This window comes from Budorcas taxicolor, chromosome 12 (genome assembly GCF_023091745.1).
Source record: "Budorcas taxicolor isolate Tak-1 chromosome 12, Takin1.1, whole genome shotgun sequence".
Lineage (NCBI taxonomy): Eukaryota > Metazoa > Chordata > Mammalia > Artiodactyla > Bovidae > Budorcas > Budorcas taxicolor.
Genome location: NC_068921.1, coordinates 16,983,709 through 17,127,887, shown reverse-complemented (window position 1 = coordinate 17,127,887; position 144,179 = coordinate 16,983,709). Strand labels below are relative to the sequence as shown.

General features: G+C 40.9%; 1 protein-coding gene across 1 annotated transcript; it reads left to right on the top strand.

The window, feature by feature from the left end:
• Positions 1 to 75,542: 75,542 nt before the first annotated feature.
• HTR2A (5-hydroxytryptamine receptor 2A) lies at positions 75,543 to 136,321 on the top strand. Its single transcript, XM_052650311.1, has 3 exons — positions 75,543 to 75,954; positions 79,045 to 79,245; positions 135,522 to 136,321. The coding sequence occupies exons 1-3, from the start codon at positions 75,543 to 75,545 to the stop codon at positions 136,319 to 136,321; spliced, it is 1,413 nt and encodes a 470-aa protein (XP_052506271.1).
• The last annotated feature ends 7,858 nt before the right edge of the window (positions 136,322 to 144,179 follow it).

Sequence of the window (144,179 nt, the reverse complement as noted above, 5' to 3'; positions counted from 1 at the left end):
AATGCTATTATCATTTGTACCTTATTCTAAAACAGCATGGAAAATACCATCATTCAAGCTCTATTTAACAAATGATTACATTTCTCTCAAGTCTACCAGAAGACTAAAATTAATTTCATACTAATTAACTCCAATCCACAAACTAAATCTCAGTTTTCAGCTTTAATCTTGGCTTTACATTTATGATCACCAAGAAAAAAGGCCACAGGTTACAGAAATGTCATGATTTCACAGTTTCCAAGGGGGAAGATTAAGATATGATATGATGATAAACTCATTGAGAGATTTCCAAAGTTAGCTCTTTGATGTCATTGTTATTTTTTCAGGAGAGAGGAGACTTTCAAGCTTTTTAAAATATGAATGCATATTTAATCTGAAATGATATCACAGTGATAATAAACTCAGTGCCTGAGAACATACTCAGTAAACACTTTCCAGCTGATTAATAGCTGTGAGGTAACAACACGCCATACACTTCAGCAGGACTTCTCTGACACAGAAGGCACGACCCACAACAGAAAGTTCCTATCACTACCCTCGAAGAATCTTCAAGCCTGAGGACCTTCCTGGGGATAAATGTGCTTGTGTGTCAAACCAGCAAATAAAACTGAGAATACAGAAAAGGCCACCGAGGTAGAAGTGAAGCAGAGGCGCTGTGAGGAGGTGGCTATGAGTCAGAATCTGGAAAATGAAAACCAGGCAGACAAGACATAGATCGGGACATTGGAACATAAGGCAAAAAACCTCCAGCAGAAATGAGAACGGAACATATATCCAAAATAAGGAGTGAATATAAGCAACAGCGTCTTGTACACAGCCTAGCTCACAGTATGCACTTGGTAAGTGTTTGGGGTTTTTTAATGATGATGTCATAGTTCATGGGCTCAGATGCACTGCATTTCTGCCAGACTCCATACAGGGTCCTTTTTGTCCTTGGCCATCGCTAGAAGACACACTCTGACATACATTGGTGTGCTAACCTGACAACAACCAACAACAGATACTAACAAATTACATCATGGGGAACATTTGGCTGAAGAGAGGGGTTAAATGGCAGAATCGTCTCCTCTAAGGATTCATTCGGGATGCTCTACAAAAGACCGTTCCTGTCACCAGCACTCACCCAGTGTCTCCCACGGACACAGCCTGATACCCAAGTGGAGGGATGCTGCTAACAGCAGCTCATCACAGCTCTCTGCTCCTTTCTTCCTCCTGGCCAAATCTGTTATCTCAGACACTGCAACCAGAGGAAAGAGTCTCCTGAGTTTTACAGAACTGACAAAAGATCAGAGGTTCAGTCTGGGGACAGACCCAAGAAGTCTGGCCACCGTAGGTACCAAGTTAAAATCAGGGTATAGTCTGAAAATGAAGAACCATGTTGGAAACTGGCAGTGTGATGAAAAGACAGGGGAATCAATCTGGAAGTCAGATTGATTTCCTCATTTTACAGATGAGGAATCCAGGTTTGGGATGTGCTCTCAGGTGCCTTAGCTGGCTGGTGGCAGAGCGTGGGACTAGACACACATTTCCCAGTACCCAGAGGCAACATCTGTCCTGCCACGCTGCAGCTCCTCAGGACAAGCAGTGGTGAACACACGTGGCTAGGAATGCTCAGGGACCAGGCATGTTCTGGGGATGTGTCTCCTAAAGCTCCCCTTCCCATCTCAAAACCGATCACCTTTCCTCCATCCCCAAAGTAAAGAGGAAGAGCACATCTTCTTTTATTTTTTAAATTTCCAATGGCACTATTATTATATCCACTTTAATGTCTTAAATTTTACTTTTTTCTTTTTAAATTAATTTTTATTGGAGTACAGGTGCTGTACAATGCTGTTATAGATGATCTTATCACAATCAAGCATGACCGAAGCGACTTAGCAGGCATGCAAAGTATACACTGCTATATATACCAGGTTGGCCAAAAAGTTTGTCAGGATTTTTCTGTTACATCTTATAGAAAAACCCAGATGAACTTTTTCTGGTCAACCCATATGTATAATGCTCTATATTGTATTTCCACATATTAGTGTAATATTATATTTTAAAATTCTACACCCTTATGGCAGAAAGTCAAGAGGAACTAAAAAGCCTCTTGATGAAAGTGAAAGTGGAGAGTGAAAAAGTTGGCTTAAAGCTCAACATTCAGAAAACGAAGATCATGGCATCCGATCCCACCACTTCATGGGAAATAAATGGGGAAACAGTGTCAGACTTTATTTTGGGGGGCTCCAAAATCACTGCAGATGGTGACTGCAGCCATAAAATTAAAAGATGCTTACTCCTTGGAAGAAAAGTTATGACCAACCTAGATAGCATATTCAAAAGCAGAGACATTACTTTGCTGACTAAGGGCCGTCTAGTCAAGGCTGTGGTTTTTCCTGTGGTCATGTATGGATGTGAGAGTTGGACTGTGAAGAAGGCTGAGCGCTGAAGAACTGATGCTTTTGGACTGTGGTGTTGGAGAAGACTCTTGAGAGTCCCTTGGACTGCATGGAGATCCAACCAGTCCATTCTGAAAGAGATCAGCCCTGGGATTTCTTTGGAAGGAATGATGCTAAAGCTGAAGCTCCAGTACTTTGGCCACCTCATGCGAAGAGTTGACTCATTGGAAAAGACTTTGATGCTGGGAGGGATTGGGGGCAGGAGGAGAAGGGGACGACAGAAGATGAGATGGCTGGATGGCATCACTGACTCGATGGACGTGAGTTTGAGTGAACTCCGGGAGCTGGTGATGGACAGGGAGGCCTGGCGTGCTGCGATTCATGGGGTCGCAAAGAGTCGGACACGACTGAGCAACTGAACTGAACATATTTTAAACAGCAAAATCATTTGCTTTAAAACTGAAATCACTAACAACATGAACACTAGTATCACAAGTTATCCAATTCATCACAGGTTTTCCTAAACCAGGGACATCAAGAAATCTGGTCACACCTGACATTTCAATCTTCAGGCCCCAAATTGAACATTTCCAGTTTTGTTCCTTTGATTCCTTGGTTTTCCTAGAAATCTGGAAACAGAGAGAATAGGAAGAGTGACAAAGATGATAGATCTTTGCTGCTGTGGTCTCGCTCTATTTAACTGTGGTAAAAACACAGCCTGAAATCTACCCTCTTAAGATTGCAACTGTGCAGTCAAGTCTTGTTACTTACATGCACACTGCCGTACTGAAGATCTCTAGAACTCGCTCTTCTTGTGTGGCTGAAACCCACGTCCACCGAACTCCACTGCCCCTCAGACTCCACCATCATCTCCAGCTGCTGGCCTCCACCATTCTACTTTATGCTTCTCGGAGTTTGACTCATTAAAGTGGAATCACGTAGTATTTGTCCTTCTGTGACAGGCTTCTTTCACTTAGCATGGTGTCTTCAAGGCTCATCCACACTGTATCATGTGATAGGATTTGTTTTTAAAGTTGAATAATATTCCACTGTGTATATATGCCAATTTTTTTTTTTACCCATTCATCTTCTGATAGACATTTAGGTTGCTTGCACCTCTTGGCTATTGTGAACAATGCTGAAATAAACTTGGGTGTAAATATCTATTCAAGATCCTATTTTCAATTATTATGGATAAATACCCAAAAGGGAATTGGAGGATATTATGGTAGCTCTAATTTTAATTTTTTTTTTAACCTTCATGTTGCTTTCCATAGCATCTGCACCATTTTTCATCCCCAGTAACAGTGTACAAGGGTTCCCTTTTCTCCACAACCTTTTCAAAAATATACTATAGCCATCCTAACACGTGTAAAGTGCTGTCTTTTGGTTTCATTTGCATTTCCCTAATGATGAGTGATACTGAGCACCTTTCCACATGCCTATTGGCCGTCCACATGTCTTCTTTGAGGAAATATCTGTTCAGCTTCTATTTAAAATATCTGTTCAGTTCAAGTTAAAACCTATTTTTTAACTGGGGTTTGGGGGAATTTTGCTGTTGCGTTATATGAGTTTCCTATTTTGTACATTAATCCCACTTCCCTGATGGCTCCGTGGTAAAGAATTCACCTGCCAATGCAAGAGACGTGGGTTTGATCCCTGGGTCAAGAAGATCCCTTGGAGAAGGAATGGCAGCCCATTCCAGTATTCTTGCCTGGAAAGTCCCACGGGCAGAGGAGACTGGCAGACTACAATCAACGGGGTCACAATGAGTTGGACACGACTTAGCAACTCAACAAACAAACAAAACAGATGATTTGCAAACATTCTTCACTCTTTTGAATGTTTCCTTCGCTGCGCAGAAGTTCTTTTAGTTTGATATACTCCCACTTGTCTATTTTTGCTCCTGTTCCCTGTGCTTTTGGTGTTATTTCTAAGAAATCAAAGATGATGTTATCAAGATTTTATAGTTTTCTTGTAGGAGTATCATAGTTTCAGGACTTATGTCTAAGTCATGTCATTTTTATCCTGCCTTCTCTTTATGTGGTATATAATGCTGATTTTTTTTTTAACATTGAACCATTCTTATATCCCAGGGATAAATCCCACTGCTCACATTGTACGATCCATTCAATGTACTGTTGAATTTGGCTTGCTAGCACTTTGTTGAGAATTTTTACGTCTATATTCACCAGGCATATCACCTGGTGCGTGTGCACCCAGTAGCTAAGTCATGTCCAATTCTTTGTGACCCCACAAACTGTAGCCCACCAGGCCTCTATGTTTACAGAATTGTCTCAGAAAGAATACTGGAATGGAAAAAAAAAAAGAATCCTGGAATGGGTTGCCATTTCCTCCTCCAAGGGATTGCCCTGTAGTAGTATATTTCTTGTAGTGTCTTTGTCTGACTTTGGCATCAGGGTAATGCCAACCTCAAAAAGTTAGTCTGGAAGTCTTTCTTTGTCTTCAACTTTTGGGAAGTGTTTGAAAAGGATTGGCTTTCATTATCCTTAAAATTTTTGGAACAATTCTCCAAAATTCCTGATGGCTAAGCCATCAGGCCATAGCCCTTTCTCATTCGGAGGTTTTTGGCTACTGATTCAATCTCCTTACTAGTTACATGTATGGTGAAATTTTTCATTTCTTAACAATTCAGTCTTAGTAGGTTGTTTCCAGGAATGTATCCGTTTCTTTTAGGTTATCTCATTTGTTGTGGTATAATTGTTTATAGCAGTCTCACAATCCATTTTATTTCTGTGATATCCTTATATCTCCTCTTTCATTTCTGATCTGGAGTCTTTTTTTCTTGATTAGTCTAGCTAATGGTTTGTCCATTTGTTTATCTTTTTAATAAACCAACTCGTTACTCTTTTTTTTGTTTGTTTTTCTACTCTTTATTTCTGCTCCAATCTTTATCATTTCCATCCTCCTGCTAAATTTGGACTTAGCTTGTTCTTTTTCTAGTTCCCTGAGGTGTAAAGTTAGGATGCTTGCGATTTTTTCAGGTGTCCTTCATCTAAATATTTTTTTTAATAAGGAACATTTTTAAAGTCTTTATTGAACTTGTTACAATATTACTTCTGCTTTACACTTTGGTTTTCTGGCCACAAGGCCTGTGGGATCTTAGCTCCCTGACCAAGGATTGAACACGTACCCTCTGCATTGGAAGGTGAAGTCAACCACTGGACTGCCACGGAAGTCTTGTCGTTTTTAATATAGGCCTTTATCATTATAAAAGGAACCCAGCTTCTACTGTTTTTTCCAGTTTCATATGCTTTGCTACATTGTATTTTTGTTTTCCTTTGTCTGAAGATATTTCCTAATTTGCCTGTCCATTTTTTATTTGACCCACTGGTTGCCCGAAAAACTTGTTGTTTAATTTTCACTTATCTGTGAATTTTCCCTTTTTTCTTCTGTTATTGATTGGTAGTTACATCTCACTGTGGTAGGAAAATATACTTGGTATGATTTTAATCTTCTTAAATTTCTTAAAACTGGTTTTGACCTAACCTACGATCTATCCTAGAGAATATTCTGTGTGTTCTTAAGAATGTGTCATCTGCTGCTTTTGGGTGAATATTATACAGAGGTCAAAAACCAGTCTTAAGAAATTTAAGAAGATTAAAATCATACCAAGTATGTCTGTCTGGTCCATTTGGTTTATAACATTGCTCAAGCCCTCTGTTTTCTCATCTTCTGTCTGGATGTTCTTTTCTTTCTTAAAAGTGAGATTTTGAATATTTTTTACTATTATGTCACTGTCTCTTCTCCCTTTAGTCTTGCTAATATTTGCTTCTTGTATTTGGGTGCTCTAAGGTTGAGTGCTTCAGAGAAGGCAATGGCACCCCACTCCAGTACTCTTGCCTGGAAAATCCCGTGGATGGAGGAGCCTGGTAGGCTGCAGTCCATGGGATCTTGAAGAGTCGGACACGACTGAGCGACTTCACTTTCACTTTTCACTTTCATACATTGGAGAAGGAAATGGCAACCCACTCCAGTGTTCTTGCCTGGAGAATCCCAGGGACGGGGGAGCCTAGTGGGCTGCTGTCTATGGGGTCACATCGAGTCAGACACGATTGAAGTGACTTAGCAAGGTTGAGTGCTTACATATTTATTATACATGTTATAGCTTCCTGATAGATTGACTATTACTATGCAAAGTACTTATTTGTCTCTTGTTACAGTTTTGACTTAAAATATATTTCATCTGATATAATTACAACTATTTCTGCTTGCTTTTCGTTACCATTTGCATGGAAGTATGTTCCCATCATTTTACTTTCTGCTTATGTGTGTCCTTAAATCTAAAGTGATTTAGCCATGTACCCCAATATTCATAGTAGTATGATTTACAATATCCAAAATATGGAAACAACCCAAACACCCATCAAAGATTACTGGCTTAAGAAGATGTGGTGTATATGTACACAATGGAATAATACAGAGTCATAAAAAATAAAATATTGCCATTTGCAATAATGTGAATGGACCTAGAGAATATCTCAGTGAAGAGAGTCAAAGACAAATACTATCACTTATATGTAGAATCTAAAATATACTACTAATGAATCTATATACAAGACAAAACAGACATAGAAAACAAAATTATGATCATCAAAGGGGAAGGTAGGGAAAAATTAGGAGTATGGGATTAACAGATATAAATACTATATATAAAATAGATAACCAACAGGGATTTACTATACAGCACAGACAGAGGAGCCTGGCAGGGCACCGTCCACGGGGTCGCAAAAGACTTGGATACAACTGAACATGCATGCACGTGCAGGGAATTATATCTTGTAAAAACCTATAATGGAATGTAGTCTAAAAAATAACTGAATCGTTTTGTTATACATCTAAAACCAGCACAATATTGTAAATCAATTATACCTCAATTAAAATAAATTACAAATTAAAAAAACAAAGTGATTTAGCATGTAGGTATTTTTTTAATTGATTCAGTCACTCTATATTTTGATTAGGGAGTTTAATTCATTCACACTTTAATTAATTACTGATAGAGAGGTATATTATTGTCATTTTAATAATTGTTTTCTGTTTTGTATTTCTTGTGCTCCTCTTTGTCTCTCTTGCTGTATTTCCTGGTTCTTTATGGCTATTTTGTAGTGTCATGCTTTGATCCATTCTTATTTTCTTTTTTGAATCTTCCATAAATATTTTCTGTGGTTACAATAGGACTTACATAAAACATAGCTATCACAATCTATTTTGTTGATAATAAATTATCAGTCACATGCAAAATCATTTTTATTCTTCCCACACACTTTATGATATTGATGTCACAATATCCAATAAGTCTCTACTCATCAGAATTAAATTTGCCTCCCATTTTAAACTTAATTATGATGAGCAGAGACTTAAATCTGCCTCCCATTTTAAAGGGCTTCCTTGGTGGGTTAGTGGTAAAGAATCCGTCTGCAGTGAGGTAGTGCCAGAGACACAGGCTCAATCTCTGGGTCAGTATGATCCCTGGATGAGAGTCTGGGAACCCACTCCAGTATTCTTGCCTGGAGAATCCCATGAGGACAGAGGAGCCTGATGGGCTACAGTCCATAAGGTCACAAAGAGTTGGACGTGACTGAAGAAATTTAGCATGCACGCACACTCATTTTAAAGGTTATTTTCAACTTTTACAAGCAAATTTAAATGTCTGTTTTGTACTTCAAAACATTAAGGAAAAATGAGTTTTCATAAAATAAAATTATTCTCATCTGAAATTTAGTATGATTAGCTAAAACAAAGTAACAACTGCAATGCTGATTAGCATGATCAAAGCAACAATGATACACATATTTAAACTGAAAATATACAATCACAGATGCAAATTTATAAATGTATCCACTATCTTTGATCCAATTTCTACCATGCTTACCATTCTAGCAGCTTCTCAGACAGGAGAGCATGCATATCAAGCTTTCTCTGCTGGAAGCTTAGCAATAAGAAACTTCAGGCAGCCACATACATTTCGTTCCTCTTTTGTCTCTACTATTATACACACAGTTTGACCTCTTATTAAATGGCTTAAATAAAGTCCTGCAGTAAACAAATGCTTATTGACAAATGCAACCGTAATACTCAAAGAACAATTTGCCTACCTTCCAACTGTTCTTAAAATGAGAAGCCACAGAAGAAATGTATCAGAAAAAAAAAAAAAAATATATATATATATACACACACACAGATCAAGCCAATGAGGAGCAAGTTTTCATGCTATCTCCAATCTCTTCCCATTAAAAGGAGATATTTCATAACATTTGCACGTGTAAAGAGTCCTGCATGTTAAATACCTACATGATGCGTGCATGCTAAGTTGCTTCAGTCGTGTCCAACTCTTTGCAACCCCACCAGGCTCCTCTGTTCATGGGATTCTCCAGGCAAGAATACTGGTGTGGGTTGCCGTACTCTCCTGCAGGGAATCTTCCCCAACCCAGGGTCAAACCTGAATCTCCTGCATTGGTAGGCAGGTTCTTTACCACTAGCGCCACCTGGGAAGCCCTTACATACCTACAAGGTTTTGTTTCTTTGTTTGTTTGTTTGTTTGTTTTTACTTTATAATACTGTATTGGTTTTGCCATACATCAACATGAATCCGCCACGGGTGTACATAAGTTCCCACTCCTGAACCCCTCTCCCACCTCCCTCCCCATACCATCCCTCTGGGTTATCCCAGTGCACCAGCCCCAAGCATCCTGTATCCTGCATCAAACACATGCAAAAATACCAACTAACTTGTCTAAGACCTGAATGATAAGGAGAAATCTGGGGCTGAAGTTTCTGGAGGCAAGGTTTTCAGACAGAATAATCTGGGCACATGCCTAGAGGTCAGATGAGTTTGATGTGCTTTAGGGAAGAAACCAGAGACAGGGGCTGAAGGGGTTTCACATGTGATGGGAGAACGGGAAAAGATGAACTTAGAGATGCCGACAAGGGCCAAGTCAGGTAGGAGACATAGACCTTGGCAAGAATCTGAATTTTATTCTAAGAGATGCAGAGAGCCATTTGACAGTTTTAAGCTGGAGCATAAGAGATCTGGTAGATGGGCCAGAAGGCTCACCCCAGCTGGTGTGTGGGGAACAGCTTGTGGGCTCTCTAGATGGGGTGGGAATGGAAGCTGGTAGACTATCATAAGCATCAAGACAGGAGGTGGGGGCAGTTTAGAATAGAATGGTATAGTGGAAGCTGGGAGAGAGGGCAGATTCAAGACAGATTTTGAAGACGCTGCTGGTAAAGACATAATCAGGAAATAAAGGCAAGACAGCTAACAAGAGTGAATCCTGGGCTTTGGGCTCTGGTGGCAGAATACCTACGCTAATAGAATACGGACAGTCTGAACGGTGGGCTTAAAAATGCAAGACAAATGTTCACAAAGATCAACTTAAAATTCTGTCCCAAAATTATTACTTTTTAACCCACTGCAAAAGTTTGAAAAGATTTGGTTTAACACAAGTGTATGTGAAAAAGGTTTTGGAGTTTCCATTGAGTCCATGCTTAATAGAATCCCAGACAGCAAGCAACAGAAAATATGGTTGCTACTGTACCCATATGCATGTTTTAAATACATATATGCAACACATAAACACAGTGTTGTAACTCAACATTGTATTACAGAGTTGTTTGCTATTATAAACCTTTCATAAAGATCATTTTATAAACTGCATAATATTCTGTTGATTAAGTACACCACAACTTAAATAGCCCTCTGTGGAATATACAGGTTATTCCCAGCTGCTTTACGATCTATGAGCTCTCACGGTGACTATCATGATGCACATAGTATTTTCAATATTGGGGCCCATTTCCTCTGAGAAAAATCCTAGAGCTAGAATTCTTGAGTTGGGACCTGTTAATATCCAACCAGTACATATTAGTACAGCCATACTGATTGATGTTCATATTTAGTCATACTGAAATATGTCCATGTAAGTTAGGATATGACCATTGCCCAGCACCTCCTGAGTACCCACTTTTCCCATCATTAACCCCTCCTTTGGAAGTATTTTGACATCGCCAGGATCCCAAAAGGAAAGTGTCAACACCTGGCTTCACAAAGTGGCTCGAGCATTGTGCCCAGGGTCCTGACTGGTCACTGGCTATGCATTATTAGCTGTTCAATATCATGATATTCCAGGGTCACAGGTATTTAAGTTCATCATCATCGTGGTTCAGTGTTCAGTCATGTCTGACTCTTTGTGACCCCATGGACTGTAGCCCGCCATGCTCCTCTGTCCTTTGGATTTCTCAGGCAAGAATACTGGAGTGGGTTGCCATTTCCTCCTCCAGGGAATCTTCCCAACTCAGGGACTGAATCCACATCTCCTCTGTCTCCTGAATTGCAGGTGGATTTTTATCACTGAGCCACCTGAGAAGCATTTAAGTTATAACATTTATATAAATTAGTCCAGCTTTAATAAGTGAACTGTAACTTTTATTGATAAATTGGTGCTATAACATTCAAGGAGGAATGAGTATTTTATCCAATTCATTCTGATTCTTCTAGACTCTTCTGGGGCTAAGACTACCTCATTAAGTTGCTCTGGGTATTCCCCAGCTCCCACCCAGTTCTCCATGTAGCACATAGAGGCCTTTCTTCCTCCCTGAGATATTACAAAATAGTAGAGTCTATTTCTTTTTCTGCTATTCCTCTCCTCACCTCCACTTCAGTACATTTTGGTCTCCCCAGACAGGTTTTCTTTCCTCTCTCCTGTGTAGGAAGAAGTCTATAAATATTTTTACTTGCTGATGGTGCACAGTCTATATTTTTACATTTTTGATTTGTTGGTGGTACACAGTCTATATTTTTTTGTGTTGTCCTAGAGACATTAGAACTTTGAAAGATCACAAATGCAGTATTTTCAGGGCTGGTAAGGGACCAGACAGCTCTGAATTCAATAAGTTATTTTTCTCTTTCTGAAATAAGTATTTGAGGATACCTGATCTTGACAAAATAATCTTGTCTTTATTTAGTAAAAAAAAAAAAAAAAAAAAAAAAAAGAAAAAGAAAGAAAATGCATAGAAGTGACTTATGCTGAACATGCTTTTCTAAAAATGTTGAGCCAAAGCAATCAATCAGACACGGACTATTGCATGGTATGACAGTCACTACTCAGGTGGCTATTGCAATGTACACCTTAAATTTGGTATCCTCTAAGTCACTTTTGGAATATTTTCCTCAGCTCATCTCCTTTCCTTTTAGCAGTTAGCTTTGAGAGTCACTCCTAAAGCAACATGGTAAGTATTGATATAATATCATTCAATTAGAATAATAATAGAACAGGTGCGTCCAGTTCTGAATGAGTGGTGATTTAATCCAGGGGTCCCCATCCTTTTTGGCACCAGGGACAGGTTTCATGGAAGACAATTGTTTTCCCACGGACCAGGGAAGGAGAATGGTTTGAGGATGATTCAAGTGTATTACATCCAATGTGCACTTTATTTCTGTTATCATTACATCAGCTCCACCTCAGATCGTTAGACATTAGGTCCCAGAAGTTGGGGACCCCTGATTTAATCCACAGAGAAAATATATGATGGAAATCTGAGATGCTATGAGGCTATCTTAGGAAGAATCATCATTTTGAAATCTGCTAAGGAAAAGTATCCCCGCAAAAGTGAGGGTAGGAAAGATATGACGCTCTTAGAAGAAAGATGGCAGCTCTGGGCCAGCTCACACTCAACCCTGTGCTTCCAATTATGCATTCAGTTCAGTTGAGACAGAATTATGCTCCAGAATAAGGCTTCCTACTTTGGATTTCTTTTTTAATGACTATACTGCGGCCTGCCCAGGAAGACTTCTCTTTGACAAGTTGAAATAGAAAACAAATAAAGGAAAGTAAATATAATCCCAGTCCCTAAAATGAGGTATCTACACGTACAGACTTGAAGCAGAAAAAGAATGGCAATAGCAATCCAAGTTGACTAATAAATTTTAGAAAAAGTGATAAAAATCCGTAAGAGTCATCATAACAAAAAATAGTGATAAAATTGGTGGTTAAATAGAAAATAGAGTTCTTGGTGAATGTCCTGAGTTTGATCTCATGAAACATCAGCTTACTATAAAGATACCATGTGGATTAATGCAATTTAAGTACCAGAACGATTTTTTAACTATTGGATCAAATATCATTCAATTTACAAGGAAAGCAAAATAGATGGGAAAACAATAGGTCCATGTCTTCTGTATATTAAAAAATTCAAGAGTTTGCAACAGCAGTGATGCTATATATCTAACAACCAGTTTTACAGAAAAGAAACTGATCTGTAGTGCTTGCCTGCCTATTTCCATGGTGTAAATATCATTGCCGTGGCAGATTTCAGCCTGCTGACCCAAGTCACCGATTAGATTTGGAAAAAGATGGGCACAGTTGGTTCCTGCAAACTGGTGCAAGCGATCTCTGGCACACCACTGAAACAGAGGGCAATGGGCAATATATCATGTGAGTTCTAGTCATAAAAATAGCTCCATTAAGTATTTATAGTCTGTGGAAACAGTACAGCTTAGTCTCTGCTGTTTATATATTTGGGTGATAAACCCTCCCCATTTACTATTGCGTGGTCATACGCACACAACAAAGTTACAGTGGTCCCCCGAGTTGCAGCTTCATTTTTCAGTTTCCCAGTTACCCAGGGTCAACCACAATGGGAAAATATTAAATGGAAAATTGCAGAAATAAATAATTCATAAGACTTCAATTGTGCACCACTCAGAGTAGCAAGATGAAAGCCTGCACTGTCCTGCTCTGCCCCACCGGGGATGTGAATCATCTACTCGTCCTGCTTACCCCACCCGTTAGGCACTCAGTAGCCATCTGGCTCTCAGACGGATGCTAGGTACTACAGCTCTCATGTCCAAGTAACAATTATTTTACTTAGTGATGGCCCCAAAGTCCAAGAACAGTGATGCCGGGACTCCAAGCATGCCAGAGAAAAGCTATAAAAGTGCTTCCTATCAGTGAACAGGTGAAAGTTCTGGACTTGAAAAGAATCCTGTACTGAGATTGCTAAGATCTATGGTAAGAATGAAGCTTCTGTGAAACTGTGAAAAAGGAAAAAAAAATTCAAGCTGGTTTTGCTGACACACCTCAGACTGCTAAGTTACACCTGTGATGCGTGACAAGTGCCCAGTTAAGATGGAAAATGCATTAAATTTGTACAAGAAGATACTGTGACAGAGATAAACACCACATTCACGTAACTTTACTATACCATATTATTGTAATTGTTCTGTTTGTAATTACTGTTGTTAATCTCTTACGGTGCCTAATTCAGAAGTTAAACTTTATCACAAGTATGTACACAGAGGAATAAACAAGTATATATACATATATGTCCATGGAATTCTCCAGGCAAGAATACTGGAGTGGGTTGCCATTCCCTTCTTCAGAGCATCTGCTTGACCCAGGGACTGAAACCAGGTCTCCTGCATTGCAGGCGGATTCTGGACCAGCTGACCCATCAGGGAAGCCCTAAAACTACTTAAATGAATTTTTATAATTGTTCTATTTTATAACTAGTTACTGTTGTTAATCTCTCAATGTGCCTAATTCAGAAATTAAACTTTATCACAGGTATGTAGATATAGGAAAAAACACAAGTGTGTGTGTATATATATATATACACATGTGTGTATACACACACACACACACACACGTGCCATGTGTGCTGTCACTTCAGTCATATCCAACTCTGTGACGCTATGGACTACAGCCTGCCAGGCTCCCATGTCCATAGGAGTCTCCGGGCAAGAACACTGGAATGGGTTGCCATAGCTTCCTCCGTAAATACTCTCACTATCTGTGGTTTCAGGCATCCCCTGCCGGCATTCTTGGAATGTATCCCCTGTGGATGGGGGGAACAACTGTATTTCAATGTACCTAGATTTACTTTTCTATACATGCAATGTGCATAAGATTAGTATTCGCTCTATATTGCATAAGAATATAGCAATGCATGTAATCACTTTTACATGTGCGCTGTGTGTGCTTAGTCGCTCAGTGGTGTCTGATTCTCTGTGACCCCATGGACTGTTACCCCCCCAGGCTCCTCTGTCCATGGGGATTCTCCAGGCAAGAATACTGCAGTGGGCTGCCAGGCCCTCCTCCAGGGGATCTTCCCGACCCAGGGATCAAACCCAGGTCTCCCGCACTGCAGGCAGATTCTCTGCTGTCTGAGTCACCAGGGAAGCCCCAGGTACATAGCATAAAGGAAAAACTTACATATTCAACTATGGATAGAATACACTCAAACTCCTTAATATAATCAACATGTTCCTTTCCTAGCTACCTGGAAAACCACATCCCTCAGCCTTCTTCTCTTACACCCGCTTATAGCCAATGACCAACTTTAGTTCCCTGAACAGGCTCAGCAAGTCCAGACCTTGGTTTGTGTTATCCCCTCTTCCACTTTCCTCCTGAGTAAATACTTATTCATCCTTTTGCTGCTAAGTCACTTCAGTCATGTCCAACTCTGTGCGACCCCCTAGACAGCAGCCCACTAGGCTGCCCGTCCCTGGGATTCTCCAGGCAAGAACACTGGAGTGGGTTGCCATTCCTTCTCCAATGCATGAAAGTGAAAAGTGAAAGTGAAGTCGCTCGGTCATGTCCGACTCTCTGCGACCCCATGGACTGCAGCGAACCAGCCTCCTCCATCCATGGGATTTTCCAGGCAAGAGTACTGGAGTGGGGTGCCATTGCCTTCATCCTTTAAGTTCCTGCAAAAATCTTTGACTCCTCTGTCAATCTTTCCTTGACCACTTAGTTCCTCGATCTTTATTTTTATAATTGCAATATAACTGTTTTACAATGAAATAAACCAACTATGTGCATACCTATCCCCTCCCTCTGAAGCCTCCCTCCCACTCCCCACCCCACCCCTCTAGGCCATCACAGAGCACTGAGCTGAACTCCCTGTGGTATACAGGCGCTTCCCACTAGCTGTTTATTTTACACATGGTAATGTATACATGTCAATACTACCTGCCCAATTTGCCCCACCACTCCCTGCCCATCTAGTATCCACATGTCCATTCCTCCTGTCAAATTAATCACTCCTTTCCCCATGCTTCTTCATCCCTTGTTCATATCTTCAACACTTATCATATTGTATCTTAATCATTTGTTTATGTATGTGTCCACCCAATATCATAATTATTTCGTAAATGACAGTCTAGTGTCTTGATAATAGGTTAGCATACTCCTCTTTATACCCCAAGCCCCTGATAGAGTGCTTGGCCTAGTGCCTCACATATTTTTTGATGAGTTATTGAATAGAGTCCAAACAATAACTGAAGAACAAGAGAAGAAACACAAATTGAATTCCCTTAAGCAAAACTAGTATTTATTAGAAAGTAATAAATTCAGACAGCTTGCTATATTCATTGGGGTCTAATTAGAAAAAAAATACCAGTAATTTGAATAAGGACAATACCAATACCAAGAATTGCTACCTGTGTAATAGGTAGTTAATTACTGAAAGAAGTAAAAGAAAATGTTAAGGTATAAAAAGGTAGCCACTTCAGAAAGCTGTTGCCACTATTAAGCTCAAAGAAGTGAATAGGGAACCTAGAAACTTAAAGGAGGGGTCTCCTCCCTGCAAGAGAGCGATTCTGACATTTGAGAAGGAACTGGCGGCTGCAGACACACATAGGCACTAACCAAGGTGAAGAAACAGGCTCCAGGCTACTTGCCAGAACCATAGGCAAGCGACCCACTGAGCTCTGATCTGCTTGATGTCACAGGAGAAAAGGAAGAAACAGAAGGAAAAAGGTCTGTCTCACAGCATCTTGCTGTCCTTTCCACAGCACCATCTATTGGCGGAGCTTAACATCAAGAAAGTTGGTAAAGGATAAATGCAGCCATATAGCCAAAGCTATAGTTTTTCCAGTCTGCATGTATAAATGTGAGAGTTGGGCCACAAAGAAGGCTCAGTGCCGAAGAATTGGTGCCTTTGAATTGTGGTGCTGGAGAAGACCCTTAAGAGTTCTTTGGACCACAAAGTGATCAAACCAGTCCACCCTAAAGGAAATCAACCCTGAATATTCATTGGAAGGACTGGTGCTGGAGCTCCAATACTTTGGCCACTTGATGCAAAAAAAGCAACTCACTGGAAAAGACCCTGATGCTGGGAAAGATTGAAGGCAAAAGGAGAAGAGGGAAGCAGAGGATGAGATGATCAGATAGTATCACCGACTCAAAGGACATGAGTCTGATCAAACTCTGGAAGAGAGAGAAGGACAGGGAAGACTGGTGTGCTGCAGTCCATAGGATCACAAAGAGTTGGACATGACTTAGTGACTGAACCACAAATGCAGTTGACAAAGCCTATATCCATTACCAAACATTAGGACAAACAAAGAGTAGCTTTAGAGCTGAGAAGTAATATGATATGTGATAGCCAGCACATCCCTGCAACTGTAATAGGTGCAACAAAAACCAAGGACCACTGCTCAGGTGCCTAGGAGCAGAGACTCAAACCATAGCATCTTGCCTCTCCAGTCCCATCTTGCTCTTCTCTTAGCAAAACCCTCATTCTACCTTTCAACCACAGATGGGCTCTTTCATGAGTCAGAGATCATGAACCCCATCACCAGCCAGAACCATCCTTCCCACATCAAGACCAAAGTGGAGGCTGAGGATTAGAGAGGATCCTGAAGAATCTCGGCCGCATTATAAATAAACTCTGAAGGAATTCTGAATCATGGTCCCAGACCCCCGTTGCCTTCTTTAATGAGTTTCTGTGCCCAAGAGTGTGTACAACTCCAGTGTCTTAGATAACACATGCTCATTTCTATAGGGAGGAGATAATGGGCTATAACTGTAGAAGCACACAGGGAGGATAGAGAAAAAGGAAGAGCTCCCCTAAAAGAAGGTGCAGAAGACAAAATAAACACCTGCTTCAAATACTTCAACAGTATCATCCTATGCCTCATTTCTCTCTCTTTCAGGCCATTATTTAAGATCCTGCTACAAAGCTCAGTCTGCACATTTACTACTCAGCAAGTCAATTCTGCTTCTACTTGTTCACTGTGTTTGATCTCTTCTGCTTCCATTTCAGCAATGACAGAAATAGATGGCCAAGGGCTGGTGGTGGACACCGTGATCAATCACCCTGGAGTGAGTCATAATGCTGCTCTCGTTTCCTTGCTGCAGCTTCTTAATTCAGGGTGAAAAGAATTTGAAAGGCAAGTTAAAGTTTCATAGACAAGAGATGATAGGTTTAAAATTAAAAACCTCCTTTATAGAGAACCAATCATGATTATGACCAAGGGGGTTTTTATTTAAGGAGAGGAATACCCACTTAGATAGTACCTCATTTAGTGAGCCCAGTTTATTCATCTCATATATGATTTTAAAAACTTTCAAAATTGTTTTACTGAGCACTTGGACGTCAGTTAGAAATGTGATTAATGAAATTCCCTTAAACTGTAATTATAGATTAAATATGGTTGATTCCTTTGAAGGTATTAAAGTATCTAAAATCGCAAATAACTGAAGTTCAGTGATTCCAAAATAATACCTTAACGTTAAAGCTAGTTATCAAAATGCTGAAAAAAATATTTAACTTCGTTTCTTCTTGCCCCGTACTCTGACACATTGCTAGTGCTATTTTCAGATGCTCTTAAGAGTTTTGTTAATCTAACCAGACACAAAAGAAAAAGATCATAGCCACACAAATCAAGGTTGCAGATTCTAGTTGTTGGCTAGGAAACTCCGCCTTGGGACCTTGATCTGACTGTAATGACCACAGTGATTCAAAGAAGTGACACTGAGCATCATAAGCTGAGTCTTTTTATATAGTACATGTTTTAAGTTTCATTTATTTTAAGTTGGTGCCTTTTCTGAAAATGATGTATTCTTCAACTTTTGGATTTCTTGGTCCCTAATCCCTTGGCCTGTCTCTATGATATATTAATCTAGTCTATTTGCATTATTATTAAAATATATATTTCTTCTAGAATCTTTAAAATTTTAATTACTAGAGCTATCTAGGGTTTAATCTCTATGAATATTTCACCTCTTGAGCTGTTAGACTCAAGAGATCAGGCTATTAGAGATTAGGCTACTTTACTAGAAATGAATTTTTGAAATTTCCATCTTCATGATCAACAAGTCAGATTAACTTTCATATTTAATTTGCTGGTTATTTCATATGATCACAGTCAGTTCAGTTCAGTTCAGTCACTCAGTCGTGTCCAACTCTTTGCGACCCCATGAATCACAGCACGCCCAGGCCTCCCTGTTCATCACCATCTCCCAGAGTTCACTCAGACTCATGTCCATCGAGTCAGTGATGCCAGCCAGCCGTCTCATCCTCAGTCATCCCCTTCTCCTCCTGCCCTCAATCCCTCCCAGCATCAGAGTCTTTTCCAATGAGTCAACTCTTCGCATGAGGTAGCCAAAGTACTGGAGTTTCAGCTTTAGCATCATTCCTTCCAAAGAAATCCCAGGGCTGATCTCCTTCAGAATGGACTGGTTGGATCTCCTTGCAGTCCAGGGGACTCTCAAGAGTCTTCTCCAACACCACAGTTCAAAAGCATCAATTCTTCGGTGCTCAGCTTTCTTCACAGTCCAACTCTCACATCCATACATGACCACAGGAAAAACCATAGCCTTGACTAGACAGACCTTAGTCGGCAAAGTAATGTCTCTGCTTTTGAATATGCTATCTAGGTTGCTCATAACTTTTCTTCCAAGGAGTAAGTGTCTTTTAATTTCATGGCTGCAGTCACCATCTGCAGTGATTTTGGAGCCCCCCAAAATAAAGTCTGACACTGTTTCCACTGTTTCCCCATCTATTTCCCATGAAGTGATGGGACCAGATGCCATGATCTTTGTTTTCTGAATGTTGAGCTTTAGGCCAACATTTTTGCTCTCCTCTTTCACTTTCATCAGAGGCTTTTTAGCTCCTCTTCACTTTCTGCCATAAGGGTGGTGTCATCTGCATATCTAAGGTTATTGATATTTCTCCTGGCAATCTTGATTCCAGCTTGTGTTTCTTCCAGTCCAGCATTTCTCATGACGTACTCTGCATATAAGTTCAATAGGCAGGGTAACAATATACAGCCTTGATGTTCTCCTTTTCCTATTTGGAACCAGTCTGTTGTTCCATGTCCAGTTCTAACTGTTGCTTCCTGACCTGCATACAGATTTCTCAAGAGGCAGGTCAGGTGGTCTGGTATTCCCATCTCTCTAAGAATTTTTCAGTTTATTGTGATCCACACAGTCAAAGGCTTTGGTATAGTCAAGAAAGCAGAAATAGATGTTTTTCTGGAACTCTCATGCTTTTTCCATGATCCAGCAGATGTTGGCAATTTGATCTCTGGTTCCTGTGCCTTTTCTAAAACCAGCTTGAACGTCAGGGAATTCACGGTTCACGTATTGCTGAAGCCTGGCTTGGAGAATTTTGAGCATTCCTTTACTAGCATGTGAGATGAGTGCAATTGTGCGGTAGTTTGAGCAGTCTTTGGCATTGCCTTTCTTTGGGATTGGAATGAAAACTGACCTTTTCCAGTCCTGTGGCCACTGCTGAGTTTTCCAAATTTGCTGGCATATTGAGTGCAACACTTTCACAGCATCATCTTTCAATTGGAATTCCATCACCTCCACTAGCTTTGTTCGTAGTGATGCTTTCTAAGGCCCACTTGACTTCACATTCCAGGATGTCTGGCTCTAGATTAGTGATCACATCATCATAATTATCTGGGTCGTGAAGATCTTTTTTGTACAGTTCTTCCCTGTATTCTTGCCACCTCTTCTTAGTATCTTCTGCTTCTGTTAGGTCCATACCATTTCTGTCCTTTATCGAGCCCATCTTTGCATGAAATGTTCCCTTGGTATATTTAATTTTCTTGAAGAGATCTCTAGTCTTTCCCATTCTGTTCTTTTCCTCTATTTCTTTGCATTGATCACTGAAGAAGGCTTTCTTATCTCTTCTTGCTATTCTTTGGAACTCTGCATTCAGATGCCTATATCTTTCCTTTTCTCCTTTGCTTTTCACCTCTCTTCTCTTCACAGCTATTTGTAAGGCCTCCCCAGACAGCCATTTTGCTTTTTTGCATTTCTTTTCCATGGGGATGGTCTTGATCCCTGTCTCCTGCACAATGTCACGAACTTCATTCCATAGTTCATCAGGCACTCTATCTATCAGATCTAGGCCCTTAAATCTATTTCTCACTTCCACTGTATAATCATAAGGGATTTGATTTAGGTCATACCTGAATGGTCTAGTGATTTTCCCTACTTTCTTCAATTTAAGTCTGAATTTGGTAATAAGGAGTTCATGATCTGAGCCACAGTCAGCTCCTGGTCTTGTTTTTGTTGACTGTATAGAGCTTCTCCATCTTTGGCTGCAAAGAATACAATCAGTCTGATTTCGGTGCTGACCATCTGGTGATGTCCATGTGTAGAGTCTTCTCTTGTGTTGTTGGAATAGGGTGTTTGCTACGACCAGTGCATCTTCTTAGCAAAACTCTATTAGTCTTTGCCCTGCTTCATTCCGCATTCCAAGGCCAAATTTGCCTGTTACTCCAGGTGTTTCTTGACTTCCTACTTTTGCAGTCCAGTCCCCTATAATGAAAAGGACATCTTTTTGGGGTGTTAGTTCTAAAAGGTCTTGTAGGTCTTCATAAAACCATTCAACTTCAGCTTCTTCAGCATTACTGGTTGGGGCATAGACTTGGATAACTGTGATATTGAATGGTTTGCCTTGGAGATGAACAGAGATCATTCTGTCATTTTTGAGACTGCATCCAAGTACTGCATTTCAGACTCTTTTGTTGACCATGATGGCTACTCCATTTCTTCTGAGGGATTCCTGCCTGCAGTAGTAGATATAATGGTCATCTGAGTTAAATACACCCATTCCAGTCCATTTTAGTTCGCTGATTCCTAGAATGTCGATGTTCACCCTTGCCATCTCTTGTTTGACCACTTCCAATTTGCCTTGATTCATGGACCTGACATTCCAGGTTCCTATGCAATATTGCTCTTTACAGCATCGGATCTTGCTTCTATCACCAGTCACATCCACCACTGGGTATTGTTTTTGCTTTGGCTCCATCCCTTCATTCTTTCTGTAGTTATTTCTCCTCTGATCTCCAGTAGCATATTGGGCACCTAATGACCTGGGGAGTTCCTCTTTTGGTATCCTATCATATTGCCTTTTCATACTGTTCATGGGGTTCTCAAGGCAAGAGTACTGAAGTGGCTTGCCATTTCCTTCTTCAGTGGACCACATTCTGTCAGACCTCTCCACCATGACCCGCCGGTCTTGGGTTGCCCCGCAGGCATGGCTTGGTTTCACTGAGTTAGACAAGGCTGTGGTCCTAGTGTGATTAGATTGACTAGTTTTCTGTGAGTATGGTTTCAGTGTGTCTGCCCTCTGATGCCCTCTTGCAACACCTACCATCTTACTTCGGTTTCTCTTACCTTGGACGTGGGGGTATCTCTTCACGGCTGCTCCAGCAAAGCACAGCTGCTGCTCCTTACCTTGGATGAGGGGTATCTCCTTACCGCCACCATTCCTGACCTTCAGCGTGGGATAGCTCCTCTAGGCCCTCCTGTGCCTGTGCAGCCACTGCTCCTCGGTTGCTCCTCCCGGCTGCAGCCCTGGCCTCGGGCGTGGGTGGCTCCTTCCAGCTGCCGTCCCTAGCCTCGGGCTCGGGGTAGCTCCTCAGGGTCACCACCCCTGGCCTCGAGCGCGAGGTGGCCACCCCTGTAGAGCTCCTACTTTACACTGGATTCCTTTCCTCCTTACACAGAAACATGTATGTGTGTGTGTGTGTGTGTGTGTGTGCGTGCACGTGCACACATATTTAATTAAAAATACCACACTGTAAAAAATAAAAACTTTAAAACTATCCAAATATGTCTGTGCTCCTTTTATATGATAACTATTCTTTGCACACTTAACATCAACCTTTTTTACTCTGGGTGTTAGAAATTAGCATCTGTAAAAAGCCATAAATTTATAACTATTATTATTATTTGATGCAAATTCCTAAGGGTTACTGTCGCTGAGTCCTCTTAAGTAGATCTCCTCACTCTTTTACTGCCCCTTACATCTCCGAAAGCATTTTTGCTTTCTGACAAGAGACTATTCCACACATAGATTGATTATTTTCCTGGCTTGAGGAGGAAATCAAACACCTCCATGAGATCTGGTCCCTTCCATGCAGAGGACAAAATTGGATATCAAACAAAATCTGGACACTAGGGGTACAGTATAGAAATGATGATGGGCAAAAGAAACACTATTGGACTTCTTTTTTTAATGTCTGAGCAGGAATATGTATTTATCTTAAAAGTATGACTTCAAGTTAATTTTTGCAATTTAATGTATTGTATTTTCATTCCCACCTTTCCTTATAATATGCTATTTCATCAACCACTAGGATTTGTTTCTACATTGACTTAAGATCTCAATAGTTCAAACAAACAAAAAAATAAACCTCGGAAAGGATAAAAGTTTAAGATTCTGCATTGCTTATTTATCCAGAAGATATTTGCATATAACAAACTAAAAGTAGAGTTATATGAGTAATTTTTTAAGCAAAGTATAACTCAGAAGTAAAGAGAATTAGGAAATAGAGTATGGTTCATGATTTTGGAAAGCAGGATTACAATATAAGAGTGGGAAATTCATGTCTGTGGTTCTAGACAAAGAATTATCATTCTTCATCTTTCTTCTTTGGAAAAATGTAGAGCAGTAGAGGCTGGAGGACTAACTGAAGAGAAAAATATGAAACATGTTCACAAAATAATTCAGTCAATTTCATGAGTCCATGGATAATGATGGTAGATAAATCATTCCTACTCAAAGGAAAATTTTACGTATTTTTGTCACAAAAATATTTATTTCAAAATCATCTACTTGTTGAAAGTAATGCCATGGATGATGATGTACTACTTCATTTTGCATTCATGAATGTAATAAAATTTGATTCAGGGAAGATGGTGGCAGTGACAATTTAGAGTTTCTTAAATTCTTCTTAAGAAGAATAATCCTACCATTCAGAAGACTGAGATCATGGCATACAGTCCCATAACTTCATGGTGGATAGATGGGGAAACAGTGAGAGACTTTATTTTGGGGGGCTCCAAAATCACTGCAGATGGTGACTGTAGCCATGAACTTAAAAGATGCTTGATCCTTGGAAGAAAGGCTATGACCAATCTAGACAGCATATTAAAGAGCAGAGACATTGCTTTGCCAACAAGGGTCTGTCTAGTCAAGGCTGTGGTTTTTCCAATGGTCATGTACAGATGTGAGAGTTGGACTATGGAGAGGGCTGAGTGCCAAAGAGTTGATGCTTTTGAACTGTGGCGTTAGAGAGGACTCTTGAAGGTCCCTTGGACTACAAGGAGATCAAACCTAAAGGAGAGTCAATCCAAAAGGACATCAGTCCTGAATATTCACTGGAGGGACTGATGCTGAACCTGAAACTCCAATGCTTTGGCCACCTGATGCACAGAATTGACTAACTGGAAAAGACCCTGCTGCTGGGGAAGATTGAGGGCAGGAGAAAGGGATGACAGAGGATGCAATGGTTGGATGGCATCACCAACTCGATGGACATGAGTTTGAGTAAGCTCCGGGAGTTAGTGATGGACAGGGAAGCCTAGTGTGCTGCAGTCCACAGGGTTGCAAAGAGTTGGACACAACTGAGCGACTGAACTAACTAACTAAATTCTACTATATAAAGTAGGCAGGTAGCCAGAAAACAAAGACATGATTAACATCTCCAACAAACTTAGGTGGCAAAGTATTTTCATACACCCCATAGTAAGGGCTGGTATAAACAAACTTTTAGTAACTGTAAGATACACAGAGCATCTGCATCATAGGAAGCATAAGAAAGAACTGGGTATCCTCCAAAATAGCCAACAGAAACTCACTGGAAATTCCAGAAGGCCAATGTGAGAACAGCAGCCGGCATTGAGTGAATGTTGCATAGTCCAGTGGTGGGTGAAGGTGTGGGCCCTTGTGGTGAGTTTTGAAGAGACTGGAGCAGTCTGTGTCCCATGGACTCAAAGTCAACTGCCTAAACTCCCTTACAGGACAAAGTCCAACACTGAGCATGAAATGCTAGGAAGAAAATCCAATTGAAAGACGCAAGGTCAATGGAGAAGAACAAAGGAGGTGCTCACGTAGAAGCTGGACATGAGAACAGAACCAGGAGATCGAGAAGACCCACGATACTTTGTGTGGGTGCAGTCAGTCGTGTCCAACTTTTTGTAACCCCATGGACTGTAGCCCACCATTCTCCTTTGTCCGTGGTGTTCTCCAGAAAAGACTGCTGGAGTGGGTTGCCATTTCATTCTCCAGAGGATGTTTTTGACCCAGGGATCGAACCCACATCTCTTCATTGGCAGGTGGATTCTCTACCACTAGTGCCACCTGGGAGTTTTTAACCCTACATAAAAGAGTTAGAAGGGTTAACTGTGGAGCAGAAAGTTAGAGACATTATCTTGAATGAATAATTTTAACAAAACTGATTTTATATAAAAATAAGCAACAGAAAAGGAGAGATCAATCTCATAGCAAGTTAATTAATGCACATATTAAGTTAATATGAGAAAAAAAAAGTAAAATGTGCCCCTGTTACAGTAAGAGATACAGATGTTGGAAAGCAAACAGGATATCTATGGAAAGATAAATATATCAAACCAACTTTGATTTTACACAGATCTAAAGGGTTTGTGGTGTTTTTCTCCAGAGAATTGGAAAACTCCACAGGACAGACATCAGAAGCAGAGCAGCCATTCCAAGCAATGCAGATACAATCAGTCCAAGAATGAACAATATCCCTCAATCAGCCCAAGAATGAACCGAATCTTTCAAAGCAGCTGCACATGGCATAATTTTTATTTCTGAAATGAAGATAGCTTTATATGTGGCACAGAGATCAGATTAACTTTGATTACAAGGAAGCTAACCTCTATTGATGGGCTTCCCAGGTGGCTCAGTGGTAAAGAATCCACCTGCTAATGCAGGAGACGCAGGTTTGATGCCTGGGTCAGAAAGATCTCCTGGAGAAGGAAATGGCCCATTCCAGTATTCTTGCCTGGGAAATCCAATGGACAGAGGAGCCTGGCGGCCTACAGTCCATGGGGTCACAAAGAGTTGGACACAACTGAGCGACCTCTGTAGAGATTCCCTTAGAGAAATCTCTAACAGATTTCTTTCCAAGGAGACAGGTACCTATGAGAGTTGAACTTCAGCAAGTTTACAGTTATTTTAAGAGATCTGTGTATCTTACATGTTAGTAAGCAAATGCTTATAGGCTGAAAGAAGATGTCATCCACATAAAATGTTCTGACTGTTCAAATATAAGTAGTTGATTTTATATTTAATAAAATTCTGAGTATTTCAAAAATTACTGAAGTCAGCTTTCTCTAACATTTAAGAGATGTTCATGTATGTTCAAATAAATAAGTAGATTTCCCCCTACTTTTTATGTTGAACAATTTCAAAGCTACAGATCAATTGGATGCACAGCACATAAACAGCCATCTGTCCTTCATGTAGATTCACCCATTTGTAACATTACTGGCAATATAGTTCCATTCTCTCTCTCTCTCTCTCTCTCTCTCGGGTGCTCATCGATGACTTTTTTTTTCCATTTTACTGATATATTTGTAAGTGAATTTTAGACTTCACCTCTTCACCTTTAAATACTTTAATGTCTCCTAAGATTAAAATTAAGGAGATATCAATTCTAGACAACCACAATATGACTCTCATACCCATTGAAGAAGAGAAAGAGATGGGGAAGGAGGGGGAAGAGAGACACTGAATTTAAATTTTACCAATTCCTAAAAATATTTTAAAAGTTGGGGTTTTTCCTCTGACCCGGGATCTAAATAAGATTCAGAAAATGAATTTGGTTGTTTTTCTTTCAGTCTCTTTTAAAACAGTAGTGTACCCTTTTTCTTATGGCATTGAGTTTTTGCCAGAGGCCAGGCCAATGGTCTTGTAATAGAATATGTCATGTAATTAACTTGTCTGATTGATGAATCCACTGACTAAAAGATTCAGGTAATTTTTTTTTTTTTTTGCAAAAAATGTTACAGGGGTGCTATTGTATACTTATTTCACTAAATCAGGACACATAATAATCATTGTCTCAAAATAAGGAACATTAATTTGATCACTTGGTTAAGTGAATCATGGCTTATATTCTCCAATGCAAAGAAATATTCACTTCTGCCTCTGTCAATCATGTTATCTAATTCTCAACAAGGTATTAGCAAATTAAATGCAACAGCACATTAAAAAGAATCATTCATTATTATCAAGCATGATTTATCTCAGGATAGCTCAACATACACAAATCAATACATGTAATACACACCACATTAACAGAACAAAGGTAAGAATCACATGATCATCTCAACTGATACAGAAAAAACATTTGGCAAAATTGAACATCCTTTCATGACAAAAAACAATAAGTTGGGTAAGAAGGAAGTTCAGTATAGAAGGAATATTACTTAGCATCAGTTCAGTTCAGTTCAGTTCGGTAGCTCAGTCGTATCCGACTCTTTGCGACCCCATGAATCACAGCACGCCAGGCCTCCCTGTCCATTACCAACTCCCAGAGTTCACTCAGACTCACGTCCATTGAGTCAGTGATGCCATCCAGCCATCTCATCCTCTGTCATCCCCTTCTCCTCCTGCCCCCAATCCCTCCCAGCATCAGAGTCTTTTCCAATGAGTCAACTCTTCACATGAGGTGGCCAAAGTCCTGGAGCATAATCAAGGCCATATACAACAATGCCACGGTTAACATTGTGCTCAGTGGTGAAAAAAAGTCCTTTCCTCTAAGATCAGGTACAAGGCATAGAATCCCACTTTTTGCCATTTCTATTCAATAGAGTATTGGAAATCCTACCCAGAGTAATTAGACAAGAGAAATAAAAGGCATTCACATCAGAAAGGAAGAGGTAAAATTGCCTGTTTGTAGCCGATTGATTTAATATAGAGAAAACTCTAAAGACTTCATTAAAAAACAACTATTAGAAAAATTCAGTAAAGTTGCAGGGTACAAAATCAACATACAAAAATCAGTTGCATTTCTATACAGTAAGAGTGAACTACTTGAATGAGAAATTAAGGAAACAATCCCAGTTATAACAGCATTAAAAATCAATAAAACACTTGGAAATATGTTTACCAAGGAGGTGAAACATGCGTACAACAAAAACTGTAACACATTGATGAAAAGATTGAAGAAGATACAAATAAATGGAAATAGATCCCATGTTCTTGGATTGGAAGAACTGATATTGCAAACACGTATACTACCCAAAGTGAACTACATATTTAATGAAATCTTAATCAAAATCTCAACAGCAGTCTTTACAGAAATAGAAAGAGATTACTCTAAAATTTGAAATCACACAAGACCTTGTATTAATATACTCAAAGCAATCCTGAGAAAGCACAAAGCTGAACCCATCACACTGCCAGATTTTAAGCCTTATTACAAAGTGATCAAAACAGTATGGTACTGGTATATAAGTAGGCACACAAGGCGGGGGAATAGAATAGAGAGCCTAGACATAAACAATACATATAAGGTGAACTCCCAGCAATCTTGATTCCAGCTTGTGCTTCTTCCAGCCCAGCATTTCTCGTGATGTACTCTGCATAGAAGTTAAATAAGCAGGGTGACACTATACAGCCTTGACATACTCCTTTTCCTATTTGGAACCAGTCTGTTGTTCCATGTCCAGTTCTAACTGTAGCTTCACACAGACTTCTCAGGAGGCAGTCAGGTGGTCTGGTATTCCCATCTCTTTCAGAATTTTCCAGTTTGCTGTGATCTAGTCAAAGACTTTGGCGTAGTCAATAAAGCAGAAATAGATGTTTTTCTGGAACTCTCTTGCTTTTTCTATGATCCAACGGATTTTGGCAATTTGATCTCTGGTTTCTCTGCCTTTTCTAAAACCAGCTTGAACATCACATACTGCTGAGGCCTGGCTCGGAGAATTTTGAGCATTACTTTACTAGCATGTGAGATGAGTGCAATTATACAGTAGTCTGAGCATTCTTTGGCATTGCCTTTCTTTGGGATTGGAATGAAAACTGACCTTTTCTAGTCCTGTGGCCACTGCTGAGTTTTCCAAATTTGCTGGCATATTGAGTATAGCACTTTCACAGCTTCATCTTTTAGGACTTGAAATAACTCAACTAGAATTCCATCACCTCTACTAACTTTGTTAGAAGTGATGTTTCCTAAGGACCACTTGACTTGGCATTCCAGGATGCAAGGAGATCTAACCAGTCCATGCTAAAGGAAATCAGTCCTGAATATTCATTGGAAGGACTGATGCTGAAGCTGAAGCTCCAATATTTTGGCCACCTGATGCAAGAACTGACTCATTTGAAAAGACCCTGATGCTTGAAAGATTGAAGGCAGGAGGAGAAGGGGACAACAGAGGATGAGATGATTGGATGGCATCACTGACTCAATGGACATGAGTCTGAGTAAACTCTGGGACCTGGTGATGGACAGGGAAGCCTGGCATGCTGCAGTCCATGGGGTCGCAAAGAGTCAGATACAACTGAGTGACTGAACTGAGCTGAACAGAATAAGGTTTTGAATTGGAACTGAATAAACTCCAGTACTTTGGCCACCTCATGCAAAGAGTTGACTCATTGGAAAAGACTCTGATGCTGGGAGAGATTGGGGGCAGGAGAAGGGGACGACAGAGGATGAGATGGCTAGATGACATCACTGACTCGATGGACGTGAGTCTGAGTGAACTCCGGTAGTTGGTGATGGACAGGGAGGCCTGGCATGCTGCGATTCATGGGGTCGCAAAGAGTCGGACATGACTGAGCGACTGAACTGAACTGAAGGAACTGAACTAACTAATTTTTACAAAAGGGTTCCAAGACCACACAATGAAGGAAAAGGACAGTCCCTTCAATAAATAGTTCTGGGAAAACTGGATATCCACATACAAAAGAATAAAACTGGACCTCTATCTTACACCACCAACAAAAATTCAAAACAGATCATCTAAACATAAAACAGTATAACCGCTAGAAAACATAGGGAAAAAGATTCTTGACATTGGCTTTAGCAAGGATTTCTTGGATAAGACACCAAAATCACAAGCAACAAAGACTGTAATAAGCGGAACTAAATTTAAGAGCTTCTGTGTAGCAAAGAAAACAATGAATTGAAAAGGCAACCTACAGAATGGGAGAAAATATTTACAAACCATAGAGGTGATAAGGGCTTAAAATTAAAATAAATATTAATAACTCATAACTCAATAACATACAAAGCAAATAATCCAATTACAAAAAAAAGGCAAAAAACCTGAAGAGATTTTCCCAAAGATTACATATAAATGTTCAATAGGTATATGCAAAGATGCTCAGCATCACTAGCCATCAGGGAAATGCACATCAAAACCAATGAGTTATCTCCTCATACCTGGTAAGATGGCTTTTATCAAGAAGAGGTAAAAATTCCTGGTAAGAATGCGGAAAAAAGAGAGCCCTTGTATACTGTTGATGAGAATGGAGATTGCAAGCCATAGTGGAAGACAGTATCAGGTTTCCTCAAAAAATTAAACATTCAGCTATCATATGAGCTGGTGATCCCATGCCTGAAACATACATTCAAAAGAATCGAAACCAGTAGCTGAAAGCGATACCAGCACTCCCATATTCATTGCAGTGTTATTCTCAATAGCCAAGGTACAAAAACAATAGCCTAAGTGTCCATCCACAGATGAATGGATTAAGATGTAGTGTATATTTACATATATAATGGAATATTATGCAGCCCTGAGGAAGAAGGAAGTCCTGACAGAGTGATCATGAGAATGGACTTTGAAGGCATTATGCTAAGTGACAAAAGTCAGGCAAGGAAAGACAAGCACTGTATGATCTCACTTATGTAAGGAATCTAGAAAAGGTGAACTCATACACAGCAGAATTGTGGTTATCAGGGACTGGAGGTCTGGGGAAATGTAGGGAATGTTTAAAGGTACAAACTTGAAACCAGTAAGTAAGTTCTGAAGATCTAATACACGATATCACAATACAGGTAGTAACAATCCAGTATGACAAACTTTAGAGCCGTAATACAAACTTTATATTTATAAATATATAAATATATTGTGGGTGCTTGTGCTCAGTTGCTTCAGTTGCATCCAGCTCTTTGAGACTGCATGGACTGTAGCCTGCCAGGCTCCTCTGTCCGTGGGATTTCCCCGACAAGAATCCTGGAGTGGGTTGCCATGCCCTCCCGACCCAGGAATCAACCTGCATCTCCTACATTGCAGGCAGATTCTATACCATTGAGCCACTGGGGAAGCCCCCATAAATACATCAAACAGACACATTATATACCTTAAAATTACACAATGCTGTATGTCAGTTACATCTCAATATTTTTAAAGGTCAAAAAAAAAAAGTTATCTAAGGGATGATATTTCAAGACCACGTGAATTTCCTGTTCCCAACAACCATTGACCATTAGCTTAAACGACTATTGATATAATTCTGCTGGAAGTACCAAGCCAGTGATTTTCTAACTTTATTCTTTATGCATTTATTTGGGCTTCCCTGATGGCTCAGTGGTAAAGAGCTTGCCTGCCAATGCAGGAGATGTGGGTTCAATCCCGGAGTTAGGGAAGATCCCCTAGCGAAGGAAATGGCCACCCACTCTGGTATTCTTGCCTGGAAAATCTCATAGACAGAGGAGTCTGGTGGGCAACAGATCATGGGGTCGCAAAAGAGTTGGACATGACTTCGCAACTAAACCACAACAACAATGCATTCACTTACTAATGATCAATAGAAATAAAAAAAACTACTGTGACTTGAGAGTACAGGTCTTCAGAGAGCTTAGAAGCCACTTTGTCTAGGCAGACATGCGACATTAGGCTCAAGATTATGTAAATGTCCCACTTCCCCCACAAGCTCACCACACCACTGCACAGGACAAGTATCTTTCCTATTAGAAGCTCTGATGATTGACAGCCCTGCTGTCTGAATTATTTGCGAAGATTTCATTATTAGATTTAATAGGGATAAACATAATTTTCTTTAAAAAAACTAGAACCTCTTTATTCCTGACACTTAATATTAGGATTTAAAAAAGCTGTATGAAGTAACTGAAAAAGCCGGCTTAATCTAGTCTGTGAAAACACTAAGCAAATGCCTCTACAACCTCTATCTCCATACATGCTGAGAGCAATGAAATTTTAATATCTGCTGCCTAATTTATCTTTATTTTCTTTAATTTCTGATATATTTAATACAAAGACTACACGAGGTCAAGTTGTTAAACTCTTGTACAAGACTGGTTACTTTATAATTTGTGATTCCCTGGATCTTTCTTGAAAATCAGCCAGAAATTGCTACAGGTATTGAATTTAGCAGTTTGAAAACTGCATTCAAGGAGAAGAGGGACCATTTTCACTATGGAGATCCTTCAATAGGTTCTCATATAAGAGCCTGACCTACTCATATTCAATGCCAAACCAAGGTCAGCATCAGTCCTGACCCTGTGAGGTTCACAAAAGCATACGTTCAAACAGGGGTTTCATTCTTTAGAAATGTCTCCACAATGTGTATAGCAAGGTTTTTGTTGTTACTGTAAAGATTTCAAGATTTACTATCAAATCTGCCTGAATGATTAATGAGCCACTCTTTTCTAATCAGGAGTCATCTTCTCCAAGGGAGACAGATGGTAGATATTTAAAATACAGCAGAAGTCCAAGGTCATTATAGTCAATAGTCCATATCTACCTTCTGCTGTGTGATTTTTTTATTTTCATTGTTAATCAAATTTGAAGGATAATAATGGAGTAAATATTTGCTTGTTGAAAACATTAATTTGTAGGAATTATGAAAATAAAGTAAGTAAAAGTAAATAATCCTTGAATGATATTTAGAAACGGTTGAAATCTGGGGGTGGATCCTGAAAAAGGGTCAGCTTCTTGAAAGAGTCAGTTCCTAGGCAGGTTGGTAAGAAGTCCAGGGTCCCCAAGGAGGAGAAAGGGGTCTGGGGCTCTTGAAGCAGAGATAGGGGTCTAGAATTTTCAAGGAGGAGGAAAAGACTTTTTTTTTTCTCTCTACATTCCTTAGTCTTAGTCACATAGAATGCTTTTTTTCTTTAAGCCCGGAACTGATGATTAACCAACAAACAACTCAGTTTAAACTCTGTCCTAAGGATTATATAACAACAATATATCCTGCCTGAGGACAGTTTCTCCTTCCTAAAAACCTTCTGGCTAATCCAGTTATCTTAAAATGTATATTATGGGAGTGGGTCCAGTAAAATTCCTACAACCTTGAGACATTCTTTTGATTTATTGTAATGACTAACTTAAAAAGTCTATAACTCCCTTGCTAAAGACTAGCAGGGGGGCACTCTCTGGCCCCCTCCTGATGTCTATGTCAGAAACTTTCTCTGTCCCTTTTTATACTTCAATAAAACTCTGCTATACAAAAGCTCTTGAGTGTTCAAGCCTGATCCCTGGTCCCGAAGCTAAATCTTCTTCGGAGATCACGAATCCAACACCATTCACCATAAAGTATCATTCTCAAACAGACAGTGCTTTTTCAGAAAAGCCCTTTTTTCAGATCAAAACAAACACTCTATCCTAACAGGATCCTAATAAATTTTTAAGTAGATTTCCAAGTATGTTTCAAACAGAATTCTTCTATATAAACATCCAACTGTAACTAGCAAGTTCACAAATACATAGAAGTTGGCTTGTTAAAAGCAAAATGCATTTGTTCTTGAAATCTATCCTTTGAGTAACTATAAATAAGTCATTCATTTAAGACTCTCCACCTAACATTCAGCTTGGATTAACATAGTTCTTACCAGAGTTCTTACTCAGAATCATCTGGTAAGATTTCATTAAAAAAAAAAAAGGTGATGTACCCTGACGTTCGTTGCAGCTTCACATAGCCAGGACATGGAAACAAACAAGATGTCAACTGACAGATGAATGGATAAAGAAGTTGCAGTACATAAACAATGGAATATAACCCAACCATAAAAAGGAATGAAGTTGAGTCAGTTGTAGTGAGGTGGATGAACCTATAGACTGTAATACAGAGTGAAATAAGTCAAAGAGAGAAAAATAAATATTGTATATTAAAGCATATATATGGAATCTAGAAAAATGGTACCAATGAACCTATTTGCAGGGCAGGAATAGAGATGCAAACGTAGAGAACAGACTTGTGCACACGGATGGAAGGGGAGGGTGGGGCAAACTGAGAAAGTAGAATTGACATAAAGACACTACCATGTGTGAAATAGCTAGCTAGTGAGAAGCTATAACATAGAGAGACCAGCTTGTTGTTCTGTGATGACATAGAGGGGTGGGATGAAGGGGTGGGAGGGAGGCTCAAGAGGGAGGGGATATATATATATATATATATATATATATATATATACACACACACACACATATATATATATACACTTATGGCTGATTCACATTGTTGTACAGCAGAAACCAACACAACATTGTAAAGCAATTATCCTGCAATGAAAAATAAATTTTAAGAAGTACATGTGCTGAAACACACACCCAGGCACTCAGATTTACTGGAGGTTTACTAGAGTCAGGAATATACATATTTTAAAAACTCACCCAAATGATTCTGAGATGTACTGCCATTTGGGATGAGTCAGTGGAGAGAGTAAACGTAGATAGGTTCAAGCAAATATTGCCTAACTAGTTAGACAATTTTGAGAAAGACACTGAATATCTCTGAACATCCTTTCATCTGTATGTAACTGAGCCACACAGCCATGAAGTGTCATCAAATATCATATTTCACTTTTTAAAACCATTTTTGTAACTGTTTTAATTCTAAAAATCTGTCCACACATTTAATGTTTCATTTTTATTTTTAAAAGTTATTACTAAAGTCAAAGTGAGTCTTACAGTAGTAGTATCCTAGCATGAGGAAGTAAGAATTAGACCCAATGAAAATGCCCCAAAGTTGATGTTACCACTAGCTACTGTCTCTCTCTGCTGCGCCTCAGTACCAGTCAAGAAGGGCCTTAGAATCTTAAGAAAATTCAGTCTTAAAAGTCAAGGCAGGCCATTTGAGTCCCTGAAAATATGAATCTTTGTGGGAATGACACCTAAATTAGCGTAGTTAAAGTCCTTTTTTGGGGGGGAGGTACCATCTTGGAATGTGATCTTAAAAATATGACCTTAAAAATAAAAGTACCCAGAATTCATCCTAACCAAAATTTCAAGTCTCAAATTCAAGTTCTTATACAAGTTCTGCCTCTTTATGCCATCTTCAAAAGACCCGTATGTTCTTGCTTCTTTGTCTTAATTACCTCTCCTAAGATACTTTTCAGGTGGGTAGCTAACCTTCATGTGCTTGGGACCATCACATATTAATACTGTTCATCACATTCTATTGAGGAGGAAGAGCTTTCTAACAGTAACACTGGAACACCTGCAGTAGGGTCTTCTCTTCCACAATGCACTGCTACGGGTTGTTGGATTATGACCTCTCTCAGAGTATTAGGTATCTTGAAGGAAAGTTATGACCAACCTAGATAGCATATTCAAAAGCAGAGACATTACTTTGCCGACTAAGGTCCGTCTAGTCAAGGCTATGGTTTTTCCAGTAGTCATGTATGGATGTGAGAGTTGGACTGTAAAGAAAGCTGAGCACCAAAGAATTGATGCTTTTGAACTGTGGTGTTGGAGAAGACGCTTGAGAGTCCCTTGGACTGCAAGGAGATCCAACCAGTCCATTCTACAGGAGATCAGTCCTGGGATTTCTTTGGAGGGAATGATGCTAAAGTTGAAACTCCAGTATTTTGACCACCTCATGCGAAGAGTTGACTCACTGGAAAAGACTGATGCTGGGAGGGATTGGGGGCAGGAGGAGAAGGGGACAACAGAGGATGAGATGGCTGGATGGCATCACTGACTCGATGGACGTGAGTTTGAGTGAACTCCAGGAGTTGGTGATGGACAGGGAGGCCTGGCGTGCTGCGATTCATGGGGTCACAAAGAGTCAGACACGACTGAGCAACTGAACTGAACTGAGACTATGGGGAAAGAAAAATCCATTTACTAACCCTACGGCTTCTGCCAGGATATCAAGGAACTGCTGGAGCCCTCTCCAGGGTCAAGGGCTCTGAGGAGCATCACCCAAGTCCCTTCATGAGTAATCTCAGCCCACACCTTCTACCGAGTGGTTGTGGAGATTAAATGATAAGCTTTCATATGAAATTATTAAACTATTCTTTTCACAAGAAATGCTGGTTTCACCTATTCTTCTTTCCTTCCTTTGTTTCTTCTTTCTATCCTTTCTGTTCTTATTATCAGCTCCTCAAAGAGGAGAGTATGGCAAAGCTCCTCAAATAAGAGTTGCTGAAAGTAGGGTTAGCAGAGAGGCCTATTGGACAAATCAATGAGAACCCCAGACCACAGCCTCCTATCAGCTTCCACTAGATGTGAAACTCTTAGTAGAATTTCAAGTGGAAGTCTCAGAATCTCTGCAGATGCCTGCCTTGCACAAGACTGACCAGACTTTAGTCTGAAATATAAAATCGAAAACTGCATTTATCCTGACAGATCTCTCGAAATCAAGACAATACATCTCTGCCAATGCTCCTTGGTTCTTGGGATCTCAGAAAACTGTTTCTGTTCTCTTGATGATAGTAAGTGGGATAATATTCAGGCCTGAGAGGCAACCCAAGTAGACCCTCATACACATTTGCTTCCACACTCGAGCATTAGTTGAGTTTCTCTGGTCCAAACGTACTTCTAATTGAGTTGTGTTGGCCTGGGGACAATTGTGAAAGAGAATGTTTCTGATTAACCAGGACTGAGATCAACAAGCTTTGCCCATGGTCAACAGCAAAAATACTGTGCTGCTATGTGTATATGAGTTAGTAGAAATGTCAGTCTTGTACTATGAAATCAACATTGAACAAAGACACAGACATTGGCAAGAAGAGTGTAAGACTGCAACTTAGCCTATAACTCAAGTAGTAATTCTTTAGCACTTAAATGCCTAGTGGAGTATGAAACAATAGATGGGAACATCACAGTTTTTAAGTGACTCAAAATAAAATAGCTAGTAACTCTTGAGACTTATCATCCATGCTAGATTTCAACATCGAAATGATAAAAGAAAACATTTTATCTTTCCTATGGCTGTTCCACATTCCTACCAGATAAACATCCTCCATCCAGTAAGCCTTGAATTCATCATCTAAAACAGAGACTGGCAAGCCATGGTCCGCGTGCCAGACACCTATTTTAAAATAGAATCTTCCTGGAACACAGTCATACCATTCATTTGTGTATTGTTTACAGTTGCTTTTGTAACAGAAGTTGCTAGGGCAACAGAAATTGTGTGACCAACAAGCCTAAAATATTTACTATCTGGCCCTGTAGGGAAAAAAATAGTCAATCTAAATCCTAAGCAAAAGTTTCTGGCTCTGGGTAAGATGGAGTGAACAAACTCCTCGCTGTCTCTTCCACTGAATTCAGTTTTAAAACCTGGACAGAATATACAAGGAAACGATCAAGTGACTGCAAAGTAGTGGCAAGTGGGTTGGTGAAAAAGACTATAGTTCAGAGTAGTACTAAACCAGTGGTGGGTTTGCCATTGTCTCCCCTGTATTTGGAAACCCCATCATTTGTTCCCCTATGTGGATGCAGCAGGGGATATCCATTCTGACCAGGATAACTAAAGCCCCAGATTTCTGGCCAAAAGTCTGAAAAGGAGATCCCCCAGAAAGCTAAAAAGTACTGAAGAGACTGTAGTGGTGAACAAGCATAAAGTGACTTCACAAAGTTTATTAATCCTAGGAACATCCCGACCTGTGTACATATGGACAAGATCTTAATCAGAAAATAAAATATTTTGAGAACTGGTCCCAGGCTTGTCACTTGATGCACACATAGCATACATTCAAATACTGCAAAGGCTTTGAAAGCTGAGTTGACGTTAGAACTACAGAGCAATGAAGGCAACTTTAAACTTCCAAATTAAACCTGATTAGGCATCCAAAAAAAAATTTTTTTCAACATTCACTGTAGGATTTAACAAGATCCATAATCTCACAACCTAATATTCAAAATGTGTCAGATTTAATCCAGAATTACTGAGCATATGAAAGACCAAAAAAAAAAAACCCATCTCCACCTCACATGGGAAAGAAAACCTACAGACATCAACACCAAGATGAGATGGATATTACATCTATCTGACAGACTTTGAGGCAGCTGTTATACAAATGCTCCAGCAAGCAAGTCTAAATACTCCTGAAACAAATGAAAAAAAATTGAAAGGCTGCAAATCAACAGGTAAAGAAAATCTGAAATTCCAGAACTTAAAAATACAATAAAAGAAATTTAATGGAAAGGACTAAGAGTTAAAATTCTCCTACCAGAGTCACTGGGATACATTTTTTTTTTTTCCTTACAACCCATACAGACATCCCTTCACCAAAACAGTATAAATAAAAGCTCTGGGTCTCAAATTCTATAAAATTTTTCTAAAGATCCATTGTTGCTCTTTTGAACTACCTTTAAAATAAGCTTCAGTTCAGTTCAGTCACTCAGTCTTGTCCAACTCTTTGAGACCTCATGGACTGCAGTGTGCCAAGCTTCCTTGTCCATCCCCAACTCCTGGAGCTTAAACTCATGTCCATCAAGTCAGTGATGCCATTCAACCATCTCATCCTCTGTCGTCCCCTTCTCCTCCCACCTTCAATCCTTCCCAGCATAAGGGTCTTTTCAAATGAGTCAGTTCTTTGCATCATATAGCCAAAGTATTGGAGTTTCAGCTTCAACAGCAGTCCTTCCAATGAATATTCAGGACTGATTTCCTTTAGGATGGACTGGTTGGATCTCTTTGCAGTTCAAGGGACTCTCGAGTCTTCTCCAACACCACAGTTCAAAAGCATCAATCCCAAGGGCATTCAGCTTTCTTTATAGTCCAACTCTCACATTCATACACATAGCCTTGACTAGACGGACCTTTGTTGGAAAAGCAATGTCTTTGCTTTTTAATATGCTGTCTAGGTTGGTCATAACTTTCCTTCCAAAGAGTAAGCAGCTTTTAATTTCATGGATGCAGTCACCATCTGCAGTGATTTTGGAGCCCCCAAAAATAAAGTCTGACACTGTTTCCCCATATATTTCCCATGAAGTGATGGGACCAGATGCCATGATCTTAGTTTTCTGAATGTTGAGCTTTAAGCCAACTCTTTCACCCTCCTCTTTCACTTTCATCAAGAGACTCTTTAGTTCCTCTTCACTTTCTGCCATAAGGTTGGTATCATCTGCCTACGTGAGGTTATTGATATTTCTCCCAGCAAGCTTGATTCCAGCTTGTGCTTCACCCAGTCCAGTGTTTCTCATGATGTACTCTGCATATAAGTTAAATAAGCAGGGTGACAATATACAGCCTTGACGTACTCTTTTTGGAACTACTATTTGGAACCAGTCTGTTGTTCCATGTCCAGTTCTAACTGTTGCTTCCTGACCTGCATATAGGTTTTTCAAGAGGTAGGTCAGGTGGGCTGGGATTCCCATCTCTTAAAGAATTTTCCACAGTTTATTGTGATCCACACAGTCAAAGGTTTTGGCACAGTCAATAAAGCAGAAATAGATGTTTTTCTGGAACTCTCTTGTTTTTTCCATGATCCAGCAGATGTTGGCAATTTGATCTCTGGTTCCTCTGCCTTTTTTAATCCACCTCGAACATCTGGAAGTTCCTGGTTCCCGTACTGTTGAACTTTGGCTTGGAGAATTTTGAGCATTACTTTACTAGCATGTGAGATGAGTGCAATTGTGCTGTAGTTTAAACATACTTTGGCATTGCCTTTCTTTGGGATTGGAATGGAAGCTGATCTTTTCCAGTGCTGTGGCCACTGCTGAGTTTTCCAAATTTGCTGGCATATTGAGTGCAGCATTTTCACAGCATCATCTTTCAGGATTTGAAATAGCTCAACTGGAATTCCATCACCTCCACCAGCTTTGTTCGTAGTGACGCTTCCTAAGGCCCACTTGACTTCACATTCCAGGATGTCTGGCTCTACATGAGTGATCACACCATCATGATTATCTGGATCGTGAAGATCTTTTTCGTATAGTTCTTCTGTGTATTCTTGCCACCTCTTCTTAATATCTTCTGCTTCTAGGTTCATACCATTTCTGTCCTTTATTGAGCCCATCTTTGCATGAAATGTTCCCTTGGTATTTCAAATTTTCTTGAAGAGATCTCTGCTGCTGCTGCTGCTAAGTCACTTCAGTCGTGTCTGACTCTTAGCGACCCATGGGCTGCAGCCCACCAGGCTCCTCCATCCATGGGATTTTCCAGGCAAGAGTACTAGAGATCTCTAGTCTTTCCCATTCTATTGTTTTCTATTTCTCTGCACTGATCACTGAGGAAGGCTTTCTTATCTCTCCTTGCTATTCTTTGGAACTTTGCATTCAAATGGGTATATCTTTCCTTTTCTCCTTTGCTTTTCACTTCTTCTTTTCACAGCTATTTGTAAGGCCTCCTCAGACAGCCATTTTGCTTTTTTGCATTTATTTTTCTTGTGGGATGGTCTTGCTCCCTGTCTCCTATACAATGTCATGAACCTCCATCCATAGTTCATCAGGCACTCTGTCTATCAGATCTAGTCCCTTAAATAAGCTTACTAACCACACATACAAAAAAAAAAAACTGTTATTTTTACTTTATGGTTATATATTAGATTTACTTGTTTGCTTTAAATAAAACTGGTATCACCAAGCTCTGTTTTTCATTATAGGCAACAAAGTTTCTGGCAAATACATGTCAGATATTTGCCACATTTACTGGGACATTTTGTGCCAGTTATAATGTATCAAAGACAACTGGGTTATATCAAGAAGGTAAAGAGCTAACTGGAAAGAGTTTCTATCAAAAAGAATGAGTGCAATTGATTGGAAAACAGTGGACTTTTAAAAACCCATGAATTGATAATATTAATGTTAAAATAGGTTAAGGGAAAGACCAAAAAACCTCATTTAACAACTTTGGAAGTAACTGGGTTGATAATTCCTTATTTTGAAAGTTAACAATTAGAAATTAAGAGGAAAGAATTAGTCATTCTACCTTAACTTACATAAACTGTATTTCAGGATAACTAAATAGTCTTGACTGATGATGGAAAGCTGTTTCTTTAATCAAAATACTCTAGCTAAGTCACGTAGGGAGGAAAAACAGATTTAGAAAATTACAATTTTGTAGTCCTTAAGTAAAATAATTGAGCCAAGCAACACAATCAATGGAAAGAAACCATTAAATGGAGAGTTGATGGGGAGCTTAACAATGGAGGGATCAGGATTTCAGGATTAAAACAACCGGACATCACTATCTTATGCGACGCAACAGGAGCATGCAGCATCCTTCCTATAAAGCATTCTTGCCAAAAATGTGGAGCCAGAACCAAATCAAGTGTCAAAAGCTAATGCTAATTCATCCAAGCAAAACAAAACAAAACAAAACCAAATTCAGAGAGTAGCATGAAATACACATACTACCATGCATAAAAAAGATAGCAAGTAGGAAGCTGCTGTGTAGCGCAGGGAGCTCAGCTCAGTGCTCTGTGATGACCTAGAGGGATGGGATAGAGGTGTAGTGGGAGGGAGTCTCAAGAGGGAAGATAAGTGCATGCTTACGGCCGACTCATGTTGTTGTATGGCAGAACACAGCCACACACAACACAATTTTATGTATGGACACAACACTGTAAGGCAATTATTCTCTAATTAAAAATAGAAAATTTAAGAAGCAAACACAAAAAAACAGGAGCTAGACAAACAAATTACATGACACCACAATGAAGCAAACAAAACTATTCTAAAATTGGGAAATTCTAGAGGTTTCTGTTGACAAGTCATTGACCAGGTGTTACAACTAATCAAAATGTCATGAAAGTGAAAAATAAGGATGGGGTCAGTATAAATGGAAAGAGTCTTAGGATACATAACATCCAATGAATAGCTCTTTCTTGGATTCTGACTTGAAGGAAAATTGCAAAGACGCTTCTTTGCACCTTTGAAATGATGGTACTGCATAATATTAAGGAATTAACATTTTATTAAGACAATGGCACTGTAGTTATATTTAAATATATCCTTTTTAGAGAGGTACACTGAAGCATGAAGGTATAAAATGACTGATGTCTTTATATTTGACTTCTACCACTTCAGAAATAGAAAAAAAGAAAAAGCTTTAGATGAAGCAATATGGAAAAAATTCTGATAACATACCTTGATGTTGAATATACAGAAATGAAGCGACTTAGCAGCAGCAGCAGCATACTAGTCACTCTAATTTTCTGATGTTTAAATTTTTTTCTTAAAAATATTTTCACTAAAAATTGCTACTGATTAAATCTTAAAGATACTCCAAAATCTGTCAGCTAAGTTCTAAAAGCATCTCTGAAATAACAAAAGATTTGGGTGCATTTGCACCCTCATTCAAATATGTGGTTGTTCTCCCAAGGTGCATATTTTGAAGGAGCAAAAGGAGCAAAACTCTGAGCTCTAAGTTCTAATGTATTTTCTTTAAACTGCAGGCACTTTTATCTGTAATCTTAACATGTCTTATTATTCACCATAGGTAAAATCATCACACCTTTTTAAAAACATCAAAGCCCAGATCCTCCATTGATAATGGGAAAGAATATGGAGTGGAAGAGAGAACACTGACTATCTGAACTGCATGACCATCCCGCTCACCCAGAGATTTACCTTCTTATTACTTATAGCTGCTCCAAGGGGGCCTGCCACTCCTGTTTAATATTCTGACCTAGGTCACCACAGGGGCTTCCCTGGTGGTTCAGTGGTAAAGAACACACCTGCCAATGCAGGAGAGGTAGGTTCGATTCCTGGGTCAGGAAGATCCCCTGGAGGAGGCAATGGCAACCCACCCCAGGATTCTTGCCTGAAAACCCCCACAGAAAGAGAAGCCTGCTGGGCTACAGTCCACGGGATGGCGAGAGAGTCAGACACGACTCAGCGACTACAGGAAGACAACCATGTCCTAACGTATGACCCTTTTCTTACACCCTCAAGTAAAACCGAGTCAATGCTGAAACATTTACACAAGATTTAAGTTAAAAATTGGGACTAAAATTACACCAGGAGTGGCATAAAACTAGACCAGGGCTGCTCACAGAGTGGCCGTTGGACCAGCAGCATCAGTATCACTTGGGAGTCTGCTATGAATGCAAATTCATGGACTCCCACCCCAGACATACTGAGTCAGAATAGCTGGGGATAGGGCCCAGGAATCCTTGCTTTGAGAAGTGTTCGTATAATTCTTTTATAAGTACAAGTTCAAGAATCACTGAACTTGATAACCTCTAGAGATTCTGATTCAGTTGGTTTATGATAATCATCCTCAAACTTGGCAGCATATTAGAATTACCTGGGGAGCTTTTAGAATTCCTTACACCCAGGACTTACAACAAACCAATTAAATCAGAACCCTGGGGTATATTCCAGATATCAGTAGCTTTTAAAACTCTCCAAAGAATTCCAATGCACAGCCCAACTTGAGAACCATTGGTCTAGAATATGGCATGATCCAGACATCAGTATCTTTATAGAGCTCCAAGATGATGCTAAGTGCAGCCTGAGTTGAGAACCAATGAGTGATATAGTTTAAATTTAAGGTACATCAGTTTCAACAAGGGGTATTCTAAGTCATCTCACTATCTGCTTTCACACATCAGGGGTCATTTTTTCCCCTCCATGCCAGGAATCCCCACAAGCACACCTTGATGCTGAAAAGTCCAAGGAAATAACAGTGAAGATGGTCATTCTCTCTTCTCCCTTTTCGTATGTGCCTTTCAAATTCTGATGATTTGCCTTCCACAGATGTATGATGTCAGGAGTATCAACCCGACTTTGAGAGGCCCCACTTCTTACTCACAGGGAGAACTTATCCAAAAGACTTCAATAGAAATTGTATCAGAATCTGCCCCAACACAGTAACTTCAACATTTGAACATGAGACACTAAACTAGTAGATAAAGCAGTTCATGTTACCTATATATACCAAAAATGATGCAAATAAATATTTCAGTGTCCAGAAAGAGAGAAGTAATTAAAGATACACATATACTATACATATGTGTAAGCTACTCTGTGGTTTATACTTTAACTGATAATAGAGCCTATGGGACTTAAATGCTTTAAATTTTCAAGTTTTCTGAGAGCTTTAGAGTCTAAAGAATAAATCTGTCTCTTACTGATGCCATTCTGAACTACCACCAGGGCGATACCACCATGTAATGAACTGTACCTGAGATTTACACAGACCTTCCTTTGAACCCAAATCCACCACTTACTAGATATATTGAATTAGTGGTCCTGAATGAGGTATGTCCTCTGTTTGAACTTTGATTTCATGTATAAAATGGGAATAATAATAAATACCGATCTTGAAGGGCTTTTAGGAGAATCCATATATGTGATACACTAACAATTTGCTTACCATATGATTTGTGATCAACGATGAATATTTATTATTGTTTCCAGAATACCCATGTCATTTCATGCCGCCAGGATTTTGCCACACTATTTCCTCTGCCTGGAATGCCTTTCCCTTTTGTTAATCTGGTTCATTCAACTAATACATATTTTTTTAATATTTACTATGTGCTGGATCTTACTAGGCACTGAGAATAATTTAATTCTTCATGTAAATACAACCCAAATTGACAAATGCTATGAAGAAAAAATATAGGATAAAATTCAAGTGGACCAAGGGGGGCTTCTAGTCTGAGGTGTCATCAAAGACTGACAAGGTTAAAAGCGTGGACTGTGGGGTCACTTCCGACTCTGCACTCCGCTAGTTGTGTGACCTTGGGCACATTACTTCAACCTCTGTGTTCTGTTTCCATAGTACTTAACATATAATGTTGGGACAATTAAATGCTGGTCAAAGAGCATAATATCTGGCATATAGCAAGTACTTAAGTCTTAATCTGGTGAAAATCATCTTGCCTGTAAGTGTTACTTTTTCCTATGAAATTTTTCCTACCATAGTGAGTGCATATAGTAGAAACACTATAAGTGTTGACAGAATAAATTCTACATGTACTGCAAATAAGTCAGAAGTTTACATCAAGTTATATATAGTATTTCAGTTAAGTATGGAAGCATTCATTTGGCCATCTAGCTCAAGGTCTTCCTTTTAACTTCCATATAATAACTGCTCATATATTCCACTGGCTTCCTCTCTATAACAGTTTCAAAGGGAAGCTAAGTTTTAACATAGAAAACAGATTCTTTGTTTGAGGCTAGCCTTTCTAAATTTATTTGTGAATTAATTTTGTACCTGTCCATAATATTATCTTTTAACTTATAAAGTTATATTTATCAATGCTTAATTAATTTGATTTTCTGTATATGGCTATTATTAAAATTTCTACTTTATAAAGAAATAAATTATAGCTCAGAGGCTAAGTAACATGCCCATGTGCATAACTAGTAAATGGCACAAATTCCCTCAAACATGTTTCCAAATTTCATGACCTTTCACCTTCTTTCATTGCAGCTGTAGACCAAAAGACCCTTGTCATACTTAAACCCATCAGTTTTAGTAAATGATTACCAACGTCTGCTAAACACTCCAAAGCCTGAATCTGTCTTTATGTTCAGATGCCAATGCTCCACTACAACTAAGCCCCCATATAATTAGATTATGTCTAGCAAATCAGCTTTGATATAATTATAACAAGAATAAATCTTAACATTTATATTTATTATATGCCAAGCACCAATCAAAACACTTTACAGGCATTATCTTTTAATTCTCTCAACACCTCTGTAAGGTAGCCAATACCATTACTCTATTTCACAGATGAGTAATTTGAAGCTTAGAAAGGTTAATCTAAGCCACAGAGTTCAATTTCCACCTTACATTCATTTTCAAAGCACTAATTTTTAGTTGTTTTTTTTTTTTTTTTTTTTTTTTTTTCAGTCTTAGCCTATCTGTGTGTTTGGCTATGAACATAATAGCATTTTAACATTTCCTATTCCCAGTCTTCCCTGTTGCTGAAATTGTAGTTTCCTGCTTCAAGGTTATTGTTCTTCTTTATCATAAATTGCCTGTAAGATTTTTCCACTGAAAGGGTACCAGACTGGCTTTGAGAATCTCGCTGTTGAGTTGTCAGGCCCCATTCCTGAAAGTTGTGTCTATCAGGGATCTGAGGGTAGGTGGCTAAGATATAATTCCTAAGCTGTGCCTCTTTCTTAGCTAGTTTGGACTTAGAAGTCCATGAACTTAGCTGGATTTAGAAGTCCATGAACCAAAAATACATCCCCACTATGACTCTCAAGCAGATAAATGCAGAATACCCAGAAATTAGCTTGAATCAAGTCATGATGACCCCTGGGCACCACTTACAAGTTGAATAGAAATTGCTGAGCTATTGTAGCACCATCATCACAACAGCTGGGGAAATGTGCTGTTAGTTATTGAGTATTCCAGATAGTCAGTCAGACTCATGCATCACAATACAAGTTACCATACCAGCGAAGTCTTGGATCAATTCACAGGTAGGAAATTGTGTGTAACCCAACCTCTACAGGAGCACAGATCCCTAAGAAATGGAGAATTTAAGGAAGGAGAGAGGGGAGACAAGGCAGATATGTCTTGGCAAATTCAAGACCCCCACCCTCTTCCACCTGCTGAGACAGGATTGCTTGAAGACAACTATTGCTGGGGCTAATTAGCAAGCAGACAAAGGAACCATTGGCAAGACCACATACCATTAAAAAACTTTCTCAGGAAGAACATAGGCAGGAATAAATAAGACCTGAGCTATGTGTGTGCCACTGAATAGTTACTGGAGTATTTAATCTTGAAGGTAGCACGAATTTTTGGAAATCACATAATGTTTTGTAGAACAGGGCATTAGAAGGGGCTTCCTGGTGGCTCAGTGGTAAAGAATTTGCTTGCAATGCAGGCGACACAGGAGACATGGATTTGATCCCTGGCTCAGGAAGATCCCCTGGAGGAGGGCATGGCAACCCACTCCAGTATTCTTGCCTGGAAAACCCCATAGACAGAGGAGTCTGGCAGGCTACAGTCCATGGGGTTGCAAACAGACAAGACTGAAGCATCTGAGCACGCAGCGCACACAGGACATTAGAAGCTACACGTGCTCTCAAATCCACAAAAGCCTCCATTTCTCTGGCAAGATAGCAAATGGCATTTAAAGGATTAGGTGGTAAAAATGTCAAAAGTATTATTTAAAAAAACATGAGAGAAGTATCATGCAGATCAAAAGACTTGGATCCCCATCTTACACCACCCACAAAAATTAACTGGATAGATTAAAAATTTAAAGACTTAAAACTATAAAATTCCTACAAGAAAACACAGGAGGAAAATCTCCTTGATATTGGTCTTGGCAATGATGTTTTTGGATATAGGGCTAAAAAACAAACAAAAAAGACAAAGATCAACAAGAGACTTTGATACAGAGTGAAGTAAGTCAGTGAGAGAAAAACAAGTATTGAATAATATTGCTTATATGTGGAATCTAGAAATATGGTACAAATTAACTTATTTGCAAAGCAGAAACAGACACACAGATGTAGAGGAAAAATGTATGAATACCAAGGAAGGGAGTGGGGAGAGGTGGGACCAATTGGAGACTGGGATGGACATATATACACTATTGATGCGATGCATAAACCAGATAAATAAGGACCTACTGTATAGCACATGGAACTGAGTGCCCTGAGCTTAACTAAATGGGAAGGAAATTCAAAAAGAGGGGATATATGATTCAGTTTGCTGTCCAGTAAAAACTAACACAACATTGTAAAGCAACTATAATAAAATTTTTTAAACACCAAAATAAGAAAGAAGCCATTCTGCTTTTCTATCTAGCACTACCTAACACTATAACCCAAACTCGGGGGCTTAAACAAACTCTTTGTATCGACCTCATAGTTTTGTGGGTGAGGAATTTGGAGAAAGCCTGCCTGAGCAACTCTTCTGCACTCTGATAGCATCACTGTGGATCATTCATTGGTAGTCGGCTAGCAGTGAGTAGGGATAAAAGGTCCAATATGTCCGTGTTCACACACCTGGCACCTTAAGGTGAGGTCTCCTTAGTATGTCCACCCCTATTCCAAGCAGAAATGGAAATCCTATATGACAATCAGAACATTGTTTTTGATTACCATTCTGATCATCTGATACCCTTGGCATTTTTTTAAATATGTCATTTGTTAACCGTGTGATATAATATGAAGCAATGTTAGGACTCTGGCAGATGCAACTGATAGAAACTCAAAATCACATGACCTTAAGCCGAAAGAGGGAATTATTGGCTCAGGAAACCAACAACTTTAAGGGAGGATGCTCTCAAACCCAGATATATCTGGAGGCTTGAGTGATGTTGTTCACACTCTTTTTCTTCACCTCTGGGCTCTGCTTGTCTCCACTTCTTTTTATATATTTATCTCATTCTTTCCTACTGGAGGCTTACAGGTTATTCCTCAAAAGCAAAAGACATTCTGTCTCCTAGGATCAATATTTAAAACCTCATAAGATTCATTCCACTTTAGTCCTCTTCCATCCTATATCCTCTCATCCAGTAGTGAGAGACATAGGGGTCCCATGATCAGCCTGCCTGGGTCCTGTGACCACCCCAAGGTCAGCAGGCAGTATACAAGCTCCATCAGAATCCCGGGCTTAAGAGAGAACAGTTTCCTCACTGAAAGATGGGCACTGGGCAGTCAAAAACACATGTCCCCATCACATGATCAATCCTGTGTTTGGTTAAACTAGAAAGCATGTGTTAAGAGATGGGGTGGGGGGAAGAAGTAAAAAAAAAAAAAATTTACCAGTTTCCAACGCAAACAAAAGATTTTATTCATTTATTCTTTTCTATGCCACTCCAATCTGCTTTTATTCTGTTGTACTTCCATTCTATTCTATTTTATCTTAATCCCCGTGTTATTCTACTTTACATACAATGAGTTTAATGTAGCTACAACTACCTCTCTCATAACACTTTCAGTGCCCTTGCTATGGAATCATTCCTATCCTACAAGCACACTGCCACGTTTCCATCAGAAGTGGGCCCACCTACAATTTAAGTACCCTGAAATTACCTGGATCCACCCAGATCATCCAGATAACCTCCCTGTCTCAAGGTCACCAGGTTAAAGACCTTAGTTTCATCTGCAGTTTACTTCCCCTTCACCATTCAATGTATTTCCAGGTTCTAGGGTTTGGGACATGGACATGTCTAGGGGTTGTTATTTTGCCGACCACAGACCCCAGGGCTGGCTGACCCTGGATGACTTGCCGAGATACTCTTGTGATGAGGACTTTTGCTTCTTCTTCCTTCAGTCATCTTGATTTACTTTTTAAATAAAAATATTTCTTAACAACCTCAAAAAAAAAAAGTGAGAGAGAGAAACAGCCTTCCCCTCAGCCGCTGCCAATCCCCTCCTGCTCTGCCAACTACTGCAGTTTCTCAGCTCCTCTTTATAGTCCCAAGCTCCTCACCAGGACCTGCAGAGCCCCATGCGATCTGACTGCTGCCTGTTTCTCCAACCTCACATTTCTTCCCCTCACCTCTTACTCTCTTCTCAATCTTTGTAATCAGACTTTCTTCCCACTCACATCCCAAACAGACCTCTCATCAACAAGGTCATAAAACAGTATTAATTTTGTGATTCTCAATTCCCAGTCCTCTCTTTGGTCATGCCTCACCAAGCACCATGGTGCTCCCTGGTCATCTTGGAAGACCTTCCTCTCTTGGACTTCACAACACATTTCTGTCCTGGGTATCCTTCCATCTCAGTGGCTGCTCCTCCCCACTTTCCTTCGCCAGCTAGCCCCCTGCTCCCCAGTTCTCTTATTGACTTCTCTCTGGAGCACCTTGGAGCTCAGGCATTTTCTTTTCTTCATCTCGATTTACTCCTTAGGCAATTTTCTCCCAATCCTATGACTTCAAAGATCACATAAATGGTGAGGAATCTCAAATTTATACTCCAGTCCTAATCCCAACTCCAGGCTCATATGTGCAACTACTTAATATCTCTATTTGAGTGTCTAAGAAGAACCTTGATTTAACAAATTTAATATTTGCTCTCCATCTTGATATATGCTTCTCCCATAACTTTTCACATATCAGCAGATGGCAACTCCATCTTAGTTACCTGGGTCAAAAACTTCAGAGTTATCTTTGACTCCTATTTTTCTCTCACACCTCACTTTCACACCATCAGCAAGTCCTGGGTCTACCTTCATAATATATCCCAAATCCAGTGACACCTTTTCACATTCACCAACACTAGCTGGCTCAAGCCTAGATTACTGCAGCAATCTCCACCTAGACTTTCTGCTTCTACTCTTGCTTCCTTCAGTCAATTTTCTATCCAGCTCAAAGCATTCTTGTGTTCTTAGGCTCCACACTTCTTACCAGGACCTGCAAAGCCCTACATAATCTGATAGTTGCCTGTTTCTTCAACTTCATATCCCACCAGTTTTCCCCTCACTCCCTTCACTCTAGCTCCACTGGAATGTCTATTGTTCCCCAAGTAGCCCAAGTCAATCATACATCTAGGATATTCACATTTGCTTGGAGCCTGGTGGGCTGCCGTCTCTGGGGTCGCACAGAGTCAGACACGACTGAAGTGACTTAGCAGCTCCCCTGTTAGCTCAGATGGTAAAGACTGTTTGCAATGCAGGAGACCCAGGTTCAGTCCCTAGATTGAGAAGATCCCCTGGAGAAGGAAGTGGCTACCCACTCCAGAATTCTTGCCTAGAGAATGCCATGGACAGAGAAGCCTGGAGGAATCCAGTCCATGGGGGTCACAAAGAGTCAGACACCACTGAGCCGTTAATACTTTCTCCCTGGAAAGCTCTTTTCCCAGCTTCCCAGGATTCTCCTGGTTATTCAGCTCTTAGCTCTAATATAACCTCTTCAGAAAGATCTTTCCAAAGAATACCATCTAAAATACTCCCCACTGCTCTCTATCCTCTAACACTATTCCATTGTTTTCCTGGTCAGTCATCATCACCTGGTCCAACCTTTACATACTAGTGTGTCTATGGTGATCTACCTTCCCAGATAGAATGGAAGCTCTATAAGGGAGAACCATAATTCCATCCTGTTCATATAAGTATGGCTCAGGAGTAAAGAATCTACCTGCCAATGCAAGAGAAACAGGTTCCATCTCTGAGTCAGGAAGATCCCCTGGAGAAGGAAATGGCAACCCACTCCAGTATTCTTGCCTGTGAAATCCCACAGACAGAGGAGCCTTAGCAGGCTACAGTCCAGAGGGTCACAAAAGAGGTGGACACGAATTAGTGACTAAACAACAACAATTCACATAAGTATAGCCAGCACCAAGAGCACTGCCTGGATAGTGGGAGGCCATTAATAAATAGCTAACAAGTGAGGAAAATGCCGGAGGCTGTTTAAGAGAAACTGGGTAGTGGGAGGGGAGGAGAGAATGAAGAGCTGTCAGGGTAACTGGAACTGGAAAGAGGTTACAGAAAACATCCTTCTTTTCAATTAGAGCATTTTTACCAGACAGATAAAATCTAATTACATTTGCAGGAATCTAACTGATTTTTAAATACTGTTCAAAAGGCACAGCAAACACTGTAGAGAATGTCAAACTCCTGACAGGAAAATGACAGTTGAAATTTGTCAGGAATATGTAATGAACATCTTCTGCCGGAGGAGGCGATGATTAATAGATTGTATTTTAGAACTAATAGGTTGAAGTGATGCATATGGAATTTGATGGTTTCAAAGATGTACAAAGATGGTTATATGGTATTTCTTCCTCATTTATTATTAAAGATTATTGATATTCATGATTTATTTATAATTTAAAGTCTCTCTCTTATAATCAAAAAGAACTATTCAATACCTCATGCCTCTCCATATTGAGTTTGTTCATTTATACACAATTCTCAGACTTCCCAAGTATTGCAGAACTAAATAATTGGCATCTCTTCTCAAGAAGGGAACACATAAGGAATAAGGTAATAGTTCTTAAAAACTTTAAGACTATATATATATATATATGTACACACACACACACACACACACACATATATATATAGATAGAGAGAGAGAAATCATCTCCCAGAATAGCAGCCTGCTTTCACTATCCCAACTGAGTAGGTAATGAGCCACAGGACTGCTGACCTTCCTAAAGATAAGCAGAACAGATGTGGACAACTGATCCCCAAACGGACCATTCAGATGGTCTCTGCCTATAATCCTGAGATGGTCTTCAAAAACTCCAGCAAGAGAATTTTCACTTCCAAGAATAAAGAGTAGACATATTTTTTTTCCTATTCCTTCCGCTAAGCATAGGTAAAACCCCTAGATGTCATATATAAAATGAACATAACACTCTGAAAGGTAGAAAATGGGTGTCAGAATGCCGAGGGCCCATAAGACCTAACAATGCAACACACAGGTGGTGAGTTTCTGGGTTTTCTTTTGGTCTCATGTAACCCAAACCAGTGCTGGAGAGAACAGCAAGCAACCTGGAAACACCAACAGCAATAAACAAACAAACAAAAAAAATGCCTCAACCAGAGCCTCTCTCAAGCCAAAGGATCAGGAAAGCAATAGCCTAGGAAGACAGAAAAGCTTTAGATAATAACCACTCTACTTTGCACACCAAAAAAGTAAACTGTGGTCCCCATTTTGTAAACATAGCGGTCGTCTTTAGAAATACAGGTTGCAGTGGTAAAGAATCTGCCTGCCAACACAGGAGATGTAGGAGATAGATTCAGGTTCGATCCATGGGTCAGATACATCCCTTGAAGTAGGAACTGGCAACCTACTCCAGTATTCTTGCCTGGAGAATCCCATGGACAGAGGAGCCTGGCGGGCTACAGAGTCACAAAGAGTCAAACAACTTGAGCACGCATACATCACCAAAGGAACTTGATCTAGGACATGGGAAATACTCTTAGTACACTTAAATCCCCTACATACAAACAAGTTCTGCTCCTAGAACATTTTCCTAAGTCCAAACAAGTTAGCCTTGGTACCCAACTAACACAATTAGCTACTCAGCATTACTGATTATAGCTGTAAACATGCACTTGCCGAGAGTAATTAACCTATGATACAGTATGAGACTTACCTGGTGGCTCAGACAGTCAAGCGTCTACCTACAATGCAGGAGACCCAGGTTCGATCCCTGGGTTGGGAAGATCCCCTGGAGAAGGAAATGGCAATCCACTCCAGTGTTCTTGCTTGGAGAATCCCATGGATGGAGGAGCCTGGTGGGCTACAGTCCATGGAGTCACAGAGTCGAACACGACTGAGCGACTTCACTTTCACTTTCATAGGATGAGATGGTTGGATGGCATCACCAACTCAATGGACATGAGTTTGAGCAAATTCTGGGAGATGGTGAAGGACTGGGAAGTCTGGTGTGCAGAAGTCCATGGGGTCGCAAAGAGTCGGAGACAACTTAGCCACTGAACAATTAACCTATGATATAAGTATATAATGGCACTGAGATGTTCAATTTCAATGGGAAAATCTACTGTTTTTCTAGTAGTTGAATCAAGTTGTTTTGATTCTACCTCACTATTTATCATTAGCTCATCTTCAATAATTATAAAAATGAGAGGAGAATATTTAAGGGAAACGTAATTGTTTATAGGACATATTTTTTCAAGCTGGATAGCATGAAGTGTAAGTCGCTCAGCTGTGTCCGACTCTTTGCGACCCTGTGGACTGTAGCCTGCCAGGCTCCTCTGTCCATGGGATTCTCCAGGCAAGAGTACTGGAGTGGGTTGCCATGCCCTTCTCCAGGCTGAATAGCATGAGTGGTCAACAATTTATATTACTGGGCTATGTGGAATTGTTCAATTAGCCTAAGCCTAATTGTTATGCATTTAGGCTTATGATCATTCTTATGTTCTCAATCTGCCCACAAATAAATGCAAAAGGTGATTCTAATCCTGTCTTAAAAATAAAAGAGAGAGAGAGGGAGAGAGGATTCAGTTTAAGACATAATCCTCTCAGAAGCATTTTTCTCAGGTTTATTTAAAATAGCAATTATCCCTCTCTCTCATGAAATCCAGATTGACAAAAACTAGTTGCCCTAACTGTTTCAGAACATGTTTGCTATACACAGCAAGGGACACTCACACTGTTATACATTTAGCTTGATCTACTAAATATAACCAGTTTTTAACACTATCACAGATAATAAGGGGACCACATCCGCAGTGGGTCAGTGAACTGATTGCCCATGAGTAAGGATTCTGGGATACGCAAAGGTAAGCAGCAAAAATTACTCCATTCAAAGTGAGACTGGTGAGGTTGTATTGATGACTTTGTGTGTAAATCTAATCACATTGACCTATCTCATAGCTTGTTTTATGACAGCAGAAGGTAAGCTGGAGCCTGGAGCCTGTCATGAACTAGTCCTATTGAGAATAAAAAATTCAAACCAAAAAGCAATACAATATTTTAGAAATTAGAGATCTTGTGCTATGACACTAAAAGAAAGTGAAAGTGAAGTTGCTCAGTCATGTCCGACTCTGCGATCCCGTGGACTGTAGCCTGCCAGGCTCCTCTGTCCATGGGATTTTCCAGGCAAGAATACTGGAGGGGGTTGCCATCTCCTTCTCCAGGGATCTTCCCAACACAAGGATTAAACCCAGATCTTCCACGCTGCAGGCAGACTCTTCATCGCCTGAGCCACCTGGGAAGCCCCATGTCACTAAAAGTGCTTTTTAAATAGGGAGATATGAACCAAAACTGCATTATGGTCGCACACGCTGTGAATACCAGGATGGAGCTTCATCGTATACTCTAATCTTAAGAGAAGTCTGGACCCCAGAAATGTTACCTTCAGGCCGTTTGACATTTTAACTCAGCAAATTATAAAACCATTATGCCTGACATTTTCTGTGAGTGGGACAAGTTTCCAACTTGCTTCTGCTCCTGTGCAAGTAAGGATCCAAGTGAACAGACATTTTAATAAGATGAGCAATGCTATCTGAGTGTATCATACACAGCGTCTTCCTTTCTTACCTCATAAAAGTGCTTTGTTATGGAAGCAGATTAACAGCATAATTCTAATCCTCTCGGTCTCTTTAATTGAAGGCCCACCACACACCAGTTACTCTACTTGGTACTCTGCAGCTGTCATCATATATAATCCACACAAAAATCCTATGAGGTAGAAGAGGAAATGGAGGCTCAGAATGATAAACCAGACTAAGATCACAAACCAGAATACAATACTGCTGCCAAGAAAAGTCACACACCTCCTGAATGCTTAGGAAAAGGGAGGAGAAAGATGGTGATTGAGGTGGTGGGTGAGCAGGAGAGGTGGTGGGTGAACAAGTGGGACTTTTATTCTTACTTTCTACATCTACTTTTTTTAACTGGGAAAATAGGGTTACTTTTATAATTAAACAGAAACTACTGAATTCCTTGATCTGATAAGACACTTGTATGTGTCACGCGAGTGCATGTTCCTCGGTTCTTTGTCTCGTCACGACAAAGATTTGGAGTGACGGACATTAAAGCCCCCTCGGCGTGTCGCAGCTCTCAGGTCTTGGATAGACCGTGTTATAGCTCTCGGGTCTCGAATGGACCATGTTATAGCTCTTAGACAAATCAGTGTTACAGCTCTATTTTATTTAGAAGATAGCAGGAAAATCCATCTTCGAGGTACGAGGGCACGTCGATCCAAAGACACGAGGAGACGAGCGCCCCAGCGCGCGGGAGAGAGAGAGAGCTGGCTTTGGCTCCTGTATTTATACATTTATCTCTCCCTGGGCTGGTCCTATGTAAATTGGGCCAGCCAGGAGTGTTGTTTGTTTTACCTGAGGTCTTCACTCCAGTCCTCGGACCTTCTTTTGTTTCATTTTCACGGGCTTTTCCCTTCCTTGTCTTGTAGCCACCGCCATTTTGGACTCCTTTTCCCTGTTTACCTACTAACATATGGAAACTGCAAATCCCTTAAAAGCAAACACACAGCCCGCTCGAAGTAAATACTAGATAGAACTGAAGAGGGTTAAAGTACTTTATTCTTCTTTCAAAACAGTGAAAGCTAAAACCAGAGAACAATTAGCAAAGTATAAGTAATGTGATTGTAGAATATGTATGAAGTACCATTAGAGTACAATGAATGCACAGATACCCTGTATAAAATATAGAAAAGGTATCTAGGGAATATTTACCGTTGTTCTAACATTAGAAAATGTCAATAAGTCTCAGCTTCTGCTGCACAAGTATTTCCATGGAGTTTTTGTTTCTGTTTTAATGAAGAAAATTTGGCCCCATTCCAGATGCGCTGAATCTAAATTCCTAAGGTAGAATGCAGGTAGAAGCATTTTGAAAAATCTCCATAGATATTTGTTGAACAGACCAGTGACTGAGAATCCCTACTAAAATTGTTCCTTTAAAAAAATAACTTAGGGTCCTCCCCACCTATACCCTATAGTACTGCTGATTTTATTGGTATTTGAACTGCAAAGAAACAAACTGAAAATTAGAACTCAAATCTTTTTTTGCTCTGTGTATTTTGATGAAAATTTCTGTTCTGATGACTTTTGCTTAAGAAAATAATGTGTTTGTTGTTCATTTAAAGTGAAGGCAAGATCATGTGAATTTTTTTTCATGTATGGGTATGAAAATCTTTTTTATACCAAATATCTCAGTTGAAAGACTATTAGTTTTTTGTACATTTTCCAAAACATTTTAGTAAATGTTTAGTGAGCATTTATATATCAAAAAATTCTCAGCAATTCTGCTCCTAAACATGTGTTCAACAGAAAACACTTATTTACCAAAAAGGCATTGACTAGCTGAATAATAACAATTCATAGTACCCCAAACTAGATACTAACCAAAACACTAGTAACAACAGAATGAGTAAGTTGTACTAGTAACAATCGGATGAGTAAGTCACACAAAGGTGGGAAAGGCATAAATCAATCAACAGCTACAGGCAACAAGGATGAATCTCACAAAAAAGACGTTGAATAAAAGTTGCCAGCAAAATAGTACATACTGCAATAATTCTACTAACATAAAATTTAATAATTGATAAAAACTCATTTTGCTGTTAGAAGTGGACAGAGTGACTGAAAGGGAAAATAAAGGGGATTTCTTATATGCTGGGACTTTTCTGTTTCTCAGCCTGAGTGCTGGATACCTGGGTATGTTCATTTAAGGAAAAATGAATCCAGCTGTACACTTACAATATGTGAACTTTGCTGTAATATATTATATAGCAATATCATAAAGGCAAAATAAAACTAAAATGTCCATGGCAAAAGAAACAGCAGTCATTAGGCAGTTTAAAATTTAAAAGCCAAGATATAATAAAATCCAAAGTATATATTCAAAGAAAATATGATGCAATAGATTAAGAAAAATGGAGACACGGGTTAAGATTCCAACACCAGCATGGGCGTGTGAGATTAAACTTGGACATACCTCTTGACTTCTGAGGGGCATCTGTGTCATAGACTTACTTCACCTCTCTTGCAGAGTTGCTCCCAGGACTATATGACATATATGTAAAGCATAGTACTTGTCACATGGTTCTATAAGCATTTATTTCTCTTCCTTGGTTTTAGAATAAGATATGACTGTAAGTTTCAAAGACATCTGCTGGATGAATGGACAAAGAAGCTGTGGTACATATATATACACAATGGAATACACTACTCAGCCATAAAAGGGAACACACTTGAGTCAGTTCTGATGCGGTGGATGAACCTAGAGCCTATTATACAGAGTGAAGTAAGTCAGAAAGAGAAAAACAAGGACCACGTATTAACGCATACATATGGAATCTAGAAAGATCGTACTGATAAACCTATTTGCAGGGTTGCAGTGGGCTTCCCTTGTGGCTCAGCTGGTAAAGAATCTGCCAGCAATGCGGGAGACCTGGGTTCGATTCCTGGGTTGGGAAGATCCCCTGGAGAAGGGAAAGGCTACCCACTCCAGTATTCTGGCCTGGAGAATTCCATGGACTCCGTAGTCCATGGGGTCACAAACAGTCGGACACGACTGAGTGACTCTCTCAATGGAGACGCAGACATAGAGAAAGACTTTTGTACAAGGGCCAGTGGGAGGATGGAGAGGGTGAAATGAATGGAGAGAGCAGCATGGAAGCGTATACACTACCATACATAAAATAGATAGCCAATGGGAATTTGCTGTGTGACTCGGAGAACCCAAACTGGGGCTCTGTAACAACCTAGAGGGGGGGGTAAAGGGTGGGAGGTTGAAAGATTCAAGAGGGAGGGAACATATGTATGCCTATGGCTGATTCATGTTGATGTATGGCAGAAATCAAACCAATATTGTAAAGCAATTATCCTTCAATTAAAAATAATTTTTTTTAATTTTATTTTTACTTTATTTTACTTTACAATACTGTATTGGTTTTGCCATACATTGACATGAATCCACCATGGGTGTATACGAGCTCCCAATCCTGAATCCCCCTCCCACCTCCCACCCCATATCATCTCTCTGGATCATCCCCGTGCACCAGCCCCAAGCATCCTGTATCCTGTATCGAACATAGACTGGCACTTCGTTTCTTACATGATAGTATACATGTTTCAATGCCATTCTCCCACATCATCCCACCCTCGCCCTCTCCCTCAGAGTCCAAAAGTCCGTTCTATACATCTGTGTCTCTTTTGCTGTCTCGCATACAGGGTCATCATTACCATCTTTCTAAATTCCGTATATATGTGTCAGTATACTGTATTGGTGTTTTTCTTTCTGGCTTACTTCACTCTGTATAATCGGCTCGAGTTTCATCCATCTCATTAGAACTGATTCAAATGTATTCTTTTTAATGGCTGAGTAATACTCCATTGTGTATACGTACCACAGCTATCCATTCATCTGCTGATGGACATCTAGGTTGTTTCCATGTCCTGGCTATTATAAACAGTGCTGCAATGAACATTGGGGCACATGTGTCTCTTTTAAAAAGACATCTGCTGTTATTCTTAAATGCAGGAAGAGTACATAACCAGTAGTTTAACTCAACATCAGTGTGGACAAGTGTACTACAAAGAATGTCCATGCCAAGATAGAATTAGACAATTCCAGGGGATTTTTTAACATTCCAACATTACATGCCTTTCTAGGGTGGGAAAACAAATGGTAGGTGGTGACTAAGCTACCAGACAGATATATATATATATTGTGCTGCCTGAAAGAATATCAGCTGTGACAGAGTTTTTAACAACCAGGAGCTATGATCCTGATTCAGTTGAGTGTCACTGTAATAAGTGTCATGGAACATTGAAGGAAAAAGTGATGATCAAACTTTAGGAGCCAAATTCCAACGCAGCAAGGGAAAAAAGAAGACCTGTATATTAAAAGATTTTGAACTGCATGGCAACTGGCACTAGCATGTTTCCATTTAAATAAGGCAAGTCAGTATCAAATTTGACAAGAGCTAGTGTATTGTTAGGCTTGGTGCATTGACTGGCCTCAGGAAGCATTACTATGAACAAAGCTAGTGGGGATGATGGAATTCCAGGTGAGCTATTTGAAATCCTAAAAGATGATGTCATTAAAGTACTGCACTCAATATGCCAGCAAATTGGGGAAACTCAGCAGTGGCCAGAGGACAGGAAAAGGTCAGTTTTCATTCCAATCCCAAAGAAGGGCAAAGCCAAAGAATGTTCAACTAGACAACTGCATTCATTTTACAAACTGCTGCTGCTGCTGCTAAGTCGCTTCAGTCGGGTCCAACTCTGTGTGACCCCATAGATGGCAGCCCACCAGGCTCCCCCATCCCTGGGATTCTCCAGCCAAGAACACTGGAGTGGGTTGCCATTTCCTTCTCCAATGCAGGAAAGTGAAAAGTCAAAGTGAAGTCGCTCAGTCGTGTCCAACTCTAGCGACCCCATGGACTGCAGCCTACCAGGCTCCTCCGTCCATGGGATTTTCCAGGCAAGAGTACTGGAGTGGAGTGCCATTGCCTTCTCCACATTTTACATGCTAGCAAGGTGAAAAGATCAAGCCCCAAAGCATAAGACAGAAAGAGGAAACAGCCTCATTAACCTCATATTTCTACACAGTCATACTCAACCCCAGAAGACAGGAAGAAAGTATGTACAATGCCTTCCTACAGTAGCCGAAAACATGGAAGCAATGGAAATAAATATTCACTGATGAATGAATAAAGAAAATGTGATGTTCACGTACAATGGAATATTATTCAGCTTTTAAAAAGAAGGAAATACTGCCATTTGTGACAGCATGAATGGCCACTGAGGCTCCCACAGTGGCTCAGTGGTAAAGAATCCGCCTGCAATGCAGAAGGTTGCAGGAGGCCTCTTGTTCAGTCCCTGGGTCGGGAAGATCCCCTGGAGGAGGGCATGGCAACCCACTCCAGTATTCTTGCCTGAGGAATCCCATGGACAGCGGAGCCTAGCGGGCTACAGTCCACGGGGGTCACAAGGAGTCGGATGTGACTGAAGCGACTGAGCAGGCACACGTGCAGTGGACCAGAGGACATTGTGTTAAATGAAATGAGCCGGATCTAGAAGGACAAATGCTAGATGATACCACTTACATAAGGAATCTAAACTAGCCAAACCCAGAAGAAGGCAGAATGGTATTTGGCAGAAACTCAGGAGGAAACAGTGATGGGGAGCTATTAGTTGAGGGGTACAAAATCCAGTTATACAACGTGAATAGGTCCTAGAGATAGGTCCTACTGTACTCCACAGTGCCTAGAGTTAACAGCTCTGTGTTGCATACTTAAAAATTTGTAAAGAGGGTAGATCTTAAGCCTCCTTATCACCCAAAGGAAAAAAAAAAAAGATAAAAGAGGGCAGGGGGAAATTTTGAATGTGGTAGATATGTTCATGTGTATGTTTATCACTGTATCTATATCATAAACATAGATATGGCTGATGGTGTCACAGATGGGTACTGATCACCAAACTTATCAAGTTGTATATATTAAATATGCACGGCTTTTTACATGTCAATCATACCTGAAAAAGGTTATGTATCTCACTGACACAAATACATACATACACTCACACACATGGGCTTCCATGTGTGGCGCTAAGTGGTAAAGAACCTGCCTGCTAATGCAGGACACTTAAGAGACATGGGTTCGATCCCTGGGTCAGGAAGATCCCCTGGAGGAGGGCAAGGAAATCCACTCCAGCATTCTTGCCTGGAGAATCCTGTGGACAGAGGTGTCTGGCGGGCTACAGTCCATGGGGGGTCGCAAAAGAGTCAGACATGACTGAAGCGACTTAATGCACACATATAAATACACACATAATGTTCTCAAGGAAAGAAAATGTGACAAGAATTTTAGACTAAAGTGTAAAGATAGAGTAACGTTTTTGAACTATTAAACACTCAGGGAATACAGTTCCATGACTTGTTTTTTAAGAACCCACTAGAGAACAATCTTCAATCAACCAAGAGATAACTAGACAGCAATGGCAAAAATAGATGTTGACAAGCATTCACCCCAGCAAACTGTAGGACTAAGCCTGGAGCAGGTGTGAGGACTGTGATCACAAAATGGATTTTGTTATTGGGCCCCAGACTCATTTAGAAATGATATAATTAACACAATTGGAAAAGTCAGAAAGAAGGTAAGAATGTGAAAGAAGAATAAGCATGCTGGTTTTCTCTTCCCTCATAGATATGATGTAAAGCTGATAAGTAAAGGCACATGTGTGTGCATGCTAAGTCACTTCAGTCATGTCTGACTCAGAGCAACCCCATGGACTGTAGCCCGCCAGGCTCCTCTGCCCATGGGATTCTCCAGGCAAGAATACTGGAGGGGGTTGCCATGCCCTCCCTTCAGGGGGTCTTCCCAACACAAGGATTGAGCCTGCATCTCTTACATCTCCCAGGTACACATACACTTAGAGTAAGAAGAGCTATAAAGACCTTGTTCACAGGCACAGCTCTGAACAAGTCCTGTGTGTTACATTTTCACGGTGCATTCGTACATGAAGTTATTTTCTCCAAATACATTACAGCCTTTGACTTTTCTTTATGGCAAATTATCTAGAGGAAAGCGCTTGATCTTTGTAGAGAAATTATGTGGAACCAAGTGTCTAAAATGCAGTTAAAATGAACATTGATGGAAATGGTAAAAGCAGAGAATCTCCAACTGAGGGATAAAGATACTCCAAGGAGAAGTCAGGGTTTTAAGTGGATACGATTGTGGCTTCCAAAAACTGTTGTATTTCTTGGCCTTGAAAGTTAACACACAAATGAAAAGAAATTTTTTTCATAAGTAGCAATACTTCACAGACATTATATTCACAGATACCTTCATTAGAATAATTCTGTTTTATAGTTAGTCATTTTATTAGAGCCCAATAGTGGTTCATAAAATGTGAAAATGTTAGAGCTGCCAATTTAAAGAACCCTGTGTTAGATGTGGGGAAAATATTAATAAATTGTTTGTAGAAACATAAGTATATTATTTTAGGTATTTGGTGGTATCTTTGAAATTTAACATTTTCAATACTAAGACGTGATTTAGCCTGTTTAACAAGATGAGAGCAGTCAAATGAATCATAGTGTATCCTTCCCTAGAATTCTATTGCCTAAACTTTTTAAAGTTATACATATAATTAAAGCTTTAATACATATACATATATATCATCTAGGCTTCCCAAGGGCTCAGTGAAAGAGAATCCACCTGCCAATGCAGGAGACACAGAAGACGTGGGTTTGGTCCCTGGATGAGGAAGATCTCCTGGAGGAGGAAATGACAACTCATTCCAGTATTCTTGCCTGGGAAATTCCATGGATAGGGGAACCTGGTGGGCTATAGTCCATAGGGTCACAAAGAGTCAGAAATGACTGAAGTGACTTATAGCATGCCTTATCCTGGAAAACACAGTCCAGAGTAACTTGGGGCAGGAAAATAGAACAGAAAGAGTAATTGTATCTCAGTGGATAGCGTGGCCTTAGGAGAAGCTACATTGCAGGAACGTTCTTTTCCATTTCAGTAGTTATGGGCCCTTTCAGATGCTTTAAAAAAGGCCCTGAGGAGTTTAACTGCCTGAATTATCAATATCAGGCGAAGAGAGGGAACAATAATTTGGCTATAAAAAGTGACCTCATGAAGGTGAAAACTTGCCTTTTCTGCTATACTGTTACACTTCTGAGGAAGTCAATACTTCATATTGACTTATCTAGGGCTATTGAACCCACTGGAACTGATGAACCCAGTGTACAATTCACTCATTTAGTCCCATAAAAATTCAAGACTCCCTTTCTACCACATGGACACTCACCACAAAGAAGGGAGAGCTCCAATCTGGGTCAAGACCAAGGTCACAGTTAGGCCATAAGTGCTATTTAATAAAAGATACAGCCTTCATTGAGAGGAACAAAGAGGTTAAACAATCTATTCCAAGCAGTGAGCTCTGATTATTTGCTTTTTAGATCAGTGTATTTTCTCTCACAGGCTGTTTTTCTCATAGCACTAGTTTGGGAAAATTGACCCAAAGGGTTTCTGTTTCTTGGAAAGTACCTCAACCGTCCATCTCCCCACCCCCACTGCCCTATCTAGAACTTGAGTGGAACACAGAACTATCCAAGAGGCTGTTAGGCATGACTCTGACCCAACAATTTAACCCTCACAACCCATGTGGTTTAGTCTGGCTCACTGTGTTCCCTAGTTATGAATAAGAAGTAAATTTGCCTGGAATATTCCTTTAGCATATACCACAGACATCTAACTGGGTGTCTATGCCCACAGTTGAGACAAAATTTAGAATCCTGCTCAAATATCTTTGAGATTCAACCAACAGACATATGTGAAATTTTATGAGGGCAATTCTTTGGGACTAGCAAAAGCACTGCCTCACAATAGCTTTCCTGTCTTGTTTGTTTTTGAATTAAATGTGTTTTCTTTGTTTTTGTTTATGTTTTTAATATAAATTTATTTATTTTAATCGGAGGCTAATTACTTTACAATATTGTATTGGTTTTGCCATACATCAACATGAATCCGCCATGGGTATACGACGTGTTCCCCATCTTGAACCCCCGCTCCCACCTCGCTCCCTGTACCATCCCTCTGGGTCGTCTCAGTGCACCAGCCCCGAGCATCCTGTACCATGCATCGAACCTGGACTGGTGATTCGTTTCACATATGATATTATACGTTTCAATGCCGTTCTCCCAAATCATCCCACCCTCACCCTCTTCCACAGAGTCCGTAAGACTGTTCTATACATCTGTGTCTCTTTTGCTGTCTCACATACAGGGTCATCATTACCATCTTTCTAAATTCCATATATATGCGTTAGTATACTGTATTGGTGTTTTTCTTTCTGGCTTACTTCACTCTGTATAATAGGCTCCAGTTTCATCCATCTCATTAGAACTGGTTCAAATGTATTCTTTTTAATGGCTGAGTAATACTCCATTGTGTATATGTACCACCGCTTTCTTATCCATTCATCTGCTGATGGACATCTAGGTTGCTTCCATGTCCTGGTTATTATAAACAGTGCTGCGATGAACATTGGGGTACACGTGTCTCTTTCAATTCTGGTTTCCTCGATGTGTATACCCAGCACTGGGATTGCTGGGTCCTATGGCAGTTCTGATTGAACTGATGGCAGTTCTATTTCCAGTTTTTCAAGGAAACCTCCACACTGTTCTCCATAGTGGCTGTACTAGTTTGCATTCCCACCAACAGTGTAAGAGGGTTCCCTTTTCTCCACACCCTCTCCAGCATTTATTGCTTGTAGACTTTTGGATCGCAGCCATTCTGACTGGTGTGAAATGGTACCTCATTGTGGTTTTGATTTGCATTTCTCTGATAATGAGTGATGTTGAGCATCTTTTCATGTGTTTGTTAGCCATCTGTATGTCTTCTTTGGATAAATGTCTGTTTAGTTCTTTGGCCCATTTTTTGATGGGGTTGTTTATTTTTCTGGAATTGAGCTGCCGGAGTTGCTTGTATATTTTTGAGGTAATTCTTTGTCAGTTGCTTCATTTGCTATTATTTTCTCCCATTCTGAAGGCTGTCTTTTCACCTTGCTTATAGTTTCCTTTGTTGTGCAGAAGCTTTTAATTTTAATTAGGTCTCATTTGTTTATTTCCAATATTCTGGGAGGTGGGTCATAGAAGATCCTGCTGTGATGTATGTCGGAGAGTGTTTTGCCTATGTTCTCCTCTAGGAGTTTTATAGTTTCTGGTCTTACGTTTAGATCTTTAATCCATTTTGAGTTTATTTTTGTGTATGGTGTTAGAAAGTGTTCTAGTTTCATTCTTTTACAAGTGGTTGACCAGTTTTCCCAGCACCACTTGTTAAAGAGATTGTCTTTTCTCCATTGTATATTCTTGCCTCCTTTGTCAAAGATAAGGTGACCATAGGTGCGTGGATTTATCTCTGGACTTTCTATTTTGTTCCTCTTGTCATTTTTGTTTTTAAAGAAAGAGGTTATCCTTTTGCTCTATAGTAAGCACCTAAGTAATAACATATTCATTTTCCCCAACACTAGGATATGCCTGGTAGTGAAGTAGATATATCAGGAAACAAACTTACACTTTTCGGACACTGACCAACTGGAGTACTATTTGCCTCTCCAGTGAGAATGTACCAAGTGGCCTCCTTGTGACCTGAAATGCGTGCAATGTCTCTTAAAGTACCTAAGTATGACTTGGGCACCAGAGCCAATCTGATGGAATAAAAACCCATTGGAAAAAAAAGGATAAGTATTACCAAGTATTACCTTCTACTAACAGTGAATAGTCACTGTTTTACTAGTCTGGGCAAGAAATCTTTGTTTGACAAAAGGGTCCATTCCATACAGTCCCCATGAAACAAGCACTTTGCACTCATCTCTCCCAACAGGTATGGGCAGGTACAGGTCCCAGACTGGCCACCAATTCAAGGGCTCCATTCCCCCAACCAAAAGAATCTGCCTGCGATCCAGAAGACCTGGGTCCGATCCCTTGGTTGGGAAGAGCCCCTAGAGAAGGGAACAGCTACCCACTCCAGTATTCTGGCCTGGAGAATTCCATGGACTGTATAGTGCACGGGGTTGCAAAGAGTTGGACATGACTGAGTGACTTTCACTTTTCATTCCCCTAGCCACCATGACTGGTTCAGAGATGGGCATGTGACCCATGGAGGTCCAATCACGGTCTGTCCTGCAGGTAATATAGGAATGTCACAAAGTTAAATGACAAATTATGTAAATTCAGAGCTGCCAACAATCATCTTTCCCAGTCGCAGGAAGGAAGTCAGGTGTAGCCGAGGAGAATCAGGTCGACTGAGAGGAAAACATATTTCAGAGACAGAAACAGTCTGCATCTTTTTGGCCACTGGGTCCAGCCATGTCTGAAGTATCAGCTCCATTCCTGGTCTTTTCAATTACATAAGAATCTCCTTTGATGCTTCTTTGTCTTGGATTTCTTCCATTTACCAATAATAATCTTGAATAATACAACTGCCATGCTTAAAAGAGGAGCTATTTTTTTTAACATCTCACCGTGAAGCCAGTGTATCTCAGTCATCTTCAGAACATAAGATCATTCCTGGTTCTCTTCTTATGACCTTTAATTTGTTTAAATATTTTAAAGTAATTTTGTTTATAAACCTAACACATACATGCTTCAGAGAATTTATAAAATCCAAAGTAAACATAAACAAGAAAAAATGACTCTAACTCTTGACCTAGATGATTACTGTGAATGCTTTCATGCATTTCCTTTCAGTCTAGGACCACGCATACGTGTTTTTTAAAGCTGAGATCACACCCTATGGAATTTTTATCCCGCTCTTATTTGACACATGAATAACTTCCCACGTAATGAAATGCTCTTCAACTATATGACTCTTAAAGCTAAATGCTCTTTCCTTTGCCTTCTCTCCTCCCTGAAATATCTCCTTCCCTTGGCTTCTAAGACTAAGGGAGGAGAATATTTCTGTTTTTCATCCTTCCTCACCACGCCTACACCCTAGCCTCCCTGAATGGTTCTCAGTTCAGTTCAGTTCAGTCGCTCAGTCGTGTCCAACTCTTTGCGACCCCATGAATCACAGCACGCCAGGCCTCCCTGTCCATCACCAACTCCTGGAGTTCACTCAGACTCACATCCATTGAGTCAGTGATGCCATCCAGCCATCTCATCCTCTGTCGTCCCCTTCTCCTCCTGCCCCCAATCCCTCCCAGCATCAGAGTCTTTTCCAATGAGTCAACTCTTTGCATGAGGTGGCCAAAGTATTGGAGTTTCAGCTTTAGCATCATTCGTTCCAAAGAAATCCCAGGGCTGATCTCCTTCAGAATGGGCTGGTTGGATCTCCTTGCAATCCAAGGGACTCTCAAGAGTCTTCTCCAACATTACAGTTCAAAAGCATCAATTCTTCGGTGCTCAGCCTTCTTCACAGTCCAACTCTCACATCCATACACGACTACTGGAAAAACCATATTCTTGACTAGATGGACCATTGTTGGCAAAGTAATGTCTCTGCTCTTCAATATGCTATCTAGGTTGGTCATCACTTTTCTTGCAAGGAGTAAGCATCTTTTAATTTCATGGCTGCAGTCACCATCTGCAGTGATCTCACCTCTAAACATTGAGGTATCCCTGGATTCAGCTGTCCAACTGCTTCTTTGTCTGCGCAGATGTTTGGAAAATCTCACCCTATCTCATGTCTTTCAACATCATCCATACACTGACAATTTTCTAATTTACATTGTATCCTTGTCTATCTGGACCCTTGTATACAGCATAGTCACTTGTTGGTCACAAGACATCTTAAGTTTAACACGTCCAGAACTGATCTGATATTCACCCAAAACTTGCTCGCCCTTGAAGCACTTCAATGAAGGGCAATTCCATCCTTCCAGCTGTCCAGATCTAAAAACCTAGTCACCTCTCTTTCTCATATGCCACATCCTGTCTATCCATCAGCAAGTCTGTCATCAAAATATACACAGAATCTGACCATTTCACACAAACCCATCACCACTACCCTAGTCCAAGCCGCCATCCTCTCACGTGAAACGGACATCCTGCTTCCCTCCTACCCACTACCTAGCCCTCATCTCGTTCTGTTCCCAAAGCAGCCAGAGTGATCAATTTAAATGTATCTCAGAGCGTGGCATACTCCCACCCACATCAAATGGCTTCCCATGTCACTAAAGGATGAGCCAGATCCTTTCTCCGGCCTCTGTAAGGTTCTCCACAGAACTCCCAGCCCACTCACGCTATTCTAGCCACACCGGCCTCCTTGTTTTTCCTCACCCATCCCAGGCTTCCCCCACCACCTTAAGGTCTTCGCTTGGAGAAAAACTTGCTAAACAATCTTCACCCACTCCCCGTATATCTGCCCGAATCATTCTATTTCAAGTCATTGATCAAATACAAGCTTCCCATAAAGCCCTCTCTGACCACCTGCTATTACTAATCTACTCCAGTCCCTACCCCAGGCTTCATTTTCTCCTAACACCTATCACTTGTAGACATTATGTAACTTACTATTTATATCCTTCCACCTCACACTCTCCGGACAAAATCCACTCACCACATCGCTCTTGTATACTTTAACATTTTCAGTGAAACTGTTCTTGTTTCTTATTAAGGTCAACAACTAACCTGTGTTGCCAAATTCAATGGATTCTTCAATGCTTTCATCTAAACAGCCATCTCAAGATGGTACACTTCTTTCGGCCTTTTTTTTTTTTTTTTTCGTTTTTATTTTATATCGGAGTATAGTTAAGAGTTGGCCTTTATCTTTTTCTTAAGACACTTTCCTCTGTTGGATTCTATGACGTGGTACTCTCCTGCTTGTCTTACCACTTCTCAGAGGGATTTTTTTATTTGCTGAATCCTTCAAACCCTTAAGATTTAGAGTATAAATGTTGGCATGCTTGGTCCAAAGCTTCTGTTCTTCTCTGTCATAACCTTTGCTCTTTAAAGCACTGTGATGTGGATTGAGTAATGACCTTCAAAGATGCCCATGTCTCAGTCCTCCAAACCTGTAACTACGGTACCTTAAAATGGTAAGTACAACTTCACAGGTGTGTTTAAGGCTAAGGGCCTTGAGACGGGGTGAGTAGTCTGCATTTTTCTAGGTGAGCCCAATCTAATCATACAAATCCTTAAAAGTGGAGACTCTTTCTCAGCTTCAGAGAACCAGGGAGATATCAGCATGAGAAGAAATCCCCTTCTAGCCTCTAGCTTTAAAGATGGAAGAAGGGGCTACAGAAGCCAAGGAGCACAGATGTCCTCTAGAAACTAGAAAATAAGATTAGATCTAAGCTCCCCTAGACCCTCCAACAAAAATGCAGCCCTCTTGACTGTCCCTCTACACCTTCCTGACTGGAGTAATCCAGGGCTCATCCCTCAAACCTCTCTGCTTTCATAATCCCATTCACTCTCTGGCCGATCTCACTGAGCTTCAGACTTCACGTACCATCAACATACCATGGACAGCCAAGCTTATACCTCAACTCTATACTTATGCTTACCACCACCAAAAACTCCTTAAGTGAATGAATGAAGGGAGAAATGCTGTCCATCTTCACAGTATTAGCTCCTCAAACTGTCTGACACAGCACTTAGTTTTTATCTGTGAAATTAATGAATATTATTAAAACTAGACACCCGTGTTGGCAAACTGAAAAGACAGACGACAGGGTCATTAGCTCATTTCAAGCAGGGGTTTCTTTTCACACATGCCAATGGCATTAACAGAAGGCAATGCAGGACACTGCTTTCCAAGCATGCAGTGGTCAGGGGGCCTGGCTTGTTCCAAACCTCAAAACTGGAACATCCAAAGGAAATGATGGATTGATTACACACCACTCGGGAAATCTGTGAATTTTTTTTTTTTTTCTTCTCATTCTTAGACCATTAGTAAGATTTGAGTAATAGAAATCTCAGGGGCATATTGTGAAGAAAGAACATGGAATAAATAAATTCGATGCTGCCAATTCAGAACAAAATCAGATACAACTAAGTGGAGGTTAAAGTGGCCACTGTCTTTAAAAATAAAGCATAAAAGGGCAGACAAAAGAAGGAGATAGTTAGTCTATACTTCTTTGAATAAAATCAAGTGACTACCCCAGACATCCAGGCCATTTAAGTTTCCCAGATTGCAATCTACTAAAAAAATAAAAATCAGTATACTTGCACAGCAATATGAATGACTCTTACAGTCATACTATTAAGCAAAGTAAAACAGACACCAAATGAGCACGTACTACATGCTTCCATTTAAATGAAGGTCTGAAAAGGGCATAAGGGAACTTACACCATGGTAGAAATGGTAGAGATCTTGATTTGAGTAACAGTTACATGAATGTATATATTTATCAAAATGCATTAAACCATTTAAGATCTTAACAATTTAATGAATGCAAAATATAATGTGATTTAAACACATAGAAGTTTCCTGCAATGAGTACTCTGGGGGCTGGAAGGGGAGTGGGAAAAAATAGAAAACAAATGCCTTCACAGCAGGATCTCTCAGAGCCCTTAACACACTTCTGTGCACTGCTCAGTGGTAAAGAATCTGCCTGCAATGTGGGAGACCCAGGTTCGATCCCTGGGTCAGGAAGATTCCCCGGAGGAAAAAATGGCAACCCACTCCAGTATTCCTGCCTGGAGAATCCCATGGACAGAGAAGCCTTGTAGGCTATAGACCATGGACTTGCAAAGAGTCAGACCCAACTGAAGTGACTTAGCATGTGCACTGTAAATTCCTAAGATGAGGCTACAGGATACTGTATGTTCCAGACTCAATTGCTCAAAGAACTTTATTTTGTCTTACATATATTAACATGTATAAGGCATTAATATTTCAGAACCCAGTAACTTTAGCCTGGAAAAATTCAAACAAGGGCTATGTATACAATGTCAGTCACTGAAAACATAAAAATCAACAATTTTTAGTGAATCCCCCACAATAAACTAGTTGCAAAATGCACACTTAGAGAAAGTCCAATTAAGTACTGGAGTACCTCTGCCCAAAATAATAAATTTTATTTTTATATTAGTGACCTCCAATTCCTTCTGGCAATAATTAGAGAGTAAACCCTATCTTTACAACCTAAAGATAGTATCTATTGAAGAACTCCAAGTGAGTAGCAAGAAAGCACTCATCAATATAAACAATAATAATCTTTCTGTCTCTGTAAACTATGCAAGTCTTCCTTAAGTGGCATAAAGGCACTGAAACGCAAGTTTAAAATTGGAAGTCTTAGGTTGGGCGCCTCAGGAACCCTTGTGTGTAGATTTACTAGGGAAAGCTTCAGACCAACAGCTGTAGGGAAGCAGGGCCAGACAGGGGGAGGACTTTAACTGTGATGCAGCCACCACAAACGTGGGGCACTCTGGAACAGGGGAGGGATCAGCTGAGAGCTGACAGCTGCCAACACTTCCAGCAGCAGATAGAGGGAGAGCCTTAGCCCTGAAGGGGGAAATGAGTCACACACCACAGTGTCCACTACAGCAGCCGGGGCACACCCTTTTCACCAGGCCCAAAGGGGTGTCTGATCTGCAAGAAACCATCCTGACCAAGTCTAATTCTCACGCTGTTAATAAACAAGCTCTGTTTAAGTACCAGGAGCCAAGGGTTGAGATTTTGCCCATATTGTTTTGTTCTTAAAAGAATTCACGAAACTGCAATAGAAACTACACATTATCTCAGATGGTTACTAATAGAATTCCCTCATAATATAAACTATATATCAAGAAACTCACTCGACTACCTTTACCATGACCAGAAGCCTAACTTTTTTCAGGTAGAATAATGGTCTGAGAACATGAGCTTTCTTTAAGACTGATAACACATCATTCAGTATAACAAGATTTAGCATCAAAAAGCTTTAGAGTCACTTTCCAACACCAAAGTGTTTCTTTTTTAATATATTCTCCTTTGCCTTTCTTTTCATTTGTGATTTTCAAAGTGATTCAATTTTATACTTTAATTTTTTAATTGATTTATAATTGATTTTCAATGTTGTGTTAGTTTCTGGTGTACAGCAAAGTGATTCAGTTATATATATACACATATGCAGACATATACATATGCTGCTGCTAAGTCACTTCAGTCGTGTCCGACTCTGTGCGACCCCACAGATGGCAGCCCACCAGGCGCCCCCGTCCCTGGGATTCTCCAGGCAAGAACACTGGAGTGGGTTGCCATTTCCTTCTCCAATACGTGAAAGTGAAAAGTGAAAGTGAAGTCGCTCAGTCGTGTCCGACCCTCAGCGACCTCATGGACTGCAGTCTTCCAGGCTCCTCCATCCATGGGATCTTCGAGGCATGAGTAACATATACATATATACATATATAATATATATGTATATATGTATGTAAATATATATTCTTTTTCATATTATTTTCCATCATGGTTTATTATGATATTAAATATAGTTCCTTATGCTACACAGTAGGACCTTGTTGCTTCCTTTGCCTTTTATAAATAAAATTAATTTAGTATCCCACTGGATAAAACAATGAAAAAGGAGTTAGAATTTTCTCCCTGAATCAGTTCATTTATTCCTTAATAATAATGCATCTACCAAGGACATCCCATTAGGGGACGTTATGTTTGGTACTGAAGGTACAGAGATGAATAAGAAGTTCACTGTCTAAGAAGGACGACAGACATGTAAACAAGTGACTATAAATCATTTATTCATTCCACAAACACATCTAAGCACCAACTATATATACCATGAATAATAAAAACATAGTCTTTGCCCTTCTAGCGCTTGCATGCAATGTGAGACGCGTTCAAATAGAAGGTGCTATAGTCCGCCTCCGTGCAGAAAGAATGCCATGGAAAGCTTTGTAACAGTAAGCCAAACAACAGTAGTAACAACAGCAACTAACTTTTACTGAGGGTGTAAAATGTTCCAGGCAAATACATGAATCTTAACTCTCAAATCAATCCTTGGAGGTAGATATTATTATTACATCCTATTTACAGATGAGGAAGTCACAGCACAGAGAGGTTAGTAGTTTCACCCACATCACACAGGTGGTAACGGTTGGCCTGGGATTCAGAGAACATAACATTGGAACTGAGCCTTGAAAGCTGAGTAGCAATCTGCGAAATGGACACAAAAGTGGTGGGGGGAGTATTCCAGACACAGTGAACTAGAGTGAAAATGCTTTAAAATCATCAGAAATTGACAAATTCATCTGCATGTAGGCTGCTGGTGGGAGGTGAACAAAAGTCCCAGCCTGAAAAGTGGGAGCAGTGGGGGATGGGCACAGACAGGAGCCACGTGCCCTAGGGAGACTGAAGGAATGTTGGCACAAAGTGCCACATTTAGTAATATCAGTAAGAATATTAATAAGAATTAAAGTGGCTAACATTCTTCCAGAGCAGCCAGACATAGGCTAAATATTTCTACTCCTTGTCACATTTTAGTTTTACTACAATCAAATGAAGCAACTTGACTGTCTGGGGTTCTACTCCTTGTGAGTAACAGAGCTGTGGCTCAGACCTGGGGAGCTCTGATTCAAAAGCCCGTGCTCTCTCCGCAGCTGGCTCTATAATACGTGGCAGTCACCCCCCACCCCACCCCATCCCTACAAGGGAAGCAGAGGAGTCAGGGGAAGACAGGGAGGGCAGAGAGGGGTGGATTCCTGCTCCAGCCCAGGAGACAATGAGAAAGTGAAAGTGTCCATCGCTCAGTCCTGTCTGACTGGTCCGAGACCCCATGGACTGTGGCCCGCCAGGCTCCTCTGTCCATGGGATTCTGCAGGCAAGAATACTGGAGTGGGTTGCCATTTCCTTCTCCAGGGACTCTTCCTTACCCAAGTATCGAACCCCAGTCTCCCACATTGCAGGCAGACTCTTTACTGTCTGAGCCACCAGGGAAGCCCAGGAGAATATGATACAGCCTTTAATCAAACAAGTGAGGGTTGTAGGCTGGAGAAGAGATTCGAGAAATGTGTACACAGAGGTGGCCCTGGAGACTTAAGATCAGGCAGTGAAAAGGAGGGAAGAGATGTGGAAAATAGCCAGCTGTCTGAGAGAGGGTGATTCTTTAACCGAGTGGAAGGATGGGAATAAGCAGGAAGAAGTGGGGGCAGAACGGGAGGGGGGGAAATGAAGATGCTCAGGCCAACATCTCCCAGGCTAGAGATAAAAGGGCCTGCTGGGCAACTAAATATCTGAGGCAAATCCACCGTGAAGGTACAGATTGGCCAAAAACATGTTAAAGGAATGAGAAAGGAGGTGTATTTGGCTAAGGAAAACGTAAAGAATAAGAAGATGAACAGAAACCTAGAAAACCTCAACTATTCAGGAAAGAATCCATTTTCCCACATACATACACAGAGATTCCTGACATATCTGCCTTATTTAAAAATCTGAGAAGGGGCTTTCTTACAAGTAAAGGTGACTGTTCTTAATGTTATCTCTGGAAAAACTTATTCTCTTCCCCGTGTGAAGTATTGGATTACTTCTAGGGGGTATATTTCTGCTGCAGAAAATAAGCTAGTTTAATGGGTATGTTTAAAAATTTGAAGGAAAAAAAAATAGTACTAATAGCTTCTCAGCGTTATTACCAAATATCTGCTAGCCATTCTGAGCCCAAATCGCGGAAGTCAGGAATTCCACTTCGGGAATAAGCTGTCTGCCTGGAAGCACCAGCGCTCCGAGGAAATACCATTCTTCGCCTTTATTTACATTCTCTCTTCACCCTTCACCCTAAACAATATCACAGTGGGGCTTACCTGCCTTAGGAATCTGTACCAAAGGCGATTTCTCCCGTTACTCTCTTTAAAATTTAAAAAAAAAAAAAAAAAGGAAAACTTCCCACTGTTAATATGTAGCAAATGAAAGAAAAAAAAAAAAAAAAAACAGCCCTTCTGGTCCGCCCTCCCTGACTGTTGCTACCTTGCAGTTTATGACATAGACAGAGGGAGGGCTGCCGGAGTGAACCAGGCGGCGGTGGGGAGCAAGTCCCTTGCCGGGGACGCGGGAGTCCCTGGAGTGGGCGGCTGTGCCCCCTGGAAGCCCGCGACGCGGTCCGCGCGGCCGGGGACCATGTCTCCGCGCGCCCGGCCCGGCGAGCCCCGCGGGAGGGAGGGAGCACCCAGCCGGGCGGGGGCAGAGGGAGCCGCCGCGGACCTGGCAACGCTGGCACTGGCTCGACTCTCCCAGACAGTTTTGAAGTCAGCAAAACAGAAATCGAATTACTACGATGCTGGCAGTGGCCGCTCGGGGAGAAGGGGCTCTCTCTGCCGGCTTGATCACCAGGAGAGATGCAGCGAGTCACAGATGAGCCGAGCGTGTCTCCCGGGCGGACCCTGAGGACCCGTGTAAGTTGCCGCGCTCTCCGGCTTGCTGTGTTTTACGCTTGTGTCATTTTCTTTCTGGCTTGAAAGGCTGCTTGGCCGCCATGGAATTGTTTCGATGAGAATTCCCAGTGTGGAAAGTTGTCTGCTGATCCTTAAGATTTTTTTTTCCCTTTGATTAACTAAGCCACAGAATACAAGCTGAAATTCCTGAAGGCAGCCGGGGCAATGCATCCCAAGACTGACAACTATAACCCAAAGTACCACTATACTCACTATGGGATTTACCCTGGATGTGTTTTTAACAGCCTGCCGTACTGTAGGCTGCCTGCAGCCCCACTGTTTGGGATCGAATGCTATTTTAATGCTGCTGTGGCTAAACCAGTATGATCAGAGTAACCAATGGAATGAGATAGAGCTAAATGACAGTCCTGGTAGTTAACAAAACTTTTCTTTTTTTTTTTGGCCAGGATCATATTTTTCTCCCTGACTCCTCAAAACTCAGCAACCTCTCTCTTAAAAGTTTATGCTGCTTTTTTGATCTTGCTTTGGAGAGAGAAAAAAAAAAGAAAAGAAGCTAGACAGAGGATTCTACTGAAATTGTGAAGGAAAGCACTATAAAGAAGCCACCGCAGTTCTTTATCTTCTGTTGTAATAATGGAAGAAGAAAGGCCAACCGATGGAGCCCAGCACGTACGCCAGCCTCATTGTGACAGAGCTTGGGGACATAAAGCTGAATGGTGACCAGAGCCTGTAACCGGTAAGGTTTTTCTTACACTTCATCTGCTACAAGTTCCGGCTTAGAAATGGATATTCTCTGTGAAGAAAACACTTCTTTGAGCTCAACTACGAACTCCTTAATGCAATTACATGCTGACACAAGGCTCTACAATACTGACTTTAACTCCGGAGAAGGTAACACTTCGGATGCATTTAACTGGACCGTGGACTCAGAAAATCGAACCAACCTTTCCTGTGAGGGCTGTCTCTCACCACCCTGCTTCTCCTTACTTCATCTCCAGGAAAAGAACTGGTCTGCTCTGTTGACAGCGGTAGTGATTATACTAACCATTGCCGGAAACATACTCGTCATCATGGCAGTGTCCCTAGAGAAAAAGCTGCAGAATGCCACCAACTATTTCCTGATGTCACTCGCCATAGCTGATATGCTGCTGGGTTTCCTGGTCATGCCCGTGTCCATGTTAACCATCCTCTATGGTGAGTGGCATTAGCCTCCTAGCTGTACCCACATGGGTAACAAAACGCGTGCACGTCATTAGCAGATGAGTCCGGGCTCAGGGGACCAACTAAGCGTAAGGCTTTGTTTATGGAAGAGGGGCTACCATGTTATATTACTTAAATTTTAAAATGAGATCACATTTTGAAAGATCAGACAAACTGTATGCTGTGATCATTGGAGAGTTTTGTGCTTTGAAACATATACAGTTTACACAGGGAGAGAAAGCATTGTGCTTAAAAGCACGTACATTTTATGTAGAATTATAAAGGTCCCAAGACAGTCCTAAAGCAAAAGCATCTGTCATATCTGAATTCACTTGGTTTTCAAGCCTTTATATTCCCAACCAAACATCCCAGCCTTCGAGACAGGCCAGTTTGATCTTGGTCACACTGCTTTCAGCACTTCTAATGGAGTGGTAAAACCTTCCCAGTTCTCTTGGAATATTTACAGAGAGAACAGTAGTGGTGCAGTGGGTTTAATGTTAAAATATGCAGCGTCTCCATTAGAATAAATGACTTATACCAGTTTTAATTGTTCCCTGCCTGAAGCAGCATTAATTTGGAGGTGTGCCTTTGAATTCTACCCCTCAGCTCTTTAAAAATGCATATGCATAAACTCCTCCCGAATTGTTTGGAGGAGGGTGGAAAACACATGGGAAGAGATTTATCTTGCTTCTTCTCAGTGGAGTTTGAAAGAGTCAAACCTCTCAGCAAGTCAGCAAACACTGGGACGACTTCAGCAGGAAGCAAAATGTGATATTCTTTCCAAATTATGAGTAATATAGCCAGATTTCTCCGTTTAAAAGTGGAAGAGGAGGGGAGAACATTGAGACCGCTGACACAGGCACACCAGCCCGTCACCCAGAGCTAGAAACAGTTTATGGGCATTTTTAGAAGGGATTTTTCTGGCTATGTCTTAAGAGCTAAAATATGTGTATCAATCCATCCCCAAGGAGTATGGAGGAGGAAGGAGGTGAGCAAGGGAGCGTGGGCGTCAGGTTTGCACAGGGTCCACAGCGCTCCTTGCAAGGCCAGCCCCCGCTTGACGACTCAAAATGTCACACCAGGATGATCTGATTAAATTCGCTTGTCATTTCCCAGACATCCGGGAGAGGTCCCCGCTTCCTAAAACCCTGCCACGTGGAAGGCAAACTCCAGGAGTGGGAGATGGCTCCCAGAGGGCCCATCCCGGAACCCAAGCCCCGGTGGGAGGCGGGGAGCGGTAGGTACCCCAGAGCGGCGAGTGGGGCTGGCAGATGTCAGCCAGGTTAGCAAGTCGAGTCCAGCTGGGCACCGCCGGCTCGGGGTGCAATGGCGCCCCCTGGTGGCCGAGGCTCTGTGCGCAGTTGATTCCCGTAGAGAGACGCGCCTCTCCCTTGGCTGGTCGCCAGGACTCCACAGAAATGCCCCCTCCTTATCGCCACCACGGAAACCCAGACTACGGTCCGCCGCTGCCTCCTTGCAGAGAAAACTCCTCCCACGGTCAGCATCAGTTCCGACCAGGCAGCGGGTGGCTTCCTCCCAGGCACTGGGCTCTCCTTGGAGCTCAAGCTCTCTGCATGTAGCATGAAAGGCGCCAAGTCAGACTTGTCTCCTGCACTTCAACTTTTCTAAACATCAGTGGTGGCGTCTTGGTAGAGATGGTTTGTGAATAGAGACTTTGTTCAGCTTTGTGGGTCCAGAGCGTGGGGAAAGATGGTTTTCATAATTTTCCTTCTTAACATGTGTGCAGATCTAACACCACGGCTTAGATTGTCATCAAAACTAATGAAGGTTCCTATAACCGTTTGATCTCCCTCTAAAACAGATACAGGAGACTGTGTGTCCCTCAGACATACCCTATCTTTTTAATATAGCAGGTGACTTCCTGCCCTGCGTCTCACAGTGGATCCTTGTGGTAGCTTTAAGTCAATTCAATGTTGAGGTCCAACTTCCACCCACCCTCCTGGATATCAGGACATCCAGAAAAGCTGTTCAACTGATTCTAATGTGCACCCCTGGGTGAGAACCACTGCCCCAGGCAGTGGTTGCCCAAGTGTGGTTCCTGGACGGGTAGCATCCGTACCAGCTGGGAAATTGTTAGAAATGCAATTCTTCCTGCTCCACTGCACATGCGTAGAATCAGAACACCTGGAGGCAGCCTCCAGTGGCTCATTTTAAGAAACCACCTCAGAGATTCTGAGGCTCCTTCAAGTTTAAGCATCACTTCCCTGAAACAGTTCTCAGAAGAATACCATCCTTTTCTTCACCACTGTCTTCATCCCTCCTGCCCCACCTCCTGTCCCTCCAGTTTGAGTTTAATCCCCAAATTATTAGGGAAGCTTCATTTTCATGAACGCATATACCCAGTCTGTGGAGAAGGGCATGGCAACCCCTTCCAGTATTCTTGCCTGGAGAATCCCAGGGAGAGAGGGGCCTGGTGGGCTATAGCCCATGGGGTCTCACAGAGCCGGACATGACTGAAGAAACTTAGCATGCACACATGCCCAGTCTGGATTTTTAAACATTTCTTCATTCACACCAATAGCATTTTTGGCAGACTGCTAAATGCCGTCACTGCGCAAGACTGAGCAATTGTAATAATGGCTAAGAGACGGTCTAACCTCAGGAAACCTACAGTCTGAAAAAAAGTAAGTCAATAAGTAAGTAGCTAATAGGATTCTTTGACCAGGCTCCCCTGTCCATGGAATTCCCCAGGGTTCTTTGATAGAGGAACCCAAAGTACATCACAATTCCCAACCTAAGTCGTTAAAAACAAAGAGAGAAGTAGATATTGTTAGGTAGAGGAGACAGAATGAGAGAAACCCTGAAGAGACACAGCCTGAGTTTACAACACACCAGCATGATTCCAGCTATAAGTTTTCAAATCTTGTGTTCAACCAGGGCAGTCTTACTCTACTTCAGTACAGTTGATTGACATCAGGCTGCTCTGAAGTACTGAAAATATCTCATGTTGCCCTTTGCTGTTAACCATGCCTTTTCCCAGGATGAAATCTGTTCAAGCAGGGTAAATTTCATGTGCCAGAGAAGCTCAGGGTCACTCACTAATGCTAACCTTCTGCATCCCAGGGTACCGGTGGCCTCTGCCCAGCAAGCTGTGCGCTGTTTGGATTTACCTGGATGTGCTCTTCTCCACGGCCTCCATCATGCATCTCTGTGCCATTTCCCTGGACCGCTATGTTGCCATTCAGAACCCCATCCATCACAGCCGGTTCAACTCCAGAACTAAGGCGTTTCTGAAAATAATTGCTGTTTGGACGATATCAGTGGGTAAGTGGAACAGTATTTCAGACTCTCACTTCAAATGACAGTTCATGCGTTCTAAGTAGACTTCTGTTGTGGGTTTTTGTTTGTTTTTGCGCTGAACCCTGACATCCTCAATTAATTGTTCTGTTTGCTGCAAGATATGTTATAGCATAGTAATTCTCAGCTTTGCTTTAGGAAAGAAAAATCTGTTAATGTCACAGGCAGACAACATAAATTTGTATTCTTACTTTTGCACAAGTAAGAATATACATGTACACCAACAGACTCAAAACAGAATAACTGTGCTATGTGTGTGTTCAGCACGAAGTCGTGTCCAGCTCTTTTGCAACCCCATGGACTGTAGCCTGTCAGGACCTTCTGTCCATGTGATTTCCCAGGCAAGGATAATGGAGTGATTTGCTGTTTTCTTCTCCAAGGAGATCTTCCCAGCCCAGGTATTGAACCTACATCTCCCGCATCGCAGGCGGATTCTTTACCACTGAGTCACCAGGGAAACAACTGTGCTATAGCCGTCTTCAAACACTTTTCCCATCTTACACTTTCAAATTCACAAAAATTCAAGCGCCTGAATTTCTAAATCTTGAGTTTCCCAGAGACCTCAATGTTTATAATCACTGGACTTTGTGGTCAGTGTAAGAAAACAGAGCCCAATACTGGAGAATGGACAGTTTCTGGGGGTAGAGAAAGGTGCCAGGCACCATAACTCAGAGGGAGAGGTAAGGACGACGGATGGTGGCGGGACTTAGTCAAAGAGAACCCAGCACCTCTGTAACTTCCTCATCCTGTTATGATACAACATGCCAGAGGATTTCAACCCGCTTCACTTAGGCTGATTACACACCTTCACCTGTCACCAGGATTGATTTTCTGTCAGACGCCTAATAGTCAGAAAATCCCAGGTAGTGGAAGCCAGAGACAGCTCCCAAGCAGCTAAGTGAATTGCACGCGTCACCTCAGCCGGCTCGGTTCATAACCAAAGATTCCCTGGGAGTCTTTTTTTTAAGTTTTAAAGTTGCCAAGTGGAAACCACAATCCCACCAGGGCCACGTGGCTGCCAGTGTCTGCTCACAGGAGAAACTATGGGATTTGTTGGCAGGCTTGCCATCAAGGACTCGTGGGAGTCTACTCACAGTTTTGTAATGATAAAAAATGCAAATGAATTATTGTTGAGTCACTCAGTCATGTCCAACCCTTTGTGGTCCCATGACTATAGCCTGCCAGGCTCAAGACATTTCCCAGGCAAGAATACTGGAGTGGTTGTCATTTCCTTCTCCAGGTGATCGTCCCAATCCAGGGATCAAATCCGAGTCTCCTGTGTTTCCTACGTTGGCAGGCGGATTCTTTACCACAGGGATAGCAAGCACAATAATAGGATAGCTTGTGTTTTTCAGGCCCTATGGTTTGCCTTGCTGTTAAATACATCATCTGCAGAGTAGGTAACTCTGTTCTATGGATAAGGAAATGGGTTCAAAAAGTAAACTGGCCAAAGCTAGTGAATAAGCAAAGATTGTGCTCAATTGTGATAGGAACTTATTTGACTTAAGGGATCACCCGTGGTGGTTCAGACAGTAAGGAATCTGCCTGCAGTGAAGGAGACTCAGGAGACCCGGGTTTGATCCCTGGGTTGGGCAGATCCCCTGGAGGAGGGCCTGGCAGCCGATTCTAGTCTTCTTGCCTGGGAAATCCCATGGACAGAGGAGCCTGGCGGGCTACAGTCCATGGAGTCACAACAAGTCGGACATGCCTGAGCAACACACATGATGGGAACACTAACAAACTGCACCCATGTGATCTCAGCATTTTTAGAAGTCCTAGCTGTTTTCCATTTTAAACTTCACAATACTGTCTGAAGCAGACAGAGTGGGAGACCTTATTTTGTATTTATCTGAAGGACTGAGGAAACAGGGCGGAGAAAGGGTGTGGCTTACTGGGTCGCCTCTCCAACTGTGTCAGGGCTAGGGCTCTAAGCTTCCAGCACCAAAGCCTGCTGTCCCTGCTGAACTTGGTAAATTCTTCACTGAGAAAACAGATGCTGCTCCCAAAATATGCTTGCAGTTTCTGGGCCTGTGCAACCTTGAACTCATCCTACTAGGATCAAGAGAATGCAGGATTGCTCGTACTCAATCCCAGCTGCATGTAAAAGCTCTGGGGAGCTACTGATTTCACCGGTGTGTGTGTGTGTGTAGGTGTGTGTGTGGGTGTGTGTGTACTCACTCACTCAATCATGTCCAACTCTTTGCGACCCTATGGGCTTATGGCCCACCAGGCTCCTCTGCCTGTGGGATTTCCCAGGCAAGAATACAGGAGCGGGTTGCCATTTCCTACTCCAGGGGCTCTTAACCAAGAATCAAAGCTGTGTCTCTTGCATCTCCTGCACTGGCAGGTAGATTCTTTACCATGGGCCACCTGGGAAGCCCTAGTAGTATAACGGCTGTTTCTTTAGCACAGCAACCAGAGACACAGTAGTGTTCAAAGCACCTTACAGGGGATAAATTGCAGAGAAAGAAGTTGCACGGGATGACATAGCTCATAACCAGGAGTCACCCCCGGGCAATTCTGTTTGAAAGCCAACACTCCTAGTACTGCCCAAAACACAATCTGCTTCCTGCTCCTTCCAGCCATCACCCCAGGAGTCAGGCAGGCTGGAATGAGTTGTCAAGGAGACAGTCAGGAGCCATCATCCATCCGTTTGGCCAAACTTTTATTGCATAGCTACTACGTCCTTGGATGCGCGTTTTGTGGTCCCTGACCATGTGGTCAGAGAAGGCAGATACAAGAAACCCTGAGGTTACCTAGGCTCTGTACCAGAATTCTGTGAGAGGTATGGCTGAGGAGTTGGTAAAGGTTTAAAAAAAGAGTCAGTTCTAGTGAAGGTGTGCACATACTAAATTGTGTCTGTCTCTTTGCAACCCCATGGACTATAGCCCACTGGGCTCCTCTGTGCATGGAATTTTAATGTAGCATAAATATTCTCCTGAATTATTTTTTAATGTTTCCATTTCCATTGATTTTTGTTGTTGCACAATTAAATTTTGTGTATGGTCTAATGTGCTTTCTTCTACCAATTATTAAAGCCTTTTCAGCATCTACTGATATCAGTTTTTCCCCTTCATTCAATTTATTGATGTATTTAGTTTTCTTTCAGATTTGAATATCAAACTGCTCTTGCTTGCCTAGAATATGTTCATAAATGAAGTTGGATTTGTATAATTTGATTAGTTGGTTTGTTATTCTTATAAGGTTTCTTTTGGTGGCTTTATTAAATTTGGGAGTTTTTTTCCCTTAAGATCTTGAAATATTTAAGTAGGAATGTGCTTTAAAGGTTATATAGAATTTAATTCTAAGTCTTTCTCATCCTGGTGGCTTTTAAAATGGTATCTTTAACTATATCACAAACCTCTTTAACATTTTTATCTACATTTTCTACCTTGTTTTGTGTTACTAGCTGAATGCAGTTTGTCTTTTGTATTGATTCATTATCATTAAATGCAATGATTTTGTTTTAAAGTCTGCTTCATCTGAAACTAGTATAACTATGCCAGGTTTTATTCTAGGGTCTTATTTTCTAGATATATTCTATTCCTTCCTGTTACTGCCAAACTCCTTTTTGACTTCATGTAAACATTAAGTACATTGCTTGTAAGAAGCATATGAAGTTTTGCTTTTATTCAGTCTGTCTTTTAATTGTACTATTTGTATTTAATGTAACCCACATGTATTTGGATTTAAGTTTACCACCTTTTCTTTTTATTTCCCATTTTTCCTATGTTCCAGATGCTTTCCATTTTTGCCTTATTTTGCACTAATCAAGAGTTGTCAATTCATTATACCCCTTTATAGAACTGTTATCTCAGTCTTCTAAATCCTTTTAGTGATTATAACATTCGTTTTTTCCCCTAAAAGAGGCTAATACAATTACTTTATCACTTCCTAAATGATTCAAAAACCTTAGCATATTTAAGTCAGTTTACCCCATCCTTTGTATTGTTTTTGCTAATTTCTATTTATCTTTTTAAAACCTGTAAGTCATCATAAATGTTCTGTTCACTTAGTATTTGTTTTTCACATATTGACCCTTTCTATTGCTATTTATCCCTTATGTCACTTCTGTGATTCTGCCTGGGTTTATAGTCCTAATTCCTGAAGAATTTCGATCAGAATATCACATAGGTTTATTTCAGCTTTATTGTTTTTATAACAAACATTTTTTTTCACCTTCATTTTAAGCATATTTTTGTTCAGTATAGAATTCAAATTTGGGAGTTAAATTTTTAAAGCAAGTTATGGATGATGTTCTAAAGTTGTAGTTTATATTGTTTCTTAGCAAGAACTTTGCTGTCAGACTTGTTTATAATCTACCACCTCTTACTACCCTTTCCAGCTATAGGATTTTTTTTACCATTTTTTTCTTTTTTTTATTTCTTTGATTACATCAACATGAATCCACCACGCGTGTACCCTGTTCCCAATCCCGAACCCCCTTCCACCTCCCCCCCCAACACACCATCCCTATTTTAACAATTTTACTATGATGTACTTCAGTGTGGGTTAGTTTTGCTCTTATCCTGAGTGAGTGAGTGAAGTCGCTCAGTTGTGTCCGACTTTTTGCGACCCCATGGACTGTAGCCTACCAGGCTCCTCCCTCCATGGGATTCTCCAAGCAAGAGTACTGGAGTGGGTTGCCATTTCCTTCTCCAGGGGATCTTCCCGACCCAGGGATCGAACCCGGGTATCCCGCATTCCAGGCAAATGCTTTAGCCTCTGGGCCACCAGGGAAGCCCTTATCCTATGTGGTGTCTATACTGATTCTTAAATTTGTAGCTCAATGCCTTTTGTCAGTTTGGGAGAAATCTTGGTCATCATCTTTTCAAATATTGCTTCTGCTCCATTTTCTCTCCTGTCCTCCACTAACTTCTTAGACTCCAATTTCTCGAGAAGTATGATAGAACTTTTACTCATGTTTATGATTCTTAAGGGGCTTTCCAGGTGGCTCAGTGGTAAAGAGTCCGGCAATACAGGAGACACAAGACATGTGGGTTAGATCTCTGAGTTGGGAAGATCCCCCAGAGGAGGAAATGGCAACCCACTCCAGTATTCTTACTTGGAAAATTCCCTGGGCAGAAGAGCCTGGCGGGCTACAGTCCATAGGGCCGCAAAGAGTTGGACACAACTGAGCACGCACCCATGACTCTTAAACACTTTTCTACATTTTTCACTTTTCAATTCTTACGTTAGTGTGGATCATTTTACTGACTTGTCTTCTCTTGGGTTGTTAATCCCCTCACCAGCTACTTCTAATTGGCTGTTAAGCCTATGTTTGTATTCTTAACTTGGTACTAGCATGTGTGTTTAGAATTCCCACTTGATTCTTTTTTGTAGATTCGAGTATGTAGGTGACGCTAGTGGTGAAACAAAAAACACAAAAACCCCACCTGCCTGCCAATGCAGGAGACTCAAGAGATGTGTGTTCAATCCCTGGGTCAGGAAGATCCCCTGGAGAAGGAAATGGCAACCCACTCCAATATTCTTGCCTGGAGAACCCCATGGACAGAGGCGCCTGGTGGGCCATAGCCCATGGGGTCGCAAAGAGTCGGACATGACAGCACGCACGCACGCACATGCACGCACGCACTCTGGAATAACTCTGTTTTCATCTGTTTTCTTAAATATTAATCACAGGTATCTGAGTAACCTGGGAATTTCTATTTTCTAGAGTCCTTTTCTATTAGGTTCTGTCAGCTGCTAAGCCTGGTAATTTTATTAAATATAGACACTGGGGAAAAAAAATATGTGGATACTGTGTTGATGTTGCCATTCTTCAGAGAGCGGTCCATTAACTTTAGCAGTTAGGTCTCCTAAATCCAGCCAGGTTTAGGATGAGTTTTTGTGAGCACTGGTCTATTTTCATTTTACCCTTATACCTAGGATATATTCCTTCTTGACCTCAGATGAACATGACTTCAGTCTCCATTTTCAAGACCTCTCAACTCTAGTTTTTGTCTCCTTGGTACCATAAGGCTGCTGCTAACCCTTTTGTTTTTTACTGGAGTATAAGTGACTTACAATATTGTGTTAGTTTCTGCTGTACAGCAAAGTGAAATGGTTATACATATATCCAGTCTTTGAGATTCTTTTCCCATATAGGCTGCTACAGGGTATGAATACAGTTCCCTGTGCTATAGCAATAGGTCCTTATTGGTTGTCTGTTTTATATTGAGTAGTGTATATGTGTCTTTACCTCTCAATCTGTCCTTCTAACAAGTTGGTAAATGCCTTAAAGGGAAAGGAGGCTCATACCATTACATTCACTTTTTTTCTCTTCCTTTCACTCCAGATCATAACCCCTGAAATCCTGGCTACTTTGACAGCCTTAACTCCCAATTTTTGACCGCCCAACCCCACCCAAGACGAAGATTGAGGCCTTGAATTTTGCTTTATTTGACACTAGTATGCTGTACCTCCTTCTTGTTTGAGTCTTTCCAATATATCTTTTCTCACCCCTTCATTTTTAACATCTTTGTTCTTTTGTTTAATATACTTATTTTCACCGATTACTTACAGATGGACTTTTTAAAATAAAATCTGATACTCTGCCTTTTGATAATGAAATTCAGTCTGCCTACATTTACTGTGACAACTGACAGTTGGTTTTATTCCTCCGATTTTACATTCATCATGTGCCTTTCTTTGTAATAGTGACTTTTCTTCCTCATTTCATATGTTTGCTGACTTGCACAATGTTTTGTTTCTTTCACCCCATCCCAGTTAGTTTGAATTTCTTCTTGGCTTTTCCATTCCTTTTTTGATTATAAAAGCTGAGTCATGTCCAACTCTTTGCAGCCCCATGGACAGTAGCCCACCAGGCTCCTCTGCCTGTGGAATTTTCCAGGCAAGAATGCTGGAGTGGGTTGCCATTTCCTCTTCCAGGGGATCTTCCCAACCCAGGGATCGAACCTGCATTTCTTGCATCTGTCTCTTGCATTGGCAGGCAGATTCTTTACCACTAGTACCACCTGTAGTCTTATCCCAAACAATCATTATACTGACATTTCTATTACTATTAATATATGTAAAATAAATAGTAACCCCACTAAATTGTTTTATTTCCTCATACATCCTGAGTCCCAATCATAGATTTTTCTGTTATTTTACTTATTTATTTTAATTAGAGGCTAATTACTTTACAATATTGTGGTGGTTTTTGCCATACAGTGACATGAAGCTAATGGCACAATAGATCCTTTTTAAGCAAGTCAAAAATGAAGAAACCATAAAGATCAATAGAGACATAGCTCAATACATGAGAAATAGTACATTGTATATGGCTAAAATCAACATCAACAAAGTCAAAAGCAAACTTTCAATGTCTGGATAACAGACCAAAGAGCACCCACATTTTGATAAAAAAAAAAAAATGAAAAGACAAGCAATTGAACAGGGTAAAAATAAACTATACGAACAGGCAATTCACAGAAACCTAAGTTAAAATGGACAAAGCTCATGAAAAACACTCAGCCTTTTTAACAGTTATGGAAATATAGTTTAAAACAATAATGCAATATCACTTTTTACCCATTTGACTGGCAAAATTAAAATGAGTGAAAACACGCACTGCAGTTCTGGATACGGTGCCCTGTGTACCCATATTCAGTTTGTGTGAATATGAGTTGTTTGTTCTTGAACAATCTAGAAAAAGTTATCAAAATTTGGCCTACCAGCCTCACTCGAGGGGATCTGTTCTACAGGAAAACAAAAGTACATGTAGGAATCTATGATAATTTGAGGGAATAGCAGAAAAGCTAGGTCATGGTTGAATATATTATTTTAAATTATGGAATATTCTGCAGCTCTTAAAAATCTTGAGTTGGGGTTATGGAGATTCAACTAGAGAAATGTCTGTGAAGTTAAGTGCAGAAAGCAGGTTACACGCATGGTCTGGACCCATTCTGGTAAGTAACAGTAACTGTTACTATAGTAACAGTACACAGAGATGTTTACATATCATTAATAGCACTCAGAAACTATTAAAGGACTTCACACTTGCCAAGAAGGTAAAATTAGGAAGAATGGCAGGATTATTATATTTTCCCTCACATATTTCTGTACAATTTTTCACACAAATATGATGATAAAGTGTTTTAGATCAGGGGTACCCAACCTGCAGGATCTAATGCCTGATATTCTGAGGTGGAGCTGATGTAATATAATAGAAATAAAATGCACAGTAAATGTGATGTGCTTGATCATCCCCAAACCATCCCTCCCCAAATCCATGGAAAAACTGGCTTTCACAAAACTGACCCCTGGTGCCAAAAGGGTTGGGGACCACTGATCTATAGGTCCACGAATGAAACTGTTACACCTGCCTCATAGGAGAGAGGGCTCTGTGAGAGGTGGTGGTGGTGTTTAGTTTCTAAGTCATGTCCGACCCTTTGCAACCCTGTGGTCTATAGCCTGCCAGGCTCCTCTGTCCATGGGATTTCCTAGGCAAGAACGCCGGAATAGGTTGCCATCCCTTTCCTTTCTTCCTTTCCCAGGCAAGAATACTGGAATAGGTTGCCGTTTCCTATGCTGACCCTCAAAGTTTTGCAAGGATCTAACAGATGGCAAGCTTGGTAACCACATCAGAGATGACTCAGGTTCTCTTGCTCTAGGTATCTCTGAGATTGGCTGCTTCTCCCCAGCTCCTTACAGTGACCAGCTTGGTCAGTTTACTTTTGCCAAGACCTCTATCTAACTCTGAGGAACAATGAACATAATTACAAATTGATTCCATTTTCTATGTGTGAGTTTCTCTGAGTAAAGAAGTGATGACAGTCAAGATTGAAGCATTAGATTAAGAATGATCCTGAGCTTCTCTGAATTACATTTTGCCTTTATAAACACAATTCCCTTGATCAGAGGGAACCATGACTTCAACTACAATATATAAAATGAGCAAACCTCTTCCTCATGATGATTGCCTTGCTAATGCTGTATGAGAAAAGAAAATAGATGCTGTTTATTCCCTGACTGTCTTTAGCAGGTAAAAGTATATGTCAGATAGAAAATGTGAAAATGACTATTTTCACGTTGTCATATCCTGCCAAGCAAGCCAAGACACCAACTTAATTTTTTTTCTTGTGCTTATTTCATTTTAGAATTGTATTTGCAGCTCATGAGTAATTTTGAAGTATCGTGAGTGTAAATAAGATATTTTTTCCTCCCTCAAGGCTAAGCATGACCTTGTATTTTATGCACTATTACTTTTATAATAGAAGAGACAAGCTGTGTCAATTTATTCAGTCCTTCGCCTTCACAAACTGGGACACCACACACAGGATCCTAGACTAAATGTTTAGGTCATTGGATCCAACCTCATGCCTTCAGGCAGGCGAAACTTCCCTTCCTAGACAATGTAGATGAATGAAGCAGCTTTGAGGGACAATGAAAATGCTACATCTCATTACAGTTTTAATATGTATTTATCTGATTAGATAGTATTTGAGCATCTTTTTATGTTTTGAGCAAATTTATATTAAGTTTGCTATAGTTGGCTGCCTGTAGTTTTGGCTGTAGAACTTGGTGGTTATGAGCAAAAAGTCTGGAGCCAACTATCTGAATGGGTCCCCTGTAAGCCATGTAACCTTGGGCAAGTTACTCAGCCTCTCTGCACCTTTGGTTCCTCGTGAGTAAATGACAATAACAGTACCTACATTGTGAGGTTGCTCTAACAATTGAATAAATACAGCATTTGTCTCATGTTAAAAGCTTACAACATCCTTTGAACTCCTTTCTGTAAGGTTCTTGGACTTTTCCTAACACAAAATAAGAGAATTAGCTGTTTATTCATGTTTTCACAGTGTATCTATATATTCCCAATAGGTTGTCACTTGCCATTACTTACGGTGGTCTTTTTCCCTCACATACTTATATATATGATTTTATTTATAGATGTTCTTTTCTCCTTTATGGCTTCTGAATTTTGAAGTGATACAAAAATTGCTTTTCCCACTACAAAGTTATAAGAGGAATTATTCCCTATTGTCTTCCATTATTTCTGTGGCTTTGTTTTATACACTTAAGTCTTTGATCCATTTAGAATTTAACCTGTGGCTTAATTTTATTATTTCTACACTGCTTTTTATACCAGCTACTTATTGTACCACTTATTTGCCCTTTGATATGCCACCTTTATCATATACTCAGTTCTCGTATATGTATATTTGGGTTTATTTCTGAACTTTATGTTCTGTTGACCAGTCTGTTCATTCACTTACAGCATACTTTTGTTGAGATGAAATATGGCCTTTATTATCTCTTAAAACTAATATTCCCTCATTGCTCTTTTTCAGAGTTTTCCTAGCTAAAATTTTTACTTGCTTTTTTGAGTCTGAGTTTTTATTAGAAATCAACTTCTATCTAGTTCCAAAAAAGAAAATTTTATTAGAGCTGCATACAACTTTGTAAATCAATTTTCTAGACTTTTTTGCTGGCATATCTGTATACTTCTGGTCTTATTTAGTGTGTGTTTGTAAACAGCCTCAAATTCCATTTGGAATTAAGTGAAAGTACATACAGGTAACTACCAAAAATTTTAGCACTTAGGTTTTAAAAAATTACGTGTGTATTTAGGTCCAAGAGGAATGATAGTGAAATGTGTATGTCAAGTTTTCCTATCATACCATATCTTCTGGGGGTGGGAAAAGGCTTGGAAAAATACAAAATAAATCAACAGAATAAAATAGGCTCAAAACCAGATGGTGTTCTGTTCCCCTTCTTAGTGGGGTACACCCCTAGCTCTACTGTCAGAAACAGATGTACCTGGGAACCCCACTTGGGGTTCTCTCCTTAGACCTTATAGGTTTATGCCCAAGCCCCTTGCTGCCAGGAGTCAGCCTAGGAACTGGGTTTCAGAGACTCATCACACAACAAGGACAGGAAGGACTTGGGTTACCTGCTGTCTCTCCCACTGCGTAGAGATCATGTTGTAATTGAGCATCTACCAAGACACTAGGCTGGCCAAGAAGTTCATTCGAGATTTTCCATACAATGTTTACCCAAATGAACTTTTTGGCCAACCCAATACAAACGGAAACTGCTGAAGAATTCATCTAACTTGCCTTTCCCTCAGTTTTCTCTATCTTCTGATTTCTCTCCTGGGTGCAGTAAGATCGCCTCCCCTCTTTTCACCCCTGCCGCAATGCATTAGCACATCAGAGAGCCACAAAGAAGCTCTGGGCGCTGCCCCAGCCTGCAGGTGAGTGGGTTGGTGTCCAGGAGCAGCGATGCTCACAATCCAGAGGGGCTGCCATCTTTCCTTAAGGTGCTACAGCACCAGAGAGCTGCCAAGGAGCCCGCCACACTATCCCTGCCCTGAAACAAAGCCTCTGCAGGGCCACCTTACTGTCCACCTCCTTCTCTTGACCCCCGAGTGAAGCACCCTTTCCCTTTCCAGACACAGGTGCGAGAATTCAATGACATCTCCCCCAGCAGACCACCTCATCTCGTACTTCTCATTTACTTCGTCCAAACTGATCCTTCCCTTTGGGGTCAGCAGGTAGGAATCTTCACTAAGTCAGGATCAATAGCAGATCACCCGATCAATTTGTTGGAACGTCACATCACAAAAAGACTGGGCTCTTAGAAGAAATGTCCTTGGTTGTCCTTTAGCACACTGCCCTCCATGGAGAAGAGGAGATGTAATGGCCCAAGTAGTTTAGAGCCTGCCAGAGTGACAGCTGACTTCTCTACGCATGGCAGATTCTAGCTGTAGCCATGGGACTGTGTACTGAATACAACAGCATTCGGTAGCATGCCTTCTCCACAACCACTGGAAACTGGTGGGGAAAATTCAGAAATGATCCAATGAAAAAGAAACGCTTTCGTCCTTTATGGACTGGGCCTTCATTGTAGACTGAATTTCTTGGCTTTTTGCTCATCATTTTTCTAAGGTGGAAGAGTTACAGGAGGGGACACAGGATTGGGCCTTTTATAGCTTCTGGGCAATTACAGCAGAAAACTAGCATCCATAGATTGCCCCCTCCTGCCCTTGGGCTGCATCAGGAATTTGCAAGCTATGGAAACATCTGCTTCCTCCAAATCTATCATTTCCTTTTGGGCCAGCAGGTAGGAAATCTTCACTAAGTCAGGAAGGGTAACAGATCATCTGATCAATTTATTATCACTCTCACCCTTTGTGCCCTGGTACTTCTTCCCTCGGTGGCCTGACAAAACCCCAGCCCTGGACACCCAACCTTTACTGTTGCTGGAGAAAATTACACACTGTGAATCGGGCACCACCCACCCGTGGTCTCCATGCCTGCCTGGACTCTCATTGTTTTCAATCTTTTGGTTTATCTTTAGTGGATGTATTCAAATCTTTTTCCTATTAAAGTCTTATGAATCCTGGGTACCATGCTCTGAGCAGACAATCTTATTCCCTTTCAACCTAAGAAGGGGCCATTAAGTGCAGTTCCTTTACTCCCACTTTCTAATTCCACTTTCAGTTTTCAGTTTCCAAATGGGCATCCCCAGAATAGCCAAGTTCTTCCACACTTTGTCTCTGCATCCTATCCCTCCCACCAGAAGCTCTGACTTCTCCCCATCTGCCTCTCTCTGAATCAGTTTCATCTAAAGGTTCTGCTCACTTGCTCCACTTTGTCACCTCTCGTTCACACCCTCACGCACCATCCGGCTTTGACCTCTCTCCTTTGTACTGTTCTTCAAGGTCACCTAATTTGCAATCCAATCCGAAAGTCTGTTTCTATTTTAATAACATACTCAAGTAACACATGAATGCATCCTCAATGTGAGAAAGTCAAACAGCTCTGACTATAGAATGAAGTTGTCCTTCACCCCTCCTGCCTCTCCAGACCAGCACCCACAGGCACTGTGCTGACCTTGAACCTCACTGTGATTGCTCAGTGCAGAGCATAAGCAGGAGAGAGTAACACCAGGCAGAACTCGAGTCCCCTCCCACTGGTATATCCTGACTCTGCTTGCATTTCCGGCTGTACCCTCCAGACCCTGTTGACGTCTGCTGCAATTTCTTTGTGTCAGCCCTTTCTTCAGCTTCTTCTTCTCTCTAAACCAAGTCCCATCGGCTGTCTGTCTTCCAGAGATGCCTCCATCATTTGTGAAATACTAATAAGATGATATTTTCGTGGGTCGTTATAGTTTATTCTGATCAATGTGCTTTATCTTTTTTTAATCATTAAATGGAATTTTGGGAGGGAATATAGACACATGGACATGTGAGCTTGGATAATATCTTGATCCAAGTTTTATTTACATATAGATAAACCATTCTTTATCTGCAATCCTTTCATGCATTCAAGTGTGTATTGACAGCTCTTCAAAACTGTCTCCTTCTTCAGAATCTTCCCCTGCCTCTCTGATGTGTTGCTTGTACAGTCTCCTTTCTCTCTTATTCCGTATATGGTAGTGTTCTCTCTAGATCTATTCTCCACCTTCTCATTTTTTTATTCTCCTTGCTTTGCTGGGTCCCTTCCTTTTCCATAGATTCACCTATTAGCAGAACACTGAGGAACTAACAAATCTATATTCTAGCCCAAAGTGCTCCCCAGAACTTCAGACTCTGGCATCCAACTACGTGATGAGGACTTCTAGCCAGAAATCCCACCAGAGCCTCAGTATTACCAGATCAGAAGCTGTGCTCACTGTCTGCTGTTCCTCCTCCTGAAACCTCTAGTTCAGAACATGGCTAACATCTACTCGATAACTACATACCCAGAAGTCCTCCATATCTAAGCAGTTGGCTACTCCCTTGGCCTAGACTTGCTAGTCGTTTCATATATCCGCTGCTTCTCCTTTCATTCAGGCCTGCCATCTGTCCTGCTCACGGGGTTTTGAGTTTGGTTGGTGTGGTTTTTTGGGAGGCTGTCATTCTCCACCTGTCACCAAAGTCACCCTGTGAAATAAAGGTCTCACTCAATCACTCTCCTGTTGGAAACCCTTCGGTTTGCTTGTTCCCAAAGGAATGGCTTTGCTGCCTGTAGATTATAGATCCTTACATGAGAGACACAAAGCCCCGTAAGTCTGGCCCCTCCCACACCTCTGTTTCACCTCCTGCCATACTTTGCCCCACATTTTATTCTCCAGCTACAATAAATTGCCCAGAATTCCCGTGTCATTTCACCTCCATCTTTGCCTCTCCTGCTGCAAACGCCTTCTCACCTGCTCACTTGGCTAATTCCTACTCCTCTGTTGGTACCGCCTCCTCTGGGAAGCCTTTTTCATTTCTCCCTTCTCTCCAAGGATTAGGTATTTGCCTCGCTTTGATTCTTCCACAACTTTTAATGTAGTATCTTTTCACAAATTTTAATCATCTGTTTATTCCCTTGCTAGATGATGAGTTACCAAAGAAAACAAGAAATGAAAATATATATACTTAATCTTCAGCCCAAGTTACAGAATAGATAATGCCTTTCCATGCTTGCACACAAAAATTAATTTCTAGAGTCAGACTGAAGGTACCTTGAAGAAATTTAGTGTATGCTTGATTTCAAAAACCTATTTTCAACCTGTTTTTAGATTGCTTTCCCCATACTTTATGAAAGCCTAACATTTATATCCAAATAAACTGCTACTTTTATTTTTCTACTTAATATCTCCCATGCCGTGGTTATTATAAAGGCCTAATTAATAGGGTCTGTAAGAAAGTTGTTGAATCTTTTCCCCCACCAGTTGATGGACTTTGGTTTGAGATTTTGTGGTCTGTTTGGAAAGTGTGGGACAGTTCTCCTCCTTTGAAGCCAGGTTCTCTCCTGTCAGAATCAACATAGCATCTCAGTGTAGTTTTTCACTGGCTGCTTTTTTAAAATAGTAACAAGAAGGTAAGCAATATATCTCTCGGGGGCCTCAAGGATGTCTCAGGCAGAATCTCATCATTGCAGCTGAACATCCCTGGGGTCTCCACATTCTGCAGTCCAAACACCCCCTCTCCAAGTTCATATTTTTCCTTCCTTTACCCCAGAATTATGCCACTCTGGGGAAGCTGACTAACATGAGTCCAGTTCAAATACACTGATTTATTTGATACATCGGTAATATACACCCATCTTCCTGGACCCATTCACCTGCTTGGGATTCTCCTTCCTGGCTGGGCAAGCCTCTCAAATGGCCATACAAAATAGCAATGTGAAGTAAGGGAGGGCCCACAGTGGGCCAGAGGCAGGATAAGCATGTACGTGACGTAGTGAAGCCTGAACAAACCTACAGGCACCTAGCAAAGGGCCTGACGCATACAATTTCAAGTCTTTTTGTTTGTTTGTTGTGAATCAAAATATAAGCACATAAAGGGCTTCTAATCTAATGGAGCAAGGACTGTAACAGAAAACAGAACTGCCATTATAATAAAAATGCAAAGAACTCAGCAGCATTTGAGGACGAGAGAATGTTGTATAAAAATAGAAATTTGAGTTGAACTTTGAAGAAGGAAGGAATGTTGGGAAAATGGAGAATGAGACAGAACTCTCCAGAAAGAGAATAACGCAGAAGAAAGACATGATATTGCTTGACAAACAAAAGGATTGAGATCTATGAGTGTAGACAACCTTTAAAGGATATTTTTACAACGAACACTGATGAATTGCCCTTTCCCACCCTAGGGATTGTTGTTTTTCTTTAGTCTCTAAGTCATGTCTGACTCTTTTGTGACCCTGGGGACTGTAGCTTGCCAGGCTCCTCTGTCCATGAAATTCTCCAGGCAAGAATACTGGAGTGGGTTGCCACTTCCTTCTCCAGGGATCTTCCAGATCTGGGGATCAAACCCATGTCTCCTACACTGGCAGGCGGATTCTTTACCACTGACCACTAGAGAAGCCCCCCCGCCTCCAGGGTTGTCTGTCTTTAAATAAGCCAGAACCGTCATCTTGAATCAGAGCAGCTTTCCCCTGGACAGCACTGAAAGAAGGCTGAAGGTTTCTTAGCTCTCAGCCTCTTTCAATATTTCATCTCAGTCATCCAAATAATTCATTATACATTAATGTTGAGCTCTAAGATTAGCACTTGCTGGCCTTAGTCATGTTACAGGTGCTGGCTAAGAGAGGTACCTTGGACCCTGGGATAAACAGGGATAAATGTTTTTATCGGAAACATTTACAAGCCTTTCTTCTAGAGAGTTGCTTCTGGGAAGACTTCTGCAGGTGAAGGGTTTCATCATTTTATAATAATCCTTCTTGGATTTCATTCTAGAAGGTGGCACTTTCTGATAGTCCCTTGCATTTTGCTCTCTTGCTTAATGAGGGGGAATGGCTTTTGTTTTGGCCACAGAATCAGGAAGCATGAAGAATGCTGGCACTCGAAAATGTCCCCCTAAACTTAGTTTCTAATCTATCCTCATATTTCTCATTTTTTAATGAAGGCTGATTTCAAGAGTTAGGACTGCTTGCTATGGTGGGGTGTAGAGGTGGAGAGAAACTTCTTGCTCAATTTCTATTAGAGTGTGCCCATAAGAACCTTTATGATAAGTTGTTGTCTTAGCTTTTTAAAACATTTTCCAAAACGAATTACTTTCTCTCCCACATCTCCCTATTTTCTATGGAATGGCTTCTTTCTCATATTCCTATTCCTTTTTAACTTCCAGATGAACTGTTGTAAAGTTTTGATGGGTGACTGTGTTTACAGGCTGTCCTCGAATGGTTAAAACATGACGAAGTTAATGCCCACTGTGTGTTATATTCAAAGAAACTATCCAGTTTCTACATTTGACATAGAAATTTGGCAACCACCCAGTTGATACAGAAACCAAAATCTGTCTATTCAGGGGTGTTCTTTTTTTTTCCTCTAATACAACAATTAGTCTACCTGTTGGGTAAGGGCTGTTGCTTATTAAACTTTTGCTTCATTCCTTGAAAGACATTCAAACCTGTCTGGAGGAAATCTGATCTCCATTGATTGTCTCTGTTTGGCACACTGGTTATTGTGTCTATGCCTGTTTTAGAGACTGGCTTCTGAGCCCCTGGTAGATAGATGCCCATGGTGTACCACAAACCACGTACCTCTGTTGTGTCTACTTAAAGACAAAAAAGAGATGCTTATTATGTTTCCCAGCTACCAACTCTGCAACACCTTCTTATATAGGACTCTGCCAGCATTCTGTTGTGGCTCCATGCTATTCAGGCATCATTGTTTTTGATGCGAATTGAGCCATCAAGCTTTGGATGGTTGGTATGCAAAAACCCCAACCCTGCCCTTCTATCAGTGTGTTTAACAGGTAGTCTCCCCAGGTACTAAAGGCAAGGTTGTATTCCTGTTGGTTTTGTCTCCTAAAGCCATCTATCGGACCCATATAAGATGGGAAAAAAAAAAAGTTTGTGGATTTAACCTCATATAGGAGCTCATCTATACTTGTTGATTGAATAAATAAAATGAATGATTGAGAAAAAAAGGAGAGAAAGAGGGGAAAAGGAGAGGATAGGAAAATAAATGGAGGAAGAGAAACAGGGTTTCCTAGAAGCCTTTGTTGTTTTCCTGATAGCAAGTCATCTTTAACATGTTCACCTAAGCCTGTTTTGCATATGGGGCCTCACCTGGCAAAGGATAACACATGAAAATTTACAAGAACATCTCCATAGTAGCTTCTCTAGTATTTTCGCTTAATGTCCGTTTCCATAGAAACGGATTTGGCAAGGCTAGTCACAGAAGCTAAGAATGAAACACATATACCAGGAGACTTTCATGTTCTAACTTCAAGCAAAAGCTGAAAGTCACACGTTTGTCTTTTCTATAACTTGGTGCTTTAAACTCAGGAGAGAGCCTTATTAATTTGAGAAATAGTTTCATTAATGATGTTTTCATTTTTGACTATTTATGTATCTCATAAAAATGAAAGCCACTATAGGACCAGTGTTCCTAGGGGATGTCCTCCAGGGAGTGGAGAACTCTGGATTCCAGGTATGGCATTCAGAATGAACATCCCACCAACCACCCTTTTTTCAATTAATGGTCTTAACCAGAACTTGCTCATCTGCCTGTTTTCTTCCCATTTGGCTAAACCATTTATAAGACTGTTAGAAAAAAACTGAATGAAATACTCAAAGATGGAGACTACACAGTGAAATGATTCTCTAAGCATCCATCATAACCATGTTATGTTTCTGAAACAAGATGTAAGACACAAAAATAATGACCCATAACAGGAAAATAATGAACCATTTTATCCTTGGATGAAAACCCATTTCTGTGAAGGATGGCTTTTCTATAAGACAACAATGGAATTGAGTTAGAGTCATAGGAAAGTGCATATTCTCAGGGTCACTCCCAGATAATCTGATTTAGTAGATAATAAGAAGCAGCCCAAGGATTGGTGTCCACTAATAGGCACCTTAGCGCCTTACTCCTTGGAAGAAAAGTTATGACCAACCTAGACAGCATATTAAAAAGCAGAGACATTACTTTGCCAACAAAGGTCTGTCTAATCAAGGCTATGGTTCTTACAGTAGTCATGTATGGATGTGAGAATTGGACTATAAAGAAAGCTGAGCACCGAAGAACTGATGCTTTTGAATTGTGGTTTTGGAGAAGACACTTGAGAGTCCGTTGGACTGCAAGGAGATCCAACCAGTCCATCCTAAAGGAAATCAGTCCTGAATATTCATTGGAAAGACAGATGTTGAAGCTGAAACTCCAATACTTTGGCCACCTCATGCGAAGAGCTGACTTATTTGAAAAGACCCTGATGCTGGGAAAGATTGAAGGCAGGAGGAGAAGAGGATGACAGAGGATGAGATGGTTGGATGGCATCACCGACTCAATAGGCATGAGTTTGAGTAAACTTCAGCAGTTGGTGATGGACAGGGAGGCCTGGTGTGCTGCGGTCCATGGGGTCGCAGAGAGTCAGACATGACTGAGTAACTGAAGAGGAACCGCCTGAAATATCAGTTTAGAACTGGGATAGATTTTTTAATGTATATTCTCATGGAGTGCCTCACATGCACTTTAAGATTTCAGACATATGCATTTTATGTACATTTGTTTCCAAGGAACCAATGGTACAATAGTGGTACACAGAGCTGTCAACCCATGCAGTAGGGCATGCTGGGTTTTTAACCTTGCACACACAGGGTCCATACTGTCTTTGATTCATTCATCACTAGCATAGTAGGCACTTGATAGATGCTGGCAAAGCTGACTGTTAAAGAGCCCATTCCGATTTCCTCAAGCCAGGTGTGCCTGCCTTGCTTCTTTATAATCTCTTACATTATCTTGGATTTAAAATCTAAATTTAAGAGTAGTTTTCATTCCAAGTTTGTCAAAGTCACAGGAACCATCTCACAACTCAAAAAGCACCATGATACTTTAAAGCTATCATTGTACATCACAAACTTTACCAGAATTGACGAGGAAACAATTGAAGATACAACTGAAGTAATTTCCCTGGAGTTCTTTTGAAATCATAAGACTTATCTGGGATTTGTCTAGAATTAAATTACATTTTGATAATCCTTTCCAGCTCTATAATTCCATTTTCTACTGTTAGATCTCAATACCTAAAATTGTCAGCAAGCCACTGAACAAAGAGGCTGTTGTTCTGGCTCCAAGGGATTCTATGCAATCTTCAGAATTATGCTCAGAACAAGTTATGTCAAGATTCAGAGAAAGACACTGAAACCTCTGACTGGCCTCACTAACACAGGTGGTGTTATCTGCAACTCTTGTCCATTTGCCTAACTAGAGAGTCTATTAACACTCTGTTTTGAAGTAGAGTTGGATTTTGGTGAATAAACTAAATCACAGACTGTATCAACAGAGTAATGCTAAAATTTCTATTTTCAGAATGATTTGCTTTTCTTTTTCCATAATGATTGAATGCAGAGTAGACTATGGATTATTTAGTAACCCAGTAACCAACCAGTCCATTCTAAAGGAGATCAGTCCTGGGTGTTCTTTGGAAGGAATGATGCTAAAGCTAAAACTCCAGTACTTTGGCCACCTCATGCAAAGAGTTGACTCATTGGAAAAGACCCTGATGCTGGGAGGAATTGGGGGCAGGAGGAGAAGTGGACAACAGAGGATGAGATGGCTGGATGGCATCACTAACTCAATGGATGTGAGTTTGAGTGAACTCCTGGAGTTGGTGATGGACAGGGAGGCCTGGCGTGCTGCGATTCATGGGGTCACAAAGAGTCGGACATGACTGACCGACTGAACTGAACTGAACTGAAGCAACTCAGGAGTTTGAATAAGGCCAGGAGAGGACTGATGGACCAGAAGAGGTTCTCTCTTAATCTACTGTCAAGTAGAACTGAGTAAATAGTAGTCATGAAAGCAGATAGGATTTTGTGATTGATTTCCTTTTTGTTTTTCAGGTCAAAATGGACCTGTCTAGTTTATGGGATTTTAACCAATTTCTCACAAGATATGAAATATGAATCAGGTTGCATTTATAGGTCTTTTTCTACATTAAGCTTTTTCTACGTTAAGCTTCTAGCATGCAGAAAAGTCCAATTACTGGTAAATTGAAATAATTCTCACAGTGTAAAATACACTGAAAGTTAGAGGAGAGAAAGGATGACGGGTTTGATTAGCGTAATATTAATAGCAGTAATCTAACAACTTTTTAATGGGCTTCCCTGGTGGCTCAGTGGTAAAGAACCTACCTGCAAATGCAGGAGATGTGGGTTTGATCCCTGGGTCAGAAAGATCCCCTGGAGAAGGAAATGGGAGCCCACTCCAGTATTCTTGCCTGGAGAATCCCATGGACAGAGCAAACTGGTGGGCTACAGTCCATAGGGTCGCAAGAGAGTCAGATATGACTTAGTGGCAAAACAACGTTTTGAAGATACATCTTCCAGCACTGAGCTCCTCTGGTTATAATACAGTGTCATGCACAGTTCAGCACAAGATATGAGAAGAGTATGAAGACTCAGGCAACCTGGGCTACTGTCCAACTTTGACTTTTGTCAGAATACAGGCAGTGTATATTTCCTCACTTGTAAAATGAGTTTTGACTACTGAATTCCTAACTATTTAGTCATGTCAAAGGATCCCTGAAGTCTTGGCATTAAATGAGAGTATTCAGTGAGATCCCAAGCAATGTGTAATTGGAATTTAACTTGCTGCTGCTGCTAAGTCACTTCAGTCACGTCCGACTCTGTGCGACCCCATAGACGGCAGCCCCTCAGGCTCCCCCGAACCTGGGATTCTCCAGGCAAGAACACTGGAGTGGGTTGCCATTTCCTTCTCCAATGCATGAAAGTGGAAAGTGAAAGTGAAGTCGCTCAGTCGTGTCCGACTCTTAGTGACCCCATGGACTGCAGCCTACCAGTTTCCTCTGTCCATGGGATTTTCCAGGCAAGAGAACTGGAGTGGGGTGCCATTGTTACCTCACCTTTTAACCACTGGTTTAACTCTGGTCATTAATTTTAGCCCAATTTACATTTAAGTCTTCAGATTAAAATTGAATATAACTGATACAGCTCCAGGATAAGGGGATCTAGTTCAAACCAACATTACTTTGCACGATATCTAATTACTAGAGATGCAAAGTACTGAGCCCACCAATATATTTCACTTTCCCTTTAATCAAAAAAAAACAAAGCAAACACATTAGAAATAGTTTATTCCTAGAACTTTTTGTTTTGACTCCCACATAAAATGTATTTTAGCAAAGATAATATTACACATACTATATACTACATTCTGACATTTCACATAATGTTGTATTAATGTATTTTTATTTTTCCATATAGGCTTCAAAATTAAGATTTTAATGGCTACAACTTATTCCCTCTTGTTGCTGTTTTAAAGTGTATCAGCCATTTCCCCAATTCTGTTTCTAGTTTTGACTGATAAAGTAGCGTATTCAAAACAGTGGTTTGGCATATAGTATATCTTATTCCATCCCTACAGTAGTCTGTCCTTTTACTTTCACTTGCCTATAAATTACCTCAGATATACTTCTTTTGGTCCCAATAAATTTACTTTTTCAGTTTAAACAAGCCTTTGACCCATTTAGAAGATAAATTTAAAAGTCAAAAATAAAAGGCATGTACATTTTAACAAATTATGGTTAACAAATTTGCCATTTTAAAAATATAATTTAGGAGTGTTATATTCATAATCTCATGCAACCATTACCATTATATATTTCTAGACTTATCCCCGCAAACAGAGACCCTGAGTGTTGAGTAATTATTCACCATTCCTTCCTGCTCCAGCCCCTGGTAACCTTCAATCTATTTTGTCTATGATTTATCCATTCTAGATATTTCATATAAGTGAAATTTTATTTATCCTTTTTTGTCTGGCTTATTTCACTTAGGATCTTTTCAAGTTTCATCTATATTATAGCACGTATTAGAACTTGATTCTTTTTATAGCTGAATAGTCATTACATATACATTTTGTTTGATTTATGTGTTAGAGAGTTGGGCTGTTTCCATCTTTCAGGTTTTGTGAATAATGCTATAATGAACATTGGCATACAGAGATCTGTTTGAGTACCATTTACTGCGGAGTGTAATTGCTGGGTCATATGACAATTTTATGTTTAGCTCTTTGAGGGACTGCCAAATGGTTTTCCATAGTAACTATGCCATTTTACATTCCCACCAGTAATGTACAAGGATTCCAGTTTCTCTGCATCATTACCAACGCTTAGTTTTTGTTTATAATAGCCTTCCTCATAGTTGTAAAGTGTTATCTCATTGTGGCTTTGATCTGCATTTCCCTAATGACAAGTGTTATTTCACATACTGACCTTTGCATATCTTTGAAGAAATGTCTATTCGAGTCTTTTGTCCATTTTAATTAGAATGTTTGAGTTTTAGGAGTGTTTTATATACCCTGGTTATTAAACCTTTGTCAAATACAGTTTGCAAATATTTTTTCCCATTCTATGGGTTGTCTCTTTACTTTCTTGATAGTGTTCTTTGATGCGTGGGATTTTGATGAAGTCCAGTTTTTTTCTTCAGTTGCCTGTGCTTTTGGTATCATCACTATCCTCTTAGTCTCGTCTACATTTTTACTCCTTCACATTCCTTTAAGTGACTTTATCACCACAAGTATTACTGTCAAATAGTAAACCAATAGTTATGAGGGTAAAAAGTAAAGACTTATAAAAAGTTATTTTCCTATAATTTAAGATATTTTAAAACAAGTATTGAAACTTCTGTGTAGCAATATAAATAGCTGATAATTTTTCCACCTTTTAAATGGCAATCTTCCAGTTGTTAGTGAATATAGATGTGGTTTAGAAGTCCTTTTGGATACTTCAATGATGAATAGCCATCCTAGACTTCCTTAGGGAAGTCATTGAAGATAAACACTGAAAATTCTGTGTAATGGATAAAATAGAAACCCAGCCAAATATAGGCTCTTTAAGGTATTCTCCCTGTGAGCAGATTCTTTCAAAGAACTAAGTATAGTAATTACACATCTTTAAAGATGTGATTTCCTCATTTAAAGGGAAAAAATTCCAATGATATTTTAGGGAAATGCTAGTCTGCAATTCGAGTAGAAGTGTGTTTTCAGTCATGAAAACAGTCAAGTGTTTTCACTTGACTTTGTGTTTTTAGTCAATTCCTCCAAATACATCTTCTGAATAGCATTGTTTGTAGCAACGCCTTCACCCTCAAAGACCTTGTACAAACGTTAAATCTCAATCCCAAGCTGTCTGAGTTTTGGCTTCCATTTCATCTTCAGACTCCTTTTCCAGCTGTGCAGACCCTTCAGTAATTCCATTCAGCATGCCTCTCTGACCCAGCTCTGGCACCTTTGCACATTCAGGAATGCTGAGCTTTCAGATAATTGAAGTATTATGTACTCCCTGAAGTCTGACTTCTTAGGGAAAAGACATCCCCATAACTTTACAGAGATGGAAAGAAAAGATATTTGAATATAGAAACAGAATGTCCACTGATGACGTAAAATTGTGAATTTAACAGACTGACTAGATTCCCAGCTGCCTAAGGAATCCAACTGCTTAAGAACTGACCATCTCTTTGCAGCAGTGCCAAGACAATTGATGAACTATCTTTTTTGTTTCTTACTTTTTCTGGATATTTTTTACTTCAGGCAGGACAAAGTTAAAATTTAGACTTTAGGAAACTCAATTTGTGTATAAGCTTTATCATCAGTTCTCACGTTCCCTTAACTATTCCATTGTTCTACCAAAATCACTAATTCATTGAGAAATCACATGTGATGCCTAAAGGGTGCATCTTAAGATTCTACTTTCCTTGCAAGGTATCAGGCACAGGTTTACCTGCCAGATTTCACAGATGCTGGCAGATGGCATGAGAGTTTTAGACCAGAGGTTTCTGGCAATAATAGGCAGAGTATCATCATTTTCTTGAGCTGGTTGCCTGAGCCTTGTTTCACACAGGGCAATGGAACCGCATAACAACCACACACAGTACACTACACTGTGAGTAAGGAATCTGCGTGTAACAAACCCAAATCCTTTATGATAAGCAGTAAGCAACCTTCCCTTTGCTTCAGATGGATACACTATCTCTATCATCCAAGGCTGTTCACTATTCAAACATCCTTGATAAGATATTCCGGAAGAAGAGCAGCTCAAAGTTCCACGGAGAATTGCCTGCGCGATTTTATAATACACTGTATACACGTTTGTATACATCATGTTACATCATAATGTTGATGTAAATTCATAAGTGGTAGATTGCAGAATAAGACACATTCAAATTGAAAATGGCCCCTTCCCTGAGACTGGCAATTTGGTAGATCACATTCAAATTGAAAATGGCGCCTTCCCTGAGACTGGCAATTTGTTAAGATTTGGTGGTTAGCCTTCACTTTCCAGGATGAAGGTCACCTGTAACCAGCTTGTAGTTAGTTTAGATGCAAGATATCTGCTAGCTAACTTTGTCTACTACATGCCTAGCACAGAGTAAGCATTTTAAGAGTAGCTGTTGTCATTGTTATTAGTTCCAGGCAAGGGTCAAGAGCTAGATTTAGTTTCCTGTTTTCCTGTGTTTAGACTCCATTTGGAAAGTTCTTCTCAAGAGAGGTACATGTTCTATTGCCTCTTAAGCCTTTGCTCAAATGCTTGTTTCTTGCAAGACCTATCCTGATCTCCCCAGAGAGGTTATCCCATTCTTTCTTATCCATTCATTTTACCCAGCTTTCTCTCCCCACCACCTGATTTTATTGCCTTTTTAATGCATTTATTTATGTTTTATCTTCACCCAGAATGTATGCTCCATGAGGGTAGGGGTTGTAGTCTAGTTCACTGATGAATCTCCAACCCCGCACACTGTACCTAGCCCATAGCTGGTGTTCAGTTGTTCGATCGCTCAGTCATGTCTGATTCTGTGTGGCCCCAAGGACAGCAGCACCCCAAGCTTCCCTGCCCTTCACTATCTCTCAGGGTTTGCTCAGACTCATGTCCACTGAGTCAGTGATGCCATCCAACCATCTCATCCTCTGTCGTCCCCTTCTCCTCCTGCCCTCAATCTTTCCCAGCAACAGGGTCTTTTTCCAATGAGCCGGCTCTTTGCATCGGATGGCCTAAGTATTGGAGCTTTGGCATCAGTCTTTCCAATGAATATTCAGAGTTGATTTCCTTTAGGATTGACTGGTTTGATCTCCTTGCTGTCCAAGGGATTCTCGAGAGTCTTCTCCAGCTCAAAGAGACTAAGTACCTAGTCTGGGTTTCATAACAAGGCTGTGCTGTGCTGTGTTTAGTCACTCTTTGTCCAGCTCTTTGCAACCCCACGGACTATAGCCTGCCGGACTTCTCTGTCCATGGAATTCTCCAGGCAAGAATACTGGAGTGGGTTGCCATGCCCTCCTCACTAACAAGGCAGGACTTGTCAGATGCATGTCTTCCGATCTGACGTTCATGACTACTGCTGCTATGCAACACTTTCTTTCCTCAGCCTCACCCCTACGCTAAGACCTCTAGGCAGGTCCAGGATAGCTCTAAGAGCTGAGAGACCTCAGAAAAAGGAGGGAGGCAGAGAAGGAGAACTGTGAGGCCAGGCTAAGGCTGAAAGACAGGTCAGCTTCACCAGTAAACAAATCAGGGAGTGGGTCACCTGATCCCACTGTCTCTACAGGAGCCGGCCTCCTGGGTTAAGAACCAGAGATGCTGAGCCCCGGAAATGGGAACTGTCAGAAGTCTAATCTCTCCAAGTCAGGACTGCCTGTAGTAATCAACACTTTATAGGGAATTTTAATCTACAAAGCAATTTATAAAACTCTCACAAATGAATCCTCTTAGGAGTTCCAGCATGTGGGCAAGATACAGATAGCAGAACTTAATAATGAAGTGTAGACAGCATAAAGGTCTCATGAGATGGCTAGAGGAAGCCTGGGAAAGCTTACCCCTTCTGAGCATCCACATGTTCCCATTGCTGCCAACATGTTTCAGGTGTGCTTCAACTGGTCTATGCCTCCTCCAGTCAGTGAGAAATGCTGATCAGCATTCCATATTGCAGGTTTATCCCCTCCCCCTCCTGCATCAGTACAGGTACGTGTGTGTGTATATAAATATACTCTAAGTAAATGACCCCAAATTACTGGGTTCACCAAAAAGTTCATTCGAGTTTTTCATTACATTTTACAGTAAAACCTGAACTAAATTTTTGGCCAACTCCAGAAAATTTTGCCTGGAATCCAGTAATTCTGAGTTATCTATAAAATAGCCACTAGACTAATCTATTGCTATTTTAAGGCCCTATGTCCCTTGATGGCATTTCAAAGGGTTGGCTCCCTGGTCCTTAAAGACATTCCTAGTTGTAAGACTTGCAAGAGGCTTTGTAAAAGATTTAAAGCTCAGAGTCAGAGAAAGAATTTACAACTGTACAAAAGAAAATGCTTTAAGGAAAGGAAAGGGAATGTCTTTCTCCTTGTTTTTAATAAGGAGAATTTATCCTTTTGATTTTGATTCGTATTTGCCATTAAAGTCTATACAAGCAATATACTGACTCAAAGTTGTATAGCCATTCATAATGTGACCTTACTTGACTGTCGGGAAAATAAGTCATAATTAAAGAACTTAAATTACAGAGTTTTTAAAAGAAATGTTTACTTTCAAATGCACATGGTAAAATAGGGTTATATCAAAGAGAATCAGTTCAGAGGTCCTTAATATTTTATTTGAGGAATAAATTGAAAAGTTGTATAAATTAGAGATTTAAGTCATTTACACAGTGATGACCAAGTGCTTAGAAGCATTCTAAACATTAATATTTCCACCAGTAGCTTGTTTTCTTTGTGAATCAAATGTCATTTTATAAGTAGTATCAGTATTTTTCTACATAGTCCAAGATAGGGCTTTCAAATACAGAAAGTAGTATAATTAGCCAAGCAAAGAACTTAATTTTCCTTGACTGTGTTACCTTACTATAGGTCTTTGCCTCCTTTTTGTGCTATTGAAGATGTTACATGTAACAATCATACGCTCTCAACTTCTGTTATAACTTAGGAAAATTAACACCTTTTACTGCTTTATTAAAAAGCTGGTTTCAATACTTGGTAAGATTCATCCTCAAGGAAGGGTCACACCATCATTTACTTGAAGGAAAATTCCAGCTGTTATTCATGTACTCTGTAGTTTATTCTCATAAAGTACCTTCATGTTAATCAAGTGGTCAGAAAAGTGTCAAAATTTTTACATAGTCATTAATCTGTGCACCTATTAACCCAGTCAATTTGTAGATAAACACTTGAACGCTCAAACCACCGCAAGTTTGATGCCTTATTCAAAATTCTGAGATAGGAGTTGTGTAAATAAAGATCTTTAATAACTTTTCATTGGCTTCCCATCACCCTTTGGATGACTTTGAAATACCTTCTTTAGGTTTAAATGCTTAGACGTGTCCTTTGGCCCTCGGGGACCTGCCCATTTCTCCACCCTCGCTTCACCCCACTTGTTCTGTGTCTCCCTTACGGTCTGCCTGCTCTTTCCCCAATTAACAGGCTCTTTGACTTCAGGGCTGAAATACCACCCATCCTTCACTTCAATTCCTACTCTTTCTGCCAGTCTTGGCTCCAAATTTTGTAAAGTAGTGTACTTTACCACTGAAGTTCTCACCGATTAGAGGAAGTTCTTAGAGTTATCTGACCCAACAGATGTTCTGTTTTAGGAAGGCTTCGTTTGCTAGAAGTCACTAACAACAGTGACAGACTTTATTTTGGGGGGGGCTCCAAAATCACTGCAGATGCTCACTGAAGCCATGAAATTAACACTTACTCCTTGGAAGAAAAGTTATGACCAACCTAGACAGCATATTAAAAAGCAGAGATACTACTTTGCCAACAAAGGTCTGTCTAGTCAAAGCTATGGTTTTTCCAGTGGTCATGTATGGATGTGAGAGTTGGACCATAAGGAAAGCTGAGTGCAGAAGAATTGATGCTTTTGAACTGTGGTGTTGGAGAAGACTCTTGAGAGTCCTTGGACTGCAAGGAGATCCAACCAATCCATCTAAAGGAAATCAGTTCTGAATATTCATTGAAAGGACAGATGCTAAAGCTGAAACTCCAATACTTTGGCCAACTGATGCAAAAAACTGACTCATTGGAAAAGACCCTGATGCTGGGAAAGATTTAAGGCAGAAGGAGAAAGGGGTGACAGAAGATGAGATGGCTGGATGGCATCACTGACTCAATGGGCATGAGTTTGAGCAAGCTCCAGGAGTTGGTGATGGACAGGGAAGCCTGGCATGCTGCAGTCCATGGGGTCACAAAGAGTTAGACACGACTGAGCAACTGAACTCAACTTATTGGAAAAGACCCTCATGCTAAGACTGAGGGCAAGATCAGAAGGGGGCGACAGAGGATGAGATGGTTGAATAGCATCAGCAACTCAATGGACATGAGCTTGAGCAAACTCCAGGAGACAGTGATCAACAGGGAAGCTTGGCATGCTGCAGTCCATGGGGTCACAGAGTCAGATGAGACTGAGCGACTGAACAGCAACAACGGCAAGACAATCTATTGTTTTCTTCTAAAGGAAGTTGCCCCTGCACGTATCCAGTATTCATTATCTTGGGCTCTTTGGCCCTATATAAAGGCACATGACAAACTGACTTCCATTATGTCATTAGTGATCCAGGAAGTTTTGGCAACACAGATTAAACCAGAGAAGGAGCCTTCTATTCAGAATTGTAGGAGGGCACTAACAGGCTTTTCCACTGCTGAAAAGTAGCACTTGGAGAAGGAAAAACAGTAATTTTCCCAGAATAATTCATTCCACCTGCTTCAGCACCCATAGGACTTCTATCTGGGATAAAGTGTTAGTTGATAAGAGCTAATAGGTTCTAAGTTATCAGCCCTTTCAGAAATGGGTGCATTTTAAGTAGAGAGTGCCAGAAAGATCGAGATGCTCAACAGATACAAAGAAATGAATCTGTGATGGGAAAATCTAGGGAAAGTAGGAAAGAATTTGAGACCTTCCTTCCCAATGTCTCCTAAACTGTATTGCAAGAGCAAGTTTACTCCTTGGCCCAAAGCTGACAGGGGAGCCCCAAGGATTAGTGAAAGGAGCTGTGTGGATATTTGTTGCTGGGTCATGTGTCTGGAGGTAAAGAAAATTTAATAATGGTTTTGGGGACAAGGGAAGACATTTATCACAGTCTAGAAGTATGTCAAGAGAGAAGGAAGCTGCTTAGAAGAAAAAAATAAAATCCTATCCTTTGAGAGCCCAAGCTCCAAGTTTCAAAAAATGCGAACACTCAATCGGATTTCATCTTATTCTCTTTTTCTTGCTTCTAAGCCTTTCTCCTCCATTTCACTCTGAACCTGGTTGCTTTCATTTTCTCATCTCGGTTCAGTTTCCTACCAGCTGTTAGGAAATAACTAGGACCTTTTAAAAGGATAAATTCTTTTTTCCTCCTGCTTAGTTTCCCATTTCTGCCTACCACAAAAACATCTGGTGAGTCTAATGTTAAGTAATCAGCCTTTTCAACATGATGATTAAAAGATATATATCTGAATTTGCATTCATTTGTAGAAATGCTTCCTGGGAGCCATTCATTTTCCATCAAGCTCCCTGTGGTTTTCACTACTTCCTGCCATCCCCCGGTGGTCAACCTGCCTGAGTAAGCAGCTCTATTTCACCCCCATCTCTTGCTCAGCAAATGTGAAACCATTAGCAAATGTTAATAATAGTAACCCATCAGACTTCATTATTTCAGTAATGGAATCTGTCAAGGTCAGCCACTGATAGCTGTTAATGACCACTTTGTTGACAAACAGGGGGTAACTAAAACAATATTCATTTTAAGCAAATAAAATATGTTCTGATTAAGAATTCATTCACCCCAGTTGGAATCCAATTAAGCCAGCTTCTGCTGGAGAAAGGCTCACTCAGATCTCTCCACTTAAGAGTATGGTCACAGAAACAATATAGTTTTAAGTGGGACTTCTTTCAATAAGTCTTTTCCTCTTTAGAAGCAAAGAGCTTTCCTTCATCCAAAAGAAAAATAAAAGGAGATTGTCTGGCAATCCTTCTTTGCCCCATCTCAGGCCCCAGCACACAAATGCACACCCACAGGTCTTCCCGCCACTTTTCCATCATTGGCCCCATGTGCTTGTGTGCTAATTCGCTTCAGTCCTATCCAACTTGTTGTGACCCTATGGACCGCAGCCCACCAGGCTCCTCTGTCCCTAGGACTCTCTAGGCGAGGATGCTGGAGTGGGTTGCCGTGCCCCCCTCCAGGGGATCCTCCCGACCCAGGGATCAAACCCGAGTCTCTTACATCTCCTGCATTGGCAGATGGGTTCTTTACCACCTACGCCACCTGGGAAGCCCAGTTAACACCATGGTTTTAATTTGTTCATGTTACCATTGAGGATCTCTCTTTCGTGTAGGAAGGGCTACATTGTGTAGCATGTGGGATCTTAGTTCACCAACCAGGGGTCAAACCCTCACCCCCTGCATTGGAAGTGCAGAGGGTTAACCACTGGGCCACCAGGCAAGTCTTCGGATCTCTTCTTAATTAGTATGGAGGTTTCCATGTATAACAGAACAACGAAGTAGACTTAGGCCTCCAGTTAGAAATCCAGACAGGGGAACAGTCAAAATCCTCACTACTCTTCATGACACGGATACCAACCAAGGACCCTATAGTACGGGGAGAAACAAATATGTAAACAAAATATAATCTGAAGCAGATAAAAAGGGCTATGAGTGAATGGGACATAGTACCAATATCGCAACAGTAATAATGGTAACCATTTAGAGAAGATGTTCAGAAAAGACTTGGAGCATTTTTATTTCAACTGAAACTTGGAAAATAAGTAGCCACATAGTAATATCTTGAGGCTTTGGACAAATTATTAAAAACTTTGTTGCAGAGATTTGTGTGTGATTATTTGGGAGAGAAAAATGCCTACAAATGGTAAGTTATAGTAATATTTTCTTTTTTCCCATATGTTGAGTACTGCTGTCTCCTTAGAGAAAAGTAGTTTTTCAGAGTGAAATAATTCCTGATCCTTAATATTGATAGAAAAAGATAATATGACATCACTGCAAGTTCTTTACTGCAGACAGAAGTTATCAATGTTTCTTGTAGTGAACAAAAATCCCAGCATTTTAATAATTCATGAGTTCAGTAGAATGAAAACCCAAGGGTTAAGGTCCATCTGTCCTGCTTTTCTCAGTAGTTACTTTTTCCCATCACCCGTCTTGTCTAGCCTATGAAGTGGCCAAGTCAGACCCCTGAACATTATTCTTGCCATTGTCCTTGCCTCCCAGAGTCCATAGCTGGGTCCTTCGTCACTTTGGTATCGCCTGATTTCATGCCTTTTTTCTCCATCCCCTCTGCCTGGGCATCCTTTCAGGACTTTACCTTTGACAGGAATAGTGTATATTATCTAAAGTGGTCCAGCTTATTCCCATTTCCAGTTCATGCTGGTGTTAGTGCCCAATCTAATTTGTAAAGCACAGATATAACCGGGTCTCTCCCCTGCCTAGAATCTGATTGGCTTCTTCCTGGTTCATCGTGCATCAGGTGTGACATGGAAAGCCCATCAAGAATTATTTCCTGGGACTTGCCTGGTTCAAGAGTTCAGACTTCACCTTCCAATGCAGGGGGTATGGGTTTAATACCAGATTGGGGAGCTGAGATCCCATATGTCTCAGGGCCAAGAAAACATGAAACAGAAGCAGCATTGTAACAAATTTAGTAAAGACTTTAAAAATGGTCCACATCCAAAAATATATTTAAAAAAAAAAGAATTATTTCCTGCCTTTCTACTCCATCTCAACCCCTCTGTGTTACCTGCAACTCCTCACTGTGTTCTGATCTCTTTCCCTAAGATGCTCCCCCTGTCTGGGGCATCTTCCACCTCTTTATTATGATCGCTGCTCTTCATCCTTCAAGGCTCAACTCAGCACCCCATTCTTCCTAAGATCCTCCCTGACAACTGAGGTGCTGGTCCTGGAAGAATCCTTAGCACCTTCCTTGTCCAGACTCCTGCCTGTTAACCAAGCAGTTTCTCTTGGTTGTGCTCTGTCTCCAAGTCATTGCATCCAAAATTGACATTCCTTTCTCCCTAAAACTTGTTCTTTTCTAGTTCACATTCCATGAGGGGTAGGGACCACCCCACAGAGCTAAAAACCTTCAGTCTTCGTTTTCCTTTCTGTCCTCACATCCACACCTAGTCACTATGATCTACTGATTCTTTTAATGTTTTATTAATCCCCTAATTTCTTTGGCTCCACAGCTGTCACTTCTCACCTTGTGTTCGACACCAGCCTGTTTACTGGACTTCAGTTCAGTCCCTCAGTCGTATGTGACTCTTTGCAACCCCATGGACTGCAGCACGCCAGGCCTCCCCGTCCATCACCAACTCCCGGAGTTGACTCAAACTCATGTCCATTGAGTCGGTGATGCCATACTGGGCTAGTTCCCATCTAATCCATTTTCCACGCTGCCAGACCTTTCATCCAATCATTTCCATTCTCTGCCTTAAGTCATTTAATGGCTGTGTGTCCCCCTCAGGATAAAGTTAAAACTTCTCCAAATGGCTCACAAGGCCCTTCAAGATGCGACTCTTGCGTACCTCTTCAGGCTCATCTTTCCCTGCAGGATCCTTACCTCATATTGAATTACTGTCACTTCTTATTACATGCTGCACTTTTCTAGCTCTAGGAAATGTATTCAGTTTGTCTGAATAAAGCCTTCTTTTTGAGGTCTCAAGTTTTTGGTCACTTTCTGCAGAAAGCTTTCTTGATCTGATCCCCAAATCTAAGTGTCTCTCTGTGCTCCCTGTTGTACCCCTAAACTGCTGCCACCATAGAATTTCTTACCATTGTTAGTAATTCTTCCCACTGAACTGTAAACTCATAGCAGGGACTGCTTCGGCCAAGGGGTTATCCCTGGGGCTCAGCATCATGCCTGACACTTAGGAGATATTTGAAAAGTATTTTCTGCATAAATGATAAGTCATTAAATAATGATAGCCCTTTAACCTAAGTTACAAGCCTTTTCATAAGAAACCCTGATCCCAGGATGTAAATATTGGGTTGACCAAAAAGTTCATTTGGGTTTTTCCATGCCATCTTGTGAAAAACCCAAACAACTTTTTGACCAACCCAATACTTTGTGAGTGCTTCCATAAGAACCACCATACAAGCCCCATTCACTCTAATACTTTGTGCTAAGAGTTGAAGAGATTCTACTAGAGAAAGGCAAGCTGATCTTACCTTTTTACCAATTATAAGGCATTTATAAGACCTGTAGGAGAAGGCAATGGCACCCCACTCCAGTGTTCTTACCTGGAAATCCCAGGGACAGGGGAGCCTGGTGGGCTGCCATCTATGGGGTCGCACAGAGTCAGACACAACTGAAGCGACTTAGCAGCAGCAGAAGACTGTATTCACCCTAAACCTAACCCGAGCCACAAGGGAAGCCCAGAAGTATTGGGGTGGGTAGCTTATCCCTTCTCCAGTGATCTTCCCAACCCAGGAATCAGATTCTTTACCAACTGAGCTCTATCAGGGAAGCCCCTGTAGTCACATAAAATATCAATATTCCATAAGGTTGAAAGATAGCCAAGCCCCACATCCATTTAGAAGACTCATTTCTATTCAGAACCCTTCAATTTTTACCTTCAGTTTCATAGGTTCATAGTGAATGAAGTAACATTCTTACGTCTTTACTTTCTATCTGTCTTTGTCGGGAAAAAGAGGTTAAGTAATAAGGTTTATTAAGAGTTCACTGGAAAGATAAATGCAAGCATTAGGTACAACTTTATTTCAAGTCCTTTCTAAATCACATATTAGGTTGATTAGAAAGCCATGAGGGATTACTGTTTTATTTTAATGAGAGATTTTTATAGAGAAGAACAATTCAAATTGAGTACTTTTATAAGGAGGTTAAGAATCATATTGGTAGGACACAAATGCCTGAATTTTGTTCTTAACCCATTATTCAGAACACTATCATTTTTCCAAGGGAAATTTATAACCAGAGATGAAGCAGGACAAAAGATTGCTTTGTTCTACCCTCTTTTGCCCTAAAATCCAATCTCTTATCTTGAATGTCAAGAAATATACCAGCAAGGAACAAATTGTAAGAATAAGACAATGGTGACTAGAGGAAAGACCATTTTTCCCCAGAGCCCAGGTTTGTTAAAGACTTTTGGTGACTTATTTTTAGAGACTCCATCCACATAATCTTAAAATGTAAGTTTCGTCCATTGTGGCATATTAATGTAGCTAGGTAGCCAGCTCAGCACTGACAGTTAGAGATTACATTGCATAGACACTAGATGTTCATTTTGAAAAGGTTACATATTTGAATTTGGGATCCTTTTTTCCAGGTCTTACAATTTACATAGGCTCTTCAGAACACTAAAAAAGTCTCCAACTTCAGACCTTTTTAGGGAAAGCAAGCTTTGCATTTCTGTCCCCAGGTACAGTTTATCTGTCTATATGGAATAGAGAGCAACCAATATCATAAGGAAAAAGCCAAATAAAAAGGTGGCCAGGATACCCCCAGTAGGGAGCCCCTTCCCAGTCCAGGCAAGGGAGAGATAACCCTCCATACCACCCTAATGAGGTTTATTTAGGGGTCTCACACACACAGAAAGAATGTTCTGTGTTGGATCACGTGACACTGACCTTTCCGAAGATCAAAGATGGCTAAATAGCAACATTTTCAGGCTTCACCCTAACAATTGAATGAGTGTCCTTGAACCTAACCAATCCGTAGCAATCACTTCTCCCAGGAGGCAGAGTGAGGGTAAAGGGGTGTATTACTTTTCTAGGCTGCCATACCAACGTGCCACAAACCGGTGACTTAAATACATTTGTTTCACAGTTCTGGAGGCTAGCAGTCCAAAATGAAGGCCTGGGCAGGACTGGCTCCTTTTGAAGGCCGTGGGGGAGAGTCTGTTCCACGCCTCTCCCCCAGCTTCTGGTGGTTTGCTGATAATCCCATTTATTCTTTGTTTTGGTAGATGCACCACCCAGTCTTTACCTTAATCTTCATATACTGTCATCCCTGTGTCTGTCTCTGCATCCTAACTTCCCCTCTCCATAAGGTCAGATATACAGGATTAGACATAGGGCTTATTCTAATGACCTTCTTTGAACTTGATCATCAAGGAAGTCTATTTTCAAATAAGGTCATGTTCACAAATACTGGGAATTAGGACTTCAACTCATTTCCCAGCAACACGCTTTAACTCATAACCTTTAAACAGGGGCAGGGGGCAGCAGGGTTGGGGGGTGGGGGCCACGGGGGCAGGGAAGCAGAAGGTAATCTATGATCACTTGACCAGAGGCCCTGATCTGTTTTTCCCTTGAGCGTTATCTAATGTTAATTTTGTGATCACATACCTGAACCTAGGAGTCTCTGCTGACTTCTCTTATTAGCGAGGTATACCATAAAATCCCCGGACAGATCCTAGATAGAGCTGAAGTAGGGCCAGACCTGGAATAGTGATATTTTATTCTAATAGAGGTTCAGAAAAAAAAAAAGAAAGAAAGAAAAACCACCACTACTGGAAGTCCTAACAATAAAAGTCAACTCTAGCAGTGTCTGCCTCAAGCCAGTACAAGCCTGAAATAAGCTAAGTAGCTTATTTCTATTTTGCTTCTAAATAGTTCCCCAAGTTCTATTATGTGCTTTCTTGTAAGCTAACAAAAAAGTCTAACTAAATTCTAACAAAATCTAATAAGCAATCCTAACAAAAGGGAACACTAAAGGTATGACTCACAGCCACCAAGAAACACCTAAGCCATTTGTAACACCACCTCGTCTAGGATTCTCTTATTCTCAGCACATTGATCCTCCTGTAACACATTATGTTACTGTTTCTGTCCTCTTCACACCACAGGAGTTCAAGTTCAGCTAACATCTGTGGGCATCTCCTGAAAGATGACACTGTGGGGGAGGGAGGGTCTTTCCACTTCATCTCATTAAATCCTCACAACAACTCTGAAGGACAAACTTGTTAGGTAAGAATCAAATCCCAGGGCTTCCCTGGGGGCTCAGTGGTAAAGAATCCACCTGCCAGTGCAGGAGACATGGGTTCCATCTGGCCAGGAAGATCCCACAGACTTCAGGGCAGGTAAGCCCGTGCACCCCAACTACTGAAGCTCATGTGCCCTGGAGCCTGAGCTCTGCGACAAGAGAAGCCGCCGCAATGAGAAGTCGACACACTGCAACTAGCGAGCAGCCCCCTCTCACCTTTGCTGCAACTAGAGAAATGCCCAGGCAGCAGTGAAGACTCAGCACAGCCAAAATAAATTAAAAAAAAAAAAGAGAATCAAATCTAAGGCTTGGCACTGTGTCCGGAGTCCTGAGATACCACCACCACCCACCCACCCCCTAATCTGATAGGAAAATGCACGTGGTGCTGATGACCACAACCCGTCTAGCTTAGTCTCTCAGGCTGGCTCCCCTTTATTCTTCCAGATGTAAAAGTAAAGAAGAGCCTCAGGGAACTGTTACAAAAGGCAGACCCTATGGAACTGGAGACTATCTCTTCCCAGCCTAGCAGAAGAAGGTTATTAATGACTCTGAGGACTAGCATAAAAGCTACAGCAAACCTCTAGGAAAACAGGTTATCAGGTCCACGCATGGGAGACACGTGATCTAGAGAGGAAAGCAGTGAGAGCCACAGACGGGGTGGAGGGCCCCCTTAGGGTACTCCCCACCACCCTTGGCAGAGGCTGCTTCCCTGGTGACCAGGCAAAGCAAAGAAACCGCAACCTCCGCTGGCACCTTCTCCAGCCAGTGGGCTTGTTCAGGCCAGCCAGGGCTGGGGCTGCAGAGCTTGGCCTCCACAGCACATGAGAATCACCTGTGGGGTTTTAAAATCTTCTGTCCCGGGCCTCACCTAGGGCTCAAAGTCAGACGGTGGGCTCGGCCCAGGTGTTAGTATCTTAAAGCTCTGAGATGTTTTTAACGTGCCGCAAGGTCGAGAACATTGAACGAGAGCATGGGGGAAGCAGGGGAGCTGTCAGTTGGTCCCTGAGCTCTCTCTCCTCCTGCTCCTCCCAGCCCGAGGGCCAGGGGAGGGCTACATCAGCAGCCCACGCAGGTGCTCATAGAGCCATCCGGGCAGGTTATGGACAAACAGGAACTTTGGGCACACATTTCAATGCTAGAGATTGTCTGCACTAAAGTCCTTCTTCCTTCCCAACCAAAATCACCAGGAGGCATATGGGCTAGGGCGTGAGCTGTGTAACCCCTTCTCCTGGTGTCTCCATAAGCTGCGGCACAAACTTAAACAAAAGATACTTCGGCCTGTGAGAAGCAATTCAATAAAGGGAATGCATCCCCCAACCTTTACTCAATAATTCAGAGGTAACACAGCGTACAAAGGAACAGCAGCAACCACGAAGATGGATATGGGCAAAAAAAAAAAAAAGGCGGTAACATAAGAATCCTCAAGAACTTAATTAAAAAAATTAATTAAAAAGTCTTACACTGTTATGAGAAAATAATAAGACAACTAGTTAAAAACATATGTAACGTGTTCATATTGGGATAATTTGACATAGTTAATAGCACAACTTAAGATACTAGTTTTCCCCTAAATTAAACCCACACTTTCAATTCAAAGATCAAAAGGACTGGAGGAACTTGACAAAGTTGTTGTCACTGTTTATGAGAGAACAAAATCCATCACATCCATGGCTTGTCTGAGGAAGAGGAAGGACCAAGAACGGAAGGCACTGCTTCCCAAGCCCAGCCTCCCGCCTATTTATTTCCCCCCACCCCCCACATGACCACAGCTGTGAATGGCACTTTCATAGCATAAATAAAGGTGAAAAGCAATGCCGCTTTTCATATTCTGGAATAGTTTGCTTCCTCACAGGAGAGTTTAAAAATTAACACAGGAACCTAGATGAGCATCAAAACTCATGAAGTGTTGAAGGATTCATCAGGTGAATCCCACTTCAAACGCACAAAAGCAATGCCATTGAAACAGTGAGGGCAGGGAGGGCTGTGCGCAAGCCACGGCTGTGCCCATGACCTGGAGAGCTCTGCGGCACCCCCCCTCCCCCCCCCCCCCCCCCCGCCCGCCGACCATCTCCCCGAATGTGCCGAGTACAGCAATACCCAAGTGTCTGAGCAGGAACCACTCCAAGCAATGTGTATCCTTTGCTGGGGCTGCAGTAACAATTGTCACAACTGAGCAACAGTTTGGTCAGATTTTTTAAGAAACGCATGAATGTATTACTTCCAGTTTCAGGTAGAAGTCTAAAATAGGCCTTACCGGACGGAGTTAAGGCATCAGCAGGGCCACATTCCTTCAGGCAGCTCAGGGACAAAGTATCACCTCGCCCCTTTCAGCTTCTAGAGGCCAATGGCTGCCTTCTTCAAAGACCTGGTCGCTCTGATCTGACCCTCCCCCTCTCTCTTCCACTTTAAAGTCTCCTGTGATTACAGTGAGGCCACCTGAATGAACCGGGATTCTCGCCCTGGCTGAAGGTCAGCTGACTGGCATCCTTAATGCTCACCTGCAATCTTAACTCCCTTTCGCTGTGAAACAACGTATTCAGGTTCCAGAAGTTAGATGTGAGTATTTCAGGGCATCATTATTCTGTCCCCCACAAAATGTTTCCGTGCAAAACTTTAGTGGGCTGGAACTAGTTAAACCATGTCTCTGATACTGTCACAAAGTTTAGAAAAGCAGTGAGCATATAATCAAGAAGTTCACAGTTTACTTGGCCGTATCCACCACTACTCAACATGCCCAAAAGGGTGTAAAGGGAGGGTCTCTCTCCCCCTTAGTCTAAAACCATCCTACCCTTAAAAACTAAGTGGAAAAGTGAAAATGAAAGTCATTCAGTCTTGTTCGACTCTTTACTACCCCATGGACTATCCGTGGAATTCTCCAGGCCAGAATACTAGAATGAGTAGCCTTTCCGCTCTCCAAGGGATCTTCCTGACTCAGGAATCAAACCGGGGTCTCCTGCATCACAGGCAGATTCTTTACCAACTGAGCTATCAGGGAAGCCCAAACCTAAGAGGACAACTGAGGAATTTTTCAGAAGTCCCTGTTTCCAAGGTATAGAAGTTATCTATATGAGAGTGTTCTTCTGGTCTGAGTTATTCTAAGAGTTTCAATTTTAACAAATAACTGGCAAATTAACTTCTTGGACCATAAAGACAGCTTAATGCCAAAGAACTGATGCTTTCAAACTGTGGTGTGGACTCTTGAGAATCCCTTGGACAGCAAGGAGATCAAACCAGTCAATCCTAAAGGAAATCAACCCCCAAATATTCACTAGAAGGACTGATGCTGAAGCTGAAGCTCCAATACTTTGGTTACCTGATGCAAAGAGCTGATTCATTGGAAAAGACCCTGATGCTGGGAACGATTGAAGGCAGGAGAAGGGGGCGACAGAGGATGAGATGGTTGGATGGCATCTTCAACACAATGGACATGAGATTGAGCAAACTTTGGGAGATAGTGAAGGATAGGGAATGAAGAAGGCAATGGCACCCCACTCCAGTACTCTTGCCTGGAAAATCCCACTGACAGAGGAAGCTGGTGGGCTGCAGTCCATGGGCTCGTGAAGAGTCAGACACAACTGAGCGACTTCACTTTCACTTCTCACTTTCATGCATTGGAGAAGGAAGTGGCAAGCCACTCCAGTGTTCTTGCCTGGAGAATCCCAGGGACGGGGGAGCCTGGTGGGCTGCCATCTCTGGGGTTGCACAGAGTCGGACACGACTGAAGCAACTTAGCAGCAGCAGAAGGATACAGAAGCCTGGCATGTTGTAGTCCATGGGGTTGCAAAGAGTTGGACACAACTTAGCGATTGAACAACAACATAACTTGGTAGAAGTTAGAATAAATGAAATCTTACTGAGTAGCAATTTTATTATCACTCACTGAAAATACAGTCTGGGAGAAATCAAAACCCAAAGTTCTTCATCTCAGGCTTCCTTAAACCGGATGGGAAGTTTAGAGGTCTTGGCCAACCAGTGCGTGCGTGCATGCTCAGTCACTTCAGTCATATCTAACTCTTTGTGACGCTGTGGACCATAGCCCACCAGGCTACTCTGTCCTTGGGATTTCCCAGGCAAGAATACTGAAGTGGATTGTCATTTCCTCGTCCAGGGGATCTTCTCTGATGAGTTTTTGATAAAAGAGTGGGAAGCTACCAAGTTCTACAAACCTAGCAGTTCAAGGAGAGAGTGGCTAAGACAGGAGGGAGATACAGAAGGGTAGCTTAAGTTAGAAAAGGGGGCCACTGGTTGGTGACTTTCCATGTCCCCCTCCTCCAGGGACAGTGTCAGAACAAGAGTTTACCTATCTGTGTGGCTATTGCATTGATCTGTGTCCAAGGGGAGTGTGTCTGCCACCCATGCTGAGAAAGACCCTGCTTGATCACAGGACTTAAGAACCAAATTAAAATGTGTTTGAGCCTTCTGGTAGAAACAATGTCAGTTTATCAGTACAGGGACAATGACCCCAAGAACATGGCAAGATGAGAAACCTATAAGAGATGTAAGTAAAGAAGAATCCACTTAAAAGCACTTTAATTTTTTTTTTTTTTCCACTAACAGGAGATGCAGTTTATTTACACCAGCAGCTATGGGGGCAGGGCGAATACACAATGCAAAAAGAAAAAAAACTTTTTAAAGCTCCAAACCAATGCCAAGCTAATTGAATAATGAAAAATTGGTCTGGCATACAGATGTTTTGTTTGGCTTGCACAATGTGTTTTTTTCTTAATTGAACCTGATTGTCCTTAGACACTGTTCAGCTTACCAGGCACTACTCTGCCATCCTCTTATACTCCAACACAGAACTCAGTTATATGACTACACCAGTGCCCTACGCATTCAAGTTCACACCTATTAGTATGTAATTTCCAGACTGATCTATGTATTAAATATTTGAGCATGTGCTGACTGCAGGGATGACAAAAGAGGACAATCGCAGGAAGAAGAGGAAAGTAGCAAAAGGCCGAGAATTCCAGCACTGTCTGTCATCTTTGAAAAAGGCATTTCCCTGCCCCTAGCCCAGTGATAACAGCTGCAAATCGTAGCATAGCTAGGTCTGGTGAGATGGGTATCTGGCATAGTCATAGCTGGCCATGTCTTCCAACAAACCTTTCTGTATTTGGAGACATTCCCAAGACGCAGAACTCAAATTCCCAGCCTTCCTTGCTGGTCAGACATTGGCTCATGGCCGAGGTTCCTCCAAAGAGCAGCATTTGTCAAAACTGTGATATGGAAAAGAGCAAAGTAAAAAAAAAAACAGAATGTCTTTGCCAGCATGGAGGTAGCTGAGGTGTCAGGTTCCCAGTGGCAGCAGAATTGAGTCCCTGGTAGAGACGTGACATTGATGAAGCAGGAAGCTCTGATACTCAGTGGACAAGGAAAATAGAAGTTTCCTCATCATACCAGGCAGGTCTGCAATGAAACTTTGGTGGTTTCAGCCACAGCAGAGATTTTCACATAGAATGAAGGACTCTGCACATTAAGAAAGGCTGTTGAAGATTTTTCTCTGTTACTTCTGTCTGCTAGACAGAATAAGACTTAACAAGTTAAGACCTAATATTTACTATACCAACAGTAGAGAAATTCTCATTTATAGTCCTCATGAGAATTCTTTAATAGGGATACTATTAAACAATCCCCCATTTTATGGGAGAAAAAGCTCAGATGGATTAAGTGGTTTGCTTAAGGTCACAGGGGATCCAAACTTGAGTTTTCTGAGTTGAAGCTGGTGGCTTTTTCTTCTCCATCAGTGGTCTTCAGTGTGGATTCCAGGGATGTCTGGGACACTTTCAGGAAGTCTAGCAAGCTAATACTATTATTATCACCAACATCATCATCGTCATCAACATTGTTATCACCATATCCAAAGGAAATGAGATCACTGTCCTGAAGAGATGTCTATACCACCTCCCCAACGTTGTTTGCAGCGTTATTCACAATAGCCAAGATATGGAAACACCTAAGGGTCCACTGATGAATGGATAAGAAAATGCGGTGTGTATAGATAAAGAGGGAATATTGCTCAGCCATTAAAAAGGATGAAATCCTGCCTTCTGTGACAACATGGATGGACCTTGAAGGCATTATGCTAAGTGAATGTCTGGCAGAGAAAGACAAATACTGTATGATCCCACTTGTATGTAGAATCTTAAAAATTGAACTTTTACAAACAGATCAGAATGATGGTTGCCAGGGACTGAGGGTTGGGGGAAATGAGAATTCAAACTTCCAGTTATAAGATGAATAAGTTCTGGGGATCTAAGGTACAGCATGGTGACTGTAGCTAACAATACCATATTGTATATTTGAAAGTTACTAAGAGCACAGCGCTTTAGTGTTCTCACTGTACCAACAACAGAATGGTAATTTTATGAGATAAAGGATATGTTAACCAACCTTATTGTGGTAAACATTTTGCAAAGTGTATGTGTATCAAACCATCATATTATATACCTTAAACTTACACAGTGGTATATGTCATATATCTTGATAAAGTTGGGGGAAATAAGCTGTCATTTTCTCTTTTCCCTTTCATTGTTTTATGAGGGTGCAGTGGAATTTTCCAGAGGATACGTGGCATGTGATGTAACAGGCTGAAGAAGAAGCATGTGTGAGAATCCAGCTGTCGTCCATTAAGTCAGGCATAAAAGAAATTTCCAAAACTGCAAAACAGAGCCATTCTTCTCACTGTTTCATTCTGGAAAACATAATTATTTTTCATAAAAATGTTATTTATGTTAATACATAATGGGTTATTAGTTTTGTTTTTAAATGGATTGGTAAATTATTATTGTAAGTGTTCTCAGCTTTCTTTTCTAACACAACAAGTATTTATAGATATAACCCACAGAAACAAAACTCTTTGGAGTCCCTGATAATTCTTCAATGTGTGAAAGAGTCTTGAGACCGAAATACTTGCGAACTGCCATCCTGCATTGTTGTTGTTAAGTAGCAAAGTGGTGTCTGACTCTTTTGTGACCCCATGGGCTATAGCCCACCAGACTCCTCTGTCCATGGGATTTTCCAGGCAAGAATATTGGAGGGGGTTGCCATTTCCTTCTCCGGGGAATCTTCCCGACCCAGGGATCAAACCTGCATTTCCTGCGTTGGCAGGCGGATTCTTTACCACTGATCTACCTGGGAAGCCCGCCATCCTGCATTATACCTGCCTTAAAAAAATATCAAGATTTACCTTAACTGCATTTTAACAATTTGATGCCAGGGCTAAACCTAGATTTTCTGCTTATCCTCTGTATGCTCTTCCTCCCTAGTCTTGATTTGGATTGATGAGTTCGTGAATGACAGGCAAAAGTCTTGAATTGTAGTGATTATAGACGTAAGCACCTTCTTCCTGTCAGCTCCTAAAGTACCTAATTCTCTGTGTGTTCAATTAATATTTGATCACTGGATGAATGACTAAAATAGGTTGCTATCACAGAGAGAGGAACTGCTTCTTGCCGCTGACAGGCACGTGCCCTTGCTCCTGAGTTCACAGTTGCATGCCAAACACAACTGAACTCAGCCCTGGCCAGTGCTCCCTGGCAGGTGTACTACAGCCCTGTGTGTTCAGCAATAGGATACCTGCCCCTCTACCTTTGGATTTGACCCCTGTGCAGAGTCTGTTCACCCACGAAACCCAGCTTAACCACATAGTCTCCTACACAACTCTTTCCCAGAGACACTAACGCACAATGACCCTCACATTCTGACATTGCGGACGAGTGTTCATCCACATCACCTGCTTTGCCTCTTGGTCTCATTCCATCCTACACTGCTATTTTCTTATTTATTTATTTAATTTTATTTTTTTAACTTTTTATTTTAATTGGATTATAGCCAAATTAACCTCAAGTATTCTTGCCTGGAAAATTCCACGGACAGAGGAGCCTGGCAGGCTACGGTTCATGGAGCTGTAGAGTCGGACACAGCTGAGTGCATACACATAGCCAAATAACAATATTGTGATAGTTTCAAGTGGATAGCAAAGGAACTCTGTCATACAGATACATGTATCCATTCTCACCCAAACGCCCCTCCCATCCAGGCTGCCACATAACATTGAGTGGAGTTCAGTGTGCTATACTGTAGGACTTTGTGGGTTATCTGTTTTAAATATTGCACTGCTGTCTTTCTAAAGGCTTCCCGGATAGCTCAGTTGGCAAAGAATCCGCCTGCAATGCAGGAGACCCCAGTTCGATTCCTGGGTCAGGAAGATCCACTGGAGAAAGGATTGGTCACCCACCCCAGTATTCTTGGGCTTCCCCTGTGGCTCAGTTGGTAAAGAATCCACCTGCAATGCTGGAGACCTGGGTTTGATCCCTGGGTTGGGAAGATCCCCTGGAGAAGGGAAAGGTTTCCCCCATCCAGGCTGCCACATAACACTGAGTAGAGCTCCATGTGCTATACAGTAGGACTTTGTGGGTTATCCATTTTAAATACTGCACTGCTGTCTTTCTAAATCACCTGTGTCTATTTTGTTTTCCCCGCAAGATCTTAGGCTTCACAAAGGTTCTCAAAGGTCTTCTGTGGTATACTCAGAGTATAATGAGTCAAGCTTGGCATACTCAAGCATAATGTCAAGGACATTATAATAACTGCTATCTTAAAAGTTTATAAGATAATTCAGACACAGGGCCTTGTTTTCTCACCAAGGCCCTATAGGTAAGTTAGGGAAGGCCTCTTTTTCTTATCTCCACCTTGCAGAGAGAGGAGTCACAATTAAGCAGTCTGAGGTCACCCAGCTAGTGACTGACAGTCGCGATGCAAACCTGTGTCTTGTGATGCCTTGTTCTGTGTTTTCCGCATCGTCTTGTGCTCTAGTTTCCTCATATGTACCTGTGTAATTTACCTGAAGGAGAACTTTGATAAAAACAACAGCCCTAGATCTAGGTAATGAATCAGAACAGACAGGAAGAAACCCAGGTCTCCTGATTCTTCCTCGGACACTGCATTTCACAGCTTCTTTTCCCTGTGATCATAGCTGTTCAGATGGTCAGCTCATGTGCTGGTTAATCCTCTATGTAGTTTTCTCAGAAGGTATACAAGTTAATGACCCCATAATTATCTGATTTCCCTCTCTCTGCCCTAGGTGGCTAACTGGTAAGCTCATTTATTGTGTTTCTCTGGCAAAAATGAAGGATAACATTATGAAATAATCCAGTAAATTCAAGTTATGTCTATAAGAATTATTATTATAATTTACCTTTGTAATTCCTCATCTTTTCTCCTCTTTCCACTCATTCATTCAATCAGCCCCACAAGCATTTGCCCAGACCCAAGGATGAGCAGCGCTGCATTAGCTGCTGGAGGAACCTGCAATAAGTAAAATAAGCGATGTCACATAACCGATTATCATAATGAGATTATCATCTCATGGTTGAAATGGCAATTCTAGAGAAAAATTCTAAGGCATTAGAAGGGTGGGTGAGCTCAATATAAATGATTTATGGAGGTGATGAAGGTCTATAGCGATGCAGGAGATGCAGAGACCTGGGTCTGGTCCCTGGGATGGGAAGATCCCCTGGAGGAGGGCACAGCAGCCCACTCCAGTGTTCTTGCCTGGAGAATCCCATGGACAGAGTAGCCTGGTGGGTTACAGTCCATGGGATAGCAAAGATTCAGACACAGCTGAAGCAACTGAGCACGCACACTCACATAAAGGTCTATAAAGGAAAAAGGCTCTTATTTTAGAGAAAAACAATTAGGGGAAGGCTTCATACCAGGGGTGTCTTAAGTGATGTCCTGAGATATGTCTTAAAAGAAATGTGGACTATGGTCTGGGAACATGATCTCCGTCTATAGCCCCCAGGTCACCCCCAAATCATCACACAGTCAAAGTGAAAACAAATGTAGCCACAAGACAAGTTGCCTTGCTCCACACACCCACCCAGCTGCCACCCCAGGTCCTTGCCACAGAGAAATTCTGGAGCCCCCCAGGAGTTGGCAGAGCATTTCAGGGGAGAGAGTGGCATTGGAACTGATCTGGGGCAAAATGGAGAAGTGAGACTGTACCTTCCAGATTCTGCGTACAGAGCATCTTCCTTCCCCTGAGGTGTTCAAGGCTTTTACGAACAAACCAACGTGCTTTAGATACCACATTCCTCTCTGTCCTGCATCCCCAGATATTCTCAGTATTTCTCTCCTACAATGTGCTTCTTTCCAAGGCCTGTGCCCTCAGGAGTCTCTCCTGCTATGCACTTCTGTGTTTCCACAAGTTGAGCTTGGATTAATAGGTAACCCTCCGAGGTGCTGCAGGTACACAGAATGGGACCCTTGCTCCAGCAGCAGGACACTGCCATGCCCCAAGTACACCACTGGCAGAAGACACAGCTGGGAGCAGGCAGATCCACCAGCTGAAGAGTCAGTTCAGTTCAGTTCAGTTCATTGCAGTCACTCAGTCGTGTCTGACTCTTTGCGACCCCACGAATCACAGCACACCAGGCCTCCCTGTCCATCACCAACTCCCGGAGTTCACCCAAACTCATGTGCATCGAGTGGGTGATGCCATCCAGCCATCTCATCCTCTGTCATCCCCTTCTCCTCCTGCCCCCAATCCCTCCCAGCATCAGAGTCTTTTCCAATGAGTCAACTCTTCACGTGAGGTGGCCAAAGTATTGGAGTTTCAGCTTCAGCATCATTCCTTCCAATGAACACCCAGGATTGGTCTCCTTTAGAATGGACTGGTTGGATCTCTTTGCAGTCCAAGGACTTGCAAGAGTCTTCTCCAGCACCAGAGTTCAAAAGCATTAATTCTCCAGTGCTCAGCTTTCTTCACAGTCCAACTCTCACATCCATACATGACCGCTGGAAAAACCATAGCCTTGACTAGATGGACCTTTGTTGGCAAAGTAATATCTCTGCTTTTTAATATGCTATCTAGGTTGGTAATAACTTTTCTTCCAAGGAGTAAGCATCTTTTAATTTCATGGCTGCAATCACCATCTGCAGTGATTTTGGAGCCCCAAAAAATAAAGTCTGACACTGTTTCCACTGTTTCCCCATCTATTTCCCATCAAGTGATGGGACCAGATGCCATGATCTTAGTTTTCTGAATGTTGAGCTTTAAGCCAACTTTTTGACTCTCCTCTTTCACTTCCATCAAGAGGTTGTTTAGTTCCTCTTCAGTTTCTGCCATAAGGGTGGTGTCATCTGCATATCTGAGGTTATTGATATTTCTCCCAGCAATCTTGATTCTAGCTTGTGTTTCTTCCAGCCCAGCGTTTCTCATGATGTTCTCTGCATATAAGTTAAATAAGCACGGTGACAATATACAGCCTTGACGTACTCCTTTTCCTATTTGGAACCAGTCTGTTGTTCCATGTCCAGTTCTAACTGTTGCTTCCTGACCTGCATACAGGTTTCTCAAGAGGCTGGTCAGGCGGTCTGGTATTCCTCTCTCTTTCAGAATTTTCCACAGTTTATTGTGATCCACACAGTCAAAGGCTTTGGCATAGTCAATAAAGTAGAAATAGATGTTTTTCTGGAACTCTCTTGCTTTTTCAAGCCTCATATGTATATCCTCCTGAACAGTTCAAGATATGACATAAAGAAGACAGAGAACACCACATGGCTGTGTCAGAATCGAGAAAGGTAAATAATGACATTAAGACCAGATCACAGAGATCTTATAGCGTGGACTCAAGCATTAGGGACACTGTTTCTGCACACGCCTTCCAAGCCCAGAGGCCCTGAAATGAGCTGTCACATGTGAAATTCATTCTTCAGGCTTTCAGAAGGAATCACCCCAAAACTCTATCCCTTTTTAAACACATGGAAGAAAAGATATAATTCTTCGAAGATGTATGTTGGGCAGAGATGAAATTTTGTAAATAAACCTTGGCTCTTGAGCACATGGCTAAACATATGGTCTAGAAAAGGACATTTTTCCGTTAATGGATAGTGTGATGTCCACTTATTATCAATACAGATGACAAGTTGAATGAAAGAATTTGAAAAGTATCTCTGTTGTATTCCAACAAGAAAATGAGACTCTGATCATTTTTTTTTAATTCCATCATATCATTCAGATTCTATCTGGGCTTCATGACATATGGTCAGGTGATGAAGGTGGTGGATAGACACGGATCCGCCTGGAATGAGGCACCTGGATGGACTTCCAGGTGTCCTGTCCATGGCTGAAAACACACCTTCAACAAGTCAGAATGCAGTCTCTCAACCTTTCAGTGCAAGATGGTCACGTTAAAAGCACAACTTCACTGAGGGTGAGGGTGGGGGGTAAATCAAGAGTTTGGGATTCACATATATACACTACTATATATACACTATTATATAGAACAGATAATCAATAAGGACCCACTGTACAGCACAGGGACCCTACTCCATATTCTGCAATAACCTACACAGGAAGAGAATCTGAAAATGAATGGATATATGCATATGTAGAACTAAAGCCCTTTAGCTGTATACTTAGTTACTATGTTGTGGCTGTTTAGTTGCCCAGTTGTGTCTGACTCTTTGCAACCAGATGAACTGTAGCCCACCAGGCTCCTCTGTCCATGGGATTTCTTCCCAGGTAAGAATACTGCAGTGGGTTGCCATTTCCAGCTCCAGGGGATCTTCCCAACCCAGGGATCAAACCCGAGTCTCTTGCATTGGCAGGAAGATACTTGACCACTGAACCACCTGGGAAGCCCTGAATCAACTGTACACCAACATAAAATAAAAATTAAATTTAAAAAAGCACAACTTCTGGGCTACAAACACAACAGAAAAGGAATGAGGGTCAGAAGAGCAGGAGGTCACCTTTCTAGGAAGCAAGGACGGGGAACCAAGGGCACCAGCTTGGGCGGTGAGTGCACAGCTGCATGGACCACAGGCAGACTTGGAGCATTCCTTCCAAGAATCGTATATGGACTGGGGCAGAATACAAGCTTGAAAGGCTTTTCGGACATTTAGTCATAATAGTTAAAGAATTGCAACAAAGATTTGGGGCTTCACATAATAACCTCACTCAACACTTTTCTCCCCCAATTAACTACTACTCTCCATCAATTCTCTACGTTGCCTTGCTGTTTGCAGCAGGAAGTTGGCCTGAGTCGGTTGGAAAATTAATAGATTTATTTAATGAAGGCAAAGGGCAGAATTGTTAAATTTTACTTGATTTGGTTTTATTTCACAATCCACACTTTTTACTGCACTTTTAATCCTATACATCATGGGTTCTTGACACCGGTTGTAGATTAAGATCAGCTGTGTTCTTCTGTTTTAATAATAATATCCCGGCAGGACCTGAGCATTAGTATTGTTCAAAGTGCTAACGTCAGAACTTCTGGGAATGGAGCCCAGGCGATAAAATTTTCGAAAGCTCCCAGGGTAATATTAATATGCACGCAAGGTTGAGAATAACTGCAATATAAAAAAGAAACTAGGTGTTGATTATAAGGATGTCAGTTTTAAAATGTCTGGCCTCAAAGATAATGTCTCACTAGAGAAAGTTTCAACTTTGAGAGTAAAGAATGAAAAAGAAAGCATCAAGTTACAGAGGATCATTGGGGATTGTGTGTGTGTGTATTCTGTAGGTAGGGCACTGATATAATTCAGGGGTTATTAACAGCCTTGGGAGCAAGAACGTTTCTGATAATCTGATGAAGGCTCTATCTTCTCTAAAACAATGTACATATACATAAATTTTGCAAATTTTAGGGCTATCACGGTGTTCCTACAACCAATGCTAAGGACCTCTGATAAAGTCACAGACTGTTATAACTACCATAAAAGGAACAAATAAGCAGGTAAAAAAAAATCAACCATAAGAACTGAAAAACCCAAGACGGGTCTTGATTTTGCCCCTAAATTGCTGTGTGATTCTAAACAAATGACCTAAGCTTGCTAAACCTGTTTTTCTATAAAGTGAAATGTTTGTCTGCCTATAGGGCAGTGTGGATAACATTTTTACAATTTTGTAAAAATAAAATCAATTCAGAGTAAATGAATAACTGTAAAACTACTTTGAAAAGCTACAGTTTATTAATAGAGATATGCAGGGGGCTTCCCTGCTGGCTCAGGACTTCCCTGGTGACTCAGACGGTAAAGCGTCTGTCTACAATGCAGGAGACCTGGGTTCAATCCCTGGGTCGGGAAGATCCCCTGGCGAAGGAAATGGCAATCCACTCCACTACTATTGCCTAGAAAACCCCATGGACAGAGGAGCCTGGTAGGCTACAGTCCATGGGGTCGCAGAGTCGGACACGACTGAGCGACTTCACTTTCACTTTCTCTGGTGGCTCAATGGCAAGGAATCTGCCTGCCAGCACAGGAGGCATGGGTTCGATCCCTGACCTGTGAGGATCCTACGTGCTGTGGAGCAACTAAGCTCACGTGCCCCAGCCATTGAACCTGTGCTCTAGAGCCCAGGAGCCACAGTTACTGAGTCCACGTGCTGCAACTACGGAAGCCCGGGAGCCTCAGAGCCTGCGCTCCACCGATGGCAAGAGAAGCGACCGCAATGCACTCGCGTACTGCGACTAGAGAGCAGCCCCTGCACGTGGCAACTAGAGAAAGCCCAAGCAGCAGTTAAGACCAAGCACAGCCAAAAATAAATAAATAAATAAGATTATTTAGGGAAAAACTGAGAAATTCAGAATTTATCTAAGAAGAAACATACAATTTCCCGGGTAACTGACATGCATATCTGGCTTTCCCTGTTATGTACATCTGCCTCGTTAGCAGACCACCGATTTATAAGGAATTCAGCAACTCTTGGGCAGACTCAGAGCTATATTAGAAGCTCTGTACTAGAAGGATGGTAAGTCCCAGCCCCAGTTGGCCTATATATTCAACCTATCTCTCCCTACGGTATGATGAGTAGCAAGCAGTTACCATGCATGGTGCTTTCTCTCAAACTGCTAATAAATCCATTCCTATTACTTAAAAAAAAAAAAAAAAAAACCTCATGTATTAAAATGCAAAGGAAGAGTAGTAGTTTCAGGAGAAAGAAACCTATGAAGCAAAATTTGGTCTTTGAGGTCCTGGGGATTCCCACTGGCTCCCTATCAGAGAATCTCTGCTTGCTCTTTCACGCAGAAACACTGTCTCAGAAATACCTTCAGTCCCAAGATATTAAAGTGTAAAAATCTAGGACTGAGAATAAAGTTTGCTTTTCACAGTCAGTGCTGCAGAGTTAAGGCCATTCACCCTGACTGTGGTAAGATGTTAACCAGAGGGGCAAACCTTATATGCAAATTCTAAACAGGGTTACCCTAAAAGAAAGATCACCAACCGAAGCCTTCATGTTCCTGGGTGTCTAAGGTTCCTATTCACTTCATTGTCTTAGTCTTAATAAAAAGAAAGACGCAAAGTGCAAGGAGGATCTGATACTGATACTGAATTTTGTTTGCTGTTTTCCACTCCTCAGAAAAATATATTAAGATGCAGAGTAGCTCGCACTACTGTCTGTTTGTTCATAAAGGAAAATGCTTTATGTGCAGAAATTTCAAGTGAGAGGAGATCTCAGGTCTTCAAAAGCAGCTATTATCAAACAAAGCAACCAGAAAATTAAAGCACTGTAGATGGCTCCGACCACAGTCTCGGCTGTCTGCCAGCATCTCTGTCTCTCCTGGTAGGAGCGTTTTTGAATTGCTTATTGTGTCCACAAAGTCTCTCGGAGTGTTCTGCTTCTTTGAGGTAAAATTCCTCCCCCTCTTTTACAGACTATTACTTTAACTGTATAGTTAGTCTCTCCCTAAACCCCTGTTTACCATCTACTCTGAGTGAGGCACTGAAAAGAACGGTATATGAGAGCATTCAAGGTGTTTTTGTTACATTCAAAGAGGAATGGCCATTAAAGACCCAAGCACTTCATTCTGTCCCTCCTAACCAAGGTCCCCCAAGTCGAGGCCCTTCCTGTGCCTCTTGCCCCACCCACTTTACAGTAGCTCTTCACCCCAGACCTAATGGAGGACTCTCGGCTTCCATGATCATTCCTCTCCCTCCCTGACCACAAAAGTTGGGCCATTCTGGAAGGGTGTGTGTATGAGAGAGAGAGAGAGAGAGAAAATGTCTTCTCCCCAAACAAGGACACACATTTGAATTCCAAATGATTGAAAATGATTGATGAATTTGGTCTCTTAAGCAATCCTATATTCTGGTTAATTGAGAACTGCCACTTATATAAATTACCAGGTCACAAACAAATAGGGCAAGAGGCTCTCAAGGTGGTAACTTCCTCTGTATTAATCAGGAAAATGCACAGCCAAGAGTTGAATAACAAAATCATACACGTTTTTTGGATGGTTGGTATTTTGTTTCTGTGTATCATGACAAATCGTAATGGCTGTAATTCATCACATTAGAGAAGCAATCAACAGTTCTAGCTGGACAAAATTAAAATTGATTGAGCCCCTTCGTCACCCTGGCAGAAGATAATAATTACATCATTATTTATTAACTATAGAGCCAATAGCCAAAAGTCTTTTTAATTTCTTTTGATTTAAGATCTATTATACTTTAAAGTGGGCTTCCCTGGTAGCTCAGTTGGTAAAGAATCCACCTACAATGCAGAAGACCCTGGTTCGATTCCTGGGTCGGGAAGATCTGCTGGAAAAGGGATAGGTTACCCTCTCCAGTAGTCTTGGGCTTCCCTGGTGGCTCAGCTGGGAAAGAATCTGCCTGCAATGCTGGAGACCTGGGTTCAACCCCTGGGTTGGGGAGATCCCCTGGAGAAGGGAAAGGCTACCCACTCCAGTATTCTAGCCTGGAGAACTCCAGGACTGTATAGTCCAACAGGTCACAAAGAGTCGGACACTACTGAGCAGCTTTCACTTTTTCATACATTAATGTCCAGAATATACAAGCAAAGCAAAATATGACAAAATTAGGGAAAAATCAAGTGAATGTATTTAATCTGAATAATCCTGGGAAAAGGCTGCTCTTGTGTTTACATCCCATTGGCAGAACATCTGCTCTGCACTGAACACTGCCCTAGGTACCCTGCATCTTTGGTTCATTTTATCCTCACCACATCCATGGAAGCATGTTGGTTGCATCCATTCTAAGTAGTGAACAACCACACTAACAAAGGTCATGTAGATTAACACAGGAAACACCTTCTACAGTTAGTGCAAATACCTAGAAAAACAAAACACTCTTCTTAGAAACCACATCTCAACTTGCAGGGGAGCAATGGAGACACAGACATAGAGAACAGACTTGTGGGCACAGTGAGGGAAAGAGGGTGGCACGAACTGAGAGAGTAGCGTGGAAACACATACATTACCACGCGTAAAATAGGCTGCCAGTGGGATTTGCTGTATGACACAGAGAGCTCAAGCCGGTGCTGTAGCGATCTGGAGGGGTACGATGGGGTGGGAGGTGGGACGGAGGTTCAGGAGGGAGGGGACATATGTATACCTATGGCTGATATACGCTGATATATGGCAGAGACCAAGACAATATTGTAAAGCAGTTATCCTCCAATTAAAAATAAGTATTTTTTTCTAAAAAAGTCTGTTGAAGGATAAGCAAAACTGGTATGTATCCAAAATCTCAGAGGATGTTCCTGTTGGAACCACATTTCTTTCATCTCTTCTTGGCCCACAGCATGTTCCCAGAAGCAGGCCAGGTACAGAGAGGAATGAAGGAAATGAAGAGTCATCAAGCACACCGAGTGTCCTTAAGAGTAGTTCTGATGTCATTTATTTCCACCTTCCAAGAATCCTGGGATGGCCTTGCACAGACAAGTGACAGATACAGTCAGTTCAGCCTGTGACCATAATGGCCGGTGTCACTGAGGAAGATTTGCGTCCAGCATTACAATAACTCAAGCTGATGTACCCTCCTTGCAAGGATGGCCAGTGTGAGGTGACATGAGGTTAGGACAGTCCGATCCCTGTTTGGATGGAGATGAGCTCAACGGAAGTTTTCCGCGGATAGCAAGAGTCAAGCAAGCAGTAGCTCCTGGCATGGGAATGAAACTGTTGTTGGCTGGTTTGTGACCACTTTCAGTTCAGTTCAGTTCAGTCACTCAGTCATGTCTGACTCTTACTGACCCCATGAACCGCAGCACGCCAGCCCTCCCTGTCCATCATCAACTCCCAGAGTCCACCCAAACCCAGTTCCATTGAGTCGGTGATGCCATCCAACCAGCTCATCCTCTGTCATCCCCTTCTCCCCCTGCCCTCAATCTTTCCCAGCATCCAGGTCTTTTCAAATGAGTCAACACTTCACATCAGGTGGCCAAAGTATTGGAGTTTCAGCTTCAAAATCAGTCCTACCAATGAATATTCAGGACTGATCTCCTTTAGGATGGACTGGTTGGATCTCCTTGCAGTCCAAGGGACTCTCAAGAGTCTTCTCCAACACCACAGTTGAAAAGCATCAGTGCTTCGGCACTCAGCTTTCTTTATAGTCCAACTCTCACATCCATACATGGCCACTGGAAAAACCATAGCCTTGACTAGACGGACCTAGTTGGATTAGAGGCCAGCTGTTGCCTTTATTCCCTCTGCGCCTTCCTCTGCCTGAGCCTAACAACTCTAAAAGCTCCCCAAATTTGAGTGAAAAGGCAACTTGACCGTGGACTCAAATTCCCATATATTTGGCTCATCCTGTCCCCAAAATTCATATGTGTCAATAAGAAAAGCCTGTGGCTGCTAATTTGTTTGTAATCCACCCTTCTGAATGCTTTACTTACAAAATTATTATAAAAAATATATAATAACTTTTATGGGATGTTAGGAATGTGGATACCAACTCTGTATTTAATAATATTAGAGAGAAATATTTAAATTTCTATGTAGGAATGGGAATGGTATCATGATAATATCAGGATTTTTAAGAGTGCATGGCTTTTATAAACACACACTAAAATATTTACAGATTGAATGATAGGATGTCTTGGATTTGTTTCAAAATAACATGGGAGGGTTGCAGCAGGTGGGGATATGGGTGAAACAAGATTGGTCTCCAACTGATCATTGTTGAAACTGGGTGATAGGCTCATTGTGCTGGATTTTGTGTTGTGGTGTTTGTATATGTCAGAAGTTTTCCATAATAAAAATCTTTTTTTTTTTAAAAGAAAACAGGTTAAAGTTACTTTAAATTCACATTATAAAATCATATTTTTCAAAAATGATTAAAAATAGATGCAGTTTTATGATTTAACATTAAATGAGATTTAAAGCTATACATAAAATATTGCCTGCACATATATATATATATATATATATATATATATATATTTACATATGCGTGTAAATGGAAAACTAAAACTATGGAAAAGGCAAATTATGGGTGCCCCTGACTGGCGAGAATACATGTTATTATTCGTACCTTGTTACTTTTTTTTTCATTTTCCTAATTTTCTAGAAAGAAATACATTGTTTTTAATTTTATGAAGTTATTTGTATAACTCATGCTCATGATGCATAAAGTGAAAACCAGAGTTATAGAATTGTACATGAAGTAGAATCTGAGTTTGTTTTTAAATGTGTGTGCACAGTGTGTTTATGTGTATCTAAAATAAACATCATCAATTTGTTAACGATGATTATCTCTGAGTGGTGGCATCATTGGTCTTTTTTTTTTCTTGGTCTGTTTCTTCTTCAGTAAGTATCTTTGTCTCAGTCAATAAGTATAATGTTATAATCAGAAAAACATAGCATAAGAAAAATTAATTTATTGCTATTTCTTTATAAGTAAAGGATTGTCTATGTAGGACAATATAAATATAAGGAACTATATAATGTATACTTAATGAACAGATAAGTAAGTCCAAGGGAATTTTAATTCTCTTGAAAGTATATGTTAAGCTTTTAAACAACGCTGATATAAAATTGTTCTAACAGCCACCATTATGTGGTAATGCTCTTGTCTTCATATACTCACTTCCTTAATAATCGTGGCTCATTTTCCGTCCATCTCCAGGTATATCCATGCCAATACCAGTCTTTGGGCTCCAGGACGATTCCAAAGTCTTTAAGGAAGGGAGTTGCTTACTGGCGGATGAGAACTTTGTCCTGATTGGCTCTTTCGTGGCCTTTTTCATTCCCTTAACCATCATGGTGATCACCTACTTTCTCACCATCAAGTCGCTCCAGAAAGAAGCCACTTTGTGTGTGAGTGATCCTGGAACACGGACCAAATTAGCTTCTTTCAGCTTCCTGCCTCAGAGCTCCCTGTCTTCGGAAAAGCTCTTCCAGCGGTCCATCCACAGGGAGCCATGCTCCCACGGCCGGAGAACTATGCAGTCCATCAGCAACGAGCAGAAGGCTTGCAAGGTGCTGGGCATCGTCTTCTTCCTGTTTGTGGTGATGTGGTGCCCCTTCTTCATCACCAACATAATGGCTGTCATCTGCAAAGAGTCCTGCAACAGGGATGTCATCGAAGCCCTGCTCAACGTGTTCGTTTGGATCGGTTACCTCTCCTCAGCAGTCAACCCACTGGTGTATACACTGTTCAATAAGACCTATAGGTCGGCCTTTTCCAGGTATATTCAGTGTCAGTACAAGGAAAATAAAAAACCATTGCAGTTAATTTTAGTGAACACTATCCCGGCCTTGGCCTACAAGTCCAGTCAACTCCAAATGGGACCGAAAACGAATTCGAAGAAAGATGGCAAGACGACAGATAATGACTGCACTATGGTTGCTCTAGGAAAAGAGCATTCTGAAGATGCTCCTGCAGACAGTAGCAACACAGTGAACGAAAAGGTTAGCTGTGTCTGATGGGCTGGTTGCCTTAGCAACCGTGGAGGGCAACCCGGAGTCCGTTTTCCCTCTCTGGGAGGGGAAAAACACTGGGAGACTGGAGAAAATTAGGCCAGTCTAGTGGAACCAACAGTAATATCTATACGCCTCATTTTATTCTGTCAATGAAAAGCAGGGTTCAATGCCACAAAACGTGCACTTCAAAAATATTCTGACAGCATTTCAGCTGTGAGCTTTACGATATTATTTTTAACATTGTAAATGATGTGTCTTTAAAGTAATTAGCTTTTATTGTATAATTACAATGAGGCCATACATAAATCTAAATTATCTTCTATTTTCAAGTGGAAACCTCGCTGCTATGATGTCAACTGATGGCATGAGTTGGGTACCTTTTGCTGTAAATAAAAATAGCTCTAAACAGTGAAATATTGGTTACATATAATGGCCTCTTACATAAAGAAAAATTCTCTGTAAAACTTGCCATGATACATATTTTGAATGACGACAAAAAGACACTAAGGACAGTGTTATGAAATCTGTATTGCTATGATACTTAAAAGAAACACTTGACAACTTTTTCATTCCTGCTTTTTCATAGATGCCATTTTGAAATATTCACAGAGCTGCTGGCATTTGCTGCACTTCAAGTTAATTCTTCTCAGAAGTGAACAAGATTTTAAATGTTATTTAGTAACTATTGCTGCTTTCTCTTCTACTCCTTGGGCTTTATTCTGAATTTCCAATGTGGTCTTGTTTAGTGTTTGCTCTACTAGGTAAACCTATCAAAAGGATAATCAAACATTGCCAGATACATTTCTAGAAATTGCTTCTCTTAAACAGCACAGTAGAAGTGTTTGGTATCTTGCCCTTTAATGATTGCATTGCGCATGCACTCCTCTGAGCAGTAAAGCAGTATTGATGTAACTGTCAGGATTGAGGAACGAGCTCAGGTTGTTTGGCTACTGACTGCAGTAGGGTCTTGTTCAGTTGCCCAGTCATGTCCGACTCTGTGACTCCATGAACTGCAGCATGCCAGTCCATGGAGTCTCGGGACAGCTCTGTAAAATGCAGTGACCCTCCTGTTGGCATCCAATGCTTTCAGATCAATGTATGTTATTTACTAAAACTGCTCAGCTTTGGATTCACAATGGGTGATTGAGTGTACACTGCGTGTGAAAAAATGCCCTAGGTATAAAGTTAAAAAATAATTAAAACAAGATCTTTGCCTTTAAAGAAAAATAACCTAATTACAATGGTTCTTATCAAAAATAGTAATTAACAAGACATTTAGAGAACCAGTTCAATTTATTTCCTTCTCATCTGGCTCAGAAACAGGTTTGTTTCCACTCTGAGGATCATCTTGTCAGTTTCCTGACCATTTGCCCATGAATACCCACCAAATAAGGAGGGAAAAAATACCACTGAAGGTCAAAATCTGCAAATTAATTTAGGAATACGCACTTCAACCTTGACCCCAACTCTGACTACCAAATACTGAGCGAAATTTTTGTTCCACTTTCCTAAAAACAAGCTCATTTATTACTCACTGACGCTGGACTCTCTACCCCTAAAAAAGTGGTAATGTAATATTTTGTAGGAAGGTTTGCTAAAGAGACAGAGATGAACAGCAGTTAATTCACCTTGATGTTACATTACTCTAAGTTAAATTGTACTTTCTTATTGGAATAGATGTTAGATATGTTATTACCATACTGAAGCCTCTGTATGAGTCAAAAATAGCTTTCTGCTCTGTGACATTTGGAAAAAAACTATTTGAAACCTAAAGAATGTGGGAAATATCATTGTGTAATTTGGAAATGTATTTAGGGCTGTCCTATTAATAATTATGTCCTTTTAAGTACATTGAAAGGTGTCTTTTTCAAAGCTAGAATTTATGGTAAGCTGCTAATATCTAGGCTCCATTTGAACTGAACTATTTTAATGATTATACCATACTAACTGATACAAAGGTTAAAAAGTCTCTGCTCTAATGTATTTTGCCTTAGTTTATAACTCTGCCCATCTCATTATATAGTAAAGGCTACAGATTCTACACCCATATACTCTTATCTTGGTCAGAATGAACATAAATACTGCCTGATATGTCTTTTGACTACATATATATTACAAATGTGTCTGTTTTTCTCTCCATAATTATCTCTTCAAGTGTATATAGACAAACATGTATCTGTATACTTGTACAGACATGTTCCCATGCACTTTATTCAATATTTATATATTTATATGGAGGAAAGCAAGAGTCATTACTGAAAACATTTAGTATATACACATGTGTGCATGTTTGTATGATGTCAATTTAAATGTGAATTTCATGTTCTAACGTTTCTATGATCTTCCATTGCTGTCAAAGCAGATTAAAATGTAACAGAGGTGTCAGCTCTTTAAATAAACTGGAAGTTGACCTAATTTTGTGGGAAGACTAACAAAATTCTATGAGGGTGATGAAAGCAACGTTCCTTTTACATACTTGATTGAGCCTAAATAAAATGGTAATTTGGGGTTCTTTGTTAAGTCTGGGGACTTTCAGATTACTAAGTTTTGTGGGTGTTTTGGGTTTTTTTTTGGGGGGGGGGGGGGCCCATCACACAGCTTGCAGGATCTTAGCTCCCAGAACAGGAATTGGACCCACGCCCTTGGCAGCAAAAGCACAGGAATCCTAACCATTGGATGACCAGACAATTCCCACTAAGGCTTTTTAACATACCTCTTACTCCAGTGAAACAGTCCTTGACTTATTTATGGATCTGTGATTAAAAGACTCATTCCTAGTCAATATTAAAGTAGAGTGACCAATCTTATTTTACTGTAAGTTGAATGGTAAATTGTTCCACATTTAAAGAAAAGAATTAAGTGTCATAGTTAGAGAAATCTGTTTAAAACATGCTTAATCTACTTGGGCACAGCACCATCTCATGGTCATTTTTTAAAGTGCTACCATAGAAAAATTGAACTAAGTTATTGTAACTGCTTTTGCAAAGGGTGCTTTCTCCACTTGTGCATCAATGAAACATATTTATAAAGTGCTAAATTATTCTGTGCCATATGGAATACATAGAGTGAAGATTATTTTATGTTATGATTTTAATCAAGGCTAAATCGATTTTGAGAAAGAATAAATAATTGTAAATAAAGTATACTCAAAAATAAAGGCAGTTTTGTGAGTCTATCGCTGTGTCTGCTAAAGAGAGTTGCCTGAAACCTCCCAAGTGATCAGGCTGGGAGCTCCAGGTACTGTCCAGGTATTTTGAGAGTACAAAGCCATTGCTTCTGGAGCTCAGTCACAAGAGCTAGGACCCTCCCAGTTGAGTTAGATTTATGGCGACGGTCCAGTTTCTAGTTATCTGTAGCAGACAAACGCTCCATGTTTCATCACCATATCTGGTCCCACCTGTGGGTACACCTGCCTGTGAGTACACATATACAGGTGTACCCAAAGACATTCATCGGTACATACACACACACACACATTTTCATACAAGCTAGTTTCAAGAATTATTTAAAGTCGAGATGCAATATCATTGAATAAACAGCAAAGTTGCTCTGATTCATCATTTCACCTCTGAATATAGGTAAAAGGGAAGTAGGGATAACAAGGATCTTTTCCAGGTATTTCCAGCTCCATGTATTGAGAACCTGTCTTGTGTCAGGCAGTAAGTTGTTTGCTTTGCTTGCTTCACTTGATGGAATCATCACAAGCCTACAGGTATGTATTATTATTCTGTCTTTTTCACAGATGGAGAAACTGAGATTCAGAGAGGTTAGTAATATGCATTGAGGTCACACAGTTGGCAACAAAACTGATGAGTGCAAGCCTGGGTCATCTGACTCTGAAGCAGAAACTCTGTCCCTGCTCAATTTGGTGTAGGAGAAAGAACACTGGACTTAGAACCGAAAGATGCAAGTTCCCATCTTAGCTCTCTCTGCACTGATTATTTGAACCTGGACAGGTCATTCCCTGTGCCTTGATTTCATTGTCTCTAAAATGGAACTACTAGTACTTGTCTTGGCTAACTAACCCCATTGCTTAAATGAGGTCATGGCTATGGCTGTGCTTGATAACCTATGAAACACTATATAAATGTTGTAGATGTGTTGTTATTGAAAAGAAAAAAAAGCCTCTATACATTATTAGCCAACAGAGCAAATTCTAGACAAAACTAGGGGCTAAGCAACATTATTATTCAACAGCTTCTACTAGCCTTTCTCTGAATGCTTCTCATTTTTTGACAACTATTCGTTTCTATTTTGTTCTTACCACAGTGTAGAATTCCCTTCACTGGTTTTCTTCTATTTACATCAAAACTTATTTATGTTATGCACCATTCCCTCTAGTTTCTTCCCTTTTCTGGAGTGCTAGTAAATAATTCTAACAAGTAATTTGGGCTTCACAGGTGGCTTGGTGGTTAAGGAATCCACCTGCCAATGCAGGAGATGCGGGTTTGATCCCTGGGTCAGGAAGATCCCTTGGAGGAGAAAATGGCAACCCACTCCAGTTTTCTTGCCTGGGAAATCCCTTAGACAGAGGAGCCTGGCGGGCTACAGTCCATGGGGTTGCAAACAACAAATAAGCAACTCCAGCTGATAACTCACTGTCTCTCACAGATCCCTCCAGCTGCCCACCACGAGGAGAAACCAAAGGCAACAATTTTAAACCCCAGAGAGACGAGGCAGGAAGAAATCTGAGGGCAAGAAACATTCTCCCGGTATCACTCAAATGATCCACAGAAAAACAGGTGCCTTCAGACACTTCATAACTTATATAGTTTTATAACTTAACGCTGAGCTTTAATCCACAGTAACAACGATGATTTTGAAAGAAACATCTGTGACTTTAACGATGTCATTCTAAACTGAGGACAGTGTAATATTACTAAGATTTCTCTTAATGGCTATTTTCCCCAGTTGTTGAAAACAACTGGCACAATGTGAGAGTTGTATGTTAAGTTTTACTTGAGGCAAAATGAGGACTGCAGCCCAGGGTATCGCATTTCAGACAGACGTGAGAAACTGCTCCAAGGAGGTGAGGGGTAGAGTTAGGATGTAGAGGAGTTTTGCAACAAAGGGCAGGTAACCAGGAACATCAAAAAATTACTGTTAAATAAAGAAAGCAGATATGTCAAGTTAAGGAATTCAGCGCTTTTCTATGTATTGGAAGATGTAAGAGTCTGGGCTTACTGAAATCCTTCCTTTGGTACACACCTCAGCTATCTGGGGCCAGTATCCTGTGTTTTCACGGCTGAAATTTGCTCAGGGCTCAACATAGGGAGTGGCTGCAGCCTGATGGCTGCTAGATGGCTTGTATTCTTTCCTTCCTGAGTTTCCTCAGGGCTCACCAGCGCACGGTGGAAGGCTGCAATCACTGATGAGGATGAGACCCTTGTTTATTGACATGGCAGGAAAGACTCCTTTTCTCACAGCAAATACGCAGTAGAACAGAACTTCTTTGTTAATTTTTATCATTTTTTAAATGGTAAGTTTTATCATTTTGCAGGCAGTTTGCAAAAACAAATAGCTTCCCCATTTTCCCTTAGTGGCATTCCCATCAGTCTTGGTTCTGTCTTTTGTTTTTGATATTTAACACCAGATGCCCACCTGAGCCAACAATGTTACTGGGAGTTTTCACATCCAGTTGGAGCCTCAGGATTTGCTGTGATTCCACTGGAGCAGAAGACTGAGACAGAAAACCTCCATCTGCTGCTAACGTCTGACCTTGGTCTTAGCTGAAGCCTCTTTTCCCTCAAGTGTATAATGAATACTTGGAATCAATGATCTTTGCAGAGTCTAAGGCTATGCTTCTCTGAGTGCTAGGGAGTCCAGTCAAGGCTTTGATGAACCAAGGCATAACTTCCTGTGCAAGGAATATTCTGGAACCCACAATTCACACGTTTTCTTAAATTCTTTAGATTAATTTCAAATAAAAGACAGCTTTAACTTTTATTTGGGGATCTTCTGAGAAAAATCAAGTTGTCAATGATTTTAGGATTTTCTAAGATATGAGACCAAGAGTCTGATATCAATAGGAAGGATTTCTGCTGTGGCATTTTTCTCAAAGTCAGCCCCCATCAAGTTGCTCTTTTAAACAGCCCCCAGGCTCCCTGAAGAACAAATGTTCCCACTATTTGAGTCCTTGAAGGGTTAAAATTTCAAAGCCCAATCAGGTGTAGAACGCACAATGCAGAGAAAGCTCTCCTTTTTAAAAGCTAGATTTTTGTTGAAAATGATCCAAGGTCATTTAAGTTTTTATTTATAATTAAGATTATGAGGTCTTAAAAATGTGCTCATTCTGGCTTCTAGAGAAGAGTACGATTTGTACTTCCTATCTTACATTGATTTCAGATATTGAAAGGTAATAACACTCTATTATTCAGATGATCTTGTCTTAGTTGAGGTGACCCCAAGTGCAGAGCTGAGACAAGGACTGGGATGCAAGTTGTTTATGTGGGAAATGATGCCAGAAAGCAGAAAGAAATAAGGAAGATGTAAAAGTCTAATTAAGGGTATGGTATCAAGGAAACTATAGACAGTTAGGACCCAGTTCCACCAGCAGTAGGAGACAACTTGGAACTCTGCAATGCAGGCAACCGAGATCAAAGGTGAGCCAAAGACACCTGGTCAGGATCTTACTTAAGTGTTTTATTCGGTTGGTAATTAATCATGGTCAGCTTCCCTGGTGGCTCAGCTGGTAAAGAATCTGCCTATAATGCAGGAGACCTGGGTTCGAGCCCTGGGTTGGGAAGATCCCCTGGATAAGGGAAAGGCTACCTACTCTAGTATTCTGGCCTGGAGTATTCCTTGGACTATATAGTCCATGGGGTCGCAAAGGGTCAGATACGACTGAGCAACTTTCACTTTCAAAAATCATTATGCTTCCTCAATAGAAAATGGTATCATTATAGTCAAAAACAATTTTTAAAGAAAGATATCTTCATACTGCATGATCACATCTAAATTTATTCCTGAGACCCTCCAAGCAGCATGCATGTTTCACACAGAATCGGTCTCAGAACCACGCTGCAGATAATTCTTTTCAACTCTGCCAAGACAGTTATGGACAGTCATTATCATTCCTACAGGAGCTGTAGAAGACCTAAAAAAAAAAAGTACAGTCTGGATATGTAAAAGAGAAATTCTTTGTATAAGTTCCATTTGTTTAGCCCAATTTTTTGTATGAGTTCTATTTATTTAGCCTAAGTGATCAATTAAAGTATTGAAATGGAAAGAACAGAAAGTAACATAGTCAATATATTTAAGAGCTAGAGGAGCCTAGATACCATGCAGTTCAGGCTATTTATTAGCAGCAGTGGTGATGAAGAGTCAGAAATTTTAAATAAATTATCCAAGGTCACCTGACCTAGTAGCATGCAAGTCAGCTATGGGATTCAGGCCTCCCAATCTCTACTTTTCTCCTTATATGAACAATAGATCTAAGAAGGGTCCATTGATTTATGGACTATGTGCCTTATTTGGTCATACCACTAAATATATACTTAAATCAAGTTCTGATACCAGTGTTGCAACCTCACTTACTCTCTCAACAGGTTTATTAGCGAGGTCTACTATGTGCATGTTATACCTAAGTATAACTAAGGCATCACTAAGCATAAGAGTAGGAATGGAATTCCTTTTTTAAGAAAATAATAGAAATAAGATGCTTCAAGAGGAATTATCCTGTCTTCTTTATAAAATTTATGTTGATTTTGTGGAACTTACTAACTTTGTCAAAAATTGGCCTAAATAACACGTGGATAACTTCACACAGCTACCCAGGGATGCCTCTCGTGAGACTGCATTTGACAGAGGTCCCCTGAAGCAATGCCACCACCATTGGCAAAAGTGTTAAGAACAGCATTCA

Excerpts from the sequence above, each read along its gene's own strand:
- HTR2A (XM_052650311.1), top strand. The coding sequence starts at position 75,543 with ATGGATATTCTCTGTGAAGAAAACACTTCTTTGAGCTCAACTACGAAC. Across the intron at positions 75,955-79,044 it reads CATGTTAACCATCCTCTATG|GGTACCGGTGGCCTCTGCCC; the intron begins GTGAGTGGCATT and ends TCTGCATCCCAG. Across the intron at positions 79,246-135,521 it reads TGTTTGGACGATATCAGTGG|GTATATCCATGCCAATACCA; the intron begins GTAAGTGGAACA and ends GTCCATCTCCAG.